At 57.5% G+C, this 140,959-nt stretch overlaps 1 protein-coding gene across 12 annotated transcripts; it reads right to left on the minus strand.

Annotated features, from left to right (window-relative positions):
* Positions 1-381: 381 nt before the first annotated feature.
* On the minus strand, positions 382-94,387 carry PTPRS (protein tyrosine phosphatase receptor type S). 12 transcript variants are annotated; one of them, XM_045990103.1, is made up of 36 exons: positions 94,236-94,387; positions 57,470-57,671; positions 52,167-52,312; positions 51,594-51,735; positions 46,312-46,500; positions 40,454-40,564; positions 38,560-38,571; positions 29,227-29,496; positions 27,738-28,319; positions 26,713-26,846; positions 26,275-26,419; positions 21,563-21,868; positions 20,071-20,264; positions 19,891-19,917; positions 17,584-17,701; positions 15,576-16,181; positions 15,027-15,124; positions 14,183-14,436; positions 13,447-13,540; positions 13,128-13,343; positions 12,491-12,648; positions 12,055-12,066; positions 11,665-11,777; positions 10,053-10,100; positions 8,970-9,067; positions 8,745-8,868; positions 8,022-8,197; positions 7,823-7,942; positions 6,299-6,453; positions 5,940-6,225; positions 5,579-5,757; positions 4,746-4,872; positions 4,432-4,557; positions 2,610-2,764; positions 2,306-2,441; positions 382-1,714 (listed from the first exon to the last, which is right to left on the minus strand). In XM_045990103.1, exons 2-36 carry the CDS (start codon positions 57,558-57,560, stop codon positions 1,646-1,648), a joined length of 5,817 nt encoding a protein of 1,938 aa, XP_045846059.1. In that variant the 5' UTR covers positions 57,561-57,671; positions 94,236-94,387; the 3' UTR covers positions 382-1,645. The 12 variants fall into 12 exon arrangements, with proteins under 12 accessions (XP_045846059.1, XP_045846060.1, XP_045846061.1 ...); XM_045990104.1 differs by lacking the exon at positions 94,236-94,387 and adding an exon at positions 63,761-63,907; XM_045990105.1 differs by lacking the exon at positions 38,560-38,571.
* Positions 94,388-140,959: the final 46,572 nt, after the last annotated feature.

The following is a 140,959-nucleotide window of genomic DNA, read 5'->3' on the forward strand; positions in this document are numbered from 1 at the left end:
GACTGACCAGGGCGTGAATCCCAGCCCCGCTTCAAACCCACTGTATGACTGTGCGTTGACGTCTGTCCCTCTCTGAGCTCGTTTCCTTTATCTGTAAATCAGGCTGATGACTCCCCCAGCGGACCTCAGAGAGCCCGGCCGTGGTCACGATGATCACTGAGGACGTGAAGCCTCGGTTCCGGGCTCCAGGCCCACGATGGCCCCTCAGGCCCTGTGTGACCTTGGCCAAGCAGCGCTACCTCTCTGGGCCGCCTTCCTTACCAGACCGTTGGCATGACAGAATGAGGACGCATGAGGTTTGCAAGCACCTGCCCGCCCCAGGGATGGAACGGGACGGGCGGGAGGGACGCGGGCAAGACAAACACTCCACCACCGGCCGGGTCAGACGATCTTCCTTTAATACAAAGTCGATGTCTACAGCCGCCGAGGTGGGAAAACCCCCCAGCTGCTTCCGTTTGAATAAACAGTGTTGAAAGCAACGGCAGACCCGCTCTTGTACAAAGAGAAAAACTCACTTGCTCAGGGGTGGGGGGTGGGGAATCCCATCCTTCTGCTTCTGCCCCATAGTCCCAGGGGGAAAGGGTCCCTGATCCGGGCAGAACATGGCCTCTCTCTCCCGGAAGAAGCGGGGACCCTCCCCCCAATTTTGTTCAGTCCTCCTCCTCCTCAGGGGCAGGAGACGGGGGAGGGGGCTCAGGCGGCGGGGGTGGGGGTCACTGCCCTCTCCTCGGCGGCAGCACCCACCCCGGTGGGTTTCTGAACCTGACGCTGGTGGGCCGGAGCCCCCTACTTCCCCCCACCTCCCCCCATCAGACCGGTCTTTGATATGTCCCAGAATTAAAAAAGAATAAAAGAAGAAAAATGCAAAAAAAAAAAAAAGGAAAAAGGAAGAAACCAAGAGCACAAGGGCCCCCTGTCCTTGAGCGAGGCACACCTTCCCCAGGGCAGCGGCGGTGGGAGGAGGAAGCCAGGCGCCCCGGGGGCGGGTCTTGAGGGGTCCCCCCCCCCCCGCCCGCACCTATGAATGGGGTCATCACACAGAAACGTTCTCTACGGTGAAAAAATAGACTAGTCTGTGAACAGAACAGGAATAAGCAAAGTTCTTTTTAAATCTGTTGACTGGCGAGTCTTTTTTTTTTCCTTTTTCTGTTTGTTTCTTCTTAAAAAAAAAAAAAGAAAAAAATACACTATTTAAAAAAAGAAATGTCACTGGATACGGTTACACGGAGTCTGAAAAGAAAGCTGAATTTCGCACCCCCCCCACCCCCGGCCCGGCGGCGCCCCCAGGCTGCAGGGCAGGAGGGCTCCCCCGGAGGACCGGGGCTCCAGCGCACGGCCCCACCCGCCTCTGGGTCCGGGGAGAGCCCCTGCTTGCTCCCTGCCCCCCACCCCCCCCAGGAATCTCTCGTTCGGAATCGGAAGGAAATGAGGAATGTGCCAAGTATCGGAAGGCGGCGGCCGGTGCCAGGGGGGCTGCTGGGCACCGCGCAGGGGGGCTCGGGCGCCGCGGCGCTCCTGGACCGCGCAGACATGTGGCCGCTGCCTCCTCCCGCCCTGGCCGCCGGGGGTCCAGGCCTCGGGGGGCCCACCCGGCGGGGGTGGAGGCATCCGGGCCGGTGGAGTCTGGCCGGCGGCGGCCATGGCTTTAGGTTGCATAGTGGTCAAAGCTCCCGAGGTACTCCAGTGCCGCCTGGTAACAGAACTGGTACTCGTCCTGCGGGGGGCGGGGGGAGGGCTCGGTCAGGGCCCCCCACTGTCCTGTGGCTCCCCACTGCCCTCGGGAGCCAGCCCGCTGCCGGGCTCCTGCAGGGGCAGCGTCGCACGGGCTGGGCTCTGGCCCCAGAACGGCCTCCCTCTACCTGCCTGAAGCCCCCTCCCCCTGCAGCAGGGTGCTCGGGGCTGGGGGTCTGACTCCGGCTTTGCCTCCCCAGTGCCGGGAAGTGCCTGGAGGACACTTGGATGCCCCACATGTGACCCCAGGGAAGGGTGGGGATGGGGGGGGGCTTCCGGAACTCCGGCCCGTCTCAGGGTCCCGGCTGAGCCCTGAACCCACTGAGACTTTGGAGCCAGGACACGTGCTTCTCTGCCCACTCCGCGGGCTGCTTCTCGGCTCTGGATTTCAGTCTCCTCTTGTGTCAAAAGGTCGGGCTCCTCCCCCGTGGGGCCCGCTGGCTGGTGAGGAACTTGTGCCCACGACAACCCAGAGTGGAGGCTGACTGTGCGCACCCATCTCACAGCTGAGGACACCGAGGGGGGGTGGGGGTGGGGAGGGGCTGGCCGCCGGGGCCCCGCACGCGGCGCTCACCTCCGTCTGCACCATGGCCGGCCTCTGGGTCCGCAGCATCTTCACGGTCTGGAAGATGTCCACGACGCCCTCGTACCGCATGCGCTCCAGCACGATGCTGAGCGTGATGAACACGCCCGTCCTGCCTACGCCGGCGCTGGTGGGGGCAAGCACAGCCCGTTCAGGGCTGGGTGCCCTGCAGGCCCCCCCATCACTGCCCGCGTCCTGGGGCCCGGAGAGAGCCCCAACCCGCGAGCCTGGGCGAGGCTCGAAGCGGCGCTTGCTGGGCCTCAGTTTTCCCAGCGGGGCGCGCGGGACAGCTCACCTGCAGTGGACGGAGATGGGACCGTCCTGGCCGAACTGTTCCTTGGTCTTGTGCACTTGGCCGATGAAGTCAATGAAGCCCTCCCCCGACTTTGGCACGCCCTGCTCCGGCCAGTCCGTGAACTGGAACTGCCGGACCGTCCGGGACTGGCCGTCCTGGAATGAGGTCAGCGACGGTCACGGCCGGCTTCCCGCCAGGCGGGCCTCCCATGCCGTCTCCAGCCAACGCCACCCTCGCCCCATCCCGCCGCCTGCTCTGGGGGGCTCGCCGTCCGACAGCACCTAAGGATGCCGACGCCGTGCTCCTCCCTATCTGAACCCCCGCGTGCGGTGGTCACGTCCTCTCGTATGTCACCGCCCACCGCCCGCCAAGCCACAGCTCCAGCCCGGCCAAAGTGGCGTCCCAGGCCACCGTCGGCTGCCGTCCCGTGGTGCACCGGACACCTGCCTCGCTCAGCCCCATCCGCCGCCTCCGAGCTCCACGCGGCATCTCCCACCCTTCGCCACCCAGCACAGGGCCACTGTCTGCCCAACCCTCACTCTCGTCTGTCCCTTAAAAAGCACCATCCGACACCATCATCCCACCTCTCACCACCCACGGCTGGTAACTCCTAATCCGTGGCCGCCACCCCCCCACCTCCCCTGCACTTTCTCGGCCCGCCCCTGCCCCCAACTCCCCAGCAATGCCAGCCGACACCGTCACTCTCCACCGGCCTCCAGCCGCGGTGACCCAATGGCCCCTTCCCCGCAGTTCACCATCTGCGGGCGCCGTCTTCCGTGGACCTCCTCCCCCTCTCCCTCCCCATCAGCGCTCCCGATCACGTGCTCTCCCCCAAAGGGTGCCATCCAGAGAGACCCCGACCCTGACGGCCTCTGTTCCCACCTTCCTCGGTCTCGTACCATCAGCGGCAGAGACAGTGTTGCTCAGCGAGCGCTCGTCATTCTTTGTTACCCAATGTCGTTTTCCACGAATTTCCTCCACCCCACCGTGGGCCAAATGCTTGCCCTAATCCCAGCGTCTCTCCCTAGGCCGTGGCTGAGAACAGCTCCCCCTCGGCCGACCTGGGGGACCATGTTCCGTGACCTGCATTCACTCTGCGATCCCGCCTGCCTCCCACCCAAACCCGTCCGAGCTTGTCTCCCTCCGCCACATCCCCCAGCGCCACCCACGGGTTCTCTGGTCCCACGTCCCACCGATCCCACGGCACCGGCTCACACCACCCACGGCAATGGCCAACCACGGTGGTCGTTAGCTGGGTTCTGCCACCCACTGGCAAGGTCGTGACCGACCCGCTCCATCATCCCACCCCCTCTCCCACCACGGAGGGATCCTCCGTCTCCCCACAGGGCTCCCTGCCTCTGCCGGTCTCTACCAGCTGCCAGCAACGTGCCCCCCTCCTTCTCCATGGAATCCTCACCCACCAGCAGCACCGACCCGCTGCTCTCCTCGACCCGGCATGGTGCTGAGACCCAGCCCTGCCGGTCGTGACCCTCTTCCAGTCTGGGGCTCCATGGCCCACCGCCCCGCCCCGTGGCACGTCTCTCCCGCCCCTCCCGCCCCGCTTGGAGCACTGCCACGCCGTCCTCCCCGGGGAACCGCTCTCGCCTCCTACACCAGCACACTGTGGGGTCGACACCGGGACACGGCGCTCTCTCCTACCTGTTTGGTGCTGGGAGTGATTGGTTTTCTCAGTAACCCAACCCCCAGGGCCTGATTCTACCCCCGGGCCTTTGCTTCTACCCTCAACTAGGAAAGCCCCCTCCAGACCTGTGCAGCAGGACCGGGATTCCAGAATCTGCCAGCTCTCCCTCCCCACACTCACCCGGGCATCTGTGACCTTGAACTCCCGCAGGATATACTGAGGCATGTTGTACTCAGCCATCGGGTCCACTACGAAGTACTGATAGCGGGCGGAGCGCTCGGCTGGCCAGTACTGGTGACACTTTTCCTGTGGAGGGGACGGCAGCTGTGGTCAGCCCGGCCTGAGGCCCGCCCCCAGTCCGTGGTCACCCCCCCAACTCTGGTCCATGGCTCACCCGGTCCCCCCCGCACTCCCTGTCCGGGGCTCAGCCCCTGCCCCTGGTCCGGGGCTCACCCGCTGTCCCCCCCCCCCCGCCCCCCCGGTCCGGGGCTCACCCGGCCCATCTCCCGCAGCTTGGTGAGCATCACCACGATGGTGGAGTTGTTCTCCCACAGCATGCGCCAGAAGTCCTCCGTGGTCTCTGCCAGCGGCCCCTGCGTCGCGATGTAGGCCTTCTGCTGCCTGCGGTGCGGGGCGTGTGAGACCGCGGCCGGCGGTGACATGCAGGCCCAGGCGGGGGGCCGGCCCGATGCCCACGCCAGCGGGTCCCACCTGCCACGTCCCTGCCTCCCCAGGAGCTGCCGGCCAGCGCCCCATCCCCCACCCCATCAAGCCTCCCCATAACCCCGTTTTGCACTGAAGCCCTCAGCCTCAGGGTGAGTTCCAGTGCCCCGCGGAGGCGGCAGGACGCCTGCTAACCTCTCCTGCCTCCCCGTTCACCCCGTGGAGGGCCAGCCAACTCCTTCCAGGAGTCTGAACGCGCTAGGATTTCGGTCACCCGGCAGCCTCTGTGCTGGCAGGACCTTCTCCAACACTGTCCTTTAGCTGGGAATTCTCAACTCGGCACCGACATTCAGGATCATTCTCTGTGACTGGCACTGTGGGGCGCTGAACAGCGCCCCCGCCTCCCCCCGCCCCCCTCCTGTTATGACTAACAAAATGTCACCAGACACAGCCCAATTTCCTTGGGTGGCAGAACTGCTCAGACCGAAAACCACCAATGTACAAAGGACAGACGGAACCATGTTACAGACAACGGCCATCCCTTAAATACACAGTTCCAGATTCCCTCCCACTCAGCGCGACCCCCAGAGGCCGGCGGAGTGTCCAGCTCCGTCTCCCACGTGAGGCTGGAGACCCCTGGGCGGAGGGGGCAGAGCGCAGGTACCTGTAGCCGTCGATGAAGCTGGCGTTGATGTAGTCGGAGCCCTCCACCCCGCGGATGGGCTGCAGACAGACCCGCGTGCTCTCGTAGGGCATGATGTTCACCAGGCGGTTCTTGAACTTGTTACAAGGCAGATTGGCACTGATGAAGCGGGACGTGTGGGCTTTGGAGTTGGCCAGGCGCTGTGGGGATGAAGATGGCGGGGGTCACCAGCAGCACGGACGTCCCTCCAGCTGGGGGCTGGGGCTGTGTTTTCCCAGCGGGCGCGCTAGGATGGAGTGTGGGGCGGGGACGGGACAGCCCCGCCCCGCCCCGCCGAGGCCCCGCCCCTCCACCCAGCCCCGCCCCCCGCCGCCCCTCCCACCTTGAACTCGAGCTCCATGCCCGTGACATGCTCGCCCGGCTCCACCTGCGCCAGCTTCTGGATGTAGGCGTAGAGGCTGCGGGCCGGCACCTCCGTGTTGCCGCAGCCCACCGCCTCCAGCAGGGCCTCGTGGATGAAGCTGTACTGGTCCTCCGTCTGCACCATGTAGTTGCGCTGCGAGCGCATGAGCGTCACGTGGCCGTACACGTCCACCGTCTTCTCCGGCTTGATCCGCTCCAGCATGGCGTCGATGACGATGAAGCAGCCGGTGCGGCCCACGCCGGCACTGCGGGGACGGCACGGCGGTCAGGGCCCCCGCGGGAGGCCCCGGGGCGGGAGCGGGGGGCGGCCAGCGGTACCTGCAGTGCACGACCACGGGGCCCGCGTCCGGCGGGTTACAGGTCTTCACCCTCCGCAGGAAAGCCAGGAACGGCGTCGGGTACTCGGGCACCCCGTGGTCGGGCCATGCTGTGAACTGGAACTGGCGGACCTCCCGTTTCTCGCTGGAGCCGTTCTGGGGGGCCACAGGGACACCGCGGTCACGCAGCCCTCCATGCGCGGACGGAGGACGCCAAATTCGCACCCGGGGGGCCCAGATGCCTCATGTACTGGGGGGGGGACCCCACCGATGTGTCCCAGCGTAGCCAACATCATGCCGGACTTTCTCCCAAATCCGCCCCCATCTCAGCTGGGGGTGGCTCCATCCCACCAGGTGTTCTGGCCAGAACCCCGGAGTCCTCCTTGACTCACTGGCCCTCCCACATCCAACTGGCTCGGCCTTCGTCTGTCCCAAGCCCGCCTGCTTCTCACCCCCTTCCGTGGCGCCCATCCTGGTCCAGTTCTCTCTGCCCTGGACCCGCTCCTCCAGCTCTTGCCCCAACAGTCCGCCCTCCCCCACAGTGGCCACCAGAGGGCGCCGGTGAGCGCCTGAGTCAGGTCTGCCCCATCCACCTGAGGGTTGAAGCCCAAGTCCTCACCGAGGCCCTCCCCTCCTCCTCTCTCCCCCTCACGCACTCTGCTACAACCATAACACAGGCCTCCTCATTGTTTCTCCATCGTGCCAGGCATGGTCCCGCCCCAGGACCCTTGCACAGGCTGAGCCTCTGCCAGGAATGCTGTTTTCCCAGATCTCATGGCTCCTTTCCTTACCATCTCCAGGTCCCCTGACATAGACTTCACTTTTCCCTTTCTACATATAAGATTTGTCATTTTACATGTTACTGTCAATGCCTTGTCAACCAGACTAAGCTCCAAAAGAGCAAGACATTTTGTCTGGCTTGGTCTTTGCTGTGTCTCGGTGCCCAAATCAGGGCCTGATGCACAGTGGGTGCTTACTGTTGACAGAGGACCTGGCTGGAGTCTGGGGAACACTGGTGTCAGCTGCCCTCTCTACCCCATAGTAACAATGAAAAAATGTCCTCCGGATAGCAAACTGCCTCACAGTTGAGAACCAGTGAAGTAGAAGACACATGGAACCATGTAACCGACAGCAGCCATCAGTTAAATACATGTGTAAAGTTCCCTCTGCCCCAGGCCTGACTCCCCAGGCTAACAGGGACTCTCTAGCTTTGTCTCCTACCCATCATGGGCCTTGGCTCCATGAGGCCAGAGGACACGCAGGGAGGGAAGGCCTTGGACTTAACTGATGGCCAGGGGATGACAGGCTCATTGCTATGTTGGGTTCTGCTGGTTTTGTCCTCCTACTGTGGCTGGGCACAGGAAGTCCCTTCTCTGAGGCTCAGGATTCGAGAGAATGTGGGCAGCCTGCTTGCTTTTCTCTGTCTGATGGGGAGCTCCCGGGACAGAAGCTGGAGCCTTCTGACTATCTCTTCCCTACCTCCATCACCCCCTCCCACAGGCACCAGCCCCAGCCTGGGTCCTACCTTGTGCAAAGAGAACGTCCGGACACAGAATGTGGCCAGCTCGATGGTGTCCAGCAGCGTGACCTGGATAAAACCATAGGTCTCCGTGCCCCTATTGGGCCAGTACTGATCGCACTTGATCTGCAGAAGGCAAGAGAATGGGGTTGAGCGCGGGCTAGCGCTGGCCGGGGGCACTGGGGTTGCAGGGTCCGGGCCCCACCCGTGATTTCTCCTCTAGCCGCGTCATCATGACGATGGTAGCCGAACGCTGCTCCCACACCATACGCCAGAAGTCACCGAAGGTCTCCGGCAGCGGCCCCTGCGTGGCGATGTACGCGTTCTGCCGCCGGTAGCCGTCTACGTAGTTGGCGTTGATGTAATCACTGCCCACTATGCCTACGGCCAGGGCAGAAGCCAGAGATCAGTGGGGGTCCTGCGGTCTCCTACACGGGTTCTGTCTGGCCTACCACTTCCAGGGAGCCCTCCTGAACTGCCCGAAGCTGCCCCCCAAGGAACCGTGGAGCCTGAATGTGGAGGTTTCTCCACCTCCACACTACTGTCCTGGGGGCCAGACTGTTCTCTGGTGGGGCTGTCCTGCGCACGGCACGGTCTGAGCTGCCTCAGACCTTTAGATGCTACTAGCTTCCTCTCCCTCGGAACGTGAACACAAAAATGTCCTCGGACATTCCAAACGTTCCCTGGGCATTGAGAACCGCTGATGCAGAGGGACAGATGGAAACAGCTTAAGGACAGCAGCCATCAGTTAACTACATTCCAAAAACTCCCAGGAGCTTCTGGATGGAGCTGGACCAGGCCTGCGGCCAGCATTAGGCCTCAGTTTCCCTAATCTGTGCCCTCGCTCGTCCACGTGGCCACATGGAGGCCCGGTGTCCGTGTGCTCTCCCTGACATGGGAAAGGGCGGGAGGGGGCCCGGGCTGCTACCTTCAATGGGCTGGAGGATGACGCGGGAATGGTCGTATGCGATGACGTTGGCGTAACGGTTCTTGGGCTTGTTCACTTCCAGGTTGGAATGCTCCCATGTGAACTGCTGGCCCGGGTCGATGGACTGCAGGGGAAGGTGGTGGGGAGGCGTCAGGGTGCGGCACCGGGGGGGGGGGGGGGGGGGGGGGGGCTGGGTGGGGGCGGGAGGCGGGGGCGCCGGCTCACCTCGTACTCCTGGGAGAGTTTGAGGCTGTCATTGGCCTTGAGGCGCTCTGTGTGCTCGGCCATGTCTGCGATGGGGATCGGGGGGTGGCTGAGCATGCCTGGGAGGGGGAAGCAGACCCCGCGGTGCGGGCCGGTCACGCGGGGGCCGGCCTCAGGGCTGGGGGGCGGGGGCACTCTACAGTGTGAGTCTGTGATGGACGCGCTGTGGTTAGAGCGAGTGGCGGGGGAGGGGAGGGTTCAGGACGGCCCACGCTGGGGCCGGGAGCCCAGGCCTGCCGGGCTGTCTGCCTGCCGGTGGGGCGTTCAAGGAGCAGCTCCCAGCTGAGCCCGACGACCCAGCTGCGGATGCAGGGGAAGGGTCGCCCTGGAAGATTCCAAGCTCCTTGTGCCTCGTGGCAAGAACCAGGCAAGTGACAGAGAAATGGAGAAGCAGACGCAGCTGGCTGGGCCTCTGGAAACCTCACTCCCCAGGGCACGGGCCGGAGATGGACATCCCTGTCTGCCTCTCTGGGATCAGAGTGACCGTGAGGTCTGTTGCCAGGGAGCCTAAGGCACTGGGGAAGGGAGATGGTGTGCACTTGGTGGGGGGGGGGGGGGTCCCTGTCTCTCTGTGTGCCTGCATGGGGCAGGTGCAGGGAGCCCCTGACCTCTGAGGGTTCCTTTCCTGTCTGGTGAATGGGATGGTAGGGGCATGGGCTTGACTCTTTCTTCCCAGTGTCTGGGTCTGCAAGACTGGTCTCCGCTCCCGGGGCCTGGCGGGCTGAGCTACGTGCTGGCCCAGAGGTACAACCCAGCCAGGCTGGCTGGTAAACACCAGAATCCCCGGCCTCCCCCCGGGCGTTCCCCAAGAGCCCTTCGCTAAGGAGTAAAGCTGGGGTCCTGCCGCACACCCCCACCTACGCGCAGTCACAACCAGCAACCTAAGGGCCCAACAGACCAGACCCCCGACTCCCTGGAGAAGCCAGTGCAGGACAGGTGGACAGAGATCAGGGGGCGGGATGGAGAACCAAAGATGGAAACAAACAGGGGGTGTGGGGATGGGGCGCGAAAGGAAGCCGAGAACAGAGAGACACAGGAACTAACTTTCAAAGTGAAACCCCGGATCCCTGAGGGGGCTGCTGAGGCCCGAATCTGCAGAAACAGCAAACAATAAATAAATGAAAACACACGGGGGCCCCCGCCTCCCCCATCCCCCGCTGGATGCACACACAGTGGCCAGGCGACAGACGCAAAGGGCAGAGCAACTTCAACAGGGGACGCACGCTGCCCCGCGCTGCCCCCCTCCCCGGCACCCAGGACCTATGGGAGCTGATGGGAGTCCCTCCGACCAGACTGCAGCCAGTCCTGGTTCTCAGTTGGGACTTCGGAAAGATCCCAAAGCTCTCGGCCTTCTGTCAATACGTCTGCCCCCAACCTCCCAGACCAACCTGGCCTTGGGTCCCCTCCTGCTGGGGTCAGCTGAGATTTCAGATGAGGTACAGGAGGGTGAGGGTGAAACTTGGGGGCAGGGGAAGGGCCTATGGGCCCATGCCATGAGTTTAAGAAGGACAGCAACTATCAGTTAAATATGGGTGTTAAAACTCCTCACTTGGATGGAAATAGAACTGACATGACCTAGTCCAGAGACAGAAGAGAGAAAGGAATACATGAGGGGTGCCACATGGGACCTTTCATGATCCCTTATGGCAGACTGCAGCCATCAGTTACACTTGATCTTAGGTGGAAGGCAGAGAAGCGACAGTAGCCATCAGTTAAATATAAGTGATCAAAATCCTCATTTGAATAACAACAGAACTGATGTGAGACAGTTTAACAGCAGGAAAGAGAAAGGAGTATATTAAGAACAGCATGTGAGGTCATGCATGAGCCCTTAAGGAGGACTGCAGCCATCAGTAACACACAAATGTTTAAAATCTCTGGTTTGAAACAATTATGAGACAGGAAGTAGACAGGAAGCTCAGAGACAAGAAGTAGAGACTGGGTGCGGGGGAGGGACAGATGTAACCATGCTGTGACCTCATAAGGAGAACAGCAGCCATCAGTTAAATGGAAATCTCCTTATTTGGTTAGAAGCAGTTGGCATGAGCCCGTTAAGAGGAAAAGGATGAGGGAGTGTGTGGATCACAGTACAGAGGATGATCAAGGACAAGACCCTGGTTCATTCAGTTCTCCCTCCAGGCATGGTAGGCCACCTGAGCGGACCCGTGTGACGCTACAGGGAACTGTGGAGAGCCAGGAGAGCATGAGCATCTGGACGAGAGAAGTGCAGGGCACATGGGAGGCACAATCTCTGTACCTCGCCAGGGGTATATCCCACGGGAGCATGGGCAAAGGCCAAGGAAAAACCCAAATGCCCACCCGTGTGTCCCTAAGACCAGAAGTGGGAGCCAGAAGCAAAGCTCGTTCCGTCAGAAGAAAGGACGGTTCTTGAGCCCGTTCAGTTTTTGAGGGGTCCTCTTTGCTCCCAGAAACAATCCCAACCCCCCAGCTTTGCAAAAGCCTCACTTGGTCATAACCGGACCCGTCCCTGGAACTCCCAAGCCCGGATCCACTCAGGATTTGGGAACCGGGCATCTCACTGCACCAAACCGCGCGGCCGAGGCGGGAAGAGGCTCCACCGAGGGGCCCACTCGCTCGTCTCTCACGCTACCTCCCCCCGGCAGCGTGGATCCTGGCACCTGGCCTACGCACGCACCTGGTGTCTGGAAGTTAATGCGTCTCATTTCCACGGGGTCCTTGGGGTGGTGGGGGGCCAGGTCGGCGTTGTTCAGGAGGCATTTGGTGCGGGGCTCTGAGTCCTTGCGTTTACTTTGTGGGAGCAAGCAGAAGATTCCCTGAGCACCGGCGCATGCCCCAAAACGCACGCAAATTTGCGGGAACGCCGATCGGGTACCAGGAGCGCGCGACCCAGCCGGTGGGCAGGGGGCCGCGTACATGCACAGCTAGGGTTCCCGGGACGGCACGTGCCGGCACACGTGCAGCCTGCAGCCTGCCGGCACACCCTCGCCCCACGGGCACAGCACCACCCTGATCCCCCTCCTTGGCCTCTCGCCCAAGGCCTCCCAAGGACGGGCTCAGTCCTTACCTGTCGGGTTTGCTGCTCCCGAAAGCAGACACAGATTGGAAGGAGGGAAAAGAAGACAGGTGAGGGCTACCAAGCACCTGTTCTGTGATGGTGGGCGGCTGTGCTAACCTCCCAGAGCCTTGGGCTCCTCTGGAACACGGGGTCCATCCTTCCTGCTTGGGGCCCCACCATGAGGAGGAACGTCTGGGCCTTCCCTTTCTAAGGTGAGACATGTCCCGCGAGGCCTGGCAGGACTCAAGTCACTGGCCTGGTCTGAACCCAGGCTGTGTGACTTTGATCCAGCGCCTTAACCTCTCTGAGCCAGGGTTTTTCTAGCCGTCCGGCGGAGGACCTCTGTGATCACCCGGTGCGACCGGCCTTCCCCGGACCTTCCAGACTCTCTTCCTCTTCCAGGGAGCCCTCCCTCCTGGCAAGTGGGGGAGTGCAAAAGGCTCACTTCTTGTAGAGCAGGATGGCAATGACGATGCAGATGATGAAGACCACGGCTAGCACGGGCCCGACCACCCAGATGAGCCCCTCCTCGCCGTCCACGATGGGCTGCGGGTCCGGGTTATCCAGCTGGAAGGGATCTGAGAAGGGGCTGGCCGCAAACGTCTGTGGGACCAGGGCAGGAGGGGCCTCCATCAGGGTCCGTCCTACTCAGTGGTCAGAGCCGTCTTCTTCCAACACGAACCGACGTCCCTCCCCGACTCCAAACCCTCTTCTGATGGTTCCCAAGAACCCTGACCCCTGGCCTGGCCCTTTGCCCATCTCTGCTCTTCCCATTGCTTCCCTTGGCCTCGGCCACTCCGAAGTCCTTTTCGTTCCCCTCGTCCCCTCTAGACCTCCCTCCACGGGTGCAAACCCCGACGACATCTTGTCTTGGTGGACCAGGTCCCAAGTCCCTCCCTCTAAACAGCCTTCCCCTTGGGGTGCCCCCAACCTCAAATCCCGCCCTCCGCCCAGCCCCGGTCACGGGAAGCTACAAGGGCCTGTGACTAGGTGTGAGGCCGGGGCCCTGGGGGCCGAAGCCGCTTCGGGGCCTGTGCACTGGAGGCCGGGGCCGGAGCGGGCGGACACCGTCTGCGACTCACAGGCTCGCTCTTCTGCAGCACGGCAAGCACAAAGAGGACGTATCGGTGGCCGGGCTCCAGGCCCCTGTTGTCGAAGCCACCGTACTGCTTCTGGTCGCCGGGGTGGAACGTGGGCGGCAACATGGAGAAGCGAGCGGCAATGTAGGGGCGGGGCGCCTCCAGCTGGCGCGAATGCCTCAGGCTGCGCCTCTGTAGCCGCGAGATGTCCTGGATGAGCTGTGGGAACAGGGGCGCGGGGTGCTCAGAGGCCGGCGGGCAGCAACAGGACTTCCAGACGCCAGGACAGGCCTGGGCCTGGCAGGTCCGGGCCCCACCTCACCTCCTCCAGATCCATGTCTTCCGGGCTGCCCAGAGGGGTCAGGAACTGGCCACCACGAGACTTGCGCAGCGGCACCATCACAATAAAGTAGTTCCTGTAGGGAGACGAAGGGTCGGGGGCCAAGTCCAATGAATGCCTTCTGGAGGTGGAGGTCGGGGCGGGGGGGGGGGGGGGGGGAGTCCCTGTGCTGATTCTTCCCTTCTGCGTTTATGCCCCTAGAACCCCAGCCACACAGGACTATAGTTCCCGATTCAAGCCTCCAGGTTTTTGAGTATGCGGTTCCTTCTGCTTCAGGGAGCCTACCCCAATTCTAGCTCTTGAACTCCTACACATCCTTCAAAGCCCCAGCTTCCATACCCACATATCCTCATAAACCTTAATTCTTCTCTGCTCCCCAGGCAGAGTCCTCGTCTCTCCACTGGGGACTCTCGACCCTGGTGCCTCTAACGCACCATGGGTCTGAAAGTGTCTGCTTCCCAGTTCCGTCTCCCCACCAGTCTGGGAAACCAGAACCCAAAGAAGGTCAGGCACACAGGACTATCAGGAATGATGGAGGAGAAGACATAGGCCACATTAGGGCGGACTGCACATCATGAGACGCCTCTGGGCAACCACAAAGGCTGGGGCTGACATGACCCACGTCTTACAGGTGAGGGCAGGTGGCTCGGCCCAGTCACAAAGCTGGCTAATGAGGGGGGGAGGAAACCTTGGGGGCAGTGGGCGGTTTTGATCATACTGGACAGGCACGGGGCTCTGGCCATCGGGCAGGTACACCATGATGAAGCCGTCGGAGTCGGGCTTGGGGGCCACGCTGGGCTTGGCACTGAGCAGGTTGAAGGCGGTCCAGGCCGTGACCGTCTGCTGAAGGCCACCCAAGCTGCTGCCGCGGTTGGTCAACACAAAGTTGTAGAAGGTGTTGGGCTTGAGGTGCGTGATGAGCTTTTTGGTGGTGCGGCCGTCCACGTCCAGTGTGAGCCCATTGTACTGGATCTGCGGGCCAGGGCCGGCTCAGCGGGGGGGATCTGCGCTGAGCCCCCGGCCCTGACTGAGCCTTGATCCCAGGCTCCACCTCAGCCCCACTGAACTGTGACCCCCAACAGAGGTCACAGAGCCCCGGCTCTAAGCCCAGTGTTGACTAAAACCTAATTCCAGAATAAGCCTCAATCCTAGGCTAACTCCTGACCCTAGGCAGATCCTCAATCCCAGCTGAGTCCCAACTCTGACTGAGCCCTAATCACAGACTGAGTCCCAACCATGACTAAGCTCTGACCTCAGACTGAGCCTGGATCCTACGCTATATCGCCTGCAAGGCAGATCCTCAATCCCAGTTGAGCCCAGACCTGACTGCCAACCAACCTGGAATGAGCCCCAATCCTCATTCAGCCCTAATCGCACACTGAGCCCTGATCCCAAACTGAGGCTCAATCCCAGGTTAAGTCTTGACCACAACTGAGTCTCAGTCTCCGCTGAGCCCTGATCCCACTCAGCCCTGAGTCCAGCTGATTCCCAACCCTGACCAAGCCCCAGCCCTTAACCTAGCCCGCCCGCTCCCGAGGTTGGGGGCGGCAGGCGGTCTGCACCTTGTAGGGTGTGGGCGAGTTGTAGTTGTCTGGAAACTCCCAGCTGAGCAGAACTGAGGTCTTCATGATCATCTTCACCTTGAAGTTCTTGGGTGAGACTGTGCCGGGCAGCCGAGTGGGAGAGAGCAGAAGAGAGGCCCCGTGAGTGCCGGCGGTCAGGCGGGGCGGGCTGGTGGGGTGGGGGTGGGGCGGCCCAGGCGCTCCCTGTCTTCCGCTGTGCCTGTGCCCACGGCCTTACTGCCTGGCCCTGCCTGGCCCTGTCCCAAGTCCCTGCCGGGGAGGGGGGAGACGGCGCTGCTGCAAAGAGAAGACGGAGCAGGAGAGGGGAGAGGGAGGGTACGGGGAGGGGGGGTCGGTGGGGGCGGCGGTGCCACCCAGGCACGTCCCACCTTTGCCAACGCCGGAGCCTCGGGGTCCGGACTCGCCTCGAGTGTCCACAAGGAAGCAGAAAAGTGATCACTTACCTGGGTGGGGGAGAGGGAGGGGGCTGGGGTGGGGGTGGGCACGAGGCCCGGTCCGGCTCTGGTGCGGGGGTCGCCGCGCGCCTACCTTGGTCCCGCAGGAACGTCCGGTAGCGGACGGGGGGGCTGTAGGGGCCGGGGCCCTGGCGCGTGTGGGCCCGCACTTGGAGGTCATACGCCGTGTCGGGCTTGAGGCCCTGCAGCGTGAGCACGTTCTCGGCGCCCGGCTCGGCCGCGGCCGGCAGCTCAGTCTCTCGGGCGGGGCCCAAGGCTCCGGCCTCCCGCACAGCTACCGTGTACTTGATTATGGCCCCGTTGCGCTCGGCGGGCACGGGTGGCAGCCAGCGGAGCAGGACAGTGCCCGTGGAGGCGTTCCCAGCTGCCTCGAGGATCTGTGGGTGGCCGCGGGGAGTGTCCTCGGGGATGCTCAGGACCTCGGCCGCCTCCTCGCCCAGGCCTCCTCGGCTCCGGGCCGCCAGCCGAAACACATACGTGGCCCCCTTATGCACACCCAACGCCGTATAGTGGTCCTCAGTGGGCGGGAACTCCAGCGTGGCCAGGGGTGAGTCCTCACGGCCAAACTGCAGGCGGTAGCCCAGCACCTGGTCCTCGGCGGTGCCGGCTGGGGGCCCCCAGTGTGCCAGCAGGCTGCCCTCGGGGGTCCGCTGCACCGACAGGGTGGGGCGGCCCAGCACTGCGGGGAGGGGGAGACAGGGGACATGTCAAGGCCATGTGGCCCATCAGAGTCAGGAAGTCTAGAAGTCAGGAAGCAAGGGGCAGGGCTGCAAGTTTTAAAAGGGGTCTCAGGGAGGCCCCACTGTTCCAGGCAAGGGAACAGCCTATGCAAAGGCCCTGTGGTGGCACTGAGCTGGGTGAGTGGAAAGAAGAGTGAGGAGGCCGGGGACTCAGAACCCAACAAAGGAAAACATTTCCAGATGCCAGAGCAGGTCCGCGTATGTTTACCTCTTCTCATTCATAAGTCACCCAGCTCCTGCCTCACTGATGTGCCCCTTGCCTCCTGCCAGCATATAATTAATACCCGTGCGACACAGGAATGTTTCAAAACCTTGCCCTTGCCCCATGGTTCTCACGGTCTCAGTAAAAATCAATGTGCCAAGGTCCTGTTAAGTCCGGCAGGAGAGAAGGTCTACAAATAAAACCAGTCTCCTCCTCCTGCAGGACTTATCAGGACCTTTCATGAGCCGTGCTCTGAGCAGTCACAGAATATGCAGTGGGTCTGCTTGACAAGCACAGCTATAATGCAAGGTCCCTGAGAGAAGATGAACAATCAGGGGAGGCTTCTTGAAGGAGGTAATGCGTACGCTGGATACCAAAGGATAGAGACTAGGCAGATGGAGGGAACGGCATGGGGAGGGGCTGTGTCCAGCTGGCAGGGAATGTGGGGCTCTGTGGGCTGAGGGAGGGGCCCTGGCAAAGGGGTGGGTGCAGGATGTGAGGTGGAGGGCTCGGAGCCTAGCATTCCTGAAACACAATGAACGTGTTGCCTGCACCACACCTTGGCCTGGGCTGTGCCATCTGCCCACAGCCTCCTCCCCTTACATTTTCACTGCAACCTCGCCCCCTCCTCGATGTTGGCTGGAGTAAAAAATAGTCCCTTGGGATTGATGATAGGGGCCTGGTGGGGCCAGAAAGGGAAACTGAGGCAGGGCCGCTAGGAGAAGAGGTTTCACGGTGCAGTGTGGGCGATGGGCACACAACCTCCGAACAAGCCACCTAGGGCGATCAGAGCTGTGACGAGGGAAGGCAGGGTGGGGGGGGGGGGGAGCTGGGGCTGCCCAGAGGGAGCACTGGACCGAGACTGGGCAGGGGGCAGGCTGGGGAAGGGTATCCAGGTGGAAGGAACAGCCTTAGTGAAGCCGGGAGGGCCAGAGGCCTGGCTGTGGTTTCCATCCGCTGCTAAGCATTCGGGGAAGCCAGTGAGGAGGAGAAGGGGGGGCTGGCCGGCCTCCTGAGTGGCCCCCGTGTCTCTGCTCGCGCTGGCCCCGCTGCCCAGTGCTCTCTCCCTGCATGAGCTCAAGAACTCCATGGGGTGCCCTGGGGGCAACGGGGCCGTGGTGGGGGATGGGCTCTCTCACCTGCTCCCTTGGTCACGACCACCTTGGGTTTGCTGCGAGCACCGTCGCCTTTCATGGTGTAGGCGGCTACGGTGATGGAGTAGGCGGTCTCAGGCTGCAGGTTTGTGATGATCATCTCCTGCGGGCAGGGATGGGGGTCAGCCGCGCCACCGGGCTTGAGAGCGGCCCTGCCCACCCCCCTCCCCGGGCCGGGGTCAAGCAAGGCGGATGTGGGGCCTAGTCTGCAGGGAGAGGCGTGCATCCGAGCTCATGCACAGACCCCGACACACAGCACGTCCATGCGAAGATGGGCACACGCAGCCTGATACCCCAACATCTTCCACCCAGACCAGTGCTCTCCCCACCACCCCCCATTCCCAGGCTCCCACCCTTGCCCCTAGGCTGTCCTCCCTGCACCGGCCACAAGAGGGCGCCTGTGAGCACCACAGTCACGACCCGCCCTCCTACATCCACAGCCCTCCAGGGCTCCCACCTCCCATAGGGATAAAAGCCCAAATCCTTCCCTGCCTGCCCCGACCTCCTCCCACTTTTCCCCTTGCTCCCTCTGCTCCAGCCACTGGGCATCCTCACTGCTCTGGGATGCCAGGCTTGCTCCCACCCTAGGGCCTTTGCATGGGCTGTGCCCGCTGCCTCCACGACACCCACTCGTGCGCTGGAGATGCCCACCATCAGGCCACGAGAGCCAATAGTTAAATTCTCAGGAATTTCGTAAGCCCGTATTAAACAGCCATTATCAGAAAGTAAATTACATACACGTACTGATAAGAACAAAGGTAGTGAATACTCTAAACCAACCCTCTCCTTGTTGCCCTACTACATGTCGGGGTGATTCTGTCTCACGTCTGCAGCAGGAAGCTATAGGTGATAAGCTACAGATCGGGGCTGCCCACCCCGCAGCCCAGAGAGCGCATCAGTAAATCTCTGCAGCCCCATCTAGACCCTGCCCCAACCGGAGCCGTCACTAGGCACGGACAACTGACCTTGGACAACGTGGGGGCTAGGGGTGCCGACCCCCGTGCAGTTTAAAATCTGCATGGCACTTCTGACTCCCCCGGAATTCAACTACTATTAGCCTCCCGTGGCCCGGAAGCCTTACGGATAAACGTAACTGACGAATACATCATTTGCGCGTTATACGTGTCAGATACCCTATTCTTACGCTAAAGCAGCTAAAGGAGAGAGAGGTCACAAGGAAGCACTGTACTGTGTTTCTCAAAAATAAACTGGCCGATAAGTGGACCTCCGCGGCTCAAACCCGTTGTGTCCAAGGGCCAAGTGTATTTGTGTCTTGTTCCAATGAGCCGTCCTCTCCCACACTGGACTGGGACCCCCAGGAGGGCGGGCTCAGGTCTGTCCTGGTCCCCGCTCAGGAAACTATGGCTTGTCCTGCAAATGTTCGAGCTGCCGCCTGACCTAGCACACATACCCGCGTCGGCCCTCACCGTCACACGTGCGTCCACGTCCCCACGCATGCACACCCACAAACACGGTCCAGCATGCCTGGGGGCAGGGGCGGTTGGCCCCACATCAGGTGCATGTGGAGGGGATGGGGATGGACGAAGAGAGGGTCTCCTGCCCCTGGGCCTCACATTCAGTCCCTCCCAGGGTCTTGGTGCGTGGGAGGGGCTGAGGTGGAGGCCTTGGAGGGACCTTCACCCCTCCAGCCTGGGGGTAGGGAAGAGGCAAAGCCTCTGGGCGTGGGTGCGTGGGGCTGGCGTCAATTTAACGGGAGACTTGGAGTCCTGCGGGCCTCTCCCTTCCCCACCGTGCCGGGGCCCCACTGACCCTCTCACCACCCAAGGGCCACAATGAAGCAGATGCTTTGGCCAGACAGAGCACCTTTGAGGTCAGAGAAGGCTGCGCCAGGTGATCAGAGAGTCTGGCTGGATTGGAAACTGGCCCCCACTTTGGATTTGCCAGGCCTAGGTCCGGCAGGGGAGGCTGCGGGGTACAGGGGTGGGTCAGGGCTGCAGAAAAAGCTTGAGCAAAGGTGTGGCGGTGAAAACCACGGCCGGAGCAAGGCTGGGCGCTGGGCAGGAGGGGCACCGTGTGAGCCCGGTGGGTCTAGGGGCCATCCAGGTAAGAGGGCTAACGTACACCCTCGGAGTCCAGGACCCCAGCAGGGCTCCTAGGGCCATCTGCCTGATTGAAAATTGAGGCTACACGCTCCAAGTTACCAGTAGGCATCTGGGGCCCGGGGGGAGAAGATCCTCTTACAAGAGACGTGCAGGGGAGTGTGTGGGGGGGTCACAGCACTGCACGGCCCGCGGGAGAACACTGCAATGGCCGGGCAGGGGTGCTACTTACATATTCGGCTGTGTCGTCCGTCTCCCACTGAGCGTGGGAGGAGGCGGCAGGGGAGAGAGGAGGAGGTGAGCAGGTGGCCAGAGAGAGAGAAGCAGGGAGAAGGCAGGAGCGCAGGGTCTGGGGGCCGCCCCGCCCACCCAGGCCCCGCCCACGGGAGCCCCGCCCCAGAGCCCCGCCCACCTGGGCGTCAGCCAGCATGATGTCCTTGATGCGCGGTGGCCCGCGGGCCTCGGCGCCCTCCATGCGTACGTAGTGGACCTGGTAGCCGCGGATCTGGCCGTGCTGCCGGCCGGGCGCGGGCGAGCGCCACAGCACGCGGATGGCCGTGGCGTTGAGCGCCTCCGCCTCCACCTTCCGCGGCGGCGCGCTGGGCACTGGCGGGGGCAGGGGAGGGGCGGGCAGGGCCGTTACTGGGGCGCCTGGCCCTGCCCCGGGGCAGCACCGCTGCTGGATGCCAGGGTGCCAAGTGGCTGCTGGTTAACTTGGTCTGAGCGCTCACCACCAGCTGGGAGGGCATCCCTCCTTCGCGGCTCCCACAGCCCGGAAGTGGGGTGGGGAGGGGGCCCGAGGGTGTGCCCCACTTACAGAGGGGCAACTGAGGCCCCGCAGAGCCTAAGACATCTGCCCAGGGCCACATGCCATGAGTGAGCCCTGCACGCCCCGTTCCACGGGTTACCCACCTGCCTCCATCCTAACAGCATCCCTTCCCGGCCAGCGGCTCTTACTCCAATTTTATAGATGGGGAAACCGGGGCCCATAAGCTGGACCCTTGACCGCAGGGTTAGTAAGAAGCAAAGCCCGGGTCTGAACCCAGGCTGTCCAGCTGCAGGCTGTCATGCACCCCAGTACGCAGCCAGCCCCAAGGATCATGGCCCTTCCTATCCAGCCACACCGCACCGCCTGGCAGGAACAACCAACCCGCCCATCTCTTCCCTGCTCTTCCCACCTAAAGCACGACCGCCCACCGGACCTTTCCCGCCATGGCTCGGAAGCCGGGCCGGGTTCCCAAGGCCAAGGACCTGCAGTTTTATTGGAGAAGCTGCCTGCTTTTACTTCTCCCCATGCCCCGGCTTCTACCAACGGACCCCAGGCCCGAGCCTCATCTCACTTCGCAGCTCAAAACGTTCTGGCTGGAAAGTCAGCCACAGCACTCGAGCCTCACACTGCAGAAAACCGGCCGTTGCTAGAAATCAGGCTCTGTGCCCCAGAAACTGTTAAACATCCGCACCCCTAGAAGCTGTTAACCAGCCCACCTACTTGCCAGATAGGACGGCTCGGACCGAGGACACTCCAGATCCCGGCTTATCCCAGGAGTCTAAAAGCTAGGTTTCTGGGGTTACGGACGCTAAGTCTGTTGCAAGTGCCGCTGGCCGTTCCCCACACTGTTTCCGTAACTTTCCACCATCAGACCAAAAAAACAATACAGGTCTGTCCGCTTAACCTCCCAGGCACAAGGCTCAGGAGAAAATGCCACCCGGAGGGTCTAGAACGGAGCGTTCCAGGATCAAGGAGCCCAGATTCCGTGGGGAGGCTGCTTGCTTCGGGTCTCGCCCTCAAGACTGTGCCTTCTACCTTTGGATCACCAGCCAGCCCCGTTTTGCAGAGCCTGAAGGTGCCGAGGCGCGGGGCGGGCTGGGGCCTGCGGGGGTCCCCGGCCGGGCCCGGTGCTTACCGTCCTCGTCGGTGCGGATGACCACGGGCGAGCTCTCGGGCCCTGGTCCCACCTCTGTGTGAGCGACAGTCGTGATGCGGTACTCGGTCCACTTGTCCAGCGCCTCCAGCAGGATCTGAGTGGTGGTCGGGGGGATGCCGTTCACCTCCTTGGGTTGTGGATCCTCGGAGCCCAGCGGTCGGTAGTGGACGCTATAGCTCACCAGGGCCCCGTTGTGCGTTTCCGGCGGCGGTGGGCGCCAACTTACCAAAATGGCCGTGGAGCGCGTGCTGACACATTTAACGTCTTGAGGGGGGGCTGACGGTTCTATTGGAGGGGGGAGAACGTGGGGGCGGGGAGGGGAGGCAGGATGGGCGGGGAGGGGGGCGGGGAAACAAAAGATGGGAAAGAGAAAATAAAACAGAAGATGATAACAAACAAAACAGAACCAAACCAAAGAGAAGTCGAAACCCAAAAGAAGCGGGTGCCAACCAAAGGTGAGATGGACGGGTGGGGATGGGGGCCGGGAGGGCTGGCCAAGAACACGGGCTCAGCGCCGGGGGCTGCACCTGCCCGGCACGCAGGGGGTCCTGGGGAACAGCGGGAACATCCCCCTTCAGGAGAGCTATTGTGCGCTCAGCACGGTGCCGGGGGCGTCACGGACTAACAGTAGGAGCATCCGTTTACTGAACCCCTACTATGTGCCAGGCACCATGCCAGGTAATTACACGAAAAGCCCCATCTATCAGGCACCTACTGTGTGCTAGGCACGGCACTGAGTTTTATAGGATAACAGTAAATGCATGTATTTGCTGAACACCTACTGTGTGCTAGGGGAGTTGGACTGCCAGGGTAAAAGCAGCCAAAGTCCCATTTATTGGGCACCTACTGTGTGCCAGTGAGCATGCCAAGGGCTTTGTAGGGGAGTAATACAAGTGTCTGGTAGCCTGGACACCACCAGGTCAGGTCCCAGGCGCGGGACCTTACGGATGGCACAGCCCCGATTAGCACCTACTGTGTGCCAAGCTCTTTACAGATCATTGTTTTTCCAGCACCACACGACGGCCATCACAGATCCATGGCCCAAGTCTTATTTATTGAGGACCTACTATGGGCTGGGCATTGCTAGCCCTTCAAAGATAAAAACACCAGCTGCCATTTACACAGAACCTCTCCACACCAGGCACTTAATCAGTTAACACAGTCCCCATGGAATGAGGACCTACTACGTGCCAGGCCCTGTCTTACAGACCTTACTGAAAAAAATTCCTGCCTACCGAACACCTACTATGTGCTAGGCCCTGCGCTAAGGGCCTTGTAGCACATTAACCGTCCTCGCTTCTTAAGCACCTACTGTGTGCCGAGGACTGTGCTAAGGGCCTTCTATGTAAACGGTAACAGTTTTCACTTCTTGGGTACCTCCTGTTTGCACACCGAGGGCCAAAGGCTTTGCAGATGATGACATCATGTTCTGAGCAAAACCTGTGTACCCGCAACCACGCTAGGCCCCCTCAGATGGACAACGGCTCTTATCTGAGCACCTACTATGTGCCTAAAGCCAGGTCAACCTCCTTCAAGAAAGCGTCACCTACTGAGCACTTACTGTATACCAGCTACTGAGCACTTACTGTATACCAGCTGTTCTGTCAAGGGCTTCACGGAACAGCCGCAGCCCCCGTGTTCCGGGCACCAGGGAAGCTTGTAATAAACAACGGATGGCTTCCATTCATCGCGTGCCAATTACGTGCTCAGCACCATGCCAATCCGTGCTTAGAATTAAAAGAGCATTTATGAAGCACCTACTGTGTGCCAGGCAGTGTGCTAAGGGCTTTGTTAAATAGCAGCGATAGTTCACACATATTAAGCACCTACTGTGCGTGTTGCGGTTTTATGAAAATAACATTAAGCCCCCATCCGCTCCGCACCTACTAGGAGACTGTATTAAGGCCTTTCATCCTGTGCACACCCCCTAACCTAGCCCTTCACACTCAGCATATGTCCCCTCACAGTACATCATTTAATTCTTAAGATGCATAAAAGGCCAGAACTATCACCCCTCCAGCCTCATTCCACGTTACCCGCGGGGAAGTCAGTTTCAAAGCCCAGCTGCCTGGTCTTCTACGATCACCGCTTGTAGACCTACTGGGTGCCAGACCCCCACCTACCCTGGGTGCTTTCCGCACATCACCTCCCACTTCACAGAGGAAGACAACGGAGGCCAGAAACAGCAAAGCTACCTTGCCAAGGGCATGCGGCTAGAGCCAGGATTCGAACCCAGGCTCAGCTGTTGTCCAGGTGCTGTCTTGACTTGAGAATGGGGACTTCAGCCTCAGTCCAGCTGAGGACGGCTGGAGCCACATGGCTTCAACTGGCCTGTGGCTCCGGAATTTTTCTTGCCTGCAGGGAGGCCCAGGGAGGCCACTGGCTTTGCTTCAAGGCAAGCCACACAGAACACATGTGGCCTATGTCAAGGCACACAGAACCCCTACTGCCATGGCAGCCCATGTGTTCAGTGAGCACGTGTCTAGAGAGTACTTGTACGTGCATACTGCAAGCCAGGGCCACCAGAGGAGAAACAGAGGGTCCGATCCTATCAAAGATATCAGACTACCAGACACCGCAGAGGTCTCTCCAATGGCTTACTTCAACTAGAATGACCCTCCGGCTCCACTTAAAGTGAAATGCCGACATCCCCTCCTCTGATACCAGACGAGCGGGGCCCTCTCTCCCATTTCTTGACCAGCCACCCCAACCAAAAGTGCCTGGGGGAATCAGGCAGGAGTGGGAAACCAACCAAAGAATGTGCCAGAAGGAATGGATTCGCTGAGAAAGGGGGAGGAAAAAATAAAATCAAAACCATAATAAAATAAGAAACAACAGTGATGGTGATGATGATGAGAAAAACCATAATAAAAGAAAGAAAGACGCCTTCCAGAAAACTCCCAGTCTGGTTACCTACCTTCCACTCTTCAACTGCTAACTTAAAAGACTTTCTTACGAGGGAGGGAGTGGCTGAGTGTTGAGCTATAAGGCCAGACCGAGCTCTGGGTGGGTCTCTGGACGCAAGCTGGCCCAACCCCTGTTCCGGCCCCCAGCGTGGGCACGCTGCAGTTCCAGACTGGCGCCGACGAGGCGGGAAGGTGAGACGGTGTGGGGAGACCCACGGCTGAGTGGTCTGGCCTCCACCTACCCTTGAGTTCAGCCTAAGAAGCCCGCTGTCCCCAGGGGGATACGCCTGGCCCTGAGTCTTGCTGCCAGTTGTCTCGGGCCCCACCCGTCCTGGGATGAGAAGTGGGGAGTACCTTCTCCCCCACTCCCTGTCCTGGGCCGCCCCGGAGGTTCACGTGGCTGGGCCAAAGCCGCTTTCTTGACGACCGTGGAGGCCGCCTCCTTCACAATCCGGCCCAACCTGCGTGACATCTTGAGGAGGTGGGGGAGGGTGTGACAGACCCATGGACAGGCATGGGGGGGGGCACGCAGTGCCAGCTTCCCCAGTTCTGGGCAGGCATGGCTCTTGGCCATGGAGTAGAAAGATTGGGGGGAGGGGCTCGATTTGGGCTCTGGACTCTGTGTGGCCTAGAGCTACTAGGGCACAGGCCTGTGGGTGGCGGGGGGCACGCAGGGTGAGCCGTTTTTGTGAACCTGCTTGAGACCAGCGCGTACTCACCTTCGCGGCACTTGTGCCCATCTCTCTCACGTGGCCGCCCGAGCCACAGGACACCCTCACTGATCGCCTCACGCACAAACACGCCCAGACGCCGGGGAGCTGCTGAGCGCTCCGCTTGGCACGGGGGAGTAGGGAGGAGGGAAGGGGGCTGGGGGATGACAGGGGTGCTGTGTCTCCGAGGCCCCTGATCCCAGCGGCTCAGACTCCCAGGCCCAAGCTGCCGTCACTCGCAACTGACCCGTGCCCCACCGTGTGCACACACCCGGGGGGGATGTGAAGGTCTGAACACCAAGGCTGCTTCCGGAACAAGGCCTGCGCTGTGACTGACTGAGAAGGGGGAGGGGAGGAGGGGAGGGCCAGGGCGGTGGAGGCCACACTGGGCTAGGCTGAGCACAGAAGAAGGGCAGAGGGAGGAGAGCAGGCAGGGAGACAGAGGGATCAGCGGCCTGCCTCGGCCCTGAGCTCAGAGCAGGCAAGCAGGGCGGCGTTATGGGCCACCATGCCGCCTGGAGCCAGCTGCCGGCTGCAGTGTTCTGGCCAAAAGATGACTTGTCTGAGACAGGGAGGCAGGGCGGGCACAGCAAAGAGCTCCAGGGACTCGAGAGCCTGTCCTGGGACCTGCACCCCCTCCCCTCCTGCTCCTGCGCCTGGCAATGGGGGACCAGGGGGCAGAGCCACCTGGGGAGGCGGAGGGTCTCTGTACACCCATGAGGTCTGGGAATGACCGCGTGTGAGCAGGGACAGCCTCGAGGAGCCCTCCCGAGGCCCAGGAGCCGGCACAGCGCGGCTGTTCCGTGAGCCCCAGATACAGGGCGGCGGGGGGTGGGGGCGGGGAGGAGAGAGAAGGTGCGGTCCACACCGGGCCCCGACGTAGGGGGCGCAGTCGGCCCCCCCAGGGCTCTACGCCCTGGGAGCCGGGGTGGGGGGAGGCGGGGCCTGCGGGAACCCCCAGCGCAGCGTGGGCGGGCGCGTCGGAGGCCAGGCGCCCCCCACCCGCGGCGGCGCGGCCAGGTCAGCGTGCGCCGGGGCCCCCCGCGGGGAAGGGCGGGGTCCGCGAGACACCTACTGGACTGCAGTGTGCGCTGCCGCACCACCGAGGTGAAGGCGCCCAGGCCCTGCACAGACCGGGCGGCCAGGCGGAAGGCGTACTCCGTGTTGGGCTTGAGGTCGTCCACCACGAAGGCCGTGGCCGGGTCGAAGGTCCTCCCCACCTGGGGGCGGGGCGGGGCGATGGAGACAGGCAGAGGCAGAGACAGACCCACGGAGAGAGACAGAGACACAGAGATGGTGAAGGAGACCCAACAAGAGCAGAAGAGACAAAGGGAGGCGCGGAGACAGAGACAGCGAGGGAAAGGGGCAGAGACACGGGAGGGAGGGAGAGATGCGCAGTCCGCAGCAGGGGGAGGAGAGACATCCGGGCACCGAGTCAGCAGGCCCCGAGGGCTCGCCGCCCCGCCCCCCGCACCCCTGTACCGTGTTCTGCCCCTGCGCCCTGGCCCCGTACCTCTCTGCCGTGGTCGCCCTCCCGGAACAGGAGCTCGTACTTAATGATGCTCTCCTGCCGCGGGGGGCTCCACGAGAGCCCGATGCTCGTCTCGGACTTGGCCTCGGCCCTGAAGTTCATGGGCTGGCCTGGCACTGTGGGGGAGGGGAGAGGAGGAGAAATGGGGATCACCGGGGAGAGGTCCCCTCCTGGGGCGCCCAACGTGCCAGGGGTCCCCATTCTCCCAAAAAAGAGCCCAGGAAGCTCAGCACCGCCGTGGAGGTGAGGCTGCTTGTTCCCGAATGTTCTCCACTGTGTTTCTCTTCTTTGCCCTGGGGACCCACCGCAACTCCCCCCCACTCTCTGCTTCCCCCAAATTGAACGACAGAGGGACTGCAGGGGTGATGTCTCAAAACACGGATTTCCCGGTCCTGCGCGTCCTCTAGAAGCACAATTCTGACCCTTCCGCCCTTTACTTTGAGCAGCTTGCTGAGCCTTCTCGACTTTGAGGTTCTGAAGCCTGAGCCGGACCGGAAAAGAAGGGAAACCCACAGAGAGCCGGGGCCCCACGCACCTAAATACCCAACGCCCCAACCCTGTGCCTCGACCTGAGTGGCCAGCAGCCAGCCCACTGCCTTTGGACAGACACCCTTTCCCTTTATAATGTCAAAGCAGGTGGCATCCGTCTCTCCGATGACAACAGAGAGCAGGGCTTCTCGAACTCAGACACAGACGCCAGGACCCGTCTGGACGTCCCATTGTAGCCCTGTGGGCTTGCCAAATCGAATTTCCCAAGACAGAAACGGGAGACTTCTGGGACAACGTTCTGTGTCTGAAACGCTGGCACGAAAGTATTTCAAAGCAGCCATGCAGGATGAAAAACCCACCTCGGGGCTTGTAGGCAAGGTGAGCCTACTGGAGGCTCGGAGGTACCCCACTGCCTGCGCCCCCGCCCCACCCCGGCCCGCCCCCGCCGCACCCCCGCCGCCTCCTCTCGGTTTCCACCACCGGAATCCTGCTGTCCACCCCTCCCACGGGCACCTCACCTCCCTGCTGCGTCTTGACCTGGATGGGGTCAGAGAGGGGCCCGTCGCCCACAGAGGTGAAGGCCAGCACGCGCACGGTGTACGTCTCGTCCTCCAGCAGGCTGCCCACGGTGGTCAGCAGGCTGTCGTCCACGTTGTGTTTCTGCCAGTTGCCGACGGGGTGCTCGGGCTCCATGGTGTAGTAGATGCGGTAACCCCGGATCAGGCCGTTGGGCTCCACGGGCTCCTCCCACTGGATGATCATGGTGGTGGCGCTCAGCATGCGGGCCTGCACGTTCCGGGGGGCGCTCGCTGGAGCCTGCTCGCCCGTGCGGGTGACCACCGACTCACTGGGGGGCCCCTGGCCGATGGAGTTGACGGCGGACACCCAGATCTCGTACTCTGAGTTGGGGCTCAGGCCACCGATGCTGTAACGCGTTGTGGTGATGTCCTCCTTGATCTGGTAGGGCCCGTCCTGGCTCTTGGATTTATACTCAATGACGTAGTAGGACACTGGGTCTGGGTTGCCGGAGTCCCATGTGATGGTGATGCTGGTGGCTGTGTTCTCTGTCACCACGGGAGTCCCTGGGGCCTTGGGGAGAGCTGTGGGTGGGAGGCACAGTCACACATCAGGGATGCGGGCTGCAGACCCCGGAGGTCGGGTGACTTTCAGCCAAACAACCCACCTCGCTGCGCCTTGACTTCCTCGGCAGTGACCACAGACCTTATGACCCGCCCATCCCATCACCTATAGTGGGGTTCGGTGAACTTTGGCCCAAGGACAGAGCTTGGCAAACTCTGCCACAAAGGGCCCCACAATAACTATTTTCAGCTTTGTAGACCAGGGAGTCTTTTGTTGAGACTATTCAGCTCTGCCCCTGTGGCCCGAAAGCTGCCATAGACAAGACACGGGTGAATGGGTGTGACAGTGTGCTAATAAAACTTTATTTATAAAAACAAGTGAAGGGCCAGATGCAGTCTGCAGGCTATCTGTTTGCTGCCCCTGTTCTAAAGCTAGAAGAGTATTTGAGGCACCTTCCTCTGAATTTCACCATGAACCCAAGACCCCAGCAGAACCTACAGTCCTCCAGCCCAGCCCTACCTCTCTGAGTCAGCACAGTCCATTTCCTTCCCTTAGAAGCATTCTCCATCTTCTCTGGCTCGTTCCTAGTCAAGTCTAGATCTTTCTCTGACCAACTTTCCCGGGAGGTGAGACCTTTACTCTAGGGGTCTGAACAGTGCCACGGGATCCCCGTCACAATCCCAAGGAGGCTCCATCACAGCTGCCTGGCTATGTGGCTGTCTCCCACGCTGGACTCTACGCTCGGCAGAACAAGACCATGCCTCGCTCCAAAGGGCCGGGCCCAGAATAACACCCAACCAACAGATATCTGTTCATGAGACAACTGTCCCCTCCATAGCCACGAAAGACCGAAGCCATGAATGACCACGGATGGGAACTCAAGAGCTTTTCCACCTGTCCCACCCAACCCCCACGGGACCCACTTACATTTCACTGTGATCTGGGCCACGGCCTCAATGACGCCCAGGCTGGACATGGCCACGCACGTGTAGTTGGCAGAGTCCTTGACGTCCGTGAGCTCCAGCACGTTCCGACCCACGGGCATGTCGTCTTCGGGCGTCAGGTCTTCGGCCCCCTGCATCCACTTGACGTACGGCATGGGTGAGCCCACGGCCACGCAGGTGATGTTCACGTTGCCACCTGGCATGATCTCGTGGCTCATGGGCAAGATGGAGAATCGTGGAGCCACGCGACGGACTGGGGGTGGGCGGCGGGTAGGGGGGAGGGGTGTAGGGTGGGGGGATCGGGGAGACGGGATGCAGAGGGGATGAAGAAAGAAAAGTAGGAAGAAAGAAAGAAAGAAAGAAAGAAAGGAAGGAAAGAAAGAAAGAAAGAAAAAAAGGAAAAAAAAGTGGAAAACAATTTAAATATAAACAGCGCTGTGTCCTTCCCCCCAGCTGAAATTTTTTTCTTCCAAATGAAAAGGAAACAAACAAACCAAATTAAAAAATCAAATTCCAACACAAAGAAACCAAAACTTCAAAGGAAGGTACTTCACAAACAATATATAGAGAGATATATCGATATATAATAAAAAGAGACATGAAGCATTATTTCATAGCAACAGGGTTTCAGAGACCAGAGTGGCTGGTCACAGCACAGTTAGGAACACAAAAATTTATCAGCTGTTTCTCATCTTTGCTGACAGACGTGGCCTCAGGGAGCAGCCTCTCCGCCCGCTCTCCCAAGTGGGGAGCTTTAGAAGATTCTGGCTGCCGGCGTTGGGGGAGGGGGGCGCTGGGGAAGCCGGACGGGGAGCATCCCGGCATCCGAGGGCGCCGGGAGGCAGAGGAGGCCGGGACCTCGGCCCCCAACCTCGTCCCCTCAGGTGACTCAGGGGCCCTGCCCACTACCCGGGGGCCCTTGAGGAAAAGATGAGAAACTCTAATGAAATTTTTGTGGTTTTTGGGTTTAGAAACCCTTCTAAAAGCTTCTGTCGGATCTGACAAGTTTCCATTGATAGGTGCAGCTCTCAGGGTCACAGACAGCATGCAAGAGAGGTTGGTTCAGAGAGAGAGCGAGGCAGAAGGAGGGACAGACAGAGAGAGAGAGAGAGAGAGAGAGAGGTAACGCAGGGGAAGAGGCCTGGGTTTCAGGGGCCTTCAGTGCCCCCTCGTGGGAGCCGGAGGAGAGAGAGAAGCCACGGGAGAGACAGAACAGGAAGACAGGCCCAGAGGGGGGGGCAGAGACAGAGAAGGAGGGAGGAGGGGGCCCACTTCAATGCTGCATATTTATTCTAGCGGATGTGACCCAATGTGACACGTCACATTGTCACATCACAGCCCTGGCAGAATCATAAATAGGAGATCAATTAATAATAATAATAAAAAAACGAGGGAATGAGCTTGAACGTTGAGAAAACAGGGACATGTTCTGTGCGTTTCTCAGCGGGGAAGCGGGTGCAGCCTTCTGTCCCAATCTCGCAGACCGTGAAGGCGGCAGGAGGCATTTCGGGGGCTCCCTTTTCGGAAGCTGGACAGGTTTCGGGGTCGGGGGGAGGGGCGGACGCTAACGGCACCTGAACTTCCCCAAGGCACGGCTGCCCACTGATGTTTCACTGCAGCAGGAGGGAACTGGGGGGACCTAGTAAATCCTTGGAGCCCGAATGAGGGTGTCCCTGGCTAAAACCTTGGGGGCCACGAGAAGTCGCGTGGGTGGTTCCCCAGCTTTGGGCGGGTTGGGGAGTCTTGTCTCGAACTACAGAGATGAGTCTGGAGATTGAACAAGGCTCAAGAGGGCCACAAAATGACTTGCGGCACCCTGACCTGCCTCGGATAGCCACACGCTGGGGGGGGGGGGGGGGGGCGTGGCTGTCGGGGGGGTCTGGCTTGCCTTACAGAGGAGGGGGCTCCAGGGGACAAAGGGAAGCAGCTTGGCTCCTGAGCTGGAAATCCCAACCCCTTCTCCCTGAGTCTGGCCGGCTGGAGGCAAAGGGTGGGGGTCAGGGCAAAGCAGCAGCAGCCCTCCGGAAAAGGAAGCCCCACGAAAAGTCCAGTGTTACGTTGGAGACGGGATGGAGGAAGTGGAAGGTATCGCTGAAGGGGAGGAGTGGGTTGCGGGGTGGGGGAGACAGAGGGGCCATGCAGACAGACGGCGGGGGGGGGGCGGTGAGGGACGGGGCAGGGCACCGGGATGGGGGGGCGGCTTTCTGGCAGGGCTGGGTGGAGGGTGGAGGGAGTTGGGGGAGAATGGGGTCTGGCCAGCCAGCGGACGCGGTCCAGGCCAGCCGCCGGCATCCACAGCGAGGCATGAGTGGGATGCCCGAGGCTGCGTTGTCATGGAAACAGAACACGATGGGGGATGAGCGTGGGGGAGCTAATTAATCAAGGACAGAAAACGGCATCGACGTCCAAAACAAAACCAGGAGGAACAAATGAAAAAACAAAGTGGAAAAAAAAAAAAGGGAAAAATCCGAAAAAAACAAAAAAACAAAACAACCCAACCCAACAAAAATCCCCTCCATAACAAAACACCCAGAAGCAAAAAGGGGGAAAAAAAAAAACAACGAAAAAAATAAAACAAAACAAAACAAGACATGGAATGTGTGGGGCTGAAAATCGGGGTCTGAAAGGGAGGAGGGGCTGTGACTTCCCCAGGGAGGTGCCCCCCCCGCCCGTGGCAGAACACAGGGTCCGGCCTCCTCGCCCAGCACTCGAGAACCCAGGCTGCAGGTTCAAGGTGGCCAAGGAGGTGAGATCCTCAAAGAAGAACCTTCGGGGCAAACCAGCCCAGCCCTCGTCTCAGACATGCCGAGCACACAGCAAGGCAATTCCTCCCAACCTCAGAGTCTCACAGAAAACCTCCCCAGGCAGAGGTGGGAGAGCTGATGTAGTTGAATAAGCCCCATGGGCCTTGGGGAGGTCCCTCGGGTGCCTCGATTTCTTCATCTGTGAAATGGAGCTAACTGGGGATATCCTCAGAAGGCCATTAAGTCGACCGAGGCAATGCCCAGCACACAGAAGGTACTCAGCACGGGCATGGGGCCAGCAAAGTTTCCTTCTGGCCTTCCAGGGTTGGGCACAGGGGAAGATCAGCTAGATTCTCTACCTTAAGGGAGTCTGGGATGAATTTGTTAAAAAGGAAGCACAATTTCTGTAGACTCCCCAGGTCCCTTTATCCCTTCCAACGTGGTCTGGCAGATATCTCGAGTGCCCATTTTGTGGATGAGGCAGGGGAGGCTCAGAGAAGTGATAGAGGCGGCTGGCAGACACCAAGAAACTGGTGGGGCCAGAGCTCAAAGCCAGGACTGCCTGGTCCCTGAGTCTTCTCCCACCATGGCAAGTATCAAGAATTACAGCCAAGTGTCTCTTCTTGGCACCTGGCTCTTGCAAACGCATGTGTCTTTACCTTCTAGGAACAGCAAAGAGGGCAAAAGTACCCCATCACCTATATATAACTATCAACTGAATAATAACCAGGGACCACCAGTTGAATACTATCCAGCAGTCATTACAACAAATGTCCAGAAGCCATTAGTGAGACACTCAGACAGAAAGGGATTATTGGAATATCAAAAAGAGTAAGTGCTAGCTTATGAGCCAAATTTATGAGCCAAATTTATCCCTGTGTAATAAGGCTCAACATCTTGGTCCACAGACTCCAGTCAAATCTGAACTTATCTTAAAATATCTCCCCCTGGGGAGATCTGGAATATACCCCTGGCTTTTTTCAGAAGCGGGGACAAGCATCTATCTTGAACACATAAAAGACCTGTGGTATAGGATTGCTAATTCTAAGTCCGCTAAATGTGGAAGGGCATTTATCAACAACGGTCATTTTAGTGCTCACGGTCCTGAACATGGCCAGCAGTCACCAGTTAAATGGATCTGTCAATAGGATGTAAAAGCTGACAAACTCTGCCTACGGCTTTCTCATTCACCTCATCTGCTTTGAAGGGTGGACTGGAGGAAGAGGGCTGGTTTGCCACAAGTTTGGGGAGGATCACGCCCATCGGCACTAGGTGGCTCAGAACCCCCTTGGGGGTTGCATTAGGCCACCGTCAACCTTCCAGGCAGCAAGGGCGGGTGGCTGACCGCTGTGTTCTGCCCAGTTTGGTGCTGACACCCACCCACGACATCTTTCCACCCCTAGCTGCAAGCTTGAGGTGCGGGTTAGAAAGTAAGGTGGGCGCAGAGCCCACAGGATGGAGTGGCCCCACGGGACCCCCGCCCCCAATTACCGACCTGAATGGAGGGTCCAGGCAGGTTATAAGGGGACCACACCAGCCTTGGTCCTCAGCACGCTCCAGCTGGCTCTCGTTTCCAGCTCTTCTCGTCACCGAGTAGCCGGGGGTCCCAGCGGGGAGGACCCGCATGGGTGAGGGGGTCAGGAGAGTGGGCGGTGGGGGGGGTGGCAGGTTGGGGGGGGTGGGTCGCTTCAAACCCCGATTCACATGGAAAAACAACTCAAAAACCGTCAAAGCAACCGGGAGACGACCCCTCCCCCAGGCAGGAAGAGGCAGAAACTCAAAAACCAAAGGGGGGGGTTCGGGGGAGAAAGGTTGGGGAGGGGTGAGGGAAAACTCAAAAGTGAGGTGGTCTGGTGGAAGCACTAGGTAGGGAACGCGACAGTGTCAGACATCTCCACGATTCGGCAAGCTGCAGCTCCAGGGGAGGGAGGGGGAGCTCTGCCTGGCATTTTGGGGTGAGGGGAGCTGCGGGTGCTCCTCCAAACCCCAAAATGAGGATGCGGGTTGGGAAGGGGAGATGCCAAGAAGTTCCGCAGCCCCCACAGGCTCACCGAAGCTTAGATTACACCGGTCCTGGGAAGGGAGGGGGTCTGAGCCTGATTCCGAAGCCTGGTTCTTAACCCCCTCCGTCGAACCCCAGCCTGTGGTCCGGTGGGGGGGGGCAGTGCGGGGGGGGGGCTAGTACAGCCCCCTGGCCTGCCTTGGGCATCTTCCTGCTCCTGCCCCCTTTCCGCCATCCTGCCTCCTCCCTCCCACCGCCAGCTCCCTCCACCATCGAGATCGCGTGCAAGGCCTGGAGGGACCTGGCTGGAGCCCGGCCCACGGGCTGACCAGCAGCCTCGGCAAGTCGTTCGCATTTTTTAGCTGGACGTTTTTTCTGCACTGTCGACATTGACTTTATTTTCCTTTTTTTGGTACCCTCTCCCTTGCCCCGTTTTTTTTTGGGGGGGGGTTCTAGCAGAAAATGGGATTGACGTCTTGCCAATTGAATGACTTCCTCACCCCCCTCCCCTTCGCTGTGGCCGCCAGAGACGTGGGGCTTTCCAGATGACAAGGTGTAATCTAATGTTCCCCTCACTCCCCCCCAGAACACAGGAAAGAGCGATGCAAAGGGTGTGAGGCAGGCAGCAGGCGAGAGGGTCTAGAGCTCAGTGTTCCTGCAGAACGCCCCCTCCCTGCCGCCCCACCCTGGAGCCCCCTCTCCCCTTGGGATGAGGGTGGGATGAGGAGAAGGGCTGGGTCCTATCAGGGTCCTGTCGGGGGTCTTGGGGGCGGGCAGGGGGAGGCACGGCCAGGCGTGATCAGCAGGAACTGGGGAGCTCACCAACACACCCCAATGCAAGTCTTTCTGGAGCTACGGGAGCCGGGGGGCAGGGGCGTGGCCGGAAGTCAGGAAAACACCTAGAGGTCCTACCCATTGATCTGACATGGCTCAGGGGTCAGAGGTTTAATTTTCAAAACCACCTGTCCTGGGGCGTCTGGGTGGCTCACAGTCATTAAGCATCTGCCTTTGGCTCAGGTCATGATCCCAGGGTCCTGGGATCGAGGCCCACATCGGGCTCCCTGCTCAGCGGGGAGCCTGCTTCTCCCTCTCCCTCTGCTGCTGCTCTGCCTACTTGTGCTCTCTCTCTCTCTCTCTGTCAAATAAATAAATAAAATCTTAAAAAAAGGACGGGTCACAAAGAGACCTCCAGGGACCACCCGGAAATCGGGGCAGGCTAAACCCGCTGGGCATTCAGTCCAGTTCCTGGGCTCAGGAGTCAAGACCTGTCACTGAAATGTCCCAGCCCCAGCTGACCTCCTCCCAAATCCTAAAGGTATCCTGAGTCCCCAGAAGGCGGACAGCTCTTCCCCATTCCCATCGCTCGCTACGAGTTCTCCTGGCCAGCCCTCACGCAGTCAGGCTCACCAGTTAACTGGGTCCCGCGCACCATGGTTCAACGACGCTACGTCGCTAGACCAAGGGGTAAAGGCACCACCTTTGGCCACTAAAGTGAGACCCTAAAGCTTTACAGTGTTGAAGAGACAAACAAGAAAATTAGCAGCCAGGGAGAATGAAAGCGGATCCCCTTCCCACCTTGTCAAAAGCCTGAGCTGCACCTTCCCCAGGGGAGTTCTGGAAGCGGAACGAAAAACTGGGCTTGGTTTGGACATCGTGGGCCTTTGCATCACAGAGATCCGTTTCCAGAAGGGAAGGGCCCCGTCTGAACATCCCGCCCCCGGAACCACCCAGCAGGGTCAGTGGAAGTGAAGCTGGGTGCCGGGGAGGTAAAGGAGTTCAGCTGGAGGCAGGGACTCCCGGCAGCCCCTGCTCGCGGGTCAGGCTGCCCTAGCAACTGGGGAAACGCTTGTAGCTTTCAGGGCGGAACAGGGCAGGTGCCCCCCTCTTCCGGCGGGGCTGGTGCTTCTCAGCAAGGGTAGCTCAGCACCCAAACTGGGCCTGGTTTTTTGGTTTTTTTTTTTGCCTCTCAGACTCTCTGGCCACCGAACTCCCTGGCAGAGTGACGGGGCCTCTCGGATGGCCACTGATCTCAGATGGCCACTGATCTCACAGGAATTGGGTTGGAACCAGGAGAAAATGAAGTCACGGGATGGGTTCAGAAAAAAGCAGAAGCGAAAAATGAGATCTGAGCACATGAATTCGCTTCGGCCCTACAGTTCTTTTCAGAGCGGTTTGCTGTAGCCGTCTTACTCCAACAGCGGTCTGCAAGGTACAGCATGGGCCGGATGAGGTCCCCAAAGGAGAGGTGGGACTGCTTGACCTCTCCCCTTCCCTGCTCCCCAACAATCCCATCAGCGATTGGTTAGGCGCCGTGCACGACACAGGGCACTTGAGCATTAATTAGCTCAACGGACTCCTCCCAACTCCCCTACGAGCTAGTGCAGGGGTGACCCTTCTTGAGCAGATGAGGAAATGGGACCCCGAGGTATCTGGTGTCTAGCCCAGGGTCATACAGTCCAGGGAGGGGCAGAGGCAGGGTTTGAATCCAGGCGGGCCAGAGCCCAAAACCCTCGGTCAGCTCTCCGCTCTAATTCACTGGGACCCAGCTTTGCTGGAGGGGCCGGGAGACCCTCTCCTCTATTTTTTGGAGCTCTTCTGTGGGCCAGCCTGGCAGCTCTCACCCTGGGTTCAAAAGGAGACAGGAGAAATCAATCTCTTCTGACTGCTTCTAAGTCCTCTTGCCCCGGAGTTCCCAGTAAGTGGGAGATTAGGGAAGGAAGGTGAGCGACAAGGGGGTCCTGGGAAACGGTGGCCCCAGTAGCCCGGCCTCGTCTCTCAACTCTCACCTATGTTGGGTAGTCAGCTGAGGGGTCGGGGGCTAGAAATTTAAATTAAAAAAAAATTTTTTTTTTTAAGTTTGGGGTTGGAGTGGTTATTCTCAAGGGCTTGCCTTTCTTCGGGGAGGAAGAAGATGGGAGTCAGCATCTCCGAATCTCCAAAGGTTTGCAGGAGAGAGATGCTCTGGTAGGGGTGGGGAGGGGAGGGTGGAGACAGAGAGAGACAGAGACAGAGAGAGGGAGAGAAAGAGAGAGTGAAAACGAGGGAGAGGCAGGCAGTGGGAGAGCTGGGGAGGCAGAGAGAGAAGGGGGAGAGGCTAGGTCCAAAGTTCCCCTGGGTTTTCTCCAGAATTCCACAGTTCTGATGCTCGGGTACTCAGAAAGTGACCGTGCTGTGTTGCTGGACAAGACTCCCATGAGTGACTGGGGCCGAAGCCCGTGAGGGGATGGAGGGAGCAGCCAACGTTGCCGGCGAGGCGAAGGCATAGCCGTGACTGCGGGGTAACAGCCTGTGCCTTTCTCCCGAAGTCGGTCATGCTACATTTCCTGACAGACGGTTCCGGATTTGTGCCCACGCCAGCTGCCACCTTGAGTGCTGCCGATGAGCCAAGCATGCATTGTTACGAGAGGATGACCCAATGACAGGCAGCCACCTCCCACGTTTGGACTGCCACTCTGGTGAACGGGGACTCGAAATGCTGGTTGCCCACTTAGCTGCGCTCCAAATGCCTGTTTTCTGGGTCGTTTGGGAGAGAGGGAGGCAGTCTCAGGCCGAGGAGGAAAGGCGGGAACATGGCTGCTTAAGCCCCCTTCCAACATGGCTACATTGGGAGGCTGAGGTGTCAGCTCTGGGGCAAAGGGGGCTCGCCAGCGAGGCCGGGCAAATGGGGCTCCTCTCCCCACACACCCCCACCATCTGTCTACGTCACCTCCCTTGTGCCCTTGAGCCCGGGCGGTCACTTTCTGCCCCAGCATCCCAGCTGTGGGACCCCTACCGCCCTCCTGGATGGTAGCTGGGACAGGAACACTGGCTTTTAAGTCACAATGCGTTTGGAGAACAACCACAGAACAGCTCAGCCCAAGAAACTGAAACCAAATAGCACGTAAACACGAGACAGAACCAAAGACGAAACGCTCTGGGGGAGAAGGGGACCAGGGTGAACGGGGATGGGAGGGGGAAAAAAAAACGAACTGATCGGTTTTTTCCCCCCCAAAAAACAAAACAAAACAAAAAAACCAAAAAGAATCGTAATAATAATTAAATGAAAGAAAGAAAGAAATACGAAGGAAACCAAAGGAGAAAAACGGAACAGGAGACGAGAAAACACTCCAACAGAAGGCGCTGGGAATTCACCAAACCAAACCGACAAGAGTGGCATGCAGAGAAATTGTTACATTCTCCCGGCATGCATCAGGCCCAAGTTACCATGACGACGAGGAGTGCAAAAAACTTAGCAACAACATTACCAACGGATGCATAGAGGCGACCACAATGCAAGCATCGCATGTGTGCGGCCGGCCCTAGGCCGGGCTGGGCGCGGCTGAAATTTTCGTGTCTTTCTGGGTTTTTGCTCTCGCTTGGCGGTTTTTTTTTTGTTTTGTTTTGTTCGCTTCGTGCTTACTACTCGTATTCCGTCATTTATTGACTCGTTAGCTCTCTGGCTCTCGTTTTCCGTGTGCGTGTCTGTGTGTGTGCGCGTGTGCGTGTCTGTGTGCGTGTCGTGTGTGTGCGTGTCACTTTCGGAATGTAAAAATGTGGGTAAAGAAAGTAAAAAAGAAAAAAACACACCAACCTTCTCGAAGCTCTGAGGGATGTAAAGGGGGTTTGATGCAGAACACAATGACATGGGGAGAAGAGAAAAAATAGGGGAGATACAGAGAGTAAAAAGAGGACTTCCCAAGGCTAAAAGCTGCAATAGTTTGTTGTTTTTTTTTCTTTAAACCAAAAAAAAAAATTAAAATTAAAAAATAAAAAAGAACAGCAATGACCTTTTTTTCTTTTCTTGACATATTACATTTGTCTTCCACGATTTTTTTTTTTTTTTAATTCATTTCTGGAGCGTCTGAGACCCAGGCAAAGATTGGGAGGCTGGACCCCCAAAAGATCAGGGGCTCATGCTGGGGGACCCCCACCTCCAGGGGGCTGAGGACACGGGGGGTCCCCCCCTCGTTGCACCCGCGCTAGAGGCCTCCCCCCCACCCCATGCCTGCTGTCCACGCTCTCTCCTCGAACCCTGCCAGACTTACACACCCCCATCCCAGGTGTTTGTGGAGAAATAAGCAGGTTAGACGAAGACCAGTCAGCGGGAGCCGTGGACGCGCTAAAACTCACCAGCGGTACCACAGCAGTGGGTCGGTGTCTGCCCCCTGCCCACCCTCACGCCCACATCCCCATTCCCTCCCCCCACGAGGCCTCCTCCTCAGAGACAGATGTCAAACCCAAGGTGCAGAACCAAGGAGCGGCTTTGGGGGGGGGCCCGGTGGGGCTGTGCTTGGTGGGGACCAAGCAGGGAGAGTCTGTAGGGGGGAGTGGGGAGGAGCTTCCCGCCTCCCAGCTGGAGAATGGCAGGGGCTTGGTGCCTCGTGTGGGAGAAACTGAGGCCCGGAGAAGTGTGGGTGCGGTCAAGTACACAGGGCCCATCAGGGCAACCCTGGGGCTCGAAGGGGGGCCCTGTTTCCTGGCAGCAGAAGCTGTTTCTACCACGGATCTGATCAGAAACAGCCACAGGGAGGCGGGAGAGGGAGGACAGCAAAGGGAGGAGGAGGAGGCAGGTTACAATTTCTGGAAGACCTGAAGAGAACCAACACAGGGATAAGAGGGGTTGACCCAGGCCTCTGGGGACAAGGGGAGGCTCCCCCCGCCTTCGGCGCCTCTGAAGGGACACCAAGGGACTGAGAAGGAAGTCCGTGTAGACGCTCCCCAGGGCCGCCTTGGGGGATGGGGATGGGGCGCTGGGACAAGGACCCGGTCTCCCGGGCATGACGAGAGCGACCAGCGTCGCTGGCGTGCCGTGCCGGCCGCGGCCTGACGGGGTGCCGAGCCCCAGGCCTGCGTGCCCGCCGTGGCCCCGGCCTCGCTCGGGCTGACGCGAGTCCTTTCCTGAGGGCAACCAGGAGACAAAGAGCACCAGGCTCTGGGACAGCCGAAGGTGCGGGGGCCGGCGGGGGGCGGCCTCGGAGACCCCCCCCAGCTCTCGGATCGAGGGCGCTGCGGGGGGGTGAAGCGGGGAGCTACGAGAGGCCACGGAGTTTGGAGAAGCGAAGCAAGCACACAGCAAAGGGGGGGGCACGGCACGACACACCACAGAAGCCGACTCGGATGGGCGGGCGGGGGCGGGGGGGGCGGAGGCCTGCAGGCTCCCCCAGCCCTGTGGGCCCCAGACTGACCCCCTTGGCCCTGCCCCGTTCCCTCCTGCCTCCCCGCCAAGTCCTGCAGCCCCTGGGGTGTCCGTCCCAGGCACGGGGGTGGTGGGGGATAAGCTAGCCCCCATTGTAGAGGTCAAGAAACTGAGGCCCAGAGACGGACGCCGCCTCACCCAAGGTCCTGCTGGGACCAGGGGGTGGGGGGGGGCCCTCCTGCTCGGGTCTGCAGGGAACAGGGGAGCCCGGAGGCTGTGAGCCCAAGGAAGGAGGGGGGAGCGGGACAGGACGGGTCCCTGCCTTCGAGCTGGATACGGCGTTCCCTACCTCGCACGTAGAGGTTGGCAGGAGAGGAGTAGCGCACGCCGGCGCTGTTGGTTGCCACACACTCATATTTGCCTTGGTCCGTCTCCTCGCTGCTCTCGATCTGCAGGGCCCCTGTGGGGAGAGGGGAGAAAGCCAGGCCAGTCAGGGAGCGCCTGCGCCTGGGCCGGGCAGGCTGTCCCAGAGCCCCGCGCCACCTGTCTCTTGTTCGGTCTGCGCCAGAGAGAGGCAGATGAAAGAGATGAGTTAGCCTGGAAACCCCGGCTGGGCTGCGGGTCCCCTGGCTCGTCTCCCCACCTCCCTGAACTCCAAGCCTAGCCCAGCACCAGTCTAAACGCCCTGCAGTGCCCCGCCAAGGCCTCCGTCCTCGCTGGGAAACCAGGCGGAGCGCCCGGCTGGTGTTTTAGAAACGACCGCCAGGTTTAACTGCGGAGCTGGAGAGGCACGTGTGCCCTCCAGGCAAAGGGGACTAAGCTGGCCTTCATAAGCCACAGCAGTCATCCTCGAGACCCTGGGGCCTCGGGGCGGCCACAAGAGACGCGCGAGTTCAGGAAGCTGGTGGTGGTCCCCCTGGTTTCAGCCGGTGCCCATGTGTAAATGAACACGGCCTGGGCTCCTCGAGTGTGCGTGGAATGACAGATCAAAGCCGGCAGCGCCCGTAGAGAGGCGAGGTTGCCTTTCTTTAAGACTAACTGAAACTTCGGGACTGGGATCCCTCTCACGTTGGCTACGGTAAAGGATGTGGAGGACACACCTCAGGTGTGTTTGAAGTCAAAAACTTGGATTAAAGCCTCCTGCCCCTGAAACGGATTGAAGAGGAACTTAAATTTCCCCCCGGATTCCCCAATGTCATCTAAGCAAGTCCAAATTCACCCGCCTGCTCTAGAACCCCGGGCCTGGATTCAGGATCCTGGTGCTGAGGAGTAATCAAACGAACTTCCTCGGGAGTGTTTGCAGCTACGGTCCTACGCCCAGGGCCACGGCACTCCCGGGTCAATGGGGGAAACTCTGCGAGTGTTTGAAATCAGCGATCTGAATGAAAACCTCTAATACCCACAAGCCAGGATCAAAGAATCTGTTGGTCGTGAGCGAATAAAACTTTAAAGAAAAGGCCACTTGCCTCAAGTATCCTTAAAGTCATGGGCCCAAACTAAAGGTCTTAATGCCTCTGAGTATATGAAATTGGGGCTGATTTGCCCCCTCTCTGTTTGAAACCACAGGCCCAGATCAAACAGGTGACTTCCCACGAACATATAAAAAGGAAAGAACCTTCTTCAGACTGTATGAAGGCACGGGCCTTGAGCAAACATCGCAGTGCCCATGAGTAAATGAGAAGGAGGCTAACATTTCCCCAGGGATTTCTGAGACCACACATCTGGAACAGATACTCATTTTCACAAGTAAATGAAGCTCACTGAACCTCCTTAAGGAGGTTTAAAATCACAGACCTCAGAAAAGACTTGAACACCCACGAGCCAGTAAAAATGAGGCAAATACTTCCACAAGTACGTTTGAAATCAAAGGCCTGGATCAAGGTTCTCGTTTTCATAACCAAATAAAACGGAGTCTGAATCCCAGGCATCCGAGTTCCCGGCACCAGGAGTCCGAAAATCCAGTCCACGCTCCCAAGAAGTCCCCCTTCCCAGCTGTTCGTGGCTGTCCCACGGAAATGACGTGGACCCACAAACGAGGATCCCGAATCAGTTTCTTCGGGGACTGTGGAGGCAGGCTTTTCCCCCTTTTCCCACACTTCTTCCTTTCCCCCAACCTCAAGGCTCTGAGGAGCAGCAGGCAGCCATTACTGTGGCGGCCCAGAGAGGGCCGGGAGCCTGCTCTAGGTCACACAGCATTCCATGGCAAAGCCAGGACTAGATGCAGCCTCTTCCCTAGGGCTCCCACCCAGGCCGATTCCAGTCTATTCCAGTCAGCACTGGGAGGCGGGGGTTTGGCCTTTGAGACTGCCTGTCTCTGCTCCATCGGGCTGGACCCTCAGAGCCAAAGCATGGGAAGACTGAGGCTGGAGAGAAACAAGGCCTGTGTACAGAGCAGCAATCAGCGTCTGGCCCCCAGAGCTCTGGGGGGACATGGGAGGTACGGCCCCTCTCCTGAGGCCAGGTGGCCTGCAGGGCAGCCATGGTCACACTCGGCCCCTCGGCCACACACAGCGACAGAGACACAGAACTGGACAGACACTGGGCAGGGTGGCAAGGGGGAAATACGTAGAAAGGGCCTGGGTGCGGCCCCCCCCATGGAGCCTGGGGGGGCTGGGGGGTCAGCGAGAGAGAGCGTGAGTGGATGGGAGGGTGAGGAGAGAGCCTCTTACCTCGGATCGGAGTGCTTTCTGTAAGGGAAGCAGAGAGAGTCAGGTGAATTTCAGAAGGCAGTCCTGGGGGGCCGGGGGGCCGGGGGGCCCAGGGAGGCCAGGCTGGGCCACAAGCCAGGCCCGTCCACTCTGCCCCCAGGGGCGGGGGCCTGAGCCAGCCCTGAGGGCTTGTCAGTCGGGAAGACTTCCCACAGGAGGCGGCAGTCTCCTGGGGAAGGAGGGACTGAGTCCAGAAGGCCCTCTAGGCTGGTCTTAGGGCTGTCCCTACGGCCCAGGGAGGTCTATGGCCTGGCCTGGCCCAGTTGACTGCCTTCCTTCTGGGCTGAGGGAGGGAGGTCACGGACCTCCCTTTCTTCTTTCCTTCTTGGAAGGGACAGGGAGCGAGGAAGGTCTTGGGAGTCTTGTTAGAGACAGGGGGAGAGGGGTTAGTGCCCCAGGGCTGGGCATTGATAAAGCAGAGGGAAGGCATTACAGACAGGCCAAGTGAGAGGGACAGAGGAGGGCAGCGAGAGGGGAGCGAGGGCGGAGGGAGGGCCCTCCCATCTCCTGAACCTCCAAAAGGAAAAGAGGAAAGGGCGGTCTGCAGGTTAGCCTGGGCGCTGGGGCAGGGGACACCTGCAGACACACACAGAGGGCGGTCCTGGCTTGGAGATCACAGGCCCAGCTCATCTTCCTGGGACAGATCTGGCCCCTCTCTTTCTGCTGATGGACAGCTGAGAATCCCGCCCAGAACAAGTGGAGCCTGGGGACGCTGAGGCCAGGGCAGAGTGAGAGAACACAGCTCCTTCCGACTGGTGCAAGCAAACTGACGGCGAACCGGTGAACCGGTGTCCGGAGAGTCCAGTGAACTGTCACACTGTGAGTCAGAGGCAGGGGTGGGCTGTGAACCCAGCCCAGCCTCCCAGGCTTCTGTATTACCTCTTCGGGAATCCGCAACCCAACAACCCAACGAGACCCCGTTCTCCTCTTTACTTGGGAGGAAATGGGAATTTGCCTAAGGTGGCAATGACTAGATAGGCAGGAATCCAGAGGCCACAGAAGGGGACCTCCCAAGAAGGCCAAACAGCCCAAGGCCACCCTACTGAGAGGAGAGGATATATCTCTTGGGTATTAAAGGTGGTTCTGCTGCTTAACCTGCGGAAAAGGAGAAGGAACTTTCATGGGCCAAGAGCAGTCACTCTTACTCTAGTAAGAATTAGCCCAGCAGTCAGTTTCAGGGCATTCAGGCTGGATGTTGACCAAAGAGGAAGTGCCCCATGCCAGCTCAGCTGGGAAGTCCTCTCTCCTCCTCAGATCCAGCTCCCAAACTTCTGTAAGTTCCCCATTTTCCAGCAGTGTCAAGGCTGGGGGATTGTTAGGTACAAAACTTCACTAGCCCTAGGATTCCTCTCATTTTTCCCTTAGTCCCCATTCTGGGGTCTGACTGGCCTCTTGCGGCCTTTTGTTTTTTCCTCTTTTCCCTTTGGGCTCTTCTCTCTGCAGCCCCCTGGTGCCTGACGGGGGAGGGCTGGGTGGCTGGTGGGGGAGGGGGTCGTTAGTAAACATGCCACGTGGAGTGGGTCACGGTTACTGTCACAGTGGCTGTTAGTCTGGGGGAGGGGGCGGGGGAGGAAGGGAACAAAGAGGGGAGCGTTAGTTGCTGACGTGGTGAACAAATGAGACTTACCAAAGGTTTCTGAACGTTTACAACAGAGGGACAAGAAAAGAGAACAGGACCGTTAATGGGCGTTGTGCAAAAGCCTGTACCCTCACCGGGAGGGGGGCAGGGAGGGGAGGGGAGGGTAACCATCAGATTTTTTATGATCAATAAAGCAGTGGAGGTTCGTTGAGCACCTGGTCTGTGCCAGGCATCTGGTCACAAGCCCCAGCGAGGAGGCGCATTTCATGGCCGAGAGACCCAGAGAAAGAGACCTGCTCTAGGACACAGCGGACGCTGGCTCAGGTGTTGGGCCCCGGGGTCCACGCTCTTCTCTCTACTGGAGGCCGTGAGGGCAGAAGCCAGCAGGGAAACAACCGGATCCTCAGGCTGCCATCAGCCCGCAGCTAAACCCCTCAAGCTGCAAGTATCCTCAGACAGATGGGGGGGGGGGCTGTCTACCCCCCACCCCCCTGCACCCAGGGCAAGGCCCAGGTCTCTTCAGGGAAGAAACCCTAGGCTTAACATCTGTCCCTTCTCAGAGCTTGGGGAGAAGCGGAAAGCAGAGGACAGGCAGATGGACCCTCGGCGGATGCTGATGGGACCGGGCAATAAATAGGGGTGTGAAGAACCAGTGGGAGGCCTTCAGGCAGGGCTGGCTCCAGGGCAGGGGGCTGTCCTCGGAGGAAGGGTGGGGAGGAGAAAGCAAAGTGGTATACCCCAACACGTGTAATCACAGCGGACGGTAACACCCAGGAGGGCACGCGGGCACATCCCTATCACGTGTCTGCACACGTGGGGACTGGGGGCATGGCTGGGAGGGACAGTAACGTGGGCGTGTGTGCAGGAGGGAGAAGGTAAATCCACAGGCAGGCGGCAGGCCCTACGTTGGCCCTCCCGCAGGAAGGTCAGGCTGCCGGCACCGGGAGCCCAGACACAGACACGTGGACTCGTCATGAAGCAGTGCGACAACTGACCCAACACACACACAGCACTCCCCCCACAGACAGACAGACTCACGGATGGGGCACACGGGCAATACGCCGAGACACAGCGTGAAAGCACCCATCCCAAAGGTGACCAAGGCCTCGTGCTCTTCCGACCCGGCTGGGACCCGGACACACAAGCTGGACTGCCTGCCTGTGCCTGTCACGTCCTTGCTTCAGTCTCAGAGACACTCTCTCCCTGCAGCTCTCTATGGCTCCCCGCTACCTGACCTGTCTAAGGCTGCCCACCTCCTCTGGAGATTCTCACTGCATCAGCACTGGAAATTCTCTCTTGCCTTTGCCTTAGACATCTCTCCTCTCCCCTGGCCTGTCAGGGCCCCGCTATATCCTCACTGGACAGGCCCACGGAGAGAAGACACTCTCCCTCTACCACCTTCCATGCCTCCCCACCATCTTGCCTGTCTGTGCCCCATCACAGACCCAGTGGTTAGGCTCTGAAGATGGCCGCCCTCGCCACTCTCCACGGCCCCCCTCACCTCGCCTGTCGGGACCACACCGTGTCCCCACGGCTGGGGCTTTCCATCACTTGGAACATCTGTGCCTCATCAGGACTGCGCTGCTTGGGGACTGGAGACACTCTGCCCTGTGGTGTCCGTAGCTCCCCATCGCTGTGCATACTGGGGTCCGTTATCACCCCACTCAGGCACGGACACACTCCCCTCCTACCATCTGCTGTAGCTCCCCATTACCCCTGCCTGTCCATGCTCCATTATATCCCTGCTGGCTCAGCTCTGAAGACAATCTCCCCACCCTAATGCCCTCCCCGTGGCTACACGCCCCCTCTGCCTTTCTGTCTCCCGTTAGCCCCCAGGGCTTGGGTCCTGGAGACGCTGCCCTCCCCCCCCCCCCCACCGCCCTCCGTGGCTCCTGCATCCTCCCAGCCCCCTGTGCTCACCTGATCGCAGCTGCTTTATGCGCCCGTTGCTGGCACTGGGGTCCACAGGCAAAAAGTCCTTGAACCAGGTGATCTCGGGGTCGGGGTTGCCGCTGGCGGCACAGAGCATGGTAGCCGTCCGCGTCCTCTCCACCACCTTCAGCTGGGGGCCCATGTCGATGTTGGGGAAACCAGGGGGCAGCTGGTCCTCTGAGGGTGGAGACGGGGGAAGAACAGGGCAGGGGGGCTGGTTGCCACACGGCCGACGCTGCTGGGGGTGGGGGCAGGGGACCCAAGTTCAGTCCCTGCCTCGACAGGGCAGCTTCTGTGGCTGCTTGCCACGTGGGGGTCAGTCCCATGGGAGGGAGTGCTGGGGGCGATGGGGGAAGCGAGGGCAGGGTGCACCGGGCCAGACTGCAGCTTCTGGCTCGGGGCCACTCTGCCACCCGGGGGGATGACTGGAGAGGTCTGGGGTTGGGGGGTGGATTCTGATGGTCACACCTGGGGTGGGGACCTAGAATGTCGCTCAACACCCCGTAATGTCCAGGACACCCCCCCCACCCGAGAATGATCCAGCCCGTGTCAGCAGTGACACGGGAAAGACTCTCCCAGCGGGGAAGATGCTGGGTCCTTTACAGCATCCAGAGCTAGTTTTAAAAACATAAACTCGGGCGCCGGGAAGGGGTGGGGGCGGGGCCGAGTCAGTGAAGAGGGCACCTCCTGATTTCGGCTCAAGCCCTGGTCTCAGGGCCGTGGGATCAGCCCCTTGTGGGGCTCCGCACTCAGTGGGGAGTCCGCTTGAGATTCTCGCTCTCCCGCTCCCTCTGCCCCTCGCCCCGTTTTAAAAAAAATAAGAAGTAAATACAGACGTCCGTGAATGGAAGCCCACTACGCTTGCGCCGGACGCCCTTCCAGTGCGGTCCTCACCTCCGGGGGGGACCCAGATCCTGGCCCACACTGCCCCGCCGGCCTCGGCAGCCCCGTCCCGAGCCACCTTCACACTCTCTCCGCCCAGCCGCATGCGCCTCACTGCTCCTCAGAGAGGTCAAGCTCCCTCCTACGTCCCCCTCGGCCTCGGTCTCTGCACCCAGGTGCCCTCAGGCTGGCTCACACAGCGGAGCCACACACCCTCCTGGACTCCAGCACATCTGAGGCCAACTCCATCCTGCTGTGCCTGTGTTGCCCCCACACCCCCACGGCCCAACGCCGGGCCTGGCATACAGTAGGCGCTCAATAAATGCATGAAAAGCTCAGTTCCAGTTGCTGTTAACCCGCCAGAGTCCCTGCGCCTCCAGGCCTCAGTGCCCCTACGCGCTGACCAGGGTCTGGCTTCTCTCCATGGTAAAGGGGGTGGGAGGGCCACCAGGAGGAGAAAATGCCCCTGACGTCTGGTGCCCGGCAGGAACGTGGTCACTGGCATGCCTGAGAACCTCACCGGACTCCGTGACCTAACTGAACTGGCATCACGCCAGGGAAGGGAAGCAGCTCAGGGGGTTACCTGCTCCCCCACCCCCACTCTCCCCCTCCAGCTCCTGACTGCGGGGGCCTTTCGCTCTGATCCCGAACACCCCCAGGTCCACTGTGGTCCTGCCATCCGCAATGGACAAAGGATTCCCCAGGGCCAGGGACGAGGCTCCTTGATGCGAATTTAAACATCCACTCGCTCCATCACAGACCAAAAGGAGCAACCCCTCCCCCAGCAAATTCACACTGAAGCCTGAACCCCAGGACCTCACGGTCTTTAAAGGGGTGATTCAATTACAGTGAGGCCACCAGGGTGGGTCCTAATCCAATCTGACGGGTGTCCTTGCAAGGAGGGGAGATGGGGACACGGACCGGACATGCCGAGGGACGAGCACATGAGAACAGGGGGAGAAGACGCCTAGGAGAGAGGCCCCAGGAGGGACTAGCCCCGCCAACACCCCAGTCTCAGACTTCCAGCCCCCCAGGACCAGGAGAGAATATGTCATTTGAGCTGCCAGATGGCTGGACTTGGTTACAGCCGCCCTGGCAAACCCACGCGGTTCCCACCCCGACCCTGATGGCCAAGTGACAGCAAAACCGATCACGGGCGGGGGCTGGTGAAACTGAAGGCGAACATGCAGGAACGCGGGGAGTGCAAAGCCTAGGAGGAGGGGTGCCCCGTGGCCACCCTCCAGAGACCTCTGACCCTCAGCTCCGCATCTACAGTTTCCACGCGCCGTGCCCTAGAGGAGGAATGCGGAGTGGCTCGGAGCAGCACGGGGCTGGCGGCAACTTAACCAGCTATCAATGGGGACTCATTATCTACACGCTGGGCCACCCATGGGAGCCAAAACAAAGTCCAGACACACTGCTATGTGGACAGGTTCAGAGTGAAAGATGGTATAGATGAAGGGTCAAAAGCTACTGTCCCGAGGCCAAACCCGGCCCTTGGCTTGTTTTTGTCAATAAAGTTTTACTGGCACACGGCCACGTCCCTGTGTCCGCGTCATCTACAGCAGCTTTCCGGCTACAACGACAGAGCTGAGAAGCTGGGACAGAGACTGGACTGCAGTCAAAAATATTTCCTCCCTGGTGTTTTACAGAAAAAGCTGTGTGTCTTCTAGACCAGATGATGCTTATCTGTGTGCACGGAAACGATACACAGAGGTCCAGAAGGAGCAGGGGGCTTGGTGGGTGCTCTGGGGCACGGGACTGGGGGACTGACAAAGAGGTGGCGAGAAACCACCACGCAAGAGAAATCGGAACTCCGGACACACCGTTGGGAGAGGGGGACAGGAGACCAAGACCGGGCAGGGGAGAGGCTGGCGGGGGCAGCACTATTCCCTTCCTCCGGTGGGACAAGAGAGCTGTGGTCCTGGTCCAGGGGTGCATGGAGGGCCAAGTCCCAGTCCTAAGTGCTGAGCACTTTGTACCAAGCACTCCACAGGTAAGTTGCCGTGCCCTCCTCCAAAATGGGACCTATTTCACAGAGGGGGAAACTGAGGCTCAGACAGACACACGGCTGCTCCAGCTCATACAGCCAGACACAGCCAATTTGTACCCAGGCCTGGCTAAGCCCGGAGGAAGCTGGGACGGACCAGCTTAGGCAGCCCCGGCCCCCAATCCCGGGACTGGACCTACTCGAATCTGAGGAGGAGGGGCTGGACCCTGTTCCAGGTGGGTCAGGCCCTGATAGTCCTTCCTGGGCCTGAGGCCTGAAGCCCACAGGTGGTTCTGATTGGCTACCCATGACGTCACTGGAGGTTAAGGCCAAAACCACCGGGCCTGGCTTCTTGGCACTCCAGGCCTGCATGTGCGGGCCTGCTCACCCCAGAACGGAGCCACACCCCACGCAAGCTGGCACGTGAGCACTTACCCTGCGTGCCTGCGGCCCCGGGGACCCTACCACTGCGCGCGTGGGTGGCAGCCAGCGGTGGGGGGGGGCTGGGTACCAAGAGCTCCTAATTAAACAAAAATGTTCATCGCGTACCACATTGTGCCCGATTCCTCGGAGTTTAATTAAAACAACAGCAAGGGAGGCGTGAGCAGGGTCCACAATCAGAGGGCGGGGGAGGGAGGCAGGAAGAGCTGGCCCAGCAACGGTAGGGAGAGCCCTGGGACTCAGGGCCCCGGGAGTGGGGGGGGGGGGGCGCGGGAGGACAGGCGCTCCTGGGTCAAGGGCCCGGGGCTGGGCATCCAGCCCAAGCACCACGTCCTCCAGGCGGCCAGAAAACAGAGCAAAGCCAAGGAGGCCTTGATGGGGGCGGGGGTGGGGGGGGTTGCAGGGAGCACAGACGGCTCTTTCCCAGACTCCCAGCCACTGGGCGGTTAATAGATTCACAGCATGTCCTTTTAACTCTCTGAGCGCTCACAATGGAGACTGGCACGGGGGAGCGGGAGGCAGGCTGTTCCGTCTGTGCCCGGGAAAGGTCAGGGCAAGCCTATCTGCTGGGAAGAGGCGAGGCGGGGCGGGCCAGGCCTGGGGCGAGCTACCTCCCTGCCCCTCTCCTCCTGGCAGCCGGACAGGCTCCAGGACCCACGCGGAGGAAACTATGGGGCCTCTTGTTAAACAGCCTGGATGCGCCAAGCGCTCCGAGGGAGGGACCCCGCGCAGGCTGCACCCCAAGTCCAAGACCAAGTGCCCCAGGGGCAAGGTTCCGCCCACCCCGGCTGTGTTGCCCTGGAGAGGCTTTAGCATGCCAGCCGGGGCGCCCCAGAAGGGCTGGTGGCAGTCGCCCCGCTAAACTTGGAGTATGGACAGCGACGCTGGGGGAGCTGGAGTCAGCCAAGAGCTGGGTCCCGGGGGGGTGTGTGTGGGGGGGGAGCCTCTCCCGTGCATGCGCCACCTCCCTGGACCACGTGGCGCCCCCTCGCGGTGAGCCTCATTATTCCCCACCCGGGAGGTGAGGGGTCACAGCTCCCAGGAACTTATTAACTTGCCCAAGGTCACAGCTAAAGAGGCTCACACCCCCTTGCCACAGAGCAGGCAGGAGGGAGCAGCGGTGCGGGGGAAGGGGAGAGGGAGGGGGCTGTGGGGGGGCTGTCTGAAGGGTGCTGTTTTACAAGGAGAACGCGATTTCCTGATGCCCCCCCACCCCTCCACGGCTAGCCAGCCCGGCAGTGTTCCCGAAGGATCTGTGCGAATGCACGGGAGGCGGTGGGCAGCTGTCTGTGCCTGTCCAACATCTATTCCTCCTTTGTCCCTTTGGTGGACCCGCCCCTTGCTGACCCTGTCTGTGTGGGCCGACACACCCCTGACTCCAGGAAGGACTCTCCCAATGGGAGTATTTGTTCCTCCGGCCACAGTAACTGGCTCAGGGATGGCTATCTAACCCAGCCGAGGCAAGGAGCCATCGTCCCAGACCACCTGGTCCTCTCTTTGGGTTAAGGGCCTGGGAGCCTGGAGCTACTGGGATCATCCCACTGAGGACAGTCACTATGGAAGAAAACAAACCCAGAGGCAGAGAGACGGTGAGACCTAAGAACACTGCATGAGTTCCTGGATCTAGCCGAACCTGAAGCTGCCGCCTCCACGGGCAGTCTCATTACAGAGATCAATGAATTTTCTTTCTTATGTGAACCAGTTTGAGGTGGATCAGTCTCTTGTAATCAGAGCAGCATGATTAAGATGAAAAATGGGAATGACACCAGTTCCTCAACACCACTCTTTCCTGTAAAAGCTCAATAAATCCCCACTGGCAGGCTCTGGGCCACACTGGCCTAATGGGCTGGGGAAGCGAGATCAAGGTCCACCAAGGAGAAAATCCAAAGCAACATTTTCAATGATTCAAAAGCCTGGGGCCTGGTTCCTCCCCCACCCATCTGAAGGAGCCCAGTACCTCGGAGGACAGTGAGCTTGGCGTGGACCGTGACCTCCCCGACGGAGTTCTGGGCCACGCACTCGTACACGTTCTCATCCCGGGGCGTCCGTAGCGGCTGGATTCTCAGCACGGCCCCCGCGCTCTGGTCAAACTCGATTGTCTGCCACAGGCAGGGGAGAGAGAACAAGGTGAGGCTGGACCCGGGCCCAGGTCTATGCAAGCAGAAGGGCCTGTGTGTACGTGGCTGTGTGAAGAGCACAGGCCGGTATGTGTGACAGGCGTGGTGAGGCATGTTGGCTGCAGAAGCACGTGCGTCTGATTGTGTGTGTGTTACGGGGTGGTGCGTGAGGCTCCGTGTGTGAGATGGGAAAGAGAGCGTGTAACCTTGCTCAGGGCCACACAGTACACGGCCGGCAAAGAAAGCCAGCCTGACCGGGCCCTCACTAAGCACGCAGAACGGGGGCCTGGCCGGGAAGAGGTGAGAGCGGCCGGAGGCGTGGCTGAGCGTGGCTGAACGTGGCTGAGCCGCTGGGGCCCCGTCTTGGGAGAGGGTCCTGGCCCCCAGACTGTCTCTCCTCACCCCTGACTCACCTCAAAGCGCTGGGAATTGACCTTCTTGCCTTTCTTATTCCAGGTCACCCGTGGCTTGGGGTCGCCCGTGGCCTGACACACGAAGGAGGCCACACCCCCTGACACACCAATCTGGTCCTTGGGTTCTTTGATGAACCTGGGGGGCTCTGGAGACAGAGCAGGAGGAGGAAAGGTCTGGTGGGCCCAGGCATGAGCCCAGGAGCCCATGGGGCCATGCAAACCCGCCCTCCCTCCTCACGCCCACCCCAGAGACCACAGTCACACACACTCACATTTACTTCCAACCTCACGTGGGCCACAGAGGATGGTGCAAGGGGACCCCTCCCCCAAAACTCTGGGGTCCTCAGATTTAGCACCTGGAAGCCCCCTGTGGGGTGTCCAGCCAACCCTGGATGATCCCTGGCCCGGAAAAGACTTGCAAGGAGATAATCCCCTGGTGGGACACGTGGGGAAACTGAGGCATCGAACAGGGAAGCAGGGGATGACCAAGGGATCTGAGGTCGCAGCCTGCATTGGAACCCAGGGCTCCAGCCTCTTAATCTGTGGGAGGCGTCCAGACAGGAGGGGCCGGCACTAGAAAGCAGGAGCTCAGAAAGGCTGATCCGGGTTCGGAGGTATAAGATGCTGACAACCAGGAGAGCAGGCGCTTATTGAGCGCCTAGTGTATGCAGCGGCGTAGTTCGGTAACATCTAACTTTGAGGATGCCGAGCGAAGCCTTTGCTTGGACACACACAGCCGCCGCCGGCGCAGCGGGGGTTTGAACCCGGCTGGCTTCGCAGGCCACACTCCTGGCCCCTCGGGGAGATCTGATGTACGAAGGCTCTCCCGGAGAGTCTCCAGTGGGGCCTGCGGGGTCTTTGACCACCAGCAGCCTCCGCGCCGCGCGTGGACAGGCCACTGCACCCTGGGCAAGTACTTGCACTCGCATTCTCGGTTCTGACTTCACACGGTCACCGCGGGACGGCCCAAGGCGATCCTGGCTCGCCACGCGCTGTTGGGACTGCTACAGCGGAGCGCAGGAAGGGAATTCAGCGACTCCTGAGGTTTTTCGAACGACAGATTCAAGGGCTGCGGTGGGTTGGCGAGGCCCTCCGGGAAGCCACCTCGCTATCCGATAAAAGGGGACGGACTACGTGTCCTCGGGGCCGCCCCGAAGTGGGACTCTGGGCAGCAGCACCAAGGGACAAAGGGGCTTTCCTACCTCCTAGGGCAGGAACAGCAAGATCTCAACAGCAAAGGGCAGAGAGTGCAGTGGATGTTACTATTTGCTCAGTTGGTGGCTCAGATGGTGGGCAGAGGGCTGGCAAGCATGCGCATTCATAAAGGCTGCCCCAGGAGAGAAACCAGGTGGCCCCCATTTGGACCTGGGTCTTTCTGTGCGAGTCTTAGGTTCCCATCGCCTCCAAGGCTCGAGCCTGATCGGGATGTTTTGCTGAGCCCCGGGCCCTGCCTGCCCTGGTGGCCCCTCCTCCAAGCCTCAGGAATGGCAACAGGGGTCCTGCGTGTCACAGAGGAAAATCACTGTGGCCGGGTCAGGAATCTTACTTGGGGGAAATCCTCTCTTGGGAGCCCCTGGAAGGAAGTGGAAGGAAGGGCAGAAGTGATCTCCAGGAGGCATCCAGCTGCCTGTTTATGACTCCAAGCTGGGACACACCCCCAGCAGCCTGCCCTTGTGTGTGGGGGGACAACAGCAGGGAGCCCCTGCTGTTCTTTCTCCGCTGGAGTCCCTCCTCCCTTCATCTGGCAGCTTCTACCTCAGCGAGGCCAGCACCTCCCCCAGGGAGCCTTCTCAGATTACCACAGGCTGGGTCAGGAGCTCCTCCGACCCCCACCACGGCCTGGACATCCCCCATCACAGCCTTGGGCGTGGTGTGCCAAAATCGCTTGTTATCCCGGGTGGGCATGGGGTCCCCGGGATGCCACCACACCTCTCTGGTGACCTGGTATGGCCACTGAACACGGGACCCCGTGTAACAGCCCACTCGCTCCCGAGATCCTCCCTCTCAGCCCATCTCCAGGTGGCTCTGGGGTCACAGAGAGCCTAGAAGAGCCCTGTCCGCTCACCACACCCCGATTAGAAAATTTCTATAGATGCTTGGATTCTCTCCTTTGGATGAACCCTCCCCTCCTCTTTTTGGCAAAGGGGCCCCGACACAAGACAGATGCCCTGGGGTATGGCAGCCACTTGCGGGGTCCTGGGCCAGGTGACACTCAGCGCTATTCTTGTACCTGGATCACAGAGAAGCAAAACTGAGGGTCAGGGAGAACGAGAGATGTACGCAGGGTCACTCAGCTCGTGGTGGACGGGGGCTGGGAATCCACCGGGGGCCGAAACCAGGGACCTACCCCCAGCAAGGCCACGTTTGGTAAATAGGGTTGTGGGTCCTCATCCCTGAGAGCACACCCCAGGTGTCTCCCTGTCTTCGCACCCCCAGTACGGAGGCTGGGAAAGAGCCCGAACTCTGTTTTTCCACTCCGGACTCTAGAGAGGAGAATCCAAGGCCCGCGCGCGCGGGAGACCCCCCCCCCCACCGCCTGTCCCCTCCAACCCCGCCTGTCCCCTCCAACCCCGCCTGGGCCAGCCCCACGGCATCCTGGGAAGGCCCCACGGGACCTGAGGCCCTTTCTAGAGCAGCAGTCGCTCCTCTTGGCGTTAGCTGCTGGTTTCAGCTGCCCACATGGGCTCTCTGTGGCCTGACGGCCCCCACCCTCCGTGGCTCCCCGGGGGCCCGGGCCATTCCCTGAAACTGGCTGGGCAAATCACGGTGGGTCCCAGAGGACGGAGCTCCTGTGACACAGACCCGCCCCTGGAGGCAAGATGCCTCGGCCTTGGAGAGGCGGACCTGGGCTTGAGTGTAGGGCAGTTCAGGACACCTAAAGTAACACAGTAACAGTGCCTGGGCTGAGGGGACACCCACTGGGCCTGCTTCAGATGCACACCAGGTGCTAATATCCTGGGTCACCTCCCTCCTCCCTCTCACTGCTCGCCTGAACCAGCGTCTTCACCTCGCCCTGCTCCCCCAGCTCAGGCCCTCAAACCCCCCCCCCAGCCCCCGCAATAGCAGGGACAACCCACAACTGACAATGCTCCTCACAACAACCACCAGAGGGCGCTGGTGAGCAGGCAAATCTCTGTTCTACTGCCCCTCTAGGGCTCCCACCTCCGGGGGGATAGAAGCCCAAGCCTCCTCTGAAGCCCCCTGAGGCCCTGCAAGACCTGCTCTGGCTCCTCCCTACTCCTCCCTCCTCCCTCTCTCCCCCTCATCCTCCGCTCCAGCCACATGGGCCCCCTGGCTGTTCTTCCAACACCCTGGGTCCTGCCCCAGGCCCTTTGCACATACTGCTCTCTCTGCTTGGGAGTTTCCCCCACACACGCACAGGGTGCACTTCTCAGCTTCTTTAGGTCTCTGCTCAGAGGCCACCTCGCTGAGACCTTCCCTCATGTTCTCCCACGCCCTCAACCCTCACCTCACACCCACATCCCCAGCATGTCCACCATCCAACACACTTAGTGCTTCTCCCTCGTGAGATTATGAGCTCTGTAAAGGGGTGGGATGTCTGTTTCATCCCCAGTGGCTAAACCAGGGCCCGGCACACAGTAGGTGCTTATTAAAAACACACTGAATGAATGAGACCACAAGTCGCCATGGTCACACAACAGAGCCAGGATTTAAACCCAGGCCAGGGCAGTCTCCAAATCCCGCAGCCTCCCTCAACCACCATGGGCTTCCGGCTAGGGCAGCCTCAGTTTCTCCAAGGCTGGTAATTATCCCTGGAGCAAGCATCAAAGGAGTAAACTTATTATTTATTATAAGTTAAACCAGCGATTTTCACCCGGGGCGGTGGAGGCGGTGCGGGGGGAGTGAGACGTTGCCTGCAGACGTCTGTGGTCATTGTCATCAGGATTGGGGGAGTTCCTGGCATGGAATGGGTGGGGTCAGGAATGCTGCTTGACACCCCCCCCCCCCAGTGCCTGGGATGCCTCGCCCCAGGGCACGATCCAACCCTGCCTTAAATGAACAAGCAAAATGCTAAAATGCTTGTGGTCTTTGACATGCTGTTCCCACTGTGGGGAACAGAGCCCAGGAACACACAGGCCCCACAAAGAGACTAGACAGATCCCAGCCCAGCCGCGGCTTGTGGCTACTTCCTGGCTGTCATGAAACCTCGCCTTGGCTCAGTTTCCCCATCTGTACAATGGGAACGATGAGAACAGTATTCATCCCATCAGGCTGATCTGAATGTGTTAGGCTTCCACTAAAAAGACAACATGAAAACAGGAAAAGGCACATCACGCTGAGGCAAGTGTGTGTGTCTCTGGTGTTCTTGTCCAGTGGCCATAATTATTGTGCTCGTGGGAGCATGGGATTGTGGGCCTACTACGTGACAGGCAGCATTCTCATGTGTCTTTGCCACGGGAATGCTGAGGTGTGGATCTGTTATGAGTCTCATTCAGTCAAGGTGGAAATGGCAGCTGAGAGAGGTTGAGTCACTAGCCCAAGGTCACACAGCAGGTTGATGGCAGAGTCAGGATTCAAACCCAGACTAACTACAGTTGCCACTTTCTTTCCTGCTGGCCTGACCTTGTGCGTCCCCATGGGCCTGAGTAACACCACCTCTAGGCACCCCCCGTGGTTAAGTTTGGCCTTGGTGTCGGGACCAGGATGAGGGAAAGGACCCTCATCCTTTCCATGCTACATCCAGAAACAAAGCCTTGCCCACCCCAAACTACACCAAGCCCTTTCTTCACCTCCAGGCCTTTCTGTGGGCTACCGCCTTCTCTGGTAATGCCCTTTCCGCCAGCAAACTCTTACACAGCCGCAAAGCCCCAGCTCCAATGCCCTCTTTCCCAAGAAGCCTCTCCTGGCTCCACCTGGGAGGGTTTGGTTGCCTTGTATCTGCCACCCAGGGGCCTGGTGGAAGGTGAACCCTGTGGCTTCAAGCAAGTCCCTCTGAGCCTCAGTTTCTCTCACTGCAAAATGGGGAAGGGAATGGAACCATCCGGCTGGAGGGAGGTGAAAGAGGTCAAGTCTGTACTTGGCAATGCCCGTGGTACAGAGCTAACGCTGGGGAAATGGCCATCATCGTCGTCATTACCAAGACTGCTTTTAATACCATCATTCCTATTGGCCTCTGCGCCTCCCAGGACCCGCATCCAGCAGGCACTTTGCTCAGCCTCCTTCGTGGGGCACACAGGCGCTGCGTGGCCACACCTGGGGCCCCGGGGAGGAGGTGGGGACACACGCACTCACACGCGCAGACACAGACTCAGACGCGCACACGTCCCGCACCAGACTCTTACCTTCTGCTGCGCAGCCTCCGACCAGCAGGACCACGAGGAGGCCCACGGGACCAACCACAGATGCCACGCCGGGGCCCCAGGCAGGCGCCATGCTTGGTAGCCACCTGCAGCCTCAGGCCTCCGCCCTAGAGGGGGACGGTCCCCCCCCCCGGTCCCTCAAAAAGAGGCCTCGAGCCGAGCCGAGCGTCAGACGGGGCAGCGTCTGCAGAGACAACGGAGGCACAGTGAGAGGGGAAGAGGAGAAGCCATCCGGGGGGCCTTCATGGAGGTGGCAGCGGGAGGATCACAGAGGGACGGAGGAGAGGGACGGAGGAGAGGGACGGGGTGGGGGGAAAGGGTTGCAGGACAACGAGGGGGGTTCGCAGGGCGATGATGGGGCAGAAGGAAAGGGCTGAGCCCCTGCTGAAGGTCTGTGTCCCCCACATCCCTGCTCTGAGTCCCACCCTCCCTGGGACAGTGCTAGGAGTCCAGGCCTTCGGGAGGGGATTTGGCTACAAGGGTGGGGCCCTCGGGAATGGGTGCAGTGACTTGTAAAAGAGATGCCACGGGGTTCCCTTACCCCCTCTGCCTCACAAACACAGGGCGACAAGAGGGCCGGCTGGGAAGCAGGGAGTGGCCCTCACCAGACCCCAGCTCTGCCGGCACCTTGATCTTGGACTCCCGCCTCCAGCCCCCAGAGACAGCCACATCTGCTCTCAGGAAGCCACCCGGCCTATGGTATCTCGGTCAGCAGCCCCAGTGGACGGAGACAGCCCGCAGCCACCCGCTGACGGCTGACTGCAGGTAAGCCTCCGCTCTGAGGGAGCCGGGACCTCAGACCCCCACTGAGCACCCAACCAGGACTGGGCACCAGCTCCGGGGTCCTGAGTACCTGCTGCTGCCCTCCTGGGCTGGGCCTCTGGAAGGACGAGGCTCCAGCGACTGCTGCCGGCTGTCTCTGCACCCCACCTCGGCCCCTGCTCGGCCCACGGACGGATCTGCCCCCCACACACCTGTCAGGCTCTGCCCCCTGCCCTGTTCTAAAGCCTCTGTGGCTCCCGCTGCCCCCAGAGGAAGCCACTCCTGCTGATCTCACTTCCTCCTCTCCTGGAGGGGTAGCCGGGCAGCCTGAGCTCAGTCCTGCCCGCCGGCCTCTGCCCTTGCTGGGCCTTCTGCCGGGACTGCTGTCCCCCCAGCACCTGTGATGGCTCTCAGTTGTCACTTCCTCCGGTAGCGTTCCCGCCCCCCACGCCCGCGCCCCAGTCCACATCCCACAGCCTCAGTCGTGAGTAAGGCCATCCTCCTCCCCGCTTTAGCCCAGTTTGCAAATTACATGTGAATGTTAATCACTCCGAGTCTGTTTCTCCCACCAGCATCTAAACTCTTCTAGGATAGAAGACTCCCTCCTCATCGGGGCCAAAGCCCCTCCCCGGTCTCCACTGTGGCCAGAGCCGGGCAGAGACGCGGCCTCCACGGCCCGGTCAGCCCCACACCCATCCCAGGCCATGCCCCGGGCGGGCCCCGGCCACGACCACAGGGACGGGTGCCATATAATGATGGGGCAGCCCCTGTGATTCTGGCTCCCAAAATACCCAGCTGCGGTCACCTCACCCAGCCCCAGAGAGGCCCCAGGAGGAGGCTGGGCTGCTGGCGGCCTGGTCATGGCTCCGAGATGGGGGTGGGGAAGCCAGGATGGGAGAGGGAGGGTTGCAGCAGGGGCGGGACTCAACCTGCACATAGTCAGACCACAAGCACAGGCAGATCAGAGAACACGTGGGTCCACGCAGAGCCCACAGGTAAACAGTGTGACCAGATACGTGCACAGGGTCACGGTCGGGCAGACGACACACACACGGTCGGGCTATAGGCGAACAACCACGGGGGCCGATGAGAGGTCTGTGGCGCGCAGACGCGTAACCAGGACGCACGGACCTCAGACTCAGATGTGTGCACGCAGCCAGGCCACGGGGGCCGTGGCCGTGGAGGCGGCACAGAGCCAGGCCACGGAAATGGGCCATGGAGGCTGGACGCCGCGCCTGTGTGAGCCAGACCGTAAATGCAGGGGCTCAAGCCAGACCCCTTGTCTGAGGACAACAGCACACAAGTCGCAATCCTGGACACACTTAGATGGAACCAGCTGCGGACCAGGCGGGTGGACAAGAGAAGCCTAGGGCACGCCCCTTCACCCCATCAGCCGTGCCCCAAGAGGAAGGTGGAGGCCCCAGATGGGGAAAAAGCCCAGAGGCCATTGGCGCCAGGGTGACCACGGCAGCTGGCCCCACCCACAGACAGACACACATCTGGGGGGCACATCGGAGCGGGGGGCTTTGGCCCAGACCCCTTGGGTCAGCCAGGCCGGCCCTCAGAGGGCCTCTGGGGAAACTGAGGCCACACAGAAAGCCCGCAGCCCAGGGGGGCTCACACTCGGGGCCGCTAGGCCCACCAAGGACCCCCAAGAAGGAGGGACCTCCAGCTCGACTTCGGCGTCCTCCCACAGAATGCGGGCCTGGGAAGGGGCCACCCGCACAGAAGTGACCTCCTGCTTCAGCCATAGCCATCTGCCCCGCTCCCCTCACCCCACAAGAGCCCGGGCATCCGCCTTTCAGAACAGAGCATCCCCTAATTACCCCGGGGGCTCAAAGCCCCCGCCTTGCAGGGCCCACGCCTTCTGGATGTCTGGGCAGGATGGGGCTGATCCGGGCGTGGGCTTCTCCAACTCTGCCACTCCAGCCTGCTGCGGGAGGGGGGGCCCCTGCGCTTGGGGCCGCCGGGGCCTGGACCATCCCACGGGAATGGGGGTGAGAGGCGGGGGCAGACTGGCGGAGGAGAGGGCCATGCACCACATGGAAGAGGAATACTGCCGAGGTCTCTCAGGACCCTGTCCTCCCCAAGCAAGTGGCCACGCTGGCAGCAGGCCCCCGCCCCGCCCCATCCTCCTGTCCCTCCCTCTCCCTGGAGGACTCTGGGTGGGGTGTCCCACCAGGGGCCAGGGAGGAATATAAGCAAGTGGTCTCAGCTCTGCCCGGATCCGTCCCATTTCCTGCCCCTTCTTCCCCTTCCACCTGGGTGCAGCCCCGCCGTTGCCCACAGGGACCAACGCAGCCATCGCCTGCGGTCGCCCCCATGATCTGTCCTCCCCCTGAAGCCAGAAGGTGCCTGAGTCAGGTCCTGCCCTCCTCTGTCCACAGCCCTCCAGGGCTCCCACCTCCCTAGGGTAAAAGCCCAAGTCCTCCCCTGACCCCCTAGACCCTGCACAATCTTCCCCATTCCCTCCCTGCCCTCTCCTCCCTCCCTCTGCTCCAGCCACACAACCCTCACTCTTCCTGCCCCAGGGCCTTTGCACGTGCTAGGCCCGCTGCCCAGATTTGATATTATTTAGCTGGCAACGAAAGGGTGAATGGGAACGGGGGGGGGGGGTGTCCCCACACAAGGAGCAGCATGAAGGGCAAGAAGCAGAACCCAGAGACCCTAGGAGAGAGATCAGGGCAGAGAGGTAGATACGGGCTGGACCCACAGGGCGTCAAGGAGCCCCTGGCAGCTCTGGGCTGGGAGGGACATGGCTGGGTTGGCCCTGGCCAAGCTGCCTCCCTGCCCCCACTTGCAGCAAAGCAGCCTGGGCCACCACCTCTGCCACTGCCAAGAAAAGGAAACTGAGGCAGGTACCTTGGGGCCACATGATGCCTCAATCCCTGAGTTCCCAGACGATGGTGTGGCCGCTAACAAGGGAGAAGTCCCCTGTGGGAGTCACAGAGAATAACCTGGATAGCAAATGAGTCTGGGCTTCGGGGAGGGTGGAAAATGGCCTGTGGGCCTGGAACTGAGGGCCAAGGAGGGACCCCGCCCCCGTCCACTGCCTGGAAACCGGTGACCCAGCTTCCTCCGGGGCCGGTGCAGAACTATCCGTCTGCTCTTGGCAGCCGGCCGGAGGCAGGTGCTCCCTTTCACAGACAGCAACACTGAGGCTCACAGAAGAACCCCAGGCCCCGACTGGGTGGGACCCTAAGCCCAGAATCCCACATTTCATCCCATGACCCTGTCCTTCCCCGGCCTCTGTGTGACCTCAGCAAAGTGGACGATCCTTTCTGGGCCCAGTACAGACTGCTGGGCAGCCTCGGGGGGCTCGGAGGCCTTGATAACAGGGGGTGGAAAGATACCCATGCTCGCCGGTCGCCAGGGCGTGGGTCACGAGATCCTGGAGCCAGCCTTGTGTCCCCACGCAGAGCAGGGAGCATAAAGGGGCAATTATGACCCAGGACGGGGCGGCAGATTGGCTCTGTGTCACCCGCACGAGATGCTGTCTCCTGAGGCTCGAGGACACCCCAGTGCCTCTCCCTGCCCCCACCTCAGGGTCTGTCCTAGCCTGGGGGTGGGTACCCAGGGGTTCCTGTGCACAACCCAACGCTCGGCGGGCCTGCACGGCCCCAGGCCAGGAAAGGTATGACGGGCGACCCTGGCAGTGGGGCATGGGGGGGGAGCAACCCCAACCCCGATCCTGCATGACCTCCCCCCCGCCCCCGCACTCCCTCCCTTCTGGGCCTACAGACTGGCCTGCTGCCTGGAATGGCTTTTCCAAGGCAGACCCTCAAGGGTAGGACCCGGGCTTCCAGCCTTCCTGGATCACTGTGTCCCCAAAGTGTCCAAGAGGGTCTGACCTCCAGTTCTGTGGTCACTGGTGGGCTCCAAGTGGCTCCAGCCAAGCCCCTCTCCCTCTCGGGGCCTCGCTGTCCCCTCCCCCATCCCCCAACCAGAAAAAGGGCTCAGGGTGGGGCTGGGCGGGGCCAGCCCTGCCAACCTTCCGAGAATGGGCTAACACCGGCCAAGGGATCCGCCTTTAATTAACCATAGATTTGGATCGGGTGCTGTCCCCAAGGGTCGCCACAGCCAGGAAGGTGTGGATGAGGAAGGAGCCGGGCCCAATCCCAGAGGGAGGAAACGGTAATGCCAGCCAGGTGCCCCCGCCACGTGCTAAGCCCTCTTCTATGCTCCCCACGCGTCCTTCCACGGGACATATGAGGACTTGAGCTCAGAGAGGGGTAGCCGCCCGGTGAGGGGCAGGCAGCATGGGGAGACGGGGCTGGGCTGAGATCGGAGGCCAGAGACCAGCTCTCAGTCAACCTCCAAGGAGCCCGGGCCACCAGGCTTGCCCCTGGCCCTGTGTCTGCCCCGCCAGCTCCTTACAGAAGCCCCAGATGCTAAGATCTGCACCTGTCTGCCCCACTCATACCCACCCGGGCTCCCAGCTCCTGTGCTCGGCGTTCTGGGCCCTGAAGGATGTGACCCCGGGCCCACCTGCTGCCTCTTCCCATAGGTTCTCGTGGTTCCCAAGATGCACTGGGTTGCTTCTGGCCTCTGGGCCTTTTTTTTTTTTTTTTTAAAGATTTTATTTATTTATTTGACAGACAAAGATCCCAAGTAGGCAGGCGGAGAAAGAGGAGGAAGCAGGCTCCCCGCCAAGCAGAGAGCCTGATGCAGGGCTTGATCCCAGGACTCTGAGATCATGACCTAAGCCGAAGGCAGAGGCTTTAACCCACTGAGCCACCCAGGCGCCCTTTCTGGGCCTTTCTTAACATGGGTGCTCAGACCAAGTACATCCTTCCCCCGCTGGCCCACCTGTGGATTCTTCCTCTGACACACGGCGCCAGATCTCCCCACCCTAGACTGAATCTTGGCCCTTCCTGACCCCACCTCAGGACCCTTCCTTCACCCAGCCCTGACCTGCCACTCTGGGGCTGGGAGTGGCTGCGTGATTCTGTCCCTCCTCTGCTCTCAAACATTCCATAGCTCCCACCAACATTGTTAAAATCCAGATTCCTAACCTCAGCCTTCGGAACTGCTGACCCCACCAGGGTGCAGCCCCAGTGCCTGTGCGCCCTGTGGGTGCCCCCACTCATGGCCCTCGGGCTCACAAAGGGGTATGAGAATACGCTATCCTTTCTACTCAGCACTCCCTTCCTCCTTCCCCACCAAACTTCAGCCTTCATACTCCTCCACAGGTCTCCGTTGAGCTGTTATCTCTCCCAAGAAGCACCCCTGAGGTCCCAGGCTGGATCAGGGCCCCCCCCGTGGCTACCCCCACACCCCGAGTGTCTCCCATCATAGGCCTGTCATCCTCCAAGATGGTAGCTTCCTCCCCACCCTGGGAACATGGCAAGGGCCCTACGTATAGCAGGCACCGACCATGCCCAGCTCCACTTGACACTTTACCCACATCATTCTGGGGGTCACATTTATTGCAGGGGGGAAACTGAGGCCACAGGGAGACACCATGGGCGGGGGAGGCCAGCAAGGGCACGACCTCCAGCTGGGACTTACATATGCTCTGAGGGTCTGCTGGAGCCTTTAAGGGATGGAGATGAAGCTCAAGACCGAGCAGGGGGACTTGGATGGCTGGAACCCCTGGCTGGGAAGTCCCAAGAAGACCCTCTGTGTTGTTGCCCGAGACTCTGAGGAGGAATCCTGGGAAGCAGGACTCTGGAGGGAGTGACAGGGGGTGCTCAGGTACGGGTCTGGTGGGCAAGGATGGGGGACAGAGGCATGGAGCTTAAGGACAGGAACAGGAAGTGGAAAGGGGGGAGCTGATATTGTCCCGACCCCCCAGTTTATTAAACCCCCAACAAGGTACAGCACTAACCTGGAGCCCACAGACCTGAGGGGTACAGGGACAAATAAAACGAGAGAAACGTTCTCTGGGTTTGGGGGGAGGGGTGGCTAAGAATAGGAATCCCAACCCCAACCCTGCAGTCCGGGTTCCCAGCCGAAGGATCCGAAGCCCCCTATCAGAGCGCCCCTGGGTTGGCAGAAGGCTGCCCGGAGCCTGGCTCCGCCCCCGGGAGGTGAGGGAGGAGGACGGGCTGGGGGCCAGGCGGGGGAGGGGACCCCGCAGAGCATAACGGTCCGGAGTTTTCCCAAGTTCCAGCGACCGACCTGAATGGGGTGCGGGAGGCGGGGGCGCGGACTACAGGCAGAAGCGGGCTGGAGCTGTCCCTGAAGGGTGGCTGGACTGGCCCGAGAGGAGCGCGGGTGGGGGAGAACGCAGGGGTCCCCCCTCCACCGGGGCCTGCAGGGGGGCAAGGAGGGGGACCAAACCCAGGGCACATCGGGCCTCGGAGCAGAAGGGGTTCCGGGTGCACTCACCCCGCGGATCTCGGCGTGGAGATCGGGCCCGGGCCACTCAGGCCGGGCCCGCTGCTGCCCGTCCCTCGGTCCGCTGGAGCGCGGCGCGCAGCGAGAACTCGGGAGAGGCCAAGGCCCAGGGAGCTCGGCCTGGGGGCGGGGCCGGAGGCGGGGCCTACGGGCGGGGCAGCGGGGGGCGGGCCCGGGGAGGGGGCTCCGAAGCGGGGCGGGCCCTGGCCGGAAGTGGGGCGGAGGGGGGCAGACCAGTGGGGTGCTCCACCGGGGGTACTGGAAGCCCACATGGGGGTCCAGTAGGGGGAGGCCTCCAAGGGGGTGGCTGTGTTCCCCCAATGTGCACACACATGAGGGGGTGCCCCAAAGGCAGAGCTCAAGACTCCCCCCCTTTGTAAGCCTGATCCCAGAGGAAGCCCCCACCCCACTCCCCTTTCTCTTCCCCGAGCTGATCGTGGCCATGGCAACGGATGAAGGGGCTGGATGCCCGACACAGAGGCAGAGGGCTCCCCAAACACACCCAAATACAGGAGGTCGGAGAAGGGGCAGCAAGATTCCCTCCCGGTCGGGGTTGGATGACAGAGGCCGCGCCCCCTACACACAGAGCCCCCGAGGGTGGGGGAGGGGTGCAGGCACAAAGAAGCTTCCCTCCCGCTGGGAGTCCTGTAGGGGTCTGGGAGGATGAATGGGAGACACCAAGGCCGAGGCCCCCACGATAGCCACAACCCTGAGGAGGGGGCGGAGAGTGCACACAGGGCCAGATTGGAAACAGATGGGGCCACCGTGCCAGGTCCCAGACACCCCGGGGGGGTTGGGGGGGAAGGCTGGAGCGGAACGCGAGAAGGAGGGGCAGCCCCACGCAGGCAGCCAATCCCGGCCAGCGCTGCGGCCCCAAGCGGGTTTGAAAACTCCGGAGAGGCAGGGAAGGCGGAGGCCCGGCGGGTCCCGGGTCCCGGGGAGCTCGGGGAAGCGGTCAAGGAGGGCCAGGGACCCTGATGGAGGCCCGGGAGCCTTCGCAGGGGGCCCGGCTTCCCCATCTGCTCCTGTTCTGGATGAAAATGGTTCCAGTTCCCCCGTGAGGGCTTAGGATGAATCCCACAGCCAATACGGAGTGGGCTCGTATGCACACCCCGCGCGGAACGTCCTCCTGGCCCCCACCATGAGCCCCCACTTTCCCAAGTTAGAAGAGGAAGAAGAGAGAAAAAGAACTTGCTCAAGGTCAGAAAACAGATTCGAACCAAGGTTTGGGTCCAGAGGCTGAGCCCTTACCCACAATGCTGCAGGAGGCCTGGAGCCCAAAAATAACAAACCACTACAATTTTAAGCCCCTGGGGATAAGGCTGGTGCAGGAGAGACAGGCCCCGCCCTGGAGAAGCTCCCTGCCCAGTGGAGTGAAGGGGACGGGCTCAGAGGAGGAACACAGGGCCAGCTGGAGGGGCCCAGGCGGGACCTACACGTGCACTCCCCACCCCGTCCCCTGCATCCTCGCTTTCCAAGTTCTGTGCCTCAGTTACTCCCGCCACAGAATGGAGCACCCATCCCTCTGGTACTGGGGAGGTCTGCCCTGGAGCCCCCAAAGTACTGGGCACCCAGTAGGTGCTTTATGAACGGAGACACCTGGCATCCCAGCACGTCGTCGTGGGACACACAGGAGAAAGGGCTCATGCGGACCTTGATTTGAATCTAGGCACTTCCCAGGTGATCTCAAGCAAGAACCTGCCCCTCTCTGGGCCTCAGTTTCCCCATCTGTAATACAAGCACATCAGGCACTCGATGAATCCAGCTGTCAGGACGCCCAGAGCGGTGTGACCTGGGGCAAAAGTGCCTGAGGGCAGGCCACCCTCCTCCCCAACTGGTCCTGCCCCATCTGGGCCTCTTGCCTGTGTCTCCCTGGAGATAACCTCTTGCCTCCAGGCCATGGTGGCAACCACAGCCCCCTCCCCAACCATGGTCAGGGTGGGAGACCTGGGGCAGGAGGGAGGCCCCTCTCTGGCCCCTCCCAGCTGAGTGGCCCATTTGCACAGCGTCCTATAAATCCCTCATCGCCTGGTCACCCCCCCTGCTACCTGCCTGGTCACGGGGCCGCCTCTCCCACCAGACTGGGACCTCAGGGGGCAGGGCTGGAATTGGTCCAATCTGGAGCAGAGCCCACTCTGGGCACCAGGCCTGACAGCACATGGTAAGTTCTCGGCAAACGTTTACATAAATAGCCAGGACCCTCCTCACCCAGGACAGCCCTCTCCAACCTTACTCTCCTCCAAAGGCCACACTGTGTGGTATGGCACTCTCGTGACCCAGCAATTGTCACCCACTTTTTTTTTTTTTAAATATTCGTGAACACCTACTGTGTGCTGGGCCCGGTTGAGGCACGGGGGGCACACGGCGGCAATGAACTGACAAAAGATCCCTGCCCTTACAGAGCCGACACTCCGGAGCAGGCAACAGACAGGAAACAAATGAAACAAAACCCGCTGTGGGTCAGTTGCTGGTAAGGGCTACAAAGACGAACCAAATGTGTGTGGACATGTTCGTTGACGTGGGATGGAGTATTAAAGACAGGGTGGGGGGGGGGGGTGAGGCGGTAACATTTGAGCTGAAACCTGAAAGGGCTGTGAGAATACGAAGCAGGCATGGATGGCTGGGAGGAACCCTCCAGGCAGAATGAACAGCCAGTGCAAAGGTCCTGAGGCAGGATTGTGTCTGGGATGATGGAGAAACAGTGAGGAGGCCCGTGTGGCTGGAGCAGAATGAACGAGGGGGATAGAGGGAGGAGAGGAGGGCAGAGAGAGAGAGAGAGAGAAGCCAGGGCAGGTGAAGCAGGGCCTTGGGGGGACTGCAGGGGAGGCAGGAGCCCTGGAGGGTTGTGGGCAGAAGACAGGCCCTGACCCTGGTGCTCACAGGCACCCTCTGGTGGCTGCTGCAAGGACAGACGGGGGGAGGTGAGGGCAGGAGCTGGGGACCAGAGACCAGGAGGAGAGTGCACTAGCTCAGCCCAGGCGGAAGCAGAGAAACAGGGCAAGCATGACTCCAGAGATTTTAGCCTGGTCACCTTGAAGGTTGGAGCAGCCAACTCCTAGAATCTTCCCCCACCCCGCACCCTTGAAGGCTAACTCTGGGAGCCCCCCAGTGCTCAGTTCATGTGTCCTCTGTATACACCCAGAAGGCAGCTGCCCTTGGGGAGGAGCGTGGGGCTAGATCACGTCAGCTCCCACAGCTGGGACATTTGGGGGTAATTTTTTTCAAAATAACTTTTTTTCTAATTATAAAATAGGCGCGTGCAGCAGAAAATTAGGGAAAATCAGCATAAAGAAGAAAATAAAAATTGCCCACAATCTACCCCTCGCCTGGAGAGAAACCGTCAGCATGTGGTCATTTTCATTCATTCAGTCTACGAGCACTTACTGAGCACCTACTGTGTGCTGGGTTGAAGGCACAGCGGTGGGCATGGCAGAGACAGCTCGCCTATCCTCACGGGGCTCACAGACAAGTGAGGGAGACGGGCAACCACAGGGAAACAAACATTGCCAATAACATAATGCCAGCCAGCTATAAAAGACATCGAAAAGAAAATAAGATTCCCTGTAAGGCTCTGAAAGCCTGGAGAGGTCTGCGGGGATCTTTCAGATGGTCTGGATGAAGTAAGCAAATCAGACAGACAAACACCTATGGGAACAGAGCTTCAGGCAGGAAGAAGGGCAAGTACAAAGTTCTGACGTTGATTGTCCTATGTGGGCAAGTGGGCACTTTTCTTTTTTTCCTTTTTTTAAGATTATTTATTTATTTGAGAGAGAGAGAGAGGGAGAGCATGAAAGGGGAGAAGTAGACTCCCCATGGAGCTGGGAGCTGGATGTGGGACTCGATCCCAGGACTCCGGGATCATGACCTGAGCTGAAGGCAGTTGCTTTACCAACTGAGCCGCCCAGGTGCCCAGCACTTTCCTTTTCAAGTGGGGATCAATGTTATGAGACCTTGTGTCCACTGGATTTAATCAGTCCCCGCTTCATCTCCATTATAAACAACACGAAGAGGGACATCCACAGAGGGTGCTGGGGCGGCCTCATCGTTTCCTGCCCATGACCCTGTCGAGAGGTTCTCAAGCCTCTGAAACACGCCCTGATGCGGACGCAGATACTGCACTCTGGGCAAGTCCCCCCGGTCCCAGCCCTTCCCCGACACCGTCCCAACTTCCTCACATTTGTTAAATCTGCCAAAATTCCGCAAAGCTTCATTTAGGGGCAATCACCAAACGCCACATCCTTCGCTTCCAGAGCGAGAGAGAAACTGGTTGGGCAGCTTTCTCCTTTCTCTAAGCCCCAGGACTCCTCTGCCTTGCCACCCCCCCCAACATTGCCCAACAGCTCCTCCCACCCAGCCTGGCATTCATGACCCGGGGCAATGAGCGTGTGCCGACCAGCCAGAAGCCCGCCTCACCCACACTCACATCACGCTCCTGGCGCCGAGTTTGCTGCTGACTAAACAGCAGCCAGAGGGCTGCCCGCCCTGGCTCCTCCTCGCCTTTTTCACCTGCTGGTCCCCCGGGGCCTTGTACTTTCCTTCCCTTCTGGACAAATCCAGGATGCCTTGAGGTGTGGCTGGATCCAGCAAATCTGCTTTCCTATGTCCTTCTCTTATCAGCCGATGACAGCTCCATCCATCCATGGGCTTAGGCTAGAAGTTAGGGGCCAGCCTTGACTGTTCTTCCCTCATCCCCACATACTGCCATTCTGGAAACACTCTCAAGTTCCCCTCCTAAATTTCTTGTGTATTTGTCCACCTTTCTCTGCACCCTTCCCACCCTGCTCCCATTACTGCCGTCCTGGACCAGCCGGGCAGTCACTTGTATCCTGGTCCCCCAGTTCCCGCCTTCACTCACCAAAATGTTCACCAGAGGGCGCTCATGAACACCTGTGTCCTAACTGGGTTCAAAAGCACCCCCTCCAACACTCCAGGCCCAGTCCTACCACAGGGCCTTTGCACATGTTGCCCATGCCATCTGAAACACCTTCCCCAGATTTTCACGGCTGTTTATTTCTCACCATTCCGGTCTCCCGCAAACATCACCTCCTCAGAGATGCCCTGGCTAATCACACCAGCTCTGGGGGCACCCCTGTCTGTCATCCTTGATCACACATTCCTCTATGTTTTCTTTCCTTTTTCGGCTTTTTTTTTTTTTCCATCTGAAAGTATCACTTGTTTACTGTCTATATCTCCGCTGTCTAACATGGGAACCACTACCCAAATGTGACTTGTTAAATTGAAATGAAATGCAGTTAAAACTCCGAATTCAGTTCCTCAGTCACGCTGGCCAGGTCTCCCATGTGGCTCACAGCCACGGTACCAAGGTGTGCAAACAGCACACCTGTCTTATCACCGCAGGAAGTTCTGCAGGGCCCTGCAGGGGGCCATAGGTGTGGGGAGACAGCGCTGGGTCAGTTCTGGTCGCTGCTGGGTCCTGGTGCTGGGCACACAGTAGACGCTCAATAAATGCTTTCTCAATGAGTGACTAAACTAATGAATGGCTGAAGAGGCTCCGTGAGGCCCAGAGGGGCTGGCTGGCAGGGTAGGGCAGAGGTCAGCAGGCACCATCTATAGCCCAAAAAGCCCACACAACTGTGCTTTGAACTTGAGTCTTCTAAGGGCCGCTGCTCCACCCCAGAGGGCAGAAATGTGTGGAAAGCTGCCCCAACCGCAGCCAGCCTCCACTCTGTGTCCGGGCGCCAGGGTGCTGACTCAGCTGGAAGGCGGCAGAAGGAGTGGGCGCCCCACCCCCCTGCCAGGCCAGGCCTCCCGGCTGCCCCCACCCCCACCCCCACCAGGCCTGCCATCTCCCACCTTAAACCCGCTGGGACTGAGTCAATGGATCTGGCCGCATCTTCTCTGTGAGATGCCTCCCCACTCACCAGGTCCCCCGTGAGGACGTGCCTGGTGTCCCCCCCAAATCCTGCCTCCTTGTTCACAACTTCCGCCACATCCCCAAATCCCTCATTAAATCTTTCCTTCAACTGGCTCGTGCCTTTCCCTTAAACTAATTTACTTTAGAAACTAACTCTCTAATGCAGGGCTCTAACTGCCAAGCCTTGAAAGTCGCCAGAAAAAAAAAAAAAATGTTACAATGAAAATACGTACCCGGTTCTTCCATTTTCCCTGGATACTGTTGCTAAAGCCAGCAGCCCAACGGTTATAAAGAGACCGGCAGGTGTTGGTGTTAAAGATCACCCCGCACCCAGCTGAGCCTTTCTCCTTGAACTGTTACGAAATGAAAGGGGAGTCACTGCTGGTCTGTGATGCTGAATGCCTCCTCTGTAACCGCCCCCCCAAAACAGCCTCCCCCTCGGGGTGTGTGCCTGGAGTTCTATGTGGTCCTGAACAAGTCCTTGGCATTCTCTGGGCCTCAGCTTTCCCCACCTGTGCTGAGGAAGGCGGGCTGTTTTGGTGCCTGGGGCTGAGTTTTGTAGGTTCAAGATCTTTGAAGATCATGGAAACTGAGGCACAGGCCAGAGAGGTTCCCGAGGCACAGCTGGGTGCAGCCTGTGACTGACTTCCCTTGTGAAGGTGGGGCCCAGTCTTGATCCTGAGTTCTGGGGAACAGGGCAGGGACCAAGGCACACAACCTCCCAGGATTTTCTTCTTGGGAGGGAAGAGTGATGAAAGGCAGCCATGCCAAGATGGGAGGAAAGAGGAAGTTCTTGGGCAGCAGGTACAGCATGTGCAAAGGCCCTGAGGTAGAAGGGAATGCACTAAGCTCTAGGGAAAGAGGGGGCTGGTACAGCTGGGAGACAGTGTCTTCAGGGTACGGGGTGGGGCGTGTCATGTGAAGACTGAACACACTAGAGGAGAGAAGAATCATCACAGCCCAGGAACAACAGTCCTTTTACACACACACAGAGGACCCCCTCTATACCCGGCTCCAGGCAGAGCACTAGGGAGGGACCACAGGGAGACTCAGGCAGCGCCTGCCCAAACTCAGGGAGTTCACCTGTGGAGGAGGCAGGCTTCAGGGAGGAGGTGGTACCTAAAATGGCAAGGAAGAGGAAAAACCAGGAGAGGAAGCATAAAGCAGTACTGAATGGAACAGAAGAGGCGAGGCGGGAAGAGAAATTCTGGGTCAAGTCCCAGCCCAAAGGTGAGAAGCCGGAAGGACCAGGCACCAGGGCGTGGGGAGGCAGGGCTGGCTCCCTGCTGGGTGACTTCAAGGGCTCGCACAACCTCTCTGGGCAGCTCCTGAAGTTCTCACCTGCTGGGTGACCAGGATAAGGGGACATCTTCGGACCGGGGTTTGGATTTGGACCCAACCCCATCTCTCCCAAGACCTACAAATGCTCGGTAAGCACTTAGTACATGCGAAGCTGTACTAAGGAGTACTAAGTACTAAGGGCTGAGCCAGGCACAGAGTAGATACCCGACGAGCCCACTGCCCACTATTCCTGGCTTCTGCCACAGGCCGAGCAGACACAGCTCCCCGAATTCCCTCAAAGACTGGTTTTATTATCCTCCCACTTTTCAGTTGGGGAAACTGAGGCACGGGAGGGGAGCCCAAATTCTCACCAGCAGCAACCGGCAGAGCTGGGACTTGAACCCAGTCTGGTTCTCAACCTTTCCCACCACCCATCCGGGTCTCACCCTTGCTCTCGTGCCCCAGCTGGAAGTCACACAGTGCTGGGATCCATGCACGGCTAGCGGGGCCCATCTGTGACTAAGCCATCACCACGTGGGCAGGGGCTGGCTGCCACTTGGAGGCTTAAGGACAGACCACTGTATTAGCATTAGTATTATTAGTTATTAATTATTCCCCAGCCGCTGCCTCTGGCAAGCAGCGCCCATGGGGAGTGGTGACAGAGGGGACACGGGTATCTACTCGTCGGGTATCTACTCTGTGGAAGGACGGCAGCCTGGACTCAGCAAGTGCCTAGGGAGACCTCACCGCCTGGCCTTTGCGCTCTCTGTCCACCTACCGGGAATGCTCTTCCCCCAGAAACCTCCCTGGCTTCCTCCCTCCCCACCTCTGTTCAAACAAGGACTTCCCGGACCCCTTATTTAAAATCCTGCCCCGTTAAAAGCCTCTGCCTTCGGCTCAGGTCATGATCCCAGGGTCCTGGGATCGAGCCCCGCATTGGGCTCTCTGCTCTGCGGGGAGCCTGCTTCCTCCTCTCTCTCTCTCTCTCTCTCTGCCTGCCTCTCTGCCTACTTGTGATCTCTGTCAAATAAATAAATAAAATCTTTTTAAAAAAATAAAATAAAATCCTGCCCCACTCTGGCGCTCCCCCATTCCCTTTCCCTGAATCTTTTTTTTTTCCTGGAGCATCACAACACCCCCTAACATCTGATGTGGGTTTTTTGTTTTTGTTTTTTTTTTCCTTTCTGTGCTTTGTTTATTCTCTTCATGTCTCCAGCTTGGAGTGCTAGCTCCAAGAGGGCAGGAAATTTGTTTTTTTTTTTAATTCTTCCTGCCTGAAACAGAGAGCAGCTGGCACACCGTAGACACATTTGTGGAAGGGAGGAAGGGAGAGTCCCTCTTCTCTGCCCCTAGAAGCCACCCCTTGTTTGGTGCCAGCCTCGGCCACAAAGTCACAGACCAGAGGTTACTCTCGAATGGGGTCAAACTCTACTATCCTGTTTGTGTCACGGTCCCAGCAGACGCCTCTTCCACAGGACACTGTTATCTACTAAGCCCACACATCCCCAGACTCATTTTTTTTCACCTGCTGCGTCACCTTCCCTCACAAGGCTGCACGCCATTATCCCCATCCCCTGGTGATGGACACTTAGGTGGGCTCAGTGGTGAATCTATGCCAATGACTCCCAAGTCCTCAGGGGCGCATGTCTTTCTCGATGCTAAGGGGGAGGTTGAGAATTGGGACCGGGGTTGTGCACACCCTCTGGGCTTGCCAACACGGCCTCCAGGAATTGATCTGATATTTACAACCCCTTGTTACTGTCACTCATCAGTAGGGATCAGTTAACTATTTAACAGTTCAAGGACCCGAAGAGTGATATACAAGTTTCGTATCTCTCAGTCTTAGGACTTTAGTACAGCATCTGTGAAAAGGAACGGGGAAGCCAGATGTACAATTATGAAATGACTCTGAAGATGCTACATTTTTAAGTGGTGGGGTAGGGGGAGGGCAGAGAAAACATACGCGCCCAAGGTACAGAACCTCGTGTAAAACATGCTCCCGTTTGGTTAGACAAAGGGATCCGAATCTCCCCGCCCACAAAAGGATCCCAGATCTCAGGATAACGGCACTGTCCATAATGGTCAGCTGCCTGTGGCTGCTCACATTTAAATGGAGTAAAATGTAAAATTCCTGTCCTCCGTTACACAAGCCACATTTTATCTGCTCACATTTCAACAGCCACAGGGCTTAGTGGCTCTTTCATTAGAAAATGCAGGCAGGGAACATTTCTATCATCGCACAAGGTCTACTGGACCCCACTGGGGCTGAGGGGGTGAGGGGGCAACCTACAGCCCGCAGGCTACATGGGGCCCTCCAGCTGTTTGTATAAATAAAGCTTTATTGGCACACAGCCACGCCCACTCATTCACCTGTTGAGTCTGGCTGCCTTCTGGCTACAGAAGCAGAGTTGAGTAGTATCAACAGAGAGAGACCTCCAACCCCCAGGGCTCAGATGATTTACTATGTGGCCCTTCGCAAAACCTCCACCTACCAAGCCACGTCCTCAAAGGAGGCTGGTGGCTGCTTCCAGGGAAGGAAGCGGAGGGGAACTGAGGGTCTGGGGGCGGGGCAGAGACTCCCCACTGTGTATTCTTCCGCAAGTTCAATTGTGTCCCCCATGTAGGTGCTATCTGGCCAGAAAAATAAATTAAAAATAAAAGATGTCTCAAAACGGTGATGCTCATGCATTCTCCTGCTGGTGGCGCCTGGAGGGCACGGTCGCTCTGGTCCCTCTGCTGTTGCCGCTCTGCGTATCACAAAAGCTTGGGACGTCTTTGCCACGTGAATGAACAAGGGATGGGCGAATCTTCAAAATGAGGATAAGTGCGTGTCCACTCATCAGCTGTGAACCCCCAGACTCTGAAAGGGTAGCTAGCATTCACTTCAGAACCCCTCTGGGCATCCCCACCATCCAGAGCACCCGTGTGCGGCCATGCAAACAGTGGGAGCTCAATAAATGTGTGTTGGGCGGGGAAAGAACTGAGGGAACCGCGCCCAGGGCCACACGGCATCACAAGGCCTGGGTCACTGGGGATGGCGGTGGGCATCGAATGCCGAGTCAAGCTTCCCGGAGGCAGTGTTGTCCATGGACCCATGCCCTGCTGACAGCCCTGGGGGGGGGGGGGGGGTAAGGGTCCTGCAGCCACAGTGGTGGGGGAGACTGCGGGCTCCAGGCCCAGGAGAAGGATTATATATTCATCAGAACCTTAAACAAAAGCCCCGCAGCCGCCTGTCAGCCAGGCTCTGGCTTTTATGGTAATCGGCGATGAATTACCCACAATGCCCGGCCAAGCGCAAGTGGTTCTTGGCCCAGATCCTAAACTAATTTTTATATGTTCGTGTGTATATAATTTCGCTTGCTCCCTCCCATTCCTCGTCCGTCATTAGCGAGAGCGTGGGGGGAGGGGTGGGGGCAGGGGCAGAGGAAACCCTGGGTGGAAAAGGGAGGAGGGTGCTCCCCGAGACCCCTGTCCCGCGCCCGCCTGGCACCGGGCCCCAAGTGCGTGGAGGCAGGAGGTGAGTGCCAAGCTGAAGCCTGGGGGAGCCTGGAAACCACCAAGAGCTGAAGCTGGCAGCCCCCGGGGGTGGAAAACACAGAAGGGAAAGGGGAAGGGAGGGGCCTGCGCCCGCCAGTGGGGTCCTGCCTGCGCCACGTGCTCTGGGCGCCCTCGGGCAAGCACCTCAACTTCTCTGGGCTCAAGCCTCCTGCTCTGCAGCGCAGGCCCCCTTCAGATCCCCCCCCCCCCCGACAGGCCTCCAGCACATTTCAAAATGTGTGCCCCCAGGGCCCCGGGGGCGCTCGGAGCTGACGTGGCTCCAATCCCAGCCGCATCCAACCCCCGGTGCCCCCCATGCATGGTGGGCCCCCGTTCTAAGCACTCTGTGCCGAAAGGTGGAACAAAACATGGGCCTTGCCCGAGCAGGGAGACACCCCCTCCGGGAGGCCCGCTAGAGCGCCTCCAGGAAGAGTCAGCCCCGTTGCCTTCCGCGAACTTTGCGGGTGTTCAGCAACATAGGGGTCCCACGCGGGTCCCTCCTGTCCCTGTGGGTGTTCCGGCGGGAAAACTAGCAATCACCTTGGCTTTCGCTCGACCCCACCCGGCAGCCACAGCGTGGCCAGGTCCAGGGGTTCTTCTAAAAACCCTTCCCAGAATCCACCCACCCTCCCAACCTCCTCTCCCTCTGAATCTGCTCTGGGGCCCACAGCAGCTCACCTGGACCAATGCCGCCACCCTTCCCCCACACACACAGCCGCCACCAGAGGGCTCCCGTGAGCGCCTGAGTCAGGTCCAGCCTCTGTCCACAGCCCTCCAGCGCTCCCACCTCCCTCTCCCCCAAGCTCACTCTGCTCCAACCACAGGGGCCCCCTTGCTGCTTTTCCAAAGAATCAGGCCTGGTCCGGTCCCAGGGCCTTTGCGAAGGCTGTTCCCCCTACCAGGAACACTTTTCCCCCAGAACTCCACACAGCTCACTCCCTTCCTTCCTGCTGGTTTTACTGAAATGTCACCTCTTCTGAGAGGCCTGCCTTGATTCCACAGGTAAAACAATCCCTACGATCAACTCTGCCCTTCCCTGGCTCTATTTTCCTAAGTTTTTCTTTGCTTTCTTAAAAGCATGGCACCCAGAGAAATGTCCTAATTAAATCCTTAATCCATCAATTGTTTCTTGTCCTTCAGGTACTGTAGTCCAACAAGGGTGGGGCTCTGAGCTCTGGCTTATTCACCACTGTGTGCCCAGCACGTGGATCAGGGCCCCGCATACAGAAGGTGCTCAATCGATATCCACTGGCAAATGTCCTGGGGAGACCCTATGATCGTTCTCAACGCGCGAAAGCTCTTCTTGGGGGCCCGGAAGAAAGTTTCAGATCGGAAGCCAGCCCCTAGGCACCACTGGCTCCATGGGAAAAGCCAAAGAGGGAGGCCCCCCATTCCTGTCCCACAAAGCCGTTAAGGGGAAGCTTGTGTGCCAGACACCATTCAACGCACTTCGCGCATACGACCTGGCCTCGTTCTCTCGATCTTCCAGAGGAGGAAACTGAGTCGCAGGGAGGTCGGCCCCCTGCTCAAGGTCACAGGCTGGAGGTGGCAGAGGGAGAGGATGGATGACAAAGTCGGCTAGTAGCCAAGCGTAACACCTGGTACACAGTAGGTGCCCAATAAATGCCCTGAAGATGTCCAAGGACAAAGCCAGGAGAGGCAGAGCTGTGCCCAGGTGGAGACGGCGGGAGGTGCTGAGCAGTCAGGCGGGCGACTGTGGGGGAGAAGGGGCAAGGGCTTGAGCAATCAGTGCCGACATGGAGGAAATTGGGCACCGGAGAGTGAGGCGGCTGGCTTGGAAAACAATTGGCTGCCAATCTCATTTCCTCCTGTGACAGAGCTGGGCAGGCCTGGCCGGGGCCCACGGCTGGCGCGGAGCCAGGGTCGGCAAGGACCTCCCCACCTGTCACCCATGACGTGTTCATCAAGAGCAAGGAGAACATCATGACCATCCGGGTGGTTGGCGGGAGGAATGTGAGTGGGTGCTTCTTGGGTGGGGAGGGGAGAGCTGGCCTAAGGTCAGTGGGGTCTCTGGCAAACCTGTTCTCCTTCTCTGCCTGTCCAACCCACCACTCAGCTTGTGTTTAAGGAGAACCATGTGGTGCACGGTCCAAGACCAAGTTCTGCTCCTTGCTTACTTCAGCAAGTCATTTCCCTTCTGTGAACCTCAGTTTTCCCATCTGAGAAATGGGAATCATCACCCCCTTAGCCTGGGACAACGTTCCCAAGCCAAGGACTTTAGATTCACAGCAACGTGAGTCTGAACTGTGCCTTAACCTCCTCCTGGCTGTGTGGTCTCAGGCACATGGTTTAAGCCACCTGGGTCTGCTTTTTTCATCTGTTAAAGATGCCTTGTTGGAGCCCCTGGATCAAGCCATGCCTGAAGCTGTTCTAACATCAGCCTTCTCGGTTCTGAGAGCCAGTCAGTTTATCTGCTTTTTTAATAACGTGCTTGACTTGAGTTTCTCCTCCTTCCAAGCTGCAGGACCACTGTGCCCCCAACGATGCAGCCTCATCAGGAACGGGGCAGGGAGGTGAGGATCAGAAACCTTGAAGGTTATTCCTGCACAGCAGAAACTGGGACCTCTGGGAGCCAGGTCTTCCAGAATCCAGTCACCACAAAGTGACACCCACATGGCATCGTCCAGACTGGAGACTGTGGGCAGTGCCTGTTTGCTGAGCACCTATCATGGGAGCCATCGACTGAATGCCTATGACGGACCCATTACCCTAACATCTACTATGATCTATTCAGCGAGCACCTACTATGGGCTAGGCCCGGTGTGAGGCACAAGGTGAAACTACTTCACCGTAAGGGCTCACGGAGACTTCTCAACTCTGCCTGGAACACTCCTCCCTCCCTTCTACCCAGTCAACCCCTCCTACTCGGCCTCCACGTCTTTGATCTGCCACCTCTTCCTCCAGGAAGCCTTCCCTGATCTCCCCTCCCATCATTCGCTCTCAGACCCTCCTGTCCTCTCTTCCCCTCCCCTGTCCCAGCGCCCGGTCTGGTGATTTCTGTATTCCACCCAGTTTAATATGCTTCATTATTTTGCTATCCAGGCAGGAAGAACATGGCACCCGCTGAACTGGAAATACCTTTTTATCACAGAGAGGTTGCTGATGGCAACTGAAAGAGCTTTTTTGTTTTTTTTTTTTTCATTCTGAAAAGAATTTATAAGAGCTTTCTAAACTTCATTAGACATAGACTTTGATCATATTTTTTTCTCCCGAACTAGGTACGTAAGTGGGAGGTGTCAGTAAAATTAAAGGTTCGACTTGAAACTCCTGTGTCCCAAGCCCGGCTCTTCTGAGTTGCTTTGCTCCCCAAACCTGTCCGGTTGGGGTTTTGCACACAGCACTGGGCTCTCGGGTTCCAAGCCCCAGAACCTAACATCTTGCACAGGCGACCCTCGGAGCAGCCGATGCCCCCTCAGTGTTCTCCTACCCGGCCTTGTGTGGCTCGAACCCTGTGCTTTGACGCCCGACACCCTGGGGGCTACAGGGGTCAAGCAAGGCAGGAAGAACCGCTCTGTCTAAAACCACCTGGCACACGGCAGGCACACACCAGGCATTACTGGTGAGCTGAGTCCGCTTTCACAGGAAACGGGTGATCAGAGAGGTCAGGCAACAACCACAAGGTCACACAGCTCAGTAAGTAAGAGGGAGCGCGGAGTCTGAACCCGGATCTATAGCTAACAGAACCCCCAGTTTCCCAAAGGTTTTCACAACTGACAGCCCTGACAAAGTATTTGCCCAAAATGGGGTGGGACAGGGACCCCCCTCTTCCACCCCCCAACAGCTCAACTGCGAGAACTCAAACTCACACAAGCCTTTAAACGCCTGTGATCAGATCTATAAATTAGGGAAAGGTGACGGCCAGTCAGTGCCTGGGGAAAAGGCCGCATCCCAGCCAGGCCCCAGCAGTGAGTCAACCCAGCAAACACAGAGCTGGGCGACACTGGGGAGGTGCCTTGACGTCTCTGGGCCTCAATGTCCCCACCTGTCAAATGGCTATCGGAGTGCCTCACTGAGCTACCGTAAAGATGAAACCCAAAAAGTCTGCCTTCAAACTCTATCCCAAATCTGTCTATGCCTCCCCCCTCCTCTGTCTCTACCTGGTCCAGCCCCAGGATGGCCCCGCCTGGGCCAAGTCAAACACCACCCCTCCCAGTCCGGCCTACCACAGCAGCCGCCAGAGGGCGCCCTGAGCACCTGAGTCAGATGGTCTCTCCCTCCTCTGCCCACAGCCCTCCAGAACTAGAGCCTCAACAGGGTAAGAGCCCAAGTCCCACGCGGGGTCCCCACGGCCCTCCTTTCCTCCCTCTCTCCCCAGAGCTCACTGTGCTCCAGCCACATGGGCCCTCTTGCTGCTCCTCCAATGAACGAGGACTGGTCCTGCCCCCAGGGCCTTTGCATGGACTGTGCCCTCTGCCCAGACCATTCTTCCTCCACGCAGGCACTCAGCTCCCTCCCTCACCTCCATCAGGGCTTTCTCAAACTGTCACCTGCTCGGTGAAGCTGTCCCTACAATCCCACGTAAATGCCAACCCTCCCCGCTCCACTCCCCAACCCCCTTCTCTCCTTGCTTTCTCTTATCACCCTCTAGTGTGACAATTATTTTGTTTTGCTTCTTGTGTCCCCCATCAGACCCTGAGTCCCACAAAGGCACGCGCTTCCTCCCATGCCAGGTCGGGAAAGAGACCGGCACCCAGGAGGGGTCCAGGAGACCAGCCAGAGGACAGAGGGCAGAAACACGAGGGAGGCAGCCGCTACAGCTGGGCCAGCAGCGGAAGCTTCCACGCCTCCTCCCAGGGGGCCCTTCCTGTCCCCATCTCTGAGCCATCGCTGGACGCTGCCCCCCTGCCCTTTCCTGAGCCGCCAGTCCCGGTCTGTGCCATCCGGCAGCCCGACACCTGCTGAGCGAATGCAGGAAGCAGAGGCGGCCCCCCGCAGTGCCCCTGGCACGTCCCTCCAGGCCATAAAATCCCAGCCCCGCTGGGCGGGGGACCCTGAGGTGGAGCCAGGACCTCGAAGCCAGACACACAAACAGATGGACTAGAGCTGCGTCCCTCTCCCAGCCCCCAGCCCCCAGGCGGAGTCAGCACATGGAAGGGGCCTGATGTTCAGTGGGTAAAGGCTGTATCGCCCTCCCCTGGAGCCCAGCACTGCCCCGGGCCTTCACCCTCACAGACCCCTCGGCTGCTCCATAGGGCCCTGGGAGGGTACGGTCATCAGTTACCCCCACTTTACAGAGCAGAACACTGAGGCTGGGAAAGGCCAAGTCACAGCAAGTGCGGAACAGCTGGGCCTCAAACCCAGGCCGTCTGGTCCCAGAGTCTGGTTCTTAACCACGGGCTCCATGGTCTCCGTCGGTGACAAGAATAAACATGGCAGGAGAGCGTCTGTGACATCTCCAGGGCGTCTGCCGGGTACTGAGCCAGGAGGGGAAACCGTGGGGGCGGCTCCTCTCCCAGCTGCCTCCTGGCAGTCATGCTGGTGAAATGGGCCCATTTTCCAGATAAGGAAAACCAAGTCCCTGGGGGAGGAAGTGGTTTCCTGAGGGTTACCGGAAGTGGCAGGCCCAGAACCGGCGCTAAATTCACTATATCCTGCCCTCAGAGGGATGGTGGACGTCCTCCCAGAGGGACCGAATGGTGGAATGAGGTTGGCTCACATCTCGAGAAAACCCAGGGGGCCAGGCCCCGGGGAGAAACCGTCGGGCGTTTCACGTGCAGATGGATAAACGGAGGCTCAGAGAAATTCGGCCATGTGCCTAAGCCCTGAGACGTCCCCATGTCACAGGTAGGTAAACTGAGGCTCAGACAAGTTCCACCCTTTTTTTTTCTTAAATGATTTTATTTATTTAACAGAGAAAGCGATCACAAGTAGGTAGAGGCAGGCAGAGAGAGAGAGAGAGAGGGAAACAGGCTCCCTGCTGAGCAGAGAGCCAGATGTGGGACTCGACCCCAGGACCCTGAGATCACGACCTGAGCCGAAGGCAGAGGCTTTAACCCACTGAGCCACCCAGGTGCCCCAAATTCCGCCCTTTTGACCAAACCCCAGACATGTCCCTTTACCAAAAAAAGTAAACTGAGGCTCAGAGTAGTTCTACCACTTGCCTGAGGTCACACAGCCAGCAAGAGGGGGTGCTGGGACTCCAAGCGGGGGCTCTCTGGCCAGACTGGGAACGGCAGTCCACACAGGGCCACCTGGGCTGGCTGGCATCAGTCTGCAGGGGAAGCCCCCAGCTGCCCAAACCAGATACCCCCAGGAGCTGAGGCTCAAGGGAGCACCCCCGGTGACTCGCAGCACAAACCCCGAAAGGGCGGGTGTTGGGGATGGGAAAGCGACCTGAGGATGCCTGGGCCTCTTCAGGCATAAAAGGGGGGGAAAAACACCTAACACCAGCTATATTTTTAAAAATCCCACAGCAATAAGGAGGCCGGCCCGTCAGCACAGCGTCACGACCGTGGGCAGGCAGAGGCCCGGGAACGTGGGGACGCGGCTATTTTAAAGGGGCTATTTCTGGAGGCGAGGTGAGAATACGGGGGCGAGAGGAAGGACCAGGAGCAGCCGCTGGGACAGACTTGCCGGCGAACTGACCGACTCTGGGGGGTGGGGATGAGAGGGGAGAGAGCCGGGGAGCCACCAGCCAGCTGGAGAACCTCGGGGTGTCGCGGGAGCCTCATGTCTCCTGCTGGGAACAGAGACCTGTTTAGGCAAAACACGGGCACTGAGCCCTACTGGGCACGCACAGGTGCTTGGTGCTGCTGTGGGCACAGCAGAGGAGGCCGGCCAAAAACGCCTCCCCGGGGAGTCCCAGCCAGAGCGGCAGGCCTAGGATAAGTAAAGATGCCTACAACATGAAGCCAGGGACAGGTGCTTCCCCTAAAATCAGAGCAGGTACAGGGACAGATGGGGAGTGGGAGAGAGGCAAATTTTGCCAAGTGATCATTTTACTGATTATTTTGCAAATAGTGATTTTGCAAATCTGAGTAAGAGGGAGGTCAGGAAAGCCTCCCCACCCAGTGAGCACAGACCAGAAGGACAGGGTGTGTCAGGAGGCACGCATACTACCGTTATTAGGACCAAGTCGGGCTTCAGGTACCAAAAAACTCACAGGAGAGGCGTCATTTCTCTCATCACGTAAAGGAAACTCCCAGGTTGGTCTTTCAGGGCTATTTGGTCCACCTCACGGTCTTTGGGACCCAGGGGCCTTCATCTTTTTGTTCCCCCATTCTTAGCCATGATACCTGCCTCGTGGTCCAAAATAGCTGCCTGAACGCCTACTATCACCTCCATATTCCAGCTGGGGGGCGGGGGGTAGAAGGGAGCATGTGCTACTCCCTTCAAAGGCATTTCCAGGAAATTCCGTTCATCTACCCCACTGGACAGAACTGGATCGTGGAACTCAGATGGCAGCAAGGTTTATCTTAGGTTTCAAACCAGTGCATCCGAGAGGTTTCGGCCTGGGTGGACAAGAGGGAGGTCATGGGAGCCAGCCCCCTGTGTCCACAACCAGCACGGTTTTCACTCATCCCTGAGTCTGCCTCCCCAAAGACTCCAGGGTCAGAAACAGTGGCCAGAGCCTGCATTCCGTGGCTCCCCAGAAGCAGGCCCCCACCCGCGGTCTGCGCTCCCCAAGCGCCAGGGCCCGAGGCACCCGGCCTCCCCCACCCTGCCTCATGCCTGCCTGGCGAGGCCGCCGGGCCAATCCATCTCCTTCTCCTCAGTAAACAACTGTCAGGGAAAATAAATAGTTTTTAATAGGCTCATTAATTGAATTCAAGGAGAAATAACCTTCTCCCCAGGCCGGGAAAGAAAACTCAGATGCCGTGGGCAAGTCCAAGCACCTTGGTTGGAAGGTTGGACGGGACCCGGCGCGGCCAGGAGAGCCCCCACAACGGTCCACCGCGTTCAGGGACGCCGATGCCACCAGCCAGGGGGCTGCCCCGTCCTCCGCTCCCTCCAGCCTTCGGAAGGTTGGAAAGTCTCTGACACCCCCTGGCCTCAGCTTAAGCCTGTGGCGGCAGCACGATAATTTAGTGTTTAATGTCAGGTTGCGCGTGTGCGCGCGTGCGTGTGTGTGTGTTTTACTCTCATCCCACTTATTTTTAAGGTTCCACCTACTTACGTCAAGGACATACCAGGTCCCCCATTCATGAGAGTAAGACCAAGTTCTCTCTTTGAACTTTAAAAGAGATCGGTTGAAAAGAAAACCGTCATCAGGGGGACTGGGCAGCTGGGGCCACAGGTACACATCACAGCAGGTGGCTGGAATTAGGGGGGTGCTGGGCGGAGCACTGGCCAGGAAGTCCAGAGGCTTCGATGCAGCCCCGCAGGATGACCGAAACACAGGCCTACAAGGTCAGCACTGATCCCCCCCGCCCCTGCCAAGGACGCCGGCCATGCTGGCGTGATGGGTTTGCCCCATCGCGGCTCAGGGGGGGCCTGGGGCAGCGTCCTACCCACATGGATCACGTCTGCCCAGGGCTCGACCCCGGCTCCCGCCAGCCTACTCTTGGCACCAGAACGGGGAGGCTCCAGGCCTGACTGGACACCCTTGGGAGAAGCCAGACATGGGCCCAACCACCTTCCAGCAGCCCCAAAGCCTTTGTCCTCCGAGTTCTGTATGTAACTAAGGCCCCCAACTTCCTCCCAGAAGGGGTTAATCACCATCGAATATTCGGTGATGTTTAGCCAAGCATGGGGGGAGGGGGGCTTCGACACACTAGCAATTGCCGAGCAAACACGTTCAGTAGGGACCCTTTCGACCGCCCAAGAAACTGCTCACACCCATTGCACAGACGAGGAGGCAGAGCCTCCGGCAGGTGAGTCCACGGACCCAGGGACACATGGCTCATGAGGCCGAGCCAAGACCTGAATGTGGGTTCCAAAATGCCAAATATGAGCCCCAAAAGAAAGCCTGGCCAGCTCCTGGGGGCTCCTCAGCAACGTCTCTACACATCTGGCCAGAAACACAGGTACCAAATGAACATCAGGGCCCGCTGAGCCCGAAAGCCCCCAGCCAAGCTGTTACTCAGTTTTGGGGGTCCCCGGTCTTTGGACTTCTTTTCTCCCCAAGAGACAGGAAACCTCAAAGACTATTTCAGGGTCCCCTGACCTCCAGACACCCATGCTCAGGAGCCCTGGCTCTCAACACCCTCTCGTCGTCACTGCTTCTGTGCCGGACATCTCAGACACGCAGAGACTCAGAGAAGGCAAGCAAGTGGCCGAGGTCACACAGCATCTCCACGAGGGAGCTGCTCTCCTGGCCTCTCTGCCCAGGGAGCTGCACACGTAGGGCTCTCCCCGTCGGGACCCACCCGATCTGGACGAGGAGACACGCCGATGCCCCTGGGAGATGGCAGGGGCTCCCAGAAGCCAGGCAGGCCGGTCCGGGGAGAGCCCAGTAGAACTCACATTCTGGAAAGGGGCAGCAGATGGGGCAGACAACAGCAACTGAGAAAAGTGTAAAACAAGCATGCTGGGGACACGGGCCAACAGCCGGCCTGGCCAGAAGCAGCACTCCCATCAGAGAGGACAGCAAGGACGGAGGCCCGGAGGAGGGAGCAAGAAGGTCCCCGTGGCTGGTGCGGAATGACTAAGGGGACAGAAGCAGGGGCGGGTACAGGAGCCTGGAGGGGCTTGGCTGGCAAGAAGGGGGGTTGGGGTGCCATCCAGAGAAGAGAAGCAACTTTCCTCAAGTCACACAGCTCCTGAGAGGCCAGAACGGATCAGGAACCCAGACCGGCCAGCAGCAATGTCCCTTCCTCTGCCCCCGATCCTCAGTTTCCCTATCTGCAAGATGGGGGCAGCGGCTGTCACTTTGGGAGCTATTCTCAGGATGAATGGAGGAAGGGGGACTGGGGCTGGAGGGCCAGATGTGAGTCTGGGCTCCGTGATGGGGGACTTAATGCCTGTTTGGACAATGTCCCCTCCGGGGCAGTTTATCTGGGAAATTGGAGGTTTGGGGTCTTCCCCTCCCTCCAATTCCTCATGAAGATGACCAGTGAGAGGGCACAGTCATTCAGCCCCTACGTGTGCAACCTAGCCACCGGGGGGAGGGGTGTAATCAACACGACACCGGTCACTGGTGAATCCTCACAACACAGCAGGCAGGATGTGTCCCCATTTTACAGATGAGAAAACCAACGTTGGGGGTGGGGAGAGAATAACGGGGTCGCCTCACGTGGCCAGGGGTGGAGGGGGGGCCTGTACCAGGATTCCCACTTCGGGTGCTCAGGCCTCCCTAAGCCCTTCCCCGTGAGGACAGGGTCCAGGCTCCCAGGGCCAGGTGGAACCGCAGGAAAAAGGTCCACACCCCAGGCAGTCCCTCCACACTCCAGACCCAGCACCGCCGTCAGCAGCCCCAGCCGGCCACGCTTTCCAGAGGCCGCACATCAGGGGCCATTACCTACTTCTGAAAATCAATTGGGCAGCGGGGGCCGGGACAGGTGTGTGACGGGGACCCATCTGTTATCCCGGCGTCCGCGTCCAGCACTGCCGCGTAGAGCACGGGAGGCTCACGGTCACGGGCAAGCCAACAGCCATCCGGCCGCGTTTCTCCTGCCGCCACAGGTCTGGAGCGCACATCGGGGTTTCTAACCCTCAGCACTACTGACATTTAGAGCTGGATCGTTTTGGGGGGCATCCTGGGCGCTCATCCCCGGGCCTACCCACCCGATGCCAGGAGCACCCCCAGTCCTGACGACCGCAGACGTCCCTGAACATAGCCCCGTGTCCCGGGGAGAGCCGAACTGCCCCTGGTTACAGAGGGCTGGGACAAACTCCGGTCCAAGACCCAAGAGCTATGTTCCGGAGAAGACGAGAGAGCCTGAGGGATGGGTCCTGCAGCCAGAAGATAATTCACAGCCCTGCCCCTCGGGACCAGCAGGCTCCCTCCTGTGCCGCATTTCATCTAAGTCAAGTTTATCATTATGACCAATATTAATATAATCAGAGCCAGCGTTTATCGAGTGCGGATGCTAGCCCGGGCTGTCCTCAGCCCTCGCGTGAGTTCTCTCGCCCGGGGCCCTCTGAGTAACCCATCCAGGGCCGTGACTCTCAAACCCATGGGACAGCCCAGGAAACGGAGGCTCGGAGAGGGGCCCAGGAGGGGCCGAGATTCCACCTGGCAAAGCCAGGTGTTTTCAGGAAAAGAATGCTCCAAGGATGTAAAATGGGGCAATTTTGTGTAAAATCGGGATTTTACACAAATCCCGATAAAATTCGGGATTTTCTGCTTTTGCTCAGATGGGGCTGTGGAGCCATTGGGGGCTGGCCAGCAGGATGGGTGGTGGGGGCTTGCCCAGGGCACGTCACCCACAGGCATTATCAGCCCAGCCTGGATGAGCACTGGGATTGGAGAAGGACATTCTGCCACATCCTCCTGCCTCAGTTTCCTGCCCTGGGCCGGCGGGACTGGCAGTCAGGCGTAGCTGTGTGGTCTCGGGCTGGTTCCTCTCCCTCTCTGGGCCTTGGCCTGATGGCTGCTCCAAGGGATGTTTCCCCATCTCCCTACAGGGGTCTCTGTTTGCGACGATATTCACACCCAAGCTCGGGGCAGCGGGCCGAGGGGGTCTTCCAGCAAACTCTGGCCACGTGATAAACCGTAAAGGAACAGCTCAGTGTCAGGGCCCCTGTGGTCTGCCCGCCTCACCCTGCCCCCAGAGGTCCCTCCCAGCTTTGCGCTGCTGTCCCCAATGCCTGCGCGTCTCAACACCGACTTCAGCCCCTCAGAAAGTACCCCGTGTCCCCGCCCCCACCCACAGAACAGTGGCTGGTGTCCTGCCGGGTCCTGCCCGCGTTTCCAGTCTCAGCAGAACCCGACTGACCGTAGATGACCCTACTTGTTTATTTATGCACTCACTGCCTCTCCAACAACCTGCAGGGTCCAAGGGACATGGGACCGAGCCTCCCTTGTTTACTGCTGTATCCCCAGAATTTAATTCCAATTTGCTTTTATTTAAAACGAAAAAAAAAAAAAAAAAAAAGGAAAAAGAACATACACAGAGCTTTCCACCAGGCAGATCTGAGCTCCTAGAGCCGTCACAACACCCCCATCCAGAGTGGAGCAATGCCGAAGCCCCCAGGTTATGGACAAGGAAACCAAGGCACGGGTCGGCTACAGAACGAGCCCGAGATCTCACAGCGAGTGAGCCTCAGAGCTGGATACAATTCGAACCCAGAGTCCGGCTCCCGTGGTCTCTGGTGGCCAGTAGTCCAGCTAACTGACTGAAGGAGTGAATTGGTGAATGAATGAATGAATGGCCCCGCCCCAAGCTTGCACACGGACCCCTTTCCAGGGCGCCTCTCTGCGAGGCTGCGGTCAAAGCGGAGACCTCCCCCTGGGGAGGTGGGGGGGGGACACTGGCTCAGACCCACCCGGGGCCTTGGAAGCCGGGGAGCCACCACCCAGGGGTCTCGGGGGTGCCCGAGTCTCGCGCAGCAGCTGCCTGCCCTCCTCGTCTGCCTCGCCGGGCCTCCCGTGGCTCCGATCCTGCCGCAGAAGTGGGGCGGCCTTGATTAGGCAGCCAGTGACGGGGAACGCCCCAGTTTGCAGCGGCTGAGTCATCCTGACATCCCTCCCAGGCTGGACCCCATTGAGGGGCTGCTGGGGAGCCCCTGCTGGGCGGGTCCAGCCAATGTGTCAGTGTGGCGCTCTTCCCCTGACAACGCCGTCCGAGGGGTACCACGATGCTCCATTCTGCAGATGAGAAAATGGGAGGACAGAGGTTGAGCACCTCGCTCCCATCACATAGCCGGGGTGGGGATGCGGGCCCCAGGCAGCCCAGTCCGGCGTCCACGCGCTCCCCCTCCGAGGAAGTAAGCTGGGAACCCCAGTGTCTGCACAGGGGCCCTCAGGAACCCCAGCAGGTGAACCAGCATCCAAACGACTTCTCGGACAACTGGACAGAGAGCCAGGCCCGTCCCCAGGAGTTAAGACCTCAGGTCTAGCATCCACTGCCCCCCACCCCGGGGAGGGAGACTCCTTGCTCTGTCATCCATCTGTGTGCCCTCAGGCCAGAGAAGACCTTTCCTGGGCCTCAGTCTCCCTATCTGCAAAATGGGGCTCCATGCCTGACCGCCACATGGACGGCGGGGGGCAGGGCGTGAAGGTGAAACACGACACGCGACGGGAATGCTCTCCGCACAGGGCCTGGCATGGGCACGGGGTCCAAATAAGGCGGGGTGGCTCTTCCATCTCCCCCTGACACCCCCTCATTTGCAGATCACGGGATTAATTAGAAGTGGCATTAAATTATACACACACAGACGCGTCGACCTCGCTTCCCCAGAACCCCTGAATTTCTACCCACGCAACAGCATGATAATAGAGCAACCTCCCAGCCCCTATGCACCCGGCCTGCCTCCCCCGGGTTCCCTGGCCTCTAAGCCTCTGGGGTGCTGCGGCTGGCGGGCCACGTGGGGTCTGGGTGTCGCAGGGCGCGGGCTGCCAGCAGTGATCACATCTGAGACCCAAGGGAGGTCCTTCACCAGAAGCATCTCCTGTCCTGGCTGGCTGCGAATGAGTCCTGATCTCAGAGACGAAGAAACAGAGAGGCCAACCAACCTGCGAGTTTGCACAGCCCTGGCAGAGTCAGGGCGCAAAAGTCAGGACCCCAAAGCCGGAGCCATAAGAACCTCATTTCGCAGGCAAGGAGGCTCCCACACAGAGAGGGGGTAAGGGGCAGAGGTGAGGCCCCCCCCCAGGGAGGGAGAAAGGAGAAAACCTGGTGGTTTGGTGGGGAGGGGAGCTGGGATTTGCAGTTCTCCCAGGAGGACAGGACCCTCCTGACCTTCCTAAAAAGGGCTAAGAGCAAAGATTTTAAAAACCAAATATAAAACTCAAAAGCCGCAGACACCTCCCAGAGAGTTCGCGACAAATTCTGCCCCTTCAAAAAAAAAAAAAGAAAAGAAAAAGAAAAAGAAAAAAAAAAACTGAGATCAAGCCCCAGTTAAAGCATTTTCATGGGCGGAGGTCACTGCAATCCGGAACCCCAAGCTCCGAGAGGCCCACCCCAACCCCCACCCCCGGTGGGGGGGGGGGGGTGGAAATCGGCGGGAATGAACAGAGAACACAAAGGCCAGGCAAGACCCCGGGTGTATTTTCAGGTACAGAATCCCTCTGGCCTCCGCAGGACTGAGGACACCTGGATCCCGGGGACAGAAGAGGGGGATTCCTGGGAGCTCAGAATAGCACCCCCTACCCCCCAACATCCGGCCTGGCCAGGCCCCGGGGAGGGGCAGGGGCCCCGCCATCTCCTCGGAGGGCAGGGAAAGGAAAGACAAAAATGAGGCAGTGCGAGAAAAGTCGGGGCCCTGTCCATGAGTCACTCCCGCCCGCTCGTTAATTTTCGCCTTTGCAGAAGTGTAAGCCGATTGATTTTTCATTTTCCCCACGCACAAGCCCCCCCCACGCTTCTGAAATATCAGCCAGAGACAAGACAGAAATGGTACGTCGGGGTTGTTTTTTTTTTTTTTTTTTTCCTGAGTGTCTTTTCTTTCTTTAAAGAAAAAAAAACCCCACATAGTACACCCCATACCTGGAGCTTCTAGAAGGCTAGGCGGGTGACACCCCGGCCCGCAGGCTTGAGAGACCCTGGTGCCAGGACCTCCCGTGCATCTCGGAGCTAGGACGGGCCTGTCTCTGGGCTGTCTCTCCTCCCTGTGACAGGGTGACAAGCACCTGACCCTCTATTCCCTTCCATCCCCTTCCCCCTCTCCTCCGCCCTGCAGGCCAAGCCCCAGCTTTCTGGTTCCAGACCACCACCAGGCGAGGAGACAAAATTTTAAGACCATCTGAAAAGCCCTGGACCCTTCCTTCCCCCACTCCACCCCAGTACGGGCCACAATGTGACTCTGTCCACGGACCCATGGCAGGTTTCCCGTGGGATCAGCCTGTGCATCCCACCCAGGCACGGCAGTTACGCCTTTGTCTCGTCCCCTCCTGTCCCCACCAGAGGCTGAGCCACCCTGCCCAGCAGGCAGCTGGGGTCTCTCCAAACACCCCACCCAGGCATCTTTTGCCGCGGGGAAGGACAGAGCAAGGGCAACGTGTGCCCTCTTCGCCGGAGAGGGAGAGGGGCGGCTTCCTTCTCACCAATTCTGGGAAACGGGATTGCCCCCCCCCACCATGGGAGGGGATGCCAGGAGGCTGTGTTGGGAAGTTGGGGCCCCCAGTACCCCAGCACCCCTGCCTGGGCCCCCTGCTTCCCTCCAGAAGCACAAGACCCCTGGAAGGGGACCACAGCCCGCAACTCGCCCACGGAGCCCACGACACTTCAAGAACCTTCCGCTGGCACCGAATGACTTCACAAATGGAACTAATGCAGTCGGCGCGAGGGGGGGGGTGGGGGGAGCGCTCTCAGTTGAAAACATTAAGCTTTGTCAATTATCCCCCAAACCCGCTGGGTTTATAAATATCCACCTTTATTTTTAGGGTTTTCCTCCTGATCCCCAACTCTCTACACGCCCCCCTCTCTCCCCCCTACGCACGGCGGCTGTACGAAAGTCACGGGCGCAGGTGAACACTGCGGGGCACCTGGGTGGAAAAGTCACACTGTGCCTTGGAGCTTCAGAAACACCGCCCATCCCTCGTCCCTCGTCCCTCCCGGGCCACCTCGCTGACCATCATTCGGGCCACTCGGCTGCTGGAACAATCGGCAGAGCCACAGGTCTCCTAGCACCCAGCTCCAGGACGCCGCCGTCCGAGGGGAGCGCGGCCCTCCAACCCCTGTGACGTGCTTCTCGGTGTTGACCCACCCGGAAGGCAGGAGGGGAAACTGAGTCACGCCCCGGAAAGTTGAGAAGCGGAAGCCGATCCATCTCCGTCACCAGCCCCGGGTCCGGGGAGCCCCAGACAGAGCCCCGAGCTCTGTGTGACCCAAAGAAGCAAAGGGGTGGATGGTGGTGGTTCCAGAATCGTCCACCGAGATGCCGCAGCTAAGTCCCTCCCGCCCGGGGAGCTCCTCCCCCTCGTACCCGCTCCTCACACCCTCATCCACAGCTACATTCCAGTGTTGGGAGAAAAATGTCTCAAGTCTCCAAGGGTGGCCCAGAGACCTGTGGAGACAACCCGGAATCCCCGGGAGAAGCAGGCAGGGAAGGGGCTCGGACTCTCCGCTGGAGGGGACAGAAACAGAAGTACCAGTCCCCGGGCGATGACCTGTGCGGACAGCAGGCAGGTGCCTGGCTCTCAGTACCCCTCTCCCTGCACCCAGCATTTGCCCACCTCAGGGGCCTAGAAGGGATCCTGGGGAGAGGATGGATCCCCTGGGGAGAGGATGGATCCCCCGGGGAGCCCAGCGACCACCCTGGGCAGCGTCCTCCAAGCCCACACCGGGCCATACCAGAATGCCCCATCCCATCTCCTGCAGGGGGTGGGCAGTGGACCAGGCCACTGCCTCTCCTCTCAGGACAGCCACTGGCAGACAGCACCAGCCCCCGTCACCCCCCGGGGGGCCGATGTCATAGGCTGGGGTGGCAGGAACAGGAAAGCAGGAAAGCGCATGAGCTCACCAGGCAGGCCGGGTCTCCCGCGACGTTTTGTTTGCCTGAGCCCAATTATACCCAGTCTCGGGACAATTGAGTATGGCGGGTGGCAACCCCCAGGGGGCTGGGGGGGGCCCGGGCCCCAAGCAGAAGTGCACCGTCATGGTGAAGGTGCCCCCCGGGCCCAGGGGATGGGGCAGGACGAAGCTTTCTGGAGAAGAAGAACGGAGACACACGCAGACCGCAGGCAGCAAGAGGGGCTGGGCGGAGGGCATTGTAGGGGGCAGGGGGCTGCTGCCGGAGACTCAGGTCCAAGCTGGTGGGCTCCGGGATGTGGGGGTGGGAAGCAGCCGCCCCAGCCCCAGCTGCCTGCCTTCCGCAGCCAAAGTATCAGCTGGCAGAGGAAGAGAGCTGAGGGACAGAAGGCGGCTGAGATTGGCAGGAGGAGGGGGGCACAAAGGAAGGGACCCTGGGAGGGGGAGGGGAGCTATGCAAATGGCAGAATCGACCGAATCCCTCGGCCATTAATAAAAGCTCCAGCAGCAGCAGCAGCAGCGGGAGTAGAGGCGCGGACTGGCTCTCTCTTCTCACGGGAGGCGGGAGGCAGGAGGCAGCCCTGAAGGGGAAGCAGATTGCCCCAAACAAAAGGAGCCCTTGCTCCCCCGCACCCCAGGAACAGTACTGATGGGGGGACATGGAGGGAAAGCTAGGACCCCAGCAGCCAAAGTCTGTGTGGAGGCCACTGGGGGCTTAGAGCAGGTGGGTCCCTGTCCCTGGGACTCCGGGGGACCCTCCAGCTTTGTCCGAGCTTCTTGGAGTGCTAATACACAACCTGGACACCCAGACACCATCCCCCTCTCTTCGCTAGCTGTGTCGGCCAGGCTGGTTTTTCAGGGGTTGGGCCAGTGACAGAAGGGCCCCATGCTCAGAACAGGGACTCCCCCAGATTGAGATGGGGGAACAGGGGAATCCCAGCGGAGCCTTAGAAAGGGGAGGGGAGGTGTCCCCCAGTTGGAGGCGCCAGGGAGGTTTCTTAATTTGGGAGATGAGGTCCCCAGGGGGTGACTAAATTTGAGGAAGGGACATTCTCAAAAGCTGCCCATTTCCAGGGCTACCCGAGGAGAATTTGAGATGGGGGAAGGGTCACTAAGGAGGATGTTCGAGATGAGGGTGGGTGGGTAGTGCGGACCGAGGCTGAAAAAAAAAAAATCCCAGTTTGCAGAAGGGCTCCCTGATTTGAGAATTCTGGAGAAAAGCAGCTGAAGGGGAGTTCTCTGATTTAGGGCGTTTCGCGGAAGCAAGTGTCTAGGACTTGGGGAGTGTTAAGGGGGATCCTAAATTTGGGAGAAATTTCCATAAGGAGCAGTGAACTTGGCCGCAACCTGGCCGAAACCCATGCGCCCAGGGCCCGGGCACCTTAACTCCGGGGGCTCTCCTCAGGGCACGCCCCCCCCCCGCGCCCCCTTCACCGGGTTCCGACGGCTCCGCCCCCCCTGGATGACGTCACCTCCCCTCCCCCCAGCCCCTAAGGGGGCTCCCGGGGCGCGCAAAACCCCCGGGGCTGCTGGCTCAAGGGGCGGCTTCCCCTCTCCCGGGATCCCCAAGGGGCCTCTAGCGCCGAGGAGAGGTCGGGTGCCCGGTGCGCGCGCCCGTCCGTCTGTCAGCCGGAGTCCCAGGGGCTGGGGGTTGAGCCTCGCCCCGCCTGGGGGGCTGGGAGGGGGCGCCGGGGCCGCAGAAGGGTGGGGCAAGGCCAGGGTGCCGGAGCTGCAGCCCCTTTCCCCAGGGATGGACGAGGCCGGGAGGGCGCTAGGGTGAGACAGCGTTGAGCCGGAGGTCTGGGGGGGAAGGCAACTGGAGAGCGAAGGCGGCGGGCAGAGCAGCCGCCCTGGGCGCACCGGCCGGTCTGCCCTCGCTCCCACCTGGAGCCACCCGTCCCGGGCTGGTCTCCACTCCGGGGCGCCCGCGAGCCCCCCTCCCCCAGCACAGCGCCCCCTGCCTCCAGGACCCGCCCGGGGAGCCTGGCCGGGAGCCGCCGGGGCCAGCAGCCCCTCCGCACACACGCGCATCCCCGCTCCGCGCCTCTGCCCCGCCCGCAGCCCCGGGTGGTGCAGCCGGCGGCGCTGGGCAGCTTCCAACGCCGCGCTCCGGGCGATTCCAGCCCAGCCCCCTCCCCCCGCCGCGGCGAAGCCCCTCCAGCCCCGCCCGCAGAGCCCTCCCCGCAGCCCCTGCCCGCCCCGGCCCAGCCCCTCGGGGGCATTGTTCGGACGCCGCTAGCCAGGCGCCGCGGCTGGGCGTGCAGTCGGCTGCAGTCGGGCACCCTCCGAGCACAATGGCCGTGCAGGCTTTCCCGGCACAAAGCCGGCGCGCTGCCCACTCCGCTGCCTCCGAGACCCCCACTGGAGCGCCTGCAATTTTTTTTTAATCGAATTCACGGTTCCCCCCACCCTTTACCTGGAGGCTGGCTGGGCTGGGCTCCCCCGGCTCTGCCCCGCTTCACATCCTGGCTGTTGCATGGGATTCGAGCGGAGCCCGAGCGCCAGCGGCTCGCGGCGTGCGCGCGCCGGCCGGGCTGCCGGGCGGGCGGCGCGAGGACACTCACTGCGGCTCGCGCTCCCCTCGCGCCGGATCGCGCGCCCCCCCAGCCGGTGACGTCATCCCTTCCGCCAGCGCCGCCGCCGCCGCCGCCGGCCGGGGGCGGGGCTGGGGCGGGGCCGGTCCGCGGGCGTCACTGCGCAGCCGCGCGGCAGCCACGCCCCCCACGGCCAATGAGACGGCGCTGGTTGGTCAGGTGGCCCCGGGGCGTTTAAAGGGCCGCGCGAGCACGTGGGGCGCGGGGCTCTGGGCTACGCGGGACGCGTGGGTGGTGGCGTCAGCGCGAGGGACTCCTCCGGCCACGCTTGCGGGACCCAGGACACTCGGCGCCTAGGGCGTGGTGCTTGCCCGGCCCTGCATTCAGTCCTGCTCCGGCTCCCCCGGCGCCCTTCGAATGCGTCCACGTTCGCACCCACTGCTTGCCCGTGGCTGTCCATGCCGCACCCCGGGGGCTCGTGACGGTGCCGCCGCCCGCCCCCTCCTCACCCGGGGCCCTCGCCTCTGCCCTTCCTTCGCCTGGAATAATGCTCCCCCGGGATCTTTCCCTTGTCCCCAAGATTCCTGCTCCAGCCGCAGCTTCTGGGGAAAGCGCTCCTGGTCCCCGCCTCCAGCCGCCCTCCAACCCGTCGTGCGGTTTTTATCCCGCCCCCCCAGCTGTGAGTCCCGAGGGCCCGGGGTCCCTGTGGGGGGGTCGAACGGATGAGGGAGCATTTCCTACCGAGCGAGCACTCTGCAGACGTCCCACCTCATTGCCGCTCCCCGCTGGCTGGAGTCCGGGATCACCCGAGGAACCCCCAACTCAGGCGCTGACGCGCGGGGCAGGACCCTGAGCCTCAGTTCTCCCACCTGCAAAATGGGCTTGCCCCTTGGGGGCTCCGTGTCCTGTCCGTGAAAGGGAGCGAGATAAAGAGGGTAAGGGTGACCTGCTGAGGATACGCTAGCCTGTAGTTGGTGCTTGAAAGCGAGATGAGAAAAGAAGAAAGAGAAATAAAGGGCAGGATTGCCATAGTGGGATGAAGGGCTCAAAGACACCGCAAGACTGCACACTTCCAGATGAGTTCTGAACATGCTGAAGGTGTTTTATTTCTCCAAGGTATGTGTTTGGAGAGGGCCTTGTGCCCACAAAAGGACACAAGTTTAGAATTTGGGATTTTTCCTCCAAAATCATTGATTCATTCATTCCAGGCCAAAGATGCAGATATAAACAAAAGGCATTAACCCCGGGAACAAAATGAGAAGGCGGAAGTCATAAATAGGAGAAGAGAGAGGAGAGAATGAATAATTAAACAAGGAACCTAAATTAAGCTCGGAGTTTCCCAGCGGCCAGCTTGGCGGAGACTGGTTCTCCTTCCTAGCTGCATGACCCTGACCTAACCATTGACAGTCTGGCCTTCGTTGTCTCATCCACGCAATGGAGACCCAACCCCATCTTGGTGATGGTTTCTCATATACAGTGGGTACTCCAGCCGTGTGTGCCCGATAACGGCAGAACGAAATGCGATTACTAGTTCTGGAAGGCTGGATATGGCAGGAGCCCCAGCGTTACCACCTATTAAGGGAGGGACCTTAAACAAGCCACTCGGCCTCACTGTTCCCATCTGCAAAAGGGGCAACCACATCTACCTCTGAGAGTTCTTGCAACCAGCATAGGCAAGGGCGTAAGAGCCAGTGCAGCCCATGTCCAGGAAACCCATCCATTCGGCCCGTCCCTCTGTGTGCTGTGCTAAGTAATGAAGATACAGAAGTGGACAAAACAGGCTAAAAAAAAAAGTTCGTGCCTTCCAGGAGTTAACAATCGAGTGAAGGAAATAGATAATATCTCACTTAGGGGGAAAAAACCCAAGTTCTCCCCGCAGTCTATGAGGTCCTTAATGACCTGCCCCTGTCACCTCCCTGTCCTCATCTCTGGCTGTTCCCCTCACTCACTCCAGTCCACCCACACCTCCTTTCACTGTTCCTTGCAGATGGCACAGTCCAGCCTCAAGGCCTTTGCACTGGCTGTTCCCTCTGCCTAGGACACTGTTCCTCCTCCTCTTCCCAAGGTTGGATCCCCTCATCTTTCAATTCTCCTGGAAACCCTCCCCGCCCATCCTGCTCAAGTTCGTCATCGTCTGAGTACCAGTTGATTTATTACAGTTTGAACTGAGTTTGTATTTTGGTCAGCTTGCTTGTCTTTGTCTGTCTCCCCATGTGACCTGTGCCTCCATTTGGCCATCTGTAAATGGGGGATAGGAGTAGTCTCCACCTCCTAGGGTCGTTGGGAGGGAAAAATGAGTTACAGCGTGTCAAACACGCGGCACCTTATCTCAAAGAGGGTTTCTTGATAAATGGGGCCATTGTAAATGGGGAAACCAGGGTAGCTAGCTAGATGTCCAGAAAAATCAATAGACCAGGCGAACAGAACACTCTAGTCTGATTCTGTCCCGGATCTCTGGCAGCTGCAGGAGCTTGACAAGTGTCAGGAAGGTGTTAAGGATTCAGTAACACCAAACCAAGAGTTCCCATAAGCCAAAGCTCCAAGAGAACCAGGAGGGAATGTTCTCCCCAGGGGTATGACTTAAGTCTCAAAGCTCCACACTGTGGAAAGCAGTGGGATCGGAGGTGGGGCCTGGCGGGCCCTGGGTCTCTTTCGTGTTTGCAGACCCCAGCACCTGGCACGCTGTGGGTGTGACTCATTGGGTGAAAAGTTCAGCCCATGAACACGTCCATCCTCTTCTGCCAGCCCAACCTCCGCCCCAGCGTCTCCCAGAACCTGGTAATTAGCTCCACCATGTTTTTGTCGAGGCAACTGTAAGAGAACCATCAGCTGTCCGTTACTGTATATAAACAGGACTCTTCGTGCCAAGTTCAGGATTGTCTGCACAGAACCCAGCCTTAAACCCCTGCAAGACAGGTCCAAAACATCTCCCCAGCAACTTCGCCCCTATGCCAACAATTTCACCATGATGATACAACTCCTCCGATTTCCAGTTAAACACTGTGCACATGTACGCCCCCCCCCCCCACCCCGTAGATTTACTTCAAGTGCCAGAGAGAAAAGGGGCAGCTGGGAACACCCCATTTGCTGACCACCTGCTCACTGAGCTCCATGTGGAGCTCCTTTGGGGGTCCAGGAATTTAGTGTATCAGGTAAACACAGGCGCTCTGGATTCAGAGAAACATAGCTTGGAATCCTGGCTGTAGCACGTGACAAAATTCAGCATCTCTGCATGATAAAAAACACTCAAGGCACAGAAGGCACTTCCTCAGCCTGACAAAGCGTCTCTTAGCTAACATCATGACTTACTGGTGAAGGACTGGATCTCTTCCCCCCCAGATCAAGAACAAGGTGAGGATGTCTGCTCTCACCATTCCCACCAAGCGTGTTACTGGAGGTAAGAACCTGGCGATTAAGCAAGAAACTGAAATCAGACGCACCCAGATTGGAAAGGAAGGAGTAAAACTAGCTCTATGGCACGTGGTACTTAGAAAATCTTAAGGAATCCACTAAGAAAGTATTAAAACTGGTAAACCCGTTCCTTGGGGCTGCAGGACCTAGGATCGATACACAAAAATCCATTGTACTTCCTATGCATTAGCAATGAGCAAACAAAACGTAGTTAAGAAACCAATTCCGTTTACAACTGATCAAAAAGAATCAAATACATAAGAATACGTTTACCAAAAGAGATGCAAAACTTATACAATAAAAACAATGAAGGGTTGCCGAAAGAAATTAAAGGAGACCTAAATAAATGAAAGACAGCTCATTTATGCATGGAGCTGGAAGGCTTAATATTGTGAAAATGGCAATAGTCCTCAAATTGAACTTCGATTTCATCCCTATCAAAATCCCCGTTGGCCTCTTTGCTGAAATTGACAAGGTGATCCTAAAATTCATATGAGAATTCAAAGGACCCAAAATAACCATAACAATCTCGAAAAAGAACAAAGATGGGGGCTCACACTTCCCAGTCTCCCAATGGTATTACAAAGCAACAGTCACTGGGAGCTCCTGGGTGGTTCAATCAGTTGGGCATCTGATTCCATCTTGGCTTGGGTCCTAATCTCAGGGTCATGAGTCCAAGCCCCATGTTGGACTCCACAGTGGGCATGGAGCCTACTTAACAAACAGAAAACCAATCTACAGTCCTCAAGACATTATGATCCCAGCATAAGAATAGACAAGCAAGTCAATGAAATAGAATTGAGAGCTCAGAATAAACATGTAGGGTCAACTGATTTTCTTTTTCTTTGTTTTTTAGAGATTTATTTATTTCCTTGAGAGGGAGTGATGGGGGAAAGGCAGAGGCAGAGGGAGAAGGAATCCCAAGCAGAGTCCCCGCTGAGCTGGGAGACTGACCCTGAGATAATGACCGGAGCCAAACTCAAGAATCAGTCATTTAACCACTGAACCACCCAAGTGCCCCAGGGTCAATTGATTTTCAATGAGGCTGTCAACTTAGTGAGGGACAAAATGGTCTTTTCAGTAAGTGGTCCTGGGAAAGCTGAATACCTACACATGGAAGAATGAATTTGGACCCCTACCTCACACAATATATAAAAATACACTCAGAATGGATCATAGACCTAAATATTAGAGCTAGAACTCTTGGGTGAAAACGTAGGCATAGATCTTTATGATCTTTGTTGGACAATGTGTTCTTTTGGAGTTTCTTTTGGGGTGATTAAAATATTCTAAAATTAGATTGCGGGTGGTTGGTGATGATGACGGTTTGTTAATATACTGAAAATGATCAAATTAATACACTTCAAACGGGTGAATGATTTGGTGGGTAAATTATATTTCAATGAAACTGTCGTAAAAATTCCTGGCTGTGTCATATGACCCTGAACAAACGACATATATCTCCCTTTTTAGCCTCAGTTTCTTGGCCTTAAAATTAGGTATAATTGAAGTGATCTCACTTGGTCTTTTTGCGAGGGTCCCCAGAGCTGTGACACAGGGGATTATTTTGGGAAGTGTAAAGAAATAATCGAATCTAAATATCCTAGAGGAGAGAACAGGCAGAATTAACCAGGTACAACCACATGGTGGAGTAGTATACAGCTGTGAAAAGGGGTTGAGCACATAGACCCATGGGGAAGACTCTCCAGGATAATTTGTTAGTGAAAGAAAGTGCAGTGTTTTGACAATCATGTTCTACGTTTTATCGAAGTTGTCAGCTTATTTTTCTATTATTTTAACGGGAGCAAATGCATATATTTACATGTTTATAAGCCCAGGTCAGTACCGCTCTCCGCACTGAACAAGGGGTAGAATTGATGGGTCCTTCAAACAATTCTTTCTTAAAATGGCATCTTTCTGTCTTTGTGGTGAAACAGTTGTGGATCTCCGTGATGGTAACGGTCATGTGAAGCTGACCATGCGATGAAATGGTAAAGAATGACACACGTGCACACACACACACATGTGGACGGCCGCCTTCTCCTCCCTGGATCGCTCATACCATTTTCCTCCGTGCCTGTCCCTCTCCGTGTCCGGATTCCCACTTTCCATGAGAACACCATATTGGATTTGGGCTCACGTGCACGACTGCATTTTAATTTAATGACTTCCTGAAAAGAAATGACTTCCCAATGAGATCACATTCTGAAGCCCCAGGGGTGAGGGGTGGAGGGGGTTAGGACTCCAGTGTATCTCTTTCAGGGGGAACAATTCAGCCTGTAATGGAACCTTGCCCAGAAGGTGACCCAGCTTAAACTCATCCAGTACTTTGCTACTCCTGGATAATTAAGGGGGTTGGCATCCCCAAGTCACACTACTTGGAGACGCCAGATCCCGGACCATAAATCGCCAGCACCCACGCCATGAGATCCAGGCTTTGGGGTTTTGGGGGAGGCTGGGGGACCCCCTACCTGCCAGGCACATAGAGAGACCGAGGGGCTTTAGGGTACCACCTCCCTGGGGACCCAAAGACAGTCTTCGAAACTGGCCTCAGTCCCGTCCTACCAGCTGCAGGAGCAGGCGGGCGTCCTGTCTCTCTTGCTCTTGGGGACAGAGTCCTGGATTTTCCATGGGGTGGGGTGTGGCGGGCGGCTGCCCTAGGTGTTGCCACCAGGGTCCAAGGGACACACCTGGACTCGCCATCCAGGCGCCAAGCCAGGGCCCTCCCCCCCACTTCTATCACAGGTCCCATGCTTGGTACTTGAACCTTAGGGTGATGTAGGTGAGTCACACGAACCGTGGAAAACCACGGAATCACTGACTGCCAGAGCTAATCCCTTGTATTTTCTTTCCAGGAGGAAGTCTTAGACCGGGGCTAGGTGGGTCCTGAATGCTTACCAGCTAATATTTGCTCAGTACTTTTCCCAAGAAGGAGAGCACTGGCCCAGGAGTCTCTCTGCAGGAGAACACAGGCGGCTGCTCCAATCTGATAATTTTTTTTTTTAAGATATTTATTTATTTGTTTGACAGACAGAGATCACAAGCAGGCAGAGAAGCAGGCAGAGGGAGAGGAGGAAGCAGGCTCCCCACTGAGCAGAGAACCTGATGCGGGGCTCGATCCCAGGACCCTGAGATCACAACCTGAGCTGAAGGCAGAGGCTTTAACCCAGTGAGCCACCCAGGCACCCCGATCTGATAATTTCTCTCTGAACATTTGTTAATTTCACTGGGCCCCTCATTGTTTGTCTCTGTAAACTATAGGCTGACTCCTTTAACTTGTTATTTTTACTTGCCTTGGTGTATCCCTTCCCTCGGGAGAGGTGTGACCTCATAGTTTCTTTTAAAGAAAGAAGTTTACTTACGGGGAAGCAGGTGGATTTAAGGAAAATGCTAAGTAACCAGTGGTCAAGCACTACCCAGAGACTGCTTTTTTTTTTTTTTTTTAGATTTTATTTATATATTTGACAGAGAGAGAGATCACAAGCAGGCAGAGAGGCAGGCGGAGAGAGAGGGAAGCAGGCTCCCTCCCAAACAGAGAGCCCCACACGGGGCTCAATCCCAGGACCCCGAGATGATGACCTGAGCCAAAGGCAGAGGCCCAACCCACTGAACCAGCCAGACGCCCGGAGACTGCTGTTTGGGGAGCGCTGAAGTCCAAATACAGCTTGAATTATCTTGTTGAAACTTGGTGATGCCCAGGCAGGATGGACCTCCCTGAGACCCATTTTACAGACAAGGAAACTGAGGCTCCAGGAGGTGACATCACGGGCTCAGGGACACGATTGGAACAAAGACCACCCTGACTGCAGAAACCATAACCTTTTCTTCCCTGACGGTCCTGCCTCTGGACGTTTTCCCGCCTGTACCTGCTGCCAGACTAGCCCTCCTGACCCTTCCAGCCCTAGCCCTTGGTATTACCTATGACTTACGTACGGAAGTCGCTATCAAAGCTGGCTGGGGGGACGGGGGGGGGGGGGGGGGGCTCATCAACTCATCCCACAGAGCCAAGCACACCATGAGGGTAGTTTAACACCTGCCTGAGTGTGTGGGACCTCCTCTTTGTGTGAAGGGGTTAACTCACTTCATTTGCATACCATGCCCAGGTGCATCTTGGGAATAGACGGCAGCCCGGCTGCAGTGGGATGGGGCTAGCCCTGGGGCACCCCGACAGGTAGAGGAAGGGAAAAGGGTTTTTTTCTAACCAGAGAGACAAAGCTCTGAGCTGGGGCATGTGGCAGGATGAGCCACAGATCACCCTTACTGCGGGGGGCTCGGTCAGGGTGACAACCCTTGCCCCCGCGACAAGCCAATCAGAAGGCACTTGGAAGTTTATTGTTTCCCCCAGAAGACTATGAAGCTATCCTCAGTCTGCAGTCTGGGTGCAAACACTGTCCTTCCAGAAATTGAGTGACAGGGGGTTCAGCCCATCCTATGTAGACAGGTAGAGGGTCCACACTGTGCCTGTCCCTGCGTTAGTGGTTTAATCAGGTGCATTTCAGGGCGGTGCCTGGCACACAGTAGGCATTTGTACTGCTGTCTCACACCTCCAAAGGAAATCTTCCTTGGGGAGAGGGGAGTGGCTTGGCCAGGACACACAGTGGATGGGGAGTAGACAGTGGATGGGGGATAGAGAGTGGATGGGGGATAGATGGATATCTCGGCAGGGGCAGCGTCCCTCCCCCTGCCACCTTCTCAAGTTCCCACCCGACCATGCGGCTGCGAGTGGGATCGTCCTGGCAGCGGAGATGTCGCGCAAGATAAAACGGGAAGTGCTAAATAAATCCGCTCGCCTGGCGTCCCAGTTCCCCGGGAGGCTCCTTTCCTGGTGCCTGGCACTCTGGGGCCCTTGAGGGGGGCGCTTTTCCTGTGCCCGAGAGAGCCGGGGCTGAGGCATTTCAGACGCTGCACAGGGGCCCCCAGCCTATGGCCGCTATCCTCATCCCCCAGTATGGTCATGACTTCCCCTTGGAACAGGAGAAAACTGAAATATTGGGACCTTCCTGAGCTGGGAGCAGGTGGCCCAGGGAAAGGGGAAGGTCATGGACCCACGACAATAGAAACTTTCATCTGATGAGCCCTGGCTGGCGGACTGATGACTTCCGCCCCCTTTTACAGCACAGAAAACCCAGGCTCAAAGGGGAGGGGAGGCCCTGTCACTCACATGGCTTGGGAGGGGCATGGCCGGGCTTTGGGCCCCAGGTCTGACTTTGCTCCTTCCTGGATTCATCCATGCTTCTGACAGATACTTACTGGGCACCTACTGCATGCCAGGCCCTGGGGACACAACAGGGAACAAAATAGGCAACAATTTCTGGCTGACTTGTTAATAGAGACAGACATGAAATCAGACACATAAATCTTCGGTGGGAAGTGCTAGGGCAGAAAATGAAGCAGGAAAGGGGAAGGGCTGGGGGTGTGCTTTTAAATAGGGTGGTTAGGAAAGGCCTCACTATGATGTGTGAACAAGAGGCCTGAAGTGGATGGAGAACATCCCAGGTGGTGGGCGCAGCGTGCAAAGGTCCTGGGACAGGGCAGGGTCTACCATGTTGGAGGAGAAGGCCCCTGTCTGTAGCCAAGTAAGAGAGGGGAAGAGGAGGAGGGGAGGGCAGGGAGGGAACAGGGAGAGTCCCACGGGGCCTTGTGGGGTTTTACTTCATGCTTTTACCCCAGAGAGGAGGGAGCCCGGGAGGGCATAGGGCCAGGGAGGACGGCTCCTGATTCAGGTGTTCCCAGGCGCCCTCTGGCTGCTGAGGGGAGGATGACGGGGCGGAGGAGGGAGAGTGGGAGCTGATCCAGATGGAGGACAGAGGTCCAGGGGCTAGGAGACAAGGTTGAGGTGTGTGAGCCCCCCACTCCAGGCAGGACCCCATGAGCCCCATGACGCCGTGAAGGGGCGCCCAATGCACAGTGGACATTGGAGCAGGTGTCCCCAGAGGGCTGAGCTGGAGACACCGATGTTATCACTCCTAGCGATGTGACAGATGCTGCCAGATGCTCCCAGTGTGTGCCAGGCCCCGCCAAGGCCCCAGTGACAACCACAGCCCCACAGATGCTGAGTTAGAGACCTCACCAGAAATTACCTCTCCTGAGGGCACTCTCTGTTCCAGACACTGTTCCTGGTGCTTAGAGGACTCTCTGCTGCCCTGGGAGGTCTGGACTGTTATGACTCTCTTTTGCAGGTGATGCACAGACAGGTTGAGGACCAGCCCAGGCCCGCACAGCAGAGCCGGAATTGGAAACTGAGTCTTGGTGACACTGAGTAGAGCTAAGCCAAGGTTGCTTGTTGGGCCCCATCTGCCCTCCCATCACAGGTTCCCAGAAAGTCAAGGGGGCCTAGGAGGACAATGGATTTCCCAGAGCAGAAATCCCTCTCTGACACAGGCTGGCCTTGCATACCTCCTGTGATGGGACCCTCACTCCCCATCTGGGAGAGCCACCTTTGTTTGGGGGCATTGCTAAGAGCTATTTTCCTTTAATCTGGCTGGTCTACATATTCTCCCCACCCCTGGTCCTGCTGCCTGGAGGGTGCTCAGAAAGTCTCCCTCCTTCCCCAGTCCCTCTTTCCCTCTTCCCTCCTCCCTCCTCTTCCTTTCTCTCCTCCTCCAGGCAGCCTTTCAGGTCTTTTTTTAAGGAGCAGGATTGGAGACCAGATGAATCCCAGGGTTTGGAGTCGCACACCTGCCACTTAGCAGCTCTGTGGCCCCGGGCAATCCATGTCATCTCTCGGAGCCTCAATTTCCCCTTCTATTAAAAAGAGGAAATATTCCCTGTCCTGGTTGCCCCTGGGACCTCCGCACCCAGCTTGAGCAACAGATGCTCAGTCCGTGTTTGTCAAATGTTTTCCCTTTCAAGTGTTGGCCCATTGATTATTTCTCATATACGTCACACCTGACCCTTCTCAAGGGCGTCCCAGGGCTCCACGGGGTGACTCTCCATCCCCCGGACCCACGGGGCCCAGCCGACCTCTCTGCTCTGTCTCCTCCACCGTGAGCTCCTTCCTGGCTCACAACTTTTGCGCATGCTGTTCCCTCTGCTAGGAATGCTCTTCCCAGGCACTGGCCCCCCCCCCCCCCCCCGCCACTTTATCCGGTAGCTAAGGAGTCAGATGCCGTCCTCCTCCCTGCCTCGGGCCTCCTGCAGCAGTCTGTGTCTAAATCATTAACTGTGATAGTTAATCGTGTAATTAACTGCGTAACATCTGTCTTCGCACACATTCTGCGCGCCACGAGGGCAGGGTTTTTTATCGGCTTGTTCTCACTTGTATCCCCGGCACCTTGGACTGCACCTGACACAAATTAAGTGCTCAGTAAATGCTTGCAAATGGAAAAATGAATGACACGTGTTATATACCCAATTCCTCCCGCTTCTTCCCAATGCACTAGTTTACTGGAGTTTTCTGAATTAGATACACTCCTCCTTATGAGGTTCCAAGCAGAGAACGTGGCACAATCACCTCCCTATTTTTACACTCTATACTCCTGTTAATACAATCAAATTGTTTTCACTCCCCACCCCGCACCCCTCTTTTCCTGCCTTTCTCATTCAGGAGAGGAAAACGTTAAAATGTGTTGATGTAGTCAGAAGTGTTTTAAGCCTTCAGACAATTCAGACTTGAGAATCAAGTGATGGCGGAAGGGCTAAAAAAAATACATTCTCGTTTATTAGGAGGAGAAAGAAAAAGCCATTTCAATGAGACCGAGGCTCAGTTAATGCCAGAATATAAAGATAGACACTTCCTGTCCTCCACACGCAAACTTCACCCGCAGCTGTGGAAGCCAGGCCCTGGAGGGAGGCTGGGACAGGGCAACCACAAAGAGAACGTAATTGCTCCCTCCGAAGTTAAAGCCCTACGTGTTCGTGTTCGCGGAGCCATGCCAAGACTGAATGAAGGTCACAGAGGATGTGAGACGCTGTGGGGAGGGAATCGTCCTTGGGAGGAAGAGAGGAAGGGCAGGGCCACACCCCCCAGGAGAAGGGATTCTCATGTCCGGTTGCCAGTCCTGCGTGTGTTCTTATGTCTCTCTGGTTTTGTGCGGTTGTTTATCCTCCTGGGGAGGGAGGTTTCTAGTGAAAACAAGTACTTACCGTGTGAGCCTGGGCACATTGCATTCCCTCCCTGCGCCTCAGTTTCCCCACCTGCCACATGTGGCTAATGCTTAATATTGAAATTTTAACATTAGCTACGATTACTCACCATTATTATTCGCTCTACTTACTGTTTTATTGCTGCTTTTATAATACCTTTCCTGGGGTGTCTGCCCAGCAGCGCATGGGCTTTTCCTAAGAGTTGCCCCTGACCCTCTGCCCCACTAACACAGTGCCCCGGCCTCGAGCACCGTGTGACCTCACCCTCCTGTCTTAACAGATGGGACCAGGGCCATAGGCTGAACCAACCAGATTATTTGCTCTGGGAGTTTAGAGAGGGGACCCCAAAGTGCCAAATGCACATTCCAGAGCCAGCAGACCACACCCTGCCTCGTAGGAGGGACAAGCAAACGGAAGAACAAAGATGATAATTGCAGATCGCAACAATTGTTCCGAAGGAACAAAAGCATGGTAACACGAGCAGTGGGCGGTGTTGGGGAGACTTTAGCCCGGGTGTGGTTGGAGGCAGAAGATCTCCCCGAAGAGCCAAGAGATGCCTCGGTGGGCAGAGCCAAGAGCAAGGGCAAAGGTAGGGCCGGGAGTTTGGATTTCATCCTTGGGGTAACGAAAAGAAACCGAAGGGCTTTTTCACAGGGAAAGGATTACATTTGTGACTTAAAAATGTCATTCTGGAAGATGGAGGAGCAGAGTTTCCTGAAAAGAGAAGTCAGCCTGTGTTTACCCCACAACTCCAACTGCACACCTGCTCATTGATGGGAAGTGGCTGCTTGGGGGCTGTGTTGAGAAAGACTCTGAGCCTGTGTCCCAGTTCTGGCCTGAAAAGAGATGCTGCAATCCATTAGTGATGCCTGGATCCTGTCTCCTGGGGAAAGAGTTCTGTCGTTGATTAGTGATGCCTGTCACGGGCGGCAGAATAGACTGTCTGGGTCTGTATGTTATATGTGTGCCATTCCAGAGTGAAGGGGTGCTTCTGCCCATAGAAAATCCTCCACATCCGTCCAGCAATGACAACAGGACAGATCCTGGACTCAGACAGATCAGGGTTCAAATCTTGGCTGGATGGCTTCTTCCTTGTGTTGACTTTAGTTAAGTTGCCGCCTGCCACAGAGCTTCAGTCCCTCCTCTGCAAAGAAGGAGCAGAAATCTTGCCCTCGAGGAGTTCTTCTGTGGACTGTGTGAAGTGGAATGTGTCACCTGCCCAGTATGCAATAGGGCTCGGCCATGGTTGATGTCGGCCTCCCCGGACCCCCCTTGCTGCACCCCGGGGTCTGAGACCAAACTGGTTTTATCTCCAGACCCAGCTCCAGGGTCGGTTCCAACTCTGCCCTCCAGACCTGGCAGATCCCCTCGGCTCCATCTTGCACCTGGGTTCTGTCTCCAGAACTGCCAGAGCCCTGGTGTCCACTGTCTACCGTCATGCCCCCGCCTGGTGGTGGTATAGATGGAACGAAGTGGGCACAGGGACAGATGGGCCTTGGACTCCACTATGTGTGTGTGTGTGTGCACACGCGCGTGCATTGGGGGGATGTCTCACACCTGGCCTTCACTTGCTTCCCCGCACCTGGGCCTGCTAAGGAGGATGCTCCTTGCCAACCCGAGTGGGGACTGTCCCTCTGCCCGACCACCCGCCTGCTCTTGGCCTGCCATCATCAATGTTTATGTCTGCAGGTGGCCGGACCCCTTCGCCTCCTCTGTTATTTGGCAGGGACTGCAGGGATCTTGGGGGATTGTGAAGGGGGGGGATCCTTCAAAAGCATCTTGTTGGTGTCTGACCCAGGGGCGACTTTGGAAAGCAATGAGTGTGGAGGATGGCACAGAGATGAAGCAGTCTGGGGGCCAGAAGGCAGAGGTGGTCTCTCCCAGCTTCCCCAGGTCCTGCCTGGCCCTTCGACTCCCACTCCTACCTCCCACGTCGACACCCCATCCTCCATTCAGCAGCCACGGGGAACACATCAAAGCACAAAGCCTACTCTGTCCCTAGGCTGCCTGGTTCCATCTGTGGCCGCTGTTGTCCCCAGGCTAAATTCAGGATTTCACGCTGCCTAAGAGGCACCCCTGGTCCCTGAGCCATCCTCTTCCTCCTCCTTCCACTGTCCCACCCTGTCTGGCCCTCTTTCTGGGCTGAGCTCCAGACTCCCCACGCCCACTTCGTGTGCTCACATGGGCCATCCTGGATCTCCCCTCCAGACCTTTGCATATGCTGTTCCTTCTGCTCCAATGCTCTTCCTTCCCCCTCTCACCCGGCCGACTCTGCAACCTTCAGGTCTCAGCCCTGATGTCACCTCTCCAAGGAAGTCCTGTTGGTGCTGTCCCCCCTCCCTCAGGTGAGTTCAGTGCCTTGCCCCGGGCTCCTACCACTGCCTTGTGGCTGCCATCGAAGCCCGTTGTGCTCCCCGCTCACATGCGTCTCTGCAGTGACATTCCTGTTACCCTAAGGAGTTGCTTTCCTGAGGGTTCCCATGATTCAGATGCAGACCTGGGGCTGAGGCAAGCTGCTAGAACGCAGGCCTGCCTGCCAGGCTTGGGTTCAAATCCCGACTGGGCCAGCCGCATGCCACCTGCCTTTGGATCTGGGGTTCCAGCTCTCTTGGATTGTTTCCTCATCTATAGATGGGGGCTGCAGGCAAGGCTTGTTCAGGGAGTGACTGCAGAGTGAATGGGTGAGTGAATGAATGAACGAATGTCAGCCTGTTTTACACATGGCAGCCACAGTTTCTTTAAAACTTGGCTTAGAAGTGCTGTGAAGTGTGTAAACCTGGCGATTCACAGACCTGTACCCCTGGGGATAAAAATACATTATAGGTTTATAAAAAAATAAAATATAAATAAAAAATTAAAAAAGAAAACTTGGCTCAGAAGATTAAGTCGCTACTGAACCAAACTTTTTCATAGGTCTCTGGTGCTCTCAATCAAATCTGCATTCCTCCCTGCCCACCCACACGGCCCTGCACAACCTGCCTTGTCCCTTCCCTGACCTCACCTCCTACCTCTCTCCCCTGGCTCACTGTTCCAGCTACCCAGGCCTCCTCACTGCTTCTGCAACATACCAGGCATGGTCCTGCCCCAGGACCTTTGCATGTGCTGTGTCAGGCTGACACAGTTTCCCAAAGTCTTGACTGAGGTCCGAGCTTTTCCTTTATCACTGAGCCCTAAGCCTAAATCTCACCTCCCTTGAGAAGACTTCCCTGATCACCCGGAGAACACGTCCAATTGTTCTCTGTCCCTTTTCATTTCCTTCTTAGCTCCAAACGCCCTGCATTTGCCATGGATTATTTCCCTCTTCAATCTCCATCCCTCCTGCTAGAGCTGTGTCACCTGCCCTCCTTTGAACCTCAGTTTGTTGATTGGTCAAGAGGGGGAGGGTATGAGCCATCAGACGCTGAGCCCACAATTGGCCCCCTTGTTTTGAGCTGTGGCCCAGAACCTAGAACAGCGTCTGTCACACAGTAGCTGCCCAGCACATGAAAGGATAAATGAACAAGCAGACCAACTGGGCGGCCCAGCTTCGTCCTGCTGGGCTCCTCTGGCCGCCTCTCTGAGCTCTGTCTCCCTGGGGCTGAGTGAGGAGGCACAGGGAAAGGCTGTGGCATCTGTGCCCCCCGTGTGTGTCCTTGCTCCTGCCTACGAGCAGAGGTAGGTGGATCCCATGATGTCCGGAGACTCCCTGCATGCGCACATGCCTTGCCCGCTCATCCGAGGGCACACGTGGGAGCAGATGGGACTGGTCCCTCCAGTGTGGCGCTGTCTGGGCTGTCCCCCACCCCCGCATGCAGTCAGCCAGCGGACAGACCCTCTGGACCTGGGTGGAAAAGTGAGGCTCATCCGAACCTCCCAGGAGGATGAGCATTAATTAAGCACTTACTGTATACTGAGCCCTGTTCCAAGCCCTTCATTCTGGTCTCCACATTTAATTCTCCCACTGTCCTATAGGGTGGGAAGTGTTAAGAGCCCCGCGTGCCAGGGGGGGAAACCGATGAGCTGAGAGGGGGAACGTCTCGCCCGAGGCGCAGAACTGGGAAGGATGTGTACTGCAGTGTCGTCTGCCGCAGCAGAACGAATACGCGAACAACCTAAATGTCCCTCCCCAGGGACTGGTTCCAACAGTCAGCTTTAATACCCCCAAAGAACTGCAAACAGGTGTTCCAACAAAGACTTGTACATGCATATTCCTGCCAGCGGGACCCATGGTAGCTAAAAGATGGAAGCGGCCCAAGGTCCACGGAGAGATGGACGGGTACACACGGCGGAGTCCGTCCACACGCTGGAGCACTAGTCATCCTCGAAAAGGAAGGGAATCGGACACCTGTCACGATGCGGCTGGGCCACAAGAATATTACGGTAAGTAAAGTACGCCTGACCCAGAAGCACCCATCCAGCAAGACCCAGAGGAGTCCCGTGCACACAGACGGAGAGGAGACGGTGGGAGCCGGGGCTGGGACAGGGGGTGGGGAGTCCATGCTTCATGGGGACAGAGTCTCCGTGTGGGGAGATGGAGAGTTCTGGAGACAGACAGTGGGGGTGATGGCAGGATGGGGTGAGTGTGCTTCACGCCACGGAGCTCTGCACTAAGAGATGGTTAAGATGGTGAATTATGTGCTAAGTGTATTTTACCACAATAAAAGAAAAAACCCTGGTTTAGTCTCTCAGAGGAGGGGCAGGTGGCTGTAGAAAAAGTGGGAGTCTGTGGACCAATGAGACATTCTCTCCAAGGTGCATCACTAAATGACAGCAAGGAAAGTGCAGGACAGCATGTGAGTACACACACACATGCTTGAGGAAAGCAGGTAGGGAAGGGAAACACACAGGTGCTTATGTGCACACCTTATCTGGTCCTTGGCAGGAACATAGGGCTCTGTAGTGGTGGCTTCCTCTGGGGACAGGTGCCGGGTGACTGGGGCCAGTGTGGGGAGAAGGATCTCTTTTTTGCCCTGTTTACAGTCTGAAAGGCAGAAAAACATGATAGTAAAAAACCCAGCTCTGCCTCTGACCAGCTGTATGACTTTGGGTAAGTCACTTAAACTCTCTGTGTCTCAGTATCCTCAACTACAAAGCAGGAATGGTGAGACCCACCCCAGAGGGCTGTTCAGATGAGGATGTTATGAATTAACACTGACTGGGTGCTGAAAATAGGGTTTGGCATAAGGTGGGGGCCATCTAAGCATTGCTCTTGACTTGTATATCCTGTTCCATCCTGACCAATCCAAACAAAGAAATCTCTAAGACTGAATTTTTTTCAACACTGAATGAATGGTGCGTGGAGAGTGCTTCGTGCCTGGCAGCTAGCCCATAGCTGGTATCTTCAGTCCCCGAACTGGTGAGCTCACCTTTTCTCCTCCCCGCTCCCACCCTCGCCCTCCAGGGACCCAGACTTAGAGCAAGTGACGCAACCTGGGGAAACCGAGTCCCTCTGGCCACAGGCGCTCCTGCCGCATTTTGCCTGCATAGGGGATGAGGAGAGGGAGGGCCCTCCTGGCATTTGGTCCTCAGGGGAGGGTTGAGGGTGGGAATCAGCTCCTATTTGCCTTAATTAGAATCTTGAAGGAGCTGGTTGCCATGACTTCAGGAGGAAGTCATGGTCTCAGGTGGAGCCTGGCTCTGGGGTGCCCCAGGAGGAACCCCATCCCCCCTTCCACCAGCGGCCTGGCCTGGCCACTCAGCCCCCGCACTCAGCCTGATCTGGGTTCCCATCCAGACTTTCTTCTCACCACGGGCCCCTTTCCTCTTCTGTGAATTAGGACTAATAAAACCATCTCCCTTCTAGGGCTGTTGGGAGTTACTGTGGCTGTGATTAATCATTCACTGGGAGACAGTGGTTTTAAATACGACCCCACTTGTGATCCCCAAACTATTCCATGTGCAGAAACCCGTGTGAGGAACATACACCACAAAGTCAGTACTGGTCCCCTCTAGCAGCTGCAATAAAGACAGTAAGTCTTATTAATATTTTACAATAATTCTTACAGAATTTAAGTAACACTTGTAACTTACTAATTAAGTAATAATAATTTGATAATGATACTTATTAAGCAACTACTAAGTGCTCCATGCTTTAGGTGCAGAACTCATTTAGTCCTGAGGTGCGGGTGATGGTGGTCCCATTGTACAGACAAGGAAACTGAGGCCCAGAGAGGGGACGCATCTGAAAGTCGCACAGCATGACGGGGCAGAGCCGGGATGAGATGCCTCTGCGAGGTGTTCCGCTTCCCCCACCTGTCCAATTCTGCCCACTTTTCAAGGGAGGAGAGCCACAGAAATAAGACACAGGTGGCAAGGGCCCTTCTGGTCACGGAGAAGAGCGCCGAGCAGAGTTTGGGATGCAAGAGGAGGTTGGCTTTGCCAAACTTGCTCCAGGGCCAGAAAAGCCCCCAGAAGGGATTTTTTTTGGCTGATGTGAATGTCATGGGCCCCACAACTTGAACCCCGGAACCGGTCCTTCACAGGAGGGCTCCGTTGGACGGAGCTCTGCCCAACCCTGAGCATGGCCCACGGACAGGGAACAGGAGGGTACAGCTTGGCTGGCTCTAGTCCGTTCAACAAACTCGGTTGATCGTGGTGAGCAAGGCTAATAAGGAAGGGAACCATGGAGGTAAACCTTAGCATCACTCTAAGGATCTCAGGAGAATAACCAGAGGGGGCGGGGGTGGGGGGAAGCAGGACAGGCCTGGAGGATGAGCAGAACATAGGACCCGCCATGTGCAGACACTGAAGGGAGGGGTGAATGGGTGGATGGATGTGTGGATGAGCGTGTGGGTGGGAGAGGTAGTTGGGTGGATGGGTGAGTGGATGGTTGGATGGATATTTGGATGGATGGATGGTTGGATGGTTGGTTGGATGGATGGATGGATGGATGGATGGATGGATGGATAGATGGATGGTTGGTTGGATGGATGGTTGGACGGATGGGGGCATGGATGGATGGATAGATGAATGGACGGATGGATGGTTGGATGGATGGATGGTTGGATGGATGGATGGATGGATGGATGGATGGATGGATGGATGGTTGGATGGATGGATGGATGGATGGATGGATAGATAGATGGATGTTTGGATGGTTGGTTGGATGGATGGCTGGATAGATGGAGGCATGGATGGATGGATGGATGGAAGGTTGGTTGGATGGATGGATGTATGGATGGATGGATGGATGGATGGTTGGATGGATGGATGGAAGGTTGGATGGATGGACGGATGGATGGAAGGTTGGATGGATGGATGGATGGATGGATGGATGGATGGATGGTTGGATGGATGGATGGATGGATGGATGATGGATGGATGGATGGTTGGATGGATGGATGGTTGGATGGATGGATGGATGGATGGTTGGATGGATGGTTGGATGGATAGAGGCATGGATGGATTAGATGGATGGATGGTTGGATGGATGGAGGCATGGATGGATGGACGGATGGATGGGTGGGTGGATGGATGGATGGTTGGATGGATGATGGATGGATGGATGGTTGGATGGATGGAGGCATAGATGGATGGATGAATGGATGGATGGTTGGATGGTTGGATGGATGGATGGATGGATGGTTGGATGGATGGATGGATGGATGGTTGGATGGATGGTTGGATGGATAGAGGCATAGATGGAATAGATGCATAGATGGATGGATGAATGGATGGATGGTTGGATGGTTGGATGGATGGATAGATGGATGGATGGTTGGATGGATGGATGGATGGATGGATGGATGGATGGATGGTTGGATGGATAGAGGCATGGATGGATTAGATGGATGGATGGTTGGATGGATGGAGGCATGGATGGATGGATGAATGGATGGGTGGTTGGATGGATAGAGGCATGGATGGATTAGATGGATGGATGGTTGGATGGATGGAGGCATGGATGGATGGATGAATGGATGTATGGTTGGATGGATGGATGGATAGGTGGATGGGGAAAGATGTAGTTGAATGGATGGGCAGGTGGGTGGGTGATTGGGTGGGGAGAATGGCAGTTTGGTAGATGGGTGGATGGACAGGTAGCACTCTTACCTGTAATGACAACAGCCAATGGTATCCCCCGGCTGTGCCGTACCAAGCATAGCACATACTGAGCGCATGAGCTCTCCAAATCTGCAGACTGATGCTTTCACTCCAGAGTTGGGGCATCTGGGAATGAGAGAGTTAGAGGCTTTCCCTGAAATCTCTGGGGTGATCCCTTCCTGCTGCTGTCCTGAGACTGCCCTCCTCAAGGTGACCTCCCAGTGTCCAAATCCAGCAGTCACTCCTCAGGCCCTGTCCTGCACTCATTCCCAGAGGCATCTCACCTGGCCAGTCCCTCCTCCTGGGAACTCTGTCCTCATGGGGCCCCTGGAGCCTACACCTCTCCTGGCTTCCCCCTGTCCTCTCTGTGGGACCCCATCAATCTCTCTGCCAGCTTCCCCCCCCCTTTTCTGCTCAGTTTCCAAACACAGGACAGCCTTTGGGCATCTTCTTTTTCTCCCCGCCCCCCTGGTCTATCCCCGTGGAACACCTTCTTCTATCAGGGACCACTAGATTACGTCTTCAGAGGGCATCTCTCCCCTGAACTCCAGACTCTAATGTCCAAATGGCCCCTTGGCATTTCTATCGGGTGCCCAAAAACAAACCCAAACCAAACCTCGAATCTCACCCCACCCCCACCAGCCTGACCCTCTCCCATCCTCCCTATCTCAACTGATGGCAACTGCACCTTTCCAGGCGCCCAGGGCAGACGCCCTGGCATCGCCCTCGGCTCTCCTCCTTTCCCTACACCCCACGACCAGTTCCGTAAAAAATTTCATTGACTCTGCCTTCACAGTCTGTCCAGAAGGTGCCCCTCCTCCTCCCTTGTCTACATCATCTGGTGCAGTTCTGGCACCTCAGCCTGGACCCACGCAGTCCCATCCATCCTAGTCCCGGACTAGTCCCCCTCCCCACATCAGCCACCAGAGGGCGCCTGTGAGCACCTCAGTCAGGTCCTGCCCCCTCTGCCGGCAGCCCTCCAGGGATTCCCATCTCTCTGGAGGAAAAGCCCAAATCCTTCTTGCAGTACCCAAGGTCCTGCAGGACCTGCCCTGTGCCCTCCCTGCCCTCCCCTCCTCCCCATCTCCCCCTCCATCTCTCTGTTCCAGACACATGGACCTCTTCACTGTTCCTCCAACAAACCAGGCAGAGTGCTGCCCCAGGGCCTTTGCACAGGCTGTGCCCTCTGCCCTCCCCCTCCCCATCTCCTTTGGTTTCTATTCAAATGGGCCTCCCCTGACCGCCCGGTTTAAGATTTACTCTGTTATAAATCTCAGCGTTGAGCCCTTCCCCGCAAATCTTAATCCTCCTCTGCTGCTAGAATTTCCCCCTTAGCCCTCACCACCATCTGACCCGCTGTCTGTTTTACTTGTTTACTTTTTGGCGTACAACGTCAGCTCTTGAAAACAGAGATTTTCATTCTGTTCTGTTTACCATTTCCTCCCAGCACCTAGGACAGCGTCTGACACACAGTTAATATTTGTTGAATAATTAAATACTTAAGGGAAGTCCCAACGCATTGAATTAAGCATCCACTATTACCAGACCCTGGAATATGTGTCCAGGAAAAGAGAAAACACAATTGGAGACAAGTGGGTAAGCCCATGACCAGTGCAGACCAGACTTTCCTGACCTCAGCCCCCAGATGTGGCAGCAGGAGGGAATTCCTGCCCTCCCTGCTTCCCCGAGGGCTGAGGAGTGAGACGAACCTCCATTTCCATGGACGTGGACCTCCATCCTTGGCCTCTGAAGCCCCCTTACATCCCCCAGGTTTCTGACTTTGAGGAAATTTCTCTGTTGAGAATATTCACGGAAGACTTTTCACCCTGGGCCAGCAGCACGTGAGCCTGGGAAAAACACGTAAAGGTCAATGTCTATAATTGAATTTTCCCTGAGATAAAAATAGCATCTTTGTAATCGTTTAAATGGTTCTGAGGGAAGGAGGGAGAGAGAGAACGAGAGCTACATGTGCTGAAAATTTACAGACTCTGGTCTCAGCCAACCAGAGTGCCAACTACTCCCAGCTGAGTGACCTTGGGCATGTCACCCGCCCGAGCTTCCTGGGCCAGTCTCTCCCCATGCACACTGGTGTGTGTGTGTGTGTATGTGTGTGTGTGTGTGTGATTGTCCTAACAAGTAGCTCAACTGGAATGGTAACTACGTGCGAAATTGGAGACGGGGCTCATTCAGGTCAGGGTCTCTGGCTGGATATGGGGGCTTGGTCCGGGTCACGGGCTTGACCTGAATGCAAAGATGAGTGGAGGGTCTAGAAGACCACCATGGGCACCACAGGGAGGACCCTGTGGGTGGCACCAGGAGGGTGAGGTGAGTCTGTGCCTGCTGCTCTGTGCCTCAGTTTCCCCTCCCTACACTACGGTATGGGACTCTATTTTTTCTCTGCCCTCCTAGCGAGAACATTCCACACTTGGGTGAATCTGGGCTCCCTATTCTGTGGCCTCTTCCCAGATCCCCCTGCCCCATCCTGCATGGGTCCCAGGGGAGGGAGGGAGGCAGAAGGGAGCAGCCACACACCCCTGAGATAAAATTTCTCCCTATTAATTTTGGATCCGGGAAGATTTGTTGATATCCACCCTCGCCTCTCCATGATGGGGACCGTGAGTAAGAGAACCTCCCTCCTGGTCAGGTGGGCCCCCGGTCCTCTCACCTGGAGCCCCTCTCTCTGCTCCCCCCTCCAGATCTCAGTTTCTCTGCTTGGACACATCACTTTTCTAAACCAAGACTCAGTTTCTCCCTCTGTCCAATGGGCTTCCTGGGCTCTTGGATGACCACCAGGACCATGTGTGGGAGTGTTCAGTCCTGGACTTGGCACAGAGTCAGTCCCCAGACAATGGGGCTCTTCCTGAATTTGTTCACCTTCTTCTAGACCCTGCACTCATGATCCTTTGCATGAGCCGTGTCTCCTACCTGCTCACACTCTCTGTCTTCTCCCCCTTTGGATGAATCCTTTCCCCGCCGGGACGCGTTTCCCTGCTCTGTGAAATGCCTATGTGCAAACAGTGCTGACCTGCCAATGACATGAGAGTTCAAAGAGGGAATGCATGTGAGCCACAGTGTCTGGTACACAGTAGGCGCTCAATACATGCTCCACCAACAATATTACCATGAGACTCTCTTCTTACTTCCCTGTGTCCCTTTAGGCAACTCCCCCTGCTCGGTCTCTGTTTAGCCAACTGTAATGGGGAGGAGTAGACTGGATGGCCCTGGAGGGACTCTTGGGTGACATCTTGACACCAAGCCCTGGGTGCCAGGCTGCTCTAGGCACAAGGGGACACCATGGTGACCAAGACAGACCAAAACCCTTGCCCTCATTCTGAGAATTCATCGAATTCCATTTGTAGTGAGGACGAACACGAAGCAGGTGCAGAGAGAACCATTGGGCATTGAAAGAAGACCGGGAAGGAAAAACGTGAAAAAGGAGCCACGGGGACCTAAGGTCAGCGGGGGGCGGTGGGGGAGGGCTCGGGGTTGGGGTAGTTGGATGTCCACAAGGAGTAGGGAATAGGAGTCAGAAGCATACACCCCAAACCCAGCGTCCACTATGTGAATTTCCGCTCAATAAAAGTAAAAACAGTGACCGCGGGCGAGAGGAGCCCTGGTGGCCAGCGATGACGGTGAGATTGATGCCTAGATCAGGATCGCAGATGACGAGCTTTCAGAGGAGGATATCCTGCATAAATATTGTCAGAACCCAGCATTTCTAGGTGAAAACAGGACTCCCAAGCACAAAAAGCAAGTAGGGCGGGCTCAGTGGGTCACCAGCACGAAGGACCTAATCGCAAGGTACTTTGCATCAAGAACGCGGCCCATCCCACTTTGCTAAAAGGAACTATGCCCCATTCTCCCATTTTTTGTTTGTTTGTTTGTTTGTTTTGGGGGGTGAAAACTCACTTGACACCAAGAGGTGTATATAAAAATTTCCAATAAAGTAGTTTTCAATTAATGAAGAAGGAGGAGGAGGAGAAAGCACGTCACTATAATCAGGTCTGCCTCTAAGAAATCATTGCAGGACACTTTCCCCCCGGAAATATCTGCAGAGGGGGACACGGAGGAAACTGCAAGGTGTTATTTCCTCTGGTCTATAATAGCAACACGTCAAACACAATGTAAACGCTTAATAGAGGATCAATTTCAAAACCAGTATGTGACTCTTAAATAAATTGCAACGTGTCTAATCACACGGAAAACAGACCCAAGGGGAGCTCGCCGAGATGCTGGTGCTCTGGGGGAGAGACGATGCCGAGTTCTATCCCTTCGTCCTAGTTTGTGGCGCTCTTCCTAAATTTTCTGCTGCAAGTGGTATTCCATCCGTGGTCAGAACAGATGACATCGGTAAAGCCTTGCTCTTAACGAAAAGAAGAAAGAGGGGACAAGGGAGACCTGAGTAAAGTCGGGGACAAGTTGGGGGCATGGTCCTAACTCCGTTGTTACAACTGCGGCACAACTGAGAAGTGACCTTGGTTTCCTCACCTGTGTAATGGGCCTGCATGGGTTTCCGCTAAGGATCTGCCAAGCCGTGTAGGGCACGACACATCCGATCTCTTCTCTACGGACCACCCCAGCCTCCTCCGGCCCCCTGGCGCCCCCCACCATCTCGGTGCCTGGCAGACCAAGAGAGTTTTTTAAAAAGAAGTCACGGATACGGGTGCCTGGGGGGCTCAGGTGGTTAAAGCGTCTGCCTTCAGCTTGGGTCAGGATCCCAGGGTCCTGAGATCGAGGCGTGCGTCAGGCTCTCTGATCAGCGGATATGTTTCCATTCTACGAAGAAGATACCGCAGCATCAGCTCCACTTGGCAAATGAGGAAACTGAGGCACAGGGGTGCTAAGCCCCTGTCTGAGCCTTTCTGGGTCTGGGACCCCATGTTACCCAGTTACAGAGGAGCCCATCCGGATTTGAACTCCTGATGGTACCAGTACTCAAGGTCTAACCATTATACCATACGGCTTGTCCCCGTCCCCTCCCTGACCTCCTCTCTTCCTCTCTCCCCTTGCTCACTCTGCTCCAGCCACACGGGTCTCTTCCCTCTTCCTCTAACATGACAGGCATGGTCCTGCCCCAGGGCCTTTGCACTGGCGATTTGTTCTGCCTGGAGTGACTTCCAGAGACTCTCCTGGGTCTCTCTCATCCTGCTGCATTTTTCTTCACTGCTTTTTCCAAACAATTTTTACTTTCCCACACTGATTATCGCCCGTGTCCCCATCAGACTGTTACCAACTCGACAGTAATTTCCTCTGTTTTACTCCCTGCTGCAAACTGCAAAGCCGAGGACAGGACTTTGCACACAGCAGGCGCTCCATAAAAGCTTGTAGCATGGATGAGCGAAAGAATGAATGAATCCTGGGAGAGAGGAGGCTGTTGGTCTCCGCCATTCAGAGGCGGGACATAGCCCATCCTGGATCCCAGGCGGTCAGGAGCAAAGTTGGGCCTGAAGCCCCACAGGCCAGTCTCATTTCTTCCTCCTCCCTCCCACTCCCCTCTGAGGGTGTCTGGGGGGCTGCTGAGCTGCCCAACTCTTACCCCCCAACAAGCAGCCCCCCAAGGCTGCTCCAGAAGTGTGTGTCCTGATGCCAGTGGAACACACAGTGGAACACACAGTGATCGCTGGCCCCCGGCTGCTCAGAGCTCCCCAGCAGACACACACCCACTCCAGCCCCCCGCCCCCGAACCTACCCTCTCATCCCCAGGCTGAGCTGGCCTTGCTGGCGGGCAGTGCTGGGGCCGTTGTGCGTGTCTGTGGGTGGCGGCGGCCACGGGGCTGGGCACGTCCATTCTACCAAGAGAAGAGCGGGGGAGGAGGGGTGGGGGGATGTCGTTGTGGTCAAGGAAATAGGAAATCGAACCAGAACAAGATCTTGCTTTGCACTGACCAGATTGGCAGAAAATTGGGAGGCAAGTTGGATAAAATCAAGGATTGATGAGGGGGAACAAGACTCACAGCTGGTGCCCGGCCCGGCCACATCCAGTTAAACCGCAGCGTAGTGGTCCTGTCCTCGATCGCACACCCGAGAAGCAGCTACACGTGCGTGCAAACAGGTGTGCCTGGGGAGTCGTTGGAGACACGATAATCAAACCTTGGGATGTGTGTCTGCGCCATTAAGAAAGAAATCTGAGGAGGTCTCTGAGACCTCAGTGTGAGAAGGACATTGTCTTTCCTAGTAACTGTAGCTTAGTTAGTAGGGCTGACTAGCTGTCAGATGCGGTGTGTGGTCTGTTGTACGGATTATCTCATCAGATGGTCCCATTTTACAGATGTGGAGGTGGAGACACAGAGAGGTTAAGTCACGGGCCCAAGGTCACACAGCCAGCACATGGCAGGCTTGGGAATTAAACAGGACCTCTCTGGTGTTTGCAACTGTGTTCTTACCCTCTCTGCCCCTTGCGTTCACTTAGTCATTCAACAAACATGCGATGACCTCGGCGTACCAGCTCTGTTGTAGATGCCAGAGAACCCAGTGAGGAACAGAAGAGAGGATATTTCCCCGCCTTCCTGGAGCTCTTGAGAGCTGGAGAGAGACAAGATATCCAAGTTAGCAAATGAACAAAAATGGTCATTTCAGACGCTGATAAGTAGCGGTAGGCAGAATTGAAGCAGGTGATGCAGGAAAAAGGGACAGGGTCAGTGGATACAACTTTAGCCGGGATGGGCAGGGAGGGCCCCGCAGGGAGGAGGGGACATCTGAGCTGAGACCTGAATAACGAGAAGGAGACAGGCACGGGGACATGTGGAGGAAGGGTGTCCTAAGCCGGAGGAATAGCCTGTGCAAAGGTCCTGGGGCAGGACTGTGCCTGGCATGTTGGAGGAACAGTGAGGAGGCCTGTGTGGCTGAAGCAGAGTGGGCTGGAGGGAGAGAGGAAGGAGAGGAGGACAGGGAGGGGACCAGGCAGGTCAGGCAGGGCCTGGGGGGCCATAGTGGAGGACATGGGCTTTTCTCCTGAGGGAGGTGGGAACCCTGGAGGGCTGTGGGCAGAGGAGGGCAGGACCTGACTCGGGTGCCCATTGTGGGAAGGACAGACGGGTGTGGGGAGGGCAGCAAGGGTGGGACCAGGCAGCCAGGTTAGAGGCAAATGGGGCCGTCTCGGTGGGCAATGATAGTACTGGACCCAGGAGGGGAAAGAAGTTACAAACATTCCAGGCTCACTCCTCACTGCTCTGAGCGACTTATCCTCAGGGCAGGGGCACGCCCTCCCTCTCTTTCCCAGCAACACCGGCTGGAGAACCACCGTCATCAGCGGCAGCCGCCAAACCCTCCAAGCTGGTGGGGCCCTGGGAGGCCCAGAGATGCCCAGCTTGCTCCCCAGGTCACACAGCAAATGCACGGCCAGACCTTGGGGCCCGGTGCCAGCTCCCTGCTAGTTTCTCTGTGCTCTGCCTCCTCTTCTGGGGACAAAGATTAGGAGCTGTTTACTGATATTATTTTTATTGATTTTTTTAACAAGTGTTCAGCCAAAAAAAATGAAAAAAAAAAAAAAAGGCACTGGGCCCAGCTGTTCCCGTGATGTCTAAATGGGCCCTTTATGAGGTCCTGGGCGTGTGGGCGACGGGGTGTGAAAAGCCTGTGGTTTGATCTTTTAGGTTTTTATTTAAGGCTGTCATGTAGCGTTACCGATTCCTGCGTTGTCCAGAGTTTCCCTGGTCTTGGCACCAAAGCCCCGCGTCCTGGGGACATCGCCGGGTGGTCCGGCGTCTCACCTTCAGGGGAAGGCCGCAGGAGGTGCACGCACCCTGTGGGCAGGCGGGACGGGAGTCCTCACTCACGGGGGATGGCAGTTCCCGCCTCGGAAAGAGGTTATGCGAGGGGTAATCGTGACCATAAACAGCCTGGTGTCGCTGGCAGTCTGCAACGAGGTGTCGCACGCAGGCGTCATCAGACCTCACATTTGGATCTGAGCTTCCCAAGGGCAAAGGGGGAAAGAGAATTTATTTTTTTAAGCTGGAAAAAAAAAGTCCTTGTGTGTAGCAAGCCCTCAGTAAATGCTGGCTTCCACAGCGTGGGCGAAGGACCAGGGGCCTCTGATAAGGGCACCTGTTTGGGGGAGAGGGACCTTCAAGCTCCTTCCAAACTATATTAAAGCAAAGAAGACCTCAGATGTTCCTGGCCAGGATGGAGGAAGGAAGCTCACAGCAAGCCCCGGGGGGTCTTCTGGATGTCGCATGCAGTTCGTCTACTGCTCTACAACCTTCCTCGGCTCCCGCTGCCCTCTGGAGTCGATTCTACCCCCTCCCCTCCAGACCATGATGCCCTGTGTGACTTAGTCCCACCACTCCTGAATCGCCCTCAGTATCCATCTTTGTTCCTACTTCCAGACCTTTGAACACACAGTCTTCTCTGCCCACAACACCCTCCTCTGCTCATCTGGAGAACTCCCGCTTAGGGCGCTTGACTGACGGGGATCTGTCTGAGTTCCTGCTTTCAATGATCTAAGGGAATATACCCTCACTGTTCTTTAAACATGCTGAGTATGATGCTGCCTCAGGGCCTTTGCACTGGTCAGCGTCAATAGCTCCTCGCTCCATGTCTGCTCCGTGGGTTCCAAGGAACATAATTAAGGACAGAACCACGTGTGGTGGATTATAAGGGCTAGGCTGGGGTGTCCCACCAGCCTCCTCTGTATTGTTTGTAGTGAGTAACCCCCACCTTGTTAGATTGTCCAGTCTGTGTGTGTCCATCATTCAATGACCTCTTCATCCTCTACACTGGCGCATGCTGGGTCTTTGGGATCTTGCGCCATCCAGAACTTGGCAATGAGCTCCTCCTGCTGGGCCATCCTGCAGCTGTTTGTAATGATACCGTCGGTGCCTGCCGGGCTTTGTGCTGTGGTCTCTAATGGGGCAGACGCCGCAGACATCCCCATTTCACAGATGAGAAGAATGAGGCTCAGAGAGGGCTGACCTCTTGTCTGAAGTCCCGCAGTAAGAAGGATCCGAGTCCACGCAGCCAGACTCCAGTCCCCACGGCTGCATCACCTGGCTCTGTGCCTGGCTGCCTGGTTGGCATTTTGCTTTATTATTTCCCGGGCGCCCTGTTAATTGTCCAAACCGAGCGATTAGCACATTCTTTATATACGGCCCGATGTCTAATTGTCCAGACTGTGGAACTGGTGACTCAAAGCCTCCCTTTCTAATTGTCTTCTCTGCACAATTAGTACCTCGTTATATATGGCTCCGTGGTTGCTTGCACTTCTATAGGCTGTCGGCCTCGCTTCTAATTGTCGGGACTCTGTAATTAATGCCTGTACCAGGACGTCCTCCGCTCCGCTCTGGGCGCTTAGAGGCACGCTCATTCCTGGGGTGGGGGCTGGCAGGGCTCAGAGGGGGAAAAGGCAACAAGCCTTGCCTACAGGGAGGTCATTGTCTAATTCGGAAGGCAACAAGTAAAAGCAGAATTCACGTTGTGTTTGCGGGAGCCCCAAATCCTGGGGTTGTAGAGTGGGGCGCAGGACGAGGGTGCCCTCTGCTGGCGGAGGGGCACCAGAGGCTGAGTCATGCAGGACGCCCAGGAGTTGGTGAGGTCGAAGGGAATTCCAGGCGCAGGGAACAGAGTGGGCGAAGGTTTGATGTTGAAAAGAGCCGGGCGTCCGGGTGGGGAGGGTCAGGATTGTGAGACAGTCTGGTGGAGTGTGGAATTACAGCAGGGGGAAATTGAGGGAGAAAGAGAGATTTAATGGGAGTTCCACATGAGAACACTGAAGACGAGGTTGAGAATCCACAAGAGGGTTCGAGCAGGAGAGAGATGCAATCAGGTTAAGTCTTCTTAAAAGAAATAGTCACTCTCGTTACGGTCAAGAGAGGAAATTGGAAATGGGGGAGAATGGAGGCCAGGAGACCAGGAAGGAGATAAGATTAGGTACGTGGGATGGATCACAGGCTGTGGGGCTGGAGCGGAGGGGATGGGTTGTCATCGGCAGGATGTGGAGGCTGACGGGTGATGGGCGAGGGAGTGGGAGGAAGGGCAGTGGGTGCCTGGGTCTTTGGTCAAGGGGACGAGGTAGGGGATGGGGCCATGGCCAACAAGAGGACATGTGGATTTGTAGTGATGATTCTTGAACCCAGCTGAGTCCTGCCTGACAGGGGACGTGCTCACAAGCCTGGTCTAGAGCAGAGAAAACAGGGTTCGAGGCTGGGACCAGACTTGGCAGGAAAGTCTGCAGCTGCAGGAGTGGGTGGTTCATGGAGAGGGAGAGCAGAGTCCTGGGAGCAAGAAGCCGGCGTTGGCTGGTACGAGCCACCGAGCCTCCGAGCTGCAGGGCTGGTTTGTTCCGTGGCATGACCTCAGCCTTAGCAGACCGCTACAAGACCCTGTAAACAGGCTCTGATCCCTCCAAGGTCAGGCTCCCGTGGACAGCGGTGAAAGCGGAGCCCACTGCACCCCAGATGTCCATCCCATCTGGAGGCGCTCCACGTGCCGGTGTCGCAAAACTCCGACGAGACGGGAGCCGGCCTCCTGCAGCTGCTCCCTGAATTAAGAAACCCAAGGGGTTCCAATAGGTTCTGTGGTAAATTAGCCATGAAAGTACCAGGGAAAACCTAGCTCGGGGGGGAGAAGATCTGCAGTGATATATCTACAGGAAAAAAAAAAAAAAAAGATTTGGGAGCTCAGCAGCAGAATGTTCTATAAGAACCTTTTAAAAGCAAACACAGGAGACATGAGCAGTTTTTAAAATGACAGACAATACAATGGAAGATAATATATTTAAAACCCATATCAGTTGTTAACAGACCATAAAAATACAGCTACATTAATCTGAGCTGTCTGTCACGGGCCCTCAGAGCAGCTGTGTGATTTTATAGTTTCGCTCCTGGAGGCTTCCTTGACACTTTCACAAATACATCTCAATTTATTTGGATACGGACAATAGAAATATTGCTCTTTCCCCCCGTTTCCCCCCGTTTCCCTCTTCTTCCTCTGACACCTCCCCCCGCCCCCCCCCTCCCCGGCCAAACAGCTGGGAGAGCTTGTGCAGCTGGCCGCGTGATTTTTTTTCCTTTTCTCGGAGAAAAGTTTTATTGGGTTTGGGCCCCCGAATCTCAAGGCTGGGGAGGAAAGCCAGGTGGGTGCCTATCATCGCTGTGTGTCTGCAGGCAAACGCCTCACCCTCTCTGAGGTCTGTTGAAAAAGATCCGCACACACCTGCTCCTCTTCCCAGGTGCTGTCTGTGCAGACAGCCCGCCCCACACATGGTGAAATCCATAGCCTTGTGGGATCCTCAGTGTCCAAACACCTCCTCACCTCCTGGCCACCACTCAAGCCTCCTTGATCTTCTGCCGGGCACGGTCCTGCCCCAGGACCTTTGCACTTGCTGTTCCCTCTCTCTCTCAAATGTCCTTCCCCCACTCCTTCCCCCAACTGGCTCTTCTTCCTGTTTCAGCTCTCAGCTCCCACACCACCTCCTCTGAAAAGCCCTCCCTGACTACCCCCAGCTGAAGATGGTTCCCGGGCCTTCCTTTCACCTCACGACATGTTCCGTTTCCTTCCCAGCACTTACAGTCATTGAAAATATTTTCTTTACCCATTTGTTAATTTGTTACCTGTCTCACAGTAGACGGATCCCACTGAGGTCAGAGATTTTTTGTTTTTTTGGGGGGGGGGTATTTTGGTCTATTTTGGTCCCTGCTGTCTTCCTGGTGCCTGGGACAGTGCTTGGTACATAGTAGGTGCCCAATCCATGCTTGGGGAGGAAATGAATAAAAGGAGATCACCCTGACCAGGGAGGACGGGGATGGGGATGGTGGGAGCAAAGGGCCGGGAGGTAGGACTTTGTGGTCAGAAATTGTGACCGCTTTAAAAAATAAAGAAATAAATAAAAGAAATTGTGACCCCGAGCAGCTGTGTAGGATCCTGCCAGCTTTCTCCTCTTCTGGGGAGGGTTCGCTTCTGATGATTCAAGCGGCACATGCCCGTCTCCGGCTCGTCATTAGGCACTCTGGGCACCCACGTGCCCCCCCACCGGGAGAGCCAGTGACAGCTTTCTGGCCAAGAACAAGGGGCTCCTCTTAGCCCCAGCCCCGCCCTGCCGCCTCCCCCTCCGAGGCATCCAGATGTCGCCGGCACGCACTCGAAACCCGCCTGATGCTGGGGAAGGCCCGGCGCAGATGTCCCCGGGATGGAACATCTGGGCCGCATGTTGCTGGCAGCTGGAGGGAGCTGTGACGCTGTGAAGTGCGTTGACATCTCCAGGAGGCTGGGGTGGCCCTGAGTCACCTCCCGGTCCTACCACCTGTCTGCGGGCAAAACTTGCCTGACAAATGATTTCTCTGGGCCCGGGAGGAAAGGGCCCCAGATCCGACTGTCATCCCTCTTTCTTCCACCTCCCTCCTTTGGCAAGACCTGTACTTCGTCTCTGCCTCGGACTCTGAATCCAGGCTCCCTCCACTCCCACTGCCGCTGCTCCGGTTGGACTGCTTCAGCGCTTGCCTGGACTGGTGCAGTAGCACCTCTTGGGTCTGGTCCCGGCTACCTTCCTGCCTTCACTTCCTCAGACCCCCTCACTCACTCTGCTCCTGCCATACCGGCCTCTCTGCGGCTCTTTGAACACTCTGGGCACAGCCTTGCCCCAGGGCCTTTGCCCATGCTGTTCCCTCTGCATGGAATGCTCTTTGCCCCCCCCCCCAGCTCCCCCTCTTCCAAGTCTCTGTTCAAATGTCACCTTCTCCAAGAAGTCCTCTTACCATCCCATGCAGAGTCAACCTCTGTCTTAGTTCATTTGGGCTGTTATGACAGAATTCCACTGCCTGGGGGGCTTATAAACAACAGACTTCAATCTCTCACGGTTTTGAGGGCTGGAAGTCCAAGGTCAAGGTGCCCGGCAGATTCTGTGTCAGCTGAGGACGCGCTCCTGGTTTCTGGAGGCAGCTGTGTCCTTGCCGAGTCCGCCCATGGAGAAGGGGTGAGGGAGCTCTCTGGGCCTTGCAGCTCGCTGTCTGGCCACAGGGCCTTTGCTCTAGCCGTTCCTTCCCTCTCTTCTATTGGGCCCAGCCTGCTCCTCCTCCCAGCCCCATCTTCAGTGTCCCTCCTTCCCATCTCCCCCCTTAGCCTGGCCTCCCAATATCCCTTCTCCGGATTCCCCTGACCCCAAGGACCTGGGATGTGTTTCTGTCCAGCCATCTTTCCGTCTCTCTGTCCGTCTTCCTGGGGCCCCTCGGGGAGCACCCAGCCTGCAGCTGGCCACACGCACACAGCTTTTCAGAAAACACGTGCTGCTCTGCCTGAATTCCCTTTTCCTTCTCAGCCTGTGTTTCCTTCCAAAATTTCCACGGATCAGAGGCGGCGGGGCTCGTAGCGTCTGTTCGGGAGGAGTTGGAGTGGCGGGGGTCCGAGGGGACCACCACCTCGAAGCCGGGTTTGCGCCGTGTGTTCACATCTTAAAGGATGACTGTCCTCCGTGCCCTGTTGGAGATTTTAGAAACATCTGAAACCCCCAAGCCGTCCCTTGGCAGCTCGTGTCTCTCCCTCTCGTTCCCCAGGGTCCCAGCCCCGCTCCTGACAGCTCCTTCCCGGTCCTGGGCCCCTCCCCCTATTTCCAATGGCAGATGTCCCCTAGGGACATCTGATCACATGACCAGAGCCCTAGTGCTGAAAATCGTTGGCCCCAGAGCCACATGGCCTGAGTTCGAATCCCGGACTGCCACTTGCCTGGTAAGTGTGTGTGATCTTGGGCAAAGCATTTGACCGCTCTGGGCCTCAGTTCCCCCATCTCTAAAATGGGACACGGTACCTTTCAGCTCATTCTAAGGACCTGAGGACCTTCTCTGCGTTTGTATCTACAACAGGCCCCAGCACACGGGAGCTGCCCAGCGAGGGTCAGCGGTTGCTGCTTCTCTTTTCAATCCCCCCGGGGCCCAAGCCCAGCCCATTCTCCCCTGCCCTGAGTACAGGGTCCTGGCCCCCAGACCCTGCTCTGTGGCAGCTACCACTGTTGAGAGAAAGTTCTAGAAGAAGATGGAGAGGCTGCCTGGTGGTTCTTCTCAGCGCCACATTTACAGACTGAGCCTAATGCATTTAACGTAGAACAGAGGTTTTGGTGGGGGGAGGGGGGACCTTTTGGGAGTTTGGGGATTAGTCCCACCCAGGGGACTTCAGAGACACTCAGTAGCCCAGGAGTTAAGAATCAGTTAAAAATCAAGATTCCACAACACACATCTGCCTCCACGCACTTGGGGGCCCGGAAGAAACCCAGCTCCTGCTCCTTGAGGTGACCCCAGGGGTGACCTTTGCCCGCTGGCTGCAGGTGCCTGGAAACCGTTTCCATAACACCCGGGAGCCTCGGTCCCTGGAAGGGCCTGGTCTGAGGGTGAGGGGTTGGTGGGGGGTGGGGCAGGGGGAAGAGAAAGCTTGCTTGGTAACCATGGCAATGCCAGCAGCTGAGGGAGGCGAGTCCAGCTGGCATGGAGGCGCCTTCCCCCGCCATCCCAGCACGGCCACCACCCCTGGAGCCCTCCTCCCGGTGCAGCCGGAGACACAGGTCACCTGCTCCAGGTCACTCTTCGGAGAGGGAAATGTCAACGTGCAGGGGAGTTGGGGGGCGGCTAACGGGAAAGGGCAGGGCCTTAGGAACCAAAGCAGAGACCTCCAAGGCTTGGTCAGGGCAATCCAGAAGGGCTTCCTGAAAGAGGCGAGCGTTTCCCAAACTTCATCCGGAAAGGTGGCGCCCCACCTGTTCTACGATTTATTTCGTATTTGCCTCCAGCTGACTCATGTCTTCTCAAGTCAGTGTAGTGAAAAACAGAGTCTCTGCTTCCCTCCTGGAAGTGGAGAGCTGCTTACACCTGTCACAAATAGAAGTGGGCGACAAAACACACAGGATGGAAACAGAACACCGTGGTTCCGCCCAAGGCTCAGTGGTTCCGCCCAAGGCTCAGTGGTTCCGCCCGCTGTCGCTTTGCTTTCAAGAGGATGAGGGGGAGACGGGAAAGGGTTAAGAGCGCCTCAGCCCCCAGCAGAGACTCCCTCCTTTACATCATCGGAGGGAGTCAAAGAGGGCTGGAAACGGACTCATCTCTCACCGTGAGAATTATGCTGTTTGTTTAATAATCCAGAATCGCTGTGGGCCCCAGCATCCAGGGGAATCCTAACCCACAGAAGGAGGTTGTGGTTAGCTGGCGAGGAAAGGCAGCCAGGCGGGGGACACAGCATCAGCAAAGGCACAGAGGAGGACTGCAAGGGAGCCCGTGCAGCTGGGAGAGGTTTTTCCCCTGGGGCAAGGACACACAGGGCCTCGGAGTGTTTCTAGTGTCTTCCAACACGGGAGGAGAAAAAAGCAAAGGAGCAAGACGTCCAAGTGAGAAGGGCCTTGGGGCGGAGTTCTGAAGGACTACCGTGCAGAGCTTTCTGGGAGGAGAAAGTGTTATCTGGAAGACATTCCAGGGAGCAGTAGAAAGTGAGGGGGAGACGAAGACTAGCAACGTAAGGAGCCAACAGGGGGGCACTGATGTGCACAGGTAACTCTTGTGGCTATCTGGGGCTCACATTTAGGGAACCTACAGTAAACTGTGCAGAGCAAGCCTCAGAGTGGGTCCACTAAAGGCTCTGACAAGTTCTGCAGAAGAGAGAACCTGTCGAACAATTTCCTGGATGAGCATGAACATAAACGCTTTATCCACAGCAGTTTCCTGCCCCCTCTCTGTCTCCTCTTGTATCTAGACTGCAACATGAGACAGAGAAACATTAACAAAGCTAACAATGAAATAAAAATTAATGAAAATTATTATTATTCCCCCAAAGGGATATTTACTGGCTTATGTATCTGGAAAGTCCAAAATATCTGCTTTCAGGCATGGCTGGATCCAGGAGCTGAGATGATGTTACTGAAAGTCTCTCTTTCTGCATCTCAGCTTGGCTTTCCTCTGAGTGAGCTTCCTTCACAGTTAGGCATCCCGTCTGAGGAATAAAGAGACCCCGAGCTTGCTTGGGTCTTCCCAGTCGGCAACCCAAGCAGAAAAGGAAACCCTCCTGCCTCCTGGTCCGTGATTCTTTCCCCCCATCCCACTAAGCAGCTTAGGGTCGCCCTAGAGTCCAAAGTATGTGGGGATGGAGGTCAAGCTAAGAGTGGAGGAGCAGGGGTCTCCCCGAAGGGAGAGCCCATATTGGTCACCCCGAGGCATCTGGACTGGCCCAGACAGTTAGGGCTTACACTGCAGGCTCACCGAGACAGGCTGTGCGACATTGGGAAACCGGCCTGACTGCTCTGAAGTCTGTTTCTCCACCCACAAAAAGAGAGCCATGGGGAGCTGGGATTGGGTCCTCGGACCATGGAGCTGTGCGGTGTCTGGAACGCCCAGGAACCTGGGGAAACACTGCCTCCCTCCTGCCTCTGTCCCATGACCCCATGAACTACAGGCCCAGATTCCTGAGTTTTTATCATACGCCAGGCCTCGTCACACAGATACGCAGCAGGGGCCGCCGCGGGGCTGCGAGTCTCAGCCCGTTCTAGAGTAAAATTCATAGACAACATAACCAACCTACACATGCAATTTCCAAAAACATAACTTGCTGCTTAGAATATAAGGGAGAAATAAAAAGAATATTCTTCGTTGTAAAATTCTATGTATTTCAATATGTAAATGCTCCGGCACGACCATGATAAAAGACACTGCAAGGCCAGGAGAGGCAGCCTCTGGCCGGCTGACCCTCATTATTTCTTCCCGGGACCCACGCAGTTTCCTGGTCCAAGGTCCCTCCCCTCGCTGGTCGTCCCCACAGGCTGTCATTCCTGAAGCATCCACCAGAGGGCGCGCGGGAGCACCCGAGTCAGAGCTGCCCTCCTCAGTCCACAACACAGAAGGGCTCCCCCGTCCCGGGGGAGAAAAGCTCAAGTCCTCGACCTACGGCAGTCCCCTAGGTCCTGCACAACCTACCTACCCCCCCTGCCCTCCTTTCCTCCCTCCCATCCCGTCGCTCACTCCGCTCCAGCCACATGTGCCTCCTCTCTGTTCTTCCATCTCGCCAGGCGCAGTCCTGCCCCAGGGCCTTTGCACAGCCAAGCCCCCATGACCGGTCTCATCTCTTCGCTCAAGTCTCAGTTCAAATGTCACTTCCCTTCAGAGCCAACTGCTCCCCCCTTCATTCCCTCTGACATTATTCTACTTGCTAGTTTTCCCTGCACCGCGCCTTCTGATTTTTCTTTAATCCCTTTTTTTCTCTGTTGTCTGACTCTCCCCCATGGCGGAGGAACCTGGAAGGAACTAGAACAGCTCCCGGCACGTGACAGACATACACGAAGTGCTCCTTCCATGAACGTGTACATGAATCCATTTTCTCGTGCCCACTTTCTGGATGGGGAAGCGGAGGCACAGAGACTAGCTTGCCAGGCACGAGGCTCTCCAGGGCAAAGGGTTAACTCTCATGTCAGTACCCTGCTTCCTCAGGGACCCAGACTGTGGGGCCGAGAGGAGGGGACAGCAGGAGCAAAGGAGTTAACCTCCCCCCCTCCCTACCGCCACCACTGAGTCACCAGGCCTGGGTCACTTTGTGCCGAATTCACACATCCACACACAGTTTCTGGCTCCCTTGGCTCACCGGCTTCCCCCCACCCCAGGGGGAAAAGCATATTCGTTCCCATGGCAACCGTGTTGTCTCCAGTCTGACTGGGGCTGAGTGACAGCCACTGGGGCCAGATGAAGTCGCTCGCCACCCACGCAGGAGAGAGGGGAGCCAGTCCAGAAGTGCCAACAGCAGGGACGGACGCCGGGGTTTGCTTCAGCCCCCAGCAGGCAGGAGCTGGGAGGGGGAGAATCCCGCCTGCCACCTGCCGTTCCCCCATTACAGCTCCATGCCTGGCTGTCGGAATGATTTCGCTGGTTTGGGGGCTTCCAGGAGAGCTCAGATCTCGGCAGCGTCAGCCTGAGCGTTCTGAAGGAGAGGCTGCCTCTGATCCGTGTTTATCACGGTTACTCCCAGCACTGGGCCTGGCATGCAGGAGGTGCTCAATACATGTTCCAGAAGGAAACGAGAGAAAGGGAGGGAGAAAGGAATTCTTGGCCAAAGCGTGGCAGTTCTTACCCAAAGCTAGTTATCTTCCAACGTTTTACTTATCAGCGGGGGCATCCCTTATCAGTTAACCTTTTAGCTATCAGCCTTCTGCTTCTCACCCCCAGTTATCAGCCCACTCGGTAGCTCTCAGCTCACCGCTCAGCTATCATGCTTGTCAGAAACTCTCAAGGAAGGCTGGAGAGCGGGGAACCACACCTCAGAATGCAGGGTTCTTACCCTCAGATCCCTTCCTCCCCATCTCCCTGACCCAGAGGCCAAGGGAGTTGTTTGGCTGCGGCTGACATGAGCGGGAAGCAGGTGAGGGGCAGTTCTGAGACCAAAGGGAACTGCAAGGTGAAAAATGTGGGTTTGGTTCTTAAGGAAGGATTACGGCTACAGACCGATCCAAAACCTGAATGGTCGGCCTTAGGTTGTAATGAGCTCCCCGTCACGGGAGGTAACCAAGGAAAGCTATTGAACCATGCCCGTGAGGCTTGGAGTGGGAACTGGAGTGGGAAGGGAGTGGAGGGAATTGGAGAGGGAAGAGTCCAAAACTTATTTCTTCCTGGCTCTAAGATTCGGTGACAATTTTAAGAGGTCTGGGCAGCCATTCTGAGATCTTCTGACTAGTCATATGATTCATCGATCGCACAAACATTTATTCACCAAGTGCTGTGAGCTAGGTCCTGTTCTAGAAGCTGGGGATATAGCAGGGACCAAGACTACAATACTTGCCAGGTGGGACTGACAGTCTGGGGTGGAGACAGGCAGGAAACAGTTAAAGCAGTGGGTGGTAATCTACCTGGCAGGGACACTGACAAGGGGAAACAGAGGAGGGAGGAGAGGCTCGGGGAGGGTAGCCAATAAAGTGCCACTTGTCCTGAGATCTGAGAAGATGAAGGAAGGAACTATGGGAGCGAAGGGTGTTCCAGGCACAGGAAACTGCCAGGGCAAAGGCCCTGAGGCGGGAACGTGCTTAGTGTATTTGAAGAACAGCAAGGAGATGATAGAGGAGGGTTGAAGGTGAGGTGCATTGAAGAGCTTCCTGCTGAGAACCTGTGTCTGGGCTGAGAAGGCAGACACACAAGAGCCAGGGCTTTCAAGGCAGTGGGAGAAGCACATTCAAGGGTCCTGAGGTGGAGATGAGCTTGGGGAGAGAGGCTGAGACACACACAAACATAGAGCCTCAGACAGACCATGAGCAAAGAGAGAGACAGACAAAGAGAGAAATCAACGGAGAGAGAGAGATAACAATCTTTCATTGGTGGGTGCTACGGGTTGGACTGTGTGTCCCCCAAATTAATATGTTGAAGTCCTAACCCCAAGACTTTAGAATGTGCCCTTATTTAGAAATAGGGTCGTTGCAGATGTAATCAGTTAAAGTGAGGTCATACTGGAGAAGGAAGAGTGCTTAATCACATATGATTGGGGGATTATTCCCATAAACGGGGGAATTTAGACACAGGCACGCATATAGGGACAATGCCCATGACCATGTAGATGGTCATCTACAAGCCCAAGGAGAGGATAAATCCTTCTCTTGCAGTCCTTGCAAGCAACTGACCCTGCCAACACCTTAATCTTGGACTCACAGCTTCCAGAACAGCGAGACAATAACTTTCTGCTGTGTAAGCCATCCAGTTTGTGGGAATTTGTCACGGCAGCCACTGGAAACTAATACAGGGGACAAGCCAATGAGTTAACAAATGATGGCATTTGAGAAGTCAGAATGGTTTTTGCAAAGCTCATTGTCCTCACCTCTGATCAGAGCAAGCGGTTCCCAGTTAGCCAACTGGGAATCCCCAATTCAGATAATCCAAACCTGGAGGCCGCATCTCCAGAGGAAAGAGCTGAGGATGACCCTCGATGCCCAGAACCCTCTTATGCCCCACTGCACAGTATCCTCCCCGTTCACCTCCCCCTGCAAAGCAGGGACTCACTGTCCTTTTTCCCAATGAGGATACTAAGGCTCAGAGAGACCACTGTGGTAGACAGCCCTACAAAGAGGTCCCACGAATCTCTTCCCCCGGGCCTCCTGCCCTGGGTCCCCCATCCCTCTCCTGCCTCTAAGGAGGAGAATGCAGCAGGCACACTGGGGTCAGTGCTCACTGATGACCACCAGAGGGCTTGGGAGCCATCCTGCCCCCGTCGCAACTTCAGATGAGACCTCATCTCTGGCAGACACCGTTTTACAGCCCCAAGCACAAGACCACGTTGAGCCATGCCCAGATGTCTGATGCACCGAAACCAAGATACTGAATGTCACTTTAAGTCACGGCATCTGGGGGTAATTTTTTCACAGTGATAGCTAACCTGTAAGACGATCACACACCCAGGTCACACGGTTGGATATAACTATTGCAACTTGAACCTAGGACTCCACAGAGACTTGCCCAATCCTGTGCTCTCAACGATGGCCAGATGAACCCATGTCCTGACTTGCTGCACGGGGAGCACTTTGGATCACATCCGCCTCCCCAAAATGCATGGTTGCAGAGTGCCCTTCTTGTTAAAGTTTTACTTAAATTCTAGTTAGTTAACATACAATGTAATATTAGTCACAGGTGTACAAAATAGCGATTCAGCAACTCCGTACGTCACCCGGTGCCCATCATAAATGCACTCCTTCATCCCCCTCCCCTACCATCCCCAACCCCCCCACCTCCCCTCTGGTGATGGCCAGTTTGTCTTCTGCAGTGAAGAGTGTTCCTTGGTTTGCCTCTCTCTCGCTCCCTCTCTCTCATTTTGCTTGTTTAGGACCCCCTTGTTTGAAAATGGCCTTACATTCCATTGGCTTTCTCACTGTTTCTTGAATTCACCCAGGTTTCTCCAACCTCAGGGCCTTTGCACTTGCTGCGTCCCCTTCCTGGATCACCTTCCCCAAGGCTTGTCCCCCTGCCTTCTGGAATGTCACCTCCCCAGAAAGACCCTCTGGATCCCCTTTCCCTAACTAAAGTCACACCCCCCCAGTGTATCATCCGATTTTGTTTTCTTTACAGTCTTGATCAGAAAAAATGTATTTCAGGAATTTTCTCTTTAGAATAGTTTTATTGGTTGTCCGCGCCACAAAGGCAAAAACATTCATTCCTTTCAGCCACTGCTGTGCTCCAACACTCATCACAGTGTCGGGCACATGGGAAATGCACCAGAAAGCCCCCACAGCTTTCTCCAAAGCAAGGGACCCAGCTTTCTCTAGCCACCGGAACGTAGGGGACCGAGGGAAGATCCTTGACTCTCCCCCTGCCCACTTGTCAGCGAGTATAAACGAAAGTGCATAAATGGTCACCACGTCCTGCCCTCCTTCCGCCTCTGCCTCCCAATATCCCCGTGCCTCAGTGTCCCCATCTATACAGAGACATGATTGGTAGATGGTTTTTCAGCCCCTCCATGATTCTTAAGGGCCCCTCCCAGGTGCCTGCCGGAAAAAAAAAAAAAAGAAAAAAAAGCTCATTAGTCCCCAAACACCTGGAAGCCGTACATGAGGTGTGTGAATAATTTATTTTGTGAGTCATTTTAATATTTTATAATAATTGTGATGAGCTGTTTGGTTTTAAGGAGCTGTTTGGGTGTCATTAAGATAGAGCTCGGGATGGGTCCTGTCACTGCAGCATCTCTGAATTGGCCAAGGTGACATGTCCCCAGGGAGGGACCCAACCCCGGGAGGGGTGGGGGAGGAGGCCGGGGGAAGCAGGCAGTCTCAAGGGATATTGAGGGGGTCAGGTGTCACTCATGGTCTGTGGGCTCCGAGTGGACTGGGGCCGCGGCCATGGCTTGCCGTCCCTCTGCTCATCCCCACTCATTCGTTCACCCAAGCATTTACTCACTTGCTCGTTTAAACTGTCTGTTATGACCCAATGTTTATGCCTCCTCCACTCCCCCCACCCCAGATTCCTATGTGGAAGCCCTGAGGCCCAGCGTGTTGGTACTTGGTGGTGGGGCCTTGGGGGTGGGGTGCGTAATTAGGGTTAGGTGAGATCTTGAGAACCGAGCCCCACTGATGACCACCAGAGGTCATCTGCTCTTGTAAGAAGGACAGCGCGCCCTCCCTCCTCCATGTGAGGACACAGCAAGAAGGAAAACCATTCGCAAGCCAGGACGAAGGTCCTCACTGGGAACCAAATCTGCTGGCTCGTTGATCTTGGACTTGCTAGCCTCTAAGACTGTGAGAAAGAACTGTGTGTTGTTTAGGGCTCCCACTGTTTGGCGTTTGGTTAGGACAGCCTGAGCAAACTATGAGACTCTCGAAGGCCCTTTCAATGCACTTAAAACGATGATCTAAAAGCGCCACCCCCCAAAATCCAGCCCCTCTGTGACCTTCCTGCTCTCACTTTCCCCACTGCCCTCCACTCTGCTCTGACTGCCCTGGCCTCCCTGCCATTCCTCCAGCCCACAAGCACATTCCGACCTCAGGGCCTTTGCACTTGCAATGCCCTCCTCCTGGCATGCTCCGCCCCAGCTCTTCCTTCTCCTCCTTCAAGCCTGAGATCATATGTTGCCCCTGGATCTCACCGTGGTAGGATTTGGAGGGGGGTGTGCAGCGGGAGGCTGCGCTGCGCTTGGCAGGGAGCTCTGTGTGGGCAAAGCCTTGGTGCCAAGAGAGTTGAGACTGAATCAGCTGAAAGTAAGGATGTGCAGGTGGAGAGGTGGGTGGGTTGGGGAGAACCAGGGTGGGGGAAACATGCCGGAAAGAAAGGCTAGGCGCTGGGGGCTGGAGGGGGTGTTGGGGATCGAGATCAATAATTTGGGCTTCATCCCGGAAGAAAACACTGCAGCCCAATCCTAGCCACAGTTCACCGGGCTGCTCTGATTTGGCCAGTCCCACACCTTGCAGGGAGCCCCAGCCCATCTCAAAGCAAGAGATGCAGAAGCCCACGCTTAGCCTCAGCCGTGATCCGGGCAGACTCTATGGGAAACTCAAATAACAGACCTCAGGAAGGCTGGAGCCCCGGGCTTGCGTTGGAAATTCTCCATTTGCCCATCCCGCTCTGCAGATCCAGTCTGAAATCAGTTTCCATCCCTGCCTGTGGCCTGGGAGAGAGGCTTCTCTGCATAGACAGAACCCACAGTCTCCCACTGGCCAAATCCTGTTGTGTCCTACCAATGCAAGGCAGCAGTAGGGGATCCGATAGGGAGAGAAGAAAGAGACGGATGTATTTATTCTCCAGATTCCTCTGGGGCCCTACGGCGGAGCCACTGAGCTCAGGTCTGGTTCCCACTGTGCTGGGCAGTTCACAACCCCGTCCCCTGCACCCACACAGACCTCCCCGTGGTTGCAGCCCCCAGGTGCTGCACTGCGCCCCTCGGGTGTCCCACTACCTGCCCACACCTCTATTAAGAAAGTCTTTTATTCAGTGTTCCCTAATGACCCTGTTTGAGTGATGGTCCATTCTCTCCGGGACTGTGAATGATTCAGGCACAGAACCGTAAGGGTCCTGGCCCTTTTCTGTAAGGTGAGAGCGTTATATGACAAGCCATAGAGTTATTAGACATATTACACAACACTCTCCCTGCCCCCCAGGATGATGGAAATCTTGGGACATCAGCCCCCACGAAGTTCCAGACAGTGGAATTTCCAGGGGTGTTAGAAGCCTGGATATTAAACCACAGAGATTCGGATAATAGGACCCCAGTGCAGAGGGACTTTGAGAGATTTTTGACCGTAACACTCTCAGGTAATACGCGGCTTGGTGGAGAGGATCTGGCATCCACCAAAATCCCATAGAATGGAGATTCCCCCAGGGAAGAGGTTGTCCAGTTATGGACTACATTTCCCAGACTCCTTAGCTGTGGTGTGGTCCCGTGACATGTTCTGGCCAATGGGACACGAGTGGAAGTGGTAAACCCTATTCCCGGGTGGGACTCGGTTTTCCTATCGCTACTGTAGCAGAGGACCACAAGCCTCGTGGCTTAAAATGGACACAAATCACTATCTCGGAATTCTGGCAGTTAGAAATATAAAATGCATCTGAAGGGCTGCATTCTTTCTGCAGGCTCTAGAGGAGAATCTGTTTCCTTGACTTCTCCAGCTTCAGGTTCCTGGCTCAGAGTCCTGCCTCCGTCCAACCTCTGCCTCTGACCTTCCAGCTTTTCTCTTACGAAGACCCTTGTGATGACGTTAGACACACCCAGACCATCTCTGCATCTCAGGAGCCTTAATTTAATCACACCTGCAGAATCGCTTTGCCATCTAGCATAACACACGCACAGGCTCGGGGATTAGCATAGGGAGACCCTTGAGGGACTGTTTACCCTGCAACAGGATTTTTAAGACGCGTCTATGGGCTACAACAGGCGACCTCTGAAGTTCGGGAGAAGGTCGACTCATGAGACAGCAATTCATACATCTCATCAGGGGTACATGAGAATTCCGACTTCTCCACCTCCTCACCAACACTTGTTACTGTCTTCTTCAGTTCTAGCCATGCATGCTACTGGGTATGGAGTGCTTCCTCATTGTGCTTTTGATGTTTAATTCTCTGATGACTAGTGTGCCTTCTTGTAAGGGCTTATTTAGCCAGAGCGATTCCATCCAGTTAAACAGTGATTTTGTTGTTTATGCAGCAAAACTTAAACTGACCCTGGCCCCCCCACCCTACCCCCCCAGGGACTTACTTAAAAGCAAGTCTGGGAAACTAGTAACATATGGTCAACCAGTCCCAGGTAACAGAGCCCAAATACATGGGTGGGTCAGACCAGGTGGAGACATCCAATCAGTGGGGGCACATACTGTCTCCCTAGCTACCAAGGGGTGTGGACCCCGCCTTTTGGGTGCCAATTCTGACCAAGGTGATTGGCTAGTTCAAATATCTACTATAGGGTAAATTGTGATTCAATTGGTCACTTGTGTGTGACCTAGCATGCCTGTGCAGCTTTCTCTGTGTGTTGCAAAATCATTGGCCCCCTGCGTGTGGCCAGGCTCAACCACATGGCCTTTGCCCTGTAAAAGTTAGTTGGTAAGGCAGGGAAGGATCACCCTCTCTATGAGAGGCGGCCCCGACCCATCAATTTGGTGATTCTCGATGCTTGGCGCGAGAAATAAAGCTTTGCTTGACCTTCGCTTTGTATCAGTCTCACTCCTTTGATTACGGACCTAACATTCTCTGGAGAAAGGTCTATTCAGACCCCTTGGCCATTTTTTAAGTTGGGTCACCTTGTTATTGAGTTATAAGTCCTTGTAGAATCTAGACACAAGTCCCTCATCCCATTCTGCAAAGGCATCCTTTAAAGCAGAAAAATACTTAATTTTGATGAAGTCCAATTTGCCTAACTTTTGTTTGATTGTCTGTGTTTTTGTGTTGTATCTAAATTACCACCACCAGGCCCAAGATCATGAAGATTTATCCCTATGTTTTTATAGCTTTAGCTTTCACATTTAGGCCTATGATCTATTTTGAGTTAATTTTTGTGTATGGTGTGAGGTAGGGGTCCAACAGCATTCTTTTGCTACATGTGGCTGTCCAATTGTTTCAACTCCATTTGCTGAAAAGATTATTCTTTTCTTCACTGTCCTTGTTGACAATCAATCGACCATAAACGTGAGGGTTTATTTCTATATTCCCAGTTTGTTACCATTGATCTGTATGTCTATCCTTACGCAGGTACCAGACCATCTTTATGGCCCCAGATTTGCAGTAAGTTTTGTAACCAGGAAGTGTGATTTCCACATGAATTTTGGGATTCGTTTATCAATTTCTTTTTTTTTTAAATTTTATTTATTTACTTGACAGACAGAGATCACAAGTAGGCAGAGAGGCAGGCAAAGAGAGAGGGGGAAACAGGCTTCCCGCTCATCAGGGAGCCCGCTGTGGGGCTCGATCCCAGGACCCTGAGATCATGACCTGAGCCAAAGGCAGAGGCTTAAACCACTGAGCCACCCAGGCACCCCAGTTTATCAATTTCTGAAGAAGAAAATATTAAAGTCAGCTGAGAGTTGACAAGGGTTGTGTTGATTGTATAGATCAATTTAGGAGTAGTAACAATAGTAGTACATCTTTAAAAGAAAACAATAGTACGTCATCGGGTACATGAACGTGGAATGTCTTCATTCAAGTCTCTCATTCCCTTCGACAATATTGTGTAGTTCTCAGAGTACAAGCTTTGCACATCTTCTTTTAAATTTACTCCTAATAATTTTACTCTTTTTGATGCTATTGCAAAGAGAATTCCTTTCTTAATTTCATCTTCAGATTGTTCTCTCCTGATATATATAGATCTAACTGATATTTCTGTAGTGACTACATCCTGCAAATTCCCTAAATTCGTTTATTATCTCTAATATTTGTGTGTGCGTGCCGATGCATGGTGTACGTGTGCGTACTCCTTAGGATTTCCTCTATATAAGACAGAGACGTCTGCAAATAGAGAGATAATTTTACTTCTTCCTTTCATTCTGGATAGCTTTTATTTCTTTCCCTTCCCCAATTGCCCTACTGGAACCTTCAGTACAAGGTTGAATAGAAATAGTGAGAGTGGGCACCCTTGTCTCGTTCGTGATCCTAGTGGGAAAGCATTCATCAAATATGATGTCAGCTGTGGGTTTTCAAAAATAGTTGCTCCTTTTCAGGTTTAGGAAGCTCCCTTCTATTCCCTTCTATTTATTGAGTGTTTGCTCATGAAAAGGTGTTGGCTTTTATCAAACGCTTTTTCCGCATCTGTTGAGATGGTAATGTGGTTTTTGTCTTTTAGTCAATTGATACGGTATATTAAGTTCTATGAAATTTAACATGTGCATATATTCAGTAAACCATTTAAGATAGAGAAATCCCTTCTTCCCCAACCTCTCTCATGCTGCCCCCAACCCTAATTCTTATTTTCTATCGCTACAGTTGTATGTGTGTGTGTGCATGTGTGTGTGTGTGTATTTAAAGATTTTATTTATTTATTTGAGAGAGAGGGTGAGAGAGAGCATGGCAGGGGGAGGTGCAGGGGGAGAAGCAGACTCCCGGCTGAGCGCCTGACTCAGGGCTCCATCCCAGGACCCTGGGATCATGACCAGAGCCGAAGGCAGTGGCTTAACCGGCTGAGCCACCCAGGTGCCCCGAGTTTTGTGTTTCTGAAAATGTCATTGTGTTAGTTTCTTACACAGCAACTGTAACAAACGACC

The sequence above is a fragment of the Meles meles genome, chromosome 20 (genome assembly GCF_922984935.1).
Source record: "Meles meles chromosome 20, mMelMel3.1 paternal haplotype, whole genome shotgun sequence".
In the NCBI taxonomy this organism is placed as follows: Eukaryota; Metazoa; Chordata; class Mammalia; order Carnivora; family Mustelidae; genus Meles; species Meles meles.

Coding starts and splice junctions, on each gene's coding strand:
- PTPRS (XM_045990103.1), bottom strand. CDS start 57,560: ATGGCGCCTGCCTGGGGCCCCGGCGTGGCATCTGTGGTTGGTCCCGTG. Junction 6,454..7,822: donor GGACGTTCTCTTTGCACAAG/GTAGGACCCAGG, acceptor GTGGCCCCCCAG/AACGGCTCCAGCGAGAAACG. Junction 6,226..6,298: donor CCCGTGGTCGTGCACTGCAG/GTACCGCTGGCC, acceptor CCGTCCCCGCAG/TGCCGGCGTGGGCCGCACCG.